This window comes from Sebastes fasciatus, chromosome 16 (assembly GCF_043250625.1).
Source record: "Sebastes fasciatus isolate fSebFas1 chromosome 16, fSebFas1.pri, whole genome shotgun sequence".
In the NCBI taxonomy this organism is placed as follows: Eukaryota; Metazoa; Chordata; class Actinopteri; order Perciformes; family Sebastidae; genus Sebastes; species Sebastes fasciatus.
In genome coordinates, this window is record NC_133810.1 from 10,461,334 (window position 1) to 10,600,001 (window position 138,668).

General features: G+C 39.9%; 3 protein-coding genes across 9 annotated transcripts; 1 reads left to right on the top strand and 2 right to left on the bottom strand.

The window, feature by feature from the left end:
- Positions 1 to 15,443: 15,443 nt before the first annotated feature.
- Positions 15,444 to 41,267, bottom strand: macroh2a1 (macroH2A.1 histone). Of its 3 annotated transcripts, none has more exons than XM_074610976.1 (9): positions 40,914 to 41,267; positions 36,018 to 36,218; positions 35,369 to 35,475; positions 34,949 to 35,140; positions 33,872 to 33,979; positions 29,385 to 29,484; positions 23,559 to 23,648; positions 18,899 to 19,073; positions 15,444 to 17,000 (listed from the first exon to the last, which is right to left on the bottom strand). In XM_074610976.1, exons 2-9 carry the CDS (start codon positions 36,187 to 36,189, stop codon positions 16,835 to 16,837), a joined length of 1,110 nt encoding a protein of 369 aa, XP_074467077.1. In that variant the 5' UTR covers positions 36,190 to 36,218; positions 40,914 to 41,267; the 3' UTR covers positions 15,444 to 16,834. The 3 variants fall into 3 exon arrangements, with proteins under 3 accessions (XP_074467077.1, XP_074467076.1, XP_074467078.1); XM_074610975.1 differs by lacking the exon at positions 40,914 to 41,267 and adding an exon at positions 38,586 to 38,740; XM_074610977.1 differs by lacking the exons at positions 29,385 to 29,484; positions 40,914 to 41,267 and adding exons at positions 26,592 to 26,682; positions 38,586 to 38,737.
- Positions 41,268 to 47,211: 5,944 nt separating this feature from the next.
- On the top strand, positions 47,212 to 59,273 carry faxdc2 (fatty acid hydroxylase domain containing 2). The gene is made up of 9 exons (XM_074610992.1): positions 47,212 to 47,366; positions 49,593 to 49,624; positions 52,393 to 52,490; positions 53,736 to 53,839; positions 54,831 to 54,952; positions 56,245 to 56,450; positions 57,205 to 57,310; positions 57,460 to 57,626; positions 58,305 to 59,273. Exons 1-9 carry the CDS (start codon positions 47,342 to 47,344, stop codon positions 58,459 to 58,461), a joined length of 1,017 nt encoding a protein of 338 aa, XP_074467093.1. The 5' UTR covers positions 47,212 to 47,341; the 3' UTR covers positions 58,462 to 59,273.
- A 1,760-nt stretch (positions 59,274 to 61,033) lies between these two features.
- Positions 61,034 to 114,218, bottom strand: larp1 (La ribonucleoprotein 1, translational regulator). Of its 5 annotated transcripts, none has more exons than XM_074610980.1 (21): positions 113,531 to 114,218; positions 87,477 to 87,541; positions 85,159 to 85,224; positions 81,778 to 81,849; positions 78,091 to 78,262; positions 76,055 to 76,189; positions 75,325 to 75,474; positions 72,352 to 72,514; positions 71,548 to 71,692; positions 70,864 to 71,038; positions 70,496 to 70,662; positions 69,549 to 69,647; positions 68,839 to 69,165; positions 67,551 to 67,674; positions 67,141 to 67,346; positions 66,892 to 66,998; positions 66,123 to 66,280; positions 65,815 to 65,959; positions 65,537 to 65,646; positions 65,266 to 65,393; positions 61,034 to 64,895 (listed from the first exon to the last, which is right to left on the bottom strand). In XM_074610980.1, exons 1-21 carry the CDS (start codon positions 113,943 to 113,945, stop codon positions 64,677 to 64,679), a joined length of 3,348 nt encoding a protein of 1,115 aa, XP_074467081.1. In that variant the 5' UTR covers positions 113,946 to 114,218; the 3' UTR covers positions 61,034 to 64,676. The 5 variants fall into 5 exon arrangements, with proteins under 5 accessions (XP_074467081.1, XP_074467079.1, XP_074467084.1 ...); XM_074610978.1 differs by having other exon boundaries at positions 70,481 to 70,662; positions 113,531 to 114,217; XM_074610983.1 differs by lacking the exon at positions 113,531 to 114,218 and adding an exon at positions 99,504 to 99,614 and having other exon boundaries at positions 70,481 to 70,662.
- Between the last annotated feature and the right edge of the window lie 24,450 nt (positions 114,219 to 138,668).

A 138,668-nucleotide genomic window follows, 5' to 3' on the forward strand; every position in this document is an offset into this window, starting at 1 on the left:
AAATAGTTGAAATTAGCACTTACAAATTATTGCATCACTAATTATAATTTAAAAAAATGGGCCATTCTGCATAATAAATACTTTAATTTTGGTACTTTAATTCTATTTTGATGTTAACTCTTATGCACTTTTACTTGCGGGACTTTTATTTGAGTATTTTTACACTGTGTTATTAATACTTTTACTTAAGTAAAAGATCTGAATACTTCTTCCACCAAAAATTGTGCATATATATATATATATATATAATCAGTATATTTCTAAATTTCTGCGCTGATTTGGGGACTTATTTTAAAGTTGATTAATTCTGTGTTAAATAGATCACCTCAGCATGTTATCTAGCTAATCGTAGCCACAGTCATTTCACTAATGGACCTCTATGATGCTGACGTGGTTGCCAGGGAGACCGGTGATGCAACTGCAAAGCTTCTGCACCGTTTATCTCCATTTATCTCCGTCTCTCCCCATCTGTTGCCATACAAGTCCTGGCCTCTGATGTTTTAGGAAATCAGCTGGAGGAGGATGATGGCGTCGGTGGGGCTGCGTGGCTCAAAGCGGCCTGAGTGGATTTAGAGTCACACCCAGCGTTTGAAACTAACACCAACCAAATGCTGATAGATTTAATCTGCAAATGGTCTCCAGCTTTTTGACAATATTAACTTGGGAGACGTAGACCTTTTGAAATTGTCTGTCTTCTGTAATAAATACGATTTCAAGGTGTGGGAACAGGACTAAATAAATAGGATAAAATCCCTTTCTTATGAGAATGAAATCGAATATGGAAACAAACACTGTTTATGTAATAGATTTGATTCATGTTGTCATGTCAACACATTCAGATCAGGTAATACTTTAGGTCCATGTGAATTAGCTTATTAATTGAAGACTTTACATGTAACATACAAAATATGTTTTGGATAAGAAAAACCCTATTCTGGAAAGTTTTGAGAGTTTTATTCAGATTCATTTGATATATTTTGTAAATGGTGAACATATGTTGTATTTTTACAAGTTTATTCAAATGAAATACCCAATCAAAGGGCATTTTTAACAAACACTAGAAAACATTTATGTAATTTGACAACAGCTTTTGTGAAATAAAAGATTTATTTTAATTTTTGATGTATTATATTAATTTTAGTTTTTGCTTTTGAGCATGATTTACTGTGTTTGATGTACTTGATGCAGCTGTCATAAAAGGCAGATCTAAAAGCCACAGGGACACACATTATAACGTGATTTTGGCGTGACGACTGATCGGACCGAGTTGGACTGAGTCTGTTCCAGTTTGGGTTAGTTTGTGTTGAGTGTCGGCAGATAAAATCATATGATATGTAAAGTGTTTGGACAAATCTTTACATCCAGACGCTGCCAGTTGTTCTCATTTTTTAAAGGTACAGGTTGTAGTATCTGGCGGCATCTCGCGGTGAGGTTGCAGATTTAACTTCTCCCGTGTGCAAAGCGTGTAGAAGAGCTACAGTGGTGGCCGCGAAAACGTGAAACGTGTTTGGTTTGTCCGTTCTGGGCTACTGTAGAAACATGGTGGCCGGCTCTGTGAAGAGGACCCGCTCCGTATGTAGATATAAACGGCTCATTCTAAGGTAACGAAAACACAACAATTCTTATTTTCAGGTGATTATACACTAAAGAAAACATACTTATTAATATTATATTCCATTTCTGCCAATAGATCCCCCTAAATGCTACACACTGTTCATTTAAAGGTGCTAAATTCAATATCCAAAGCCTTTGTTTTCACTGTTAGTGCTGTAAGCACCGTTAGCTACGAGCAACCGGCTCAGCCGTTGCCATGTTGAGAGGCGTGCTAAATAGCAATAGAAATGCTCCCAATCTCACATTTAGCACCTTTAAACAACAATTAATTTGATGACATCACTTGTGTGTCATGGTTACTGCTGACATTAGCTTGTTGGGATACATCTGTGATTGTTTTGTACATACATGTGTACTTAAATGTGTGTGTGTTTGCGACAGAGGGAGGGTCTGGGTGGATGACAGTTATTGAACAAGCAAACTGATAGAGCTTAGCTAAGGTGTGGTGCACAGTATTACCTCACAGTAGAAATTAGGGTGTGTTTTGGCCTTTTTGCGGCAAATGTCACTGCATATAAACCGTGCAATCTTCTGGCTGCCGTCCATGTTCGTTTTTGTCGCACAACAATTGAGGTTCATGCAGGACTTGCAGGGTCGTCTACCGCTATAACTCCAGTTGTTGCTGACCAGTTGTTCAGTGTGTTGTCTAGTGTCTTTACATTGATCCCTCCTGAGACTAAAAATCTGTGCAAGTTGGTGGGAAAAAACTTTGTGTGTGGGTTTGTCCAGTCATTTTAGGTTTCGACTGGTCCTCAGGTGTGTTCCAAACTGCTGTAAACTATTTATAGATGTGTCAACGATGTTTTGTGCATTTTCAAAACCACATTTTGAAGGAATATGATTGACCTCTATGAGAAACAGTTTGTCATTGTTTCATGCAGCGGTCACACCCTGTTACACACCCTGCTGAATACCTGGAATGAGCAGTCGGACACACACTCACCTCCCTGTGTTAAGAGTGTGCAGGCTTCCACATGTATATGCATGAGACACACACACACACACAGTAAGACACAGGCAAACCAACATTCAAACACAGAGACGAACCTGAGTCACGGCGCCAAAGCTCGCCCTGAGGTGCACCCTCATCCTACCTCCACCCTTCTTCTACTTTACCCCCCTTCCTGTCTTCTTGGGTGGGGGACACCTTGGCGTCACCTGTCTCCTTCTAAAGGTGTCAAAGCACCGAGGTGAGAGCCCTCTCAGTCCTCTGAAGAAGGTTGGGATCCCAATTAGCCGGAGGCCGACCTCCTCCCCCCCGCCCCACACAGGTGTCACAATAATGAAGAAACCTTACGACAGGGAACTAAGAGGCTGCGGTGGCGAGTCCTCTTTTAAAACACCATAATGGAAACATTTTTTTGTTGAAAGGCCACCGGTGCCTTTTCTCTCACGGCTCGTTCTCTTTTCTTCAATCTCTTTACTTTCCTTATTGCTTCTCCTTCGGCCTCTTTCTTCTCCTCCCTCGCTCCCTCCATGCCAAACCTCCATGCTTTGATACCCTTCATTTAGCGTGTCAGCAGCGATGACACATGTACCCATTCATCCGCCCCTGTCTACATTGTTAGAAGTGTATTCCAAATCAAGCAGGAACAAGCACGGCCTTTTGCTTTCCCCATTGAAAATTTTCTGCCTAATAAAGCCTCCAGACATTCAACCGGCAGAATATTTGGCCTTTTCAAAAGGATTCCTTCTCGGAGATCCCTCATACAAAGCAGCCAGAGAGCATAATTTGCGTGGTGTGTTTTCAGCGAGATCCCGTCCTGTCAGGGGTGAAGGGTCTTTTATCTCTAGGGGTGTCTTGAGTGGCTCTCATGTCTGGGTTCAGAGCATGCAGAAGCTCAAAGCCGAGCGACAGAGTTAACGTCAGCGTGAGTGGCAGCGGGGTCGACAGCGACGGCTCGGACAAATCCTCCTCTATCTGGCCCAGAATCCTCGGGGGCTAGTCGGTGAGCTGCCGTGAATCACCTTGAGCTTAATGATTTGCAGATATACAGAGAGAAGGGGGCTGCAACCTCCAGGGCCGGAGTTTATCTCCTGGACCTGACCCTTTGATCTGGCCCTCAGATTAACCCTGCACACAAAGAGATAGAGCCAGTGTGTGTGTGTGTGTGTGTGTGTGTGTGTGTGTGTAAGAAGTGACAAAGATACTGTGTGTGCATATATCTTGTGTGTGTGTGAATATGTGTGTGTCTGGAGATGTTTGAGCCTTGAATAACCTCAGTCTAACCCTAAGACCCTGGCAAGACCAATAAAAGCAATTTACAACTGTCCAGTGATGCATTATCTGACCTGTTGTCCCGTTCCCATGAGCAAAAATTCACCACCCATCAGTGTTGTGGTCCAATCTGTAATTCAGCAGTCTCAAAATGACACCTCCATATCTTATTTTGGCTAATTACTGGCAGATCCAGAGCAACATACTGTATCTCAGCAACTGGATTTTCATTAAAGTTAATGACACCCTGGAGCTGGGTAATATGAAATCAATATGATGATGCCAATAAGATTTTTTGTTTCGATAGCGATATATTTCATGACATGGCAACTATATTCTAATTACAATAAAATAAATAAATGTATAGCTAATTTTGTTTTTAACTTAACAGCAGGCTGAAGAGCAGTGTTTTGCTGCCCTCTCTGGTTGAAAAGTGCTTTAATGCACCTGTAAGAACATCCAACAGTGATGTCACAGTGTCCTGGAGTACACCTGTACATGCTGCTGAGGAGTTAAACCACTAACCAGTAATGTACCAGTAGTTAATTTGGACAGCAACATTTTGTAAAATAATAACAATGATTACATCATCATGATATGATACCACCAAGGGTCAATGTGCCTCATGCAGGAACATGTTCATACCACAATTTTGGACAACTTCCTCTAAGAAGTTCTCTTAAATCACTCGTACATGCCACTTGAGAAAAAATTTGTGACTTGTTCTTGTATGACGCCCAATATGCAGTAAAATAGAACAACATATTCTCATACTACGGTTCGTATGATATCTTACGAAAAAGTTATTCCTCAGTTTTTTGTTCGTTTTCCTACGAATGTCCAGCAACAGGTGTCAATTTCTGCTTGTTACATAAATACGGTCAACAACAACTTCCTTAGGTTTAGGCAAGAAAATCGCTTAGTTAGGTTTAGGAAAAGATTGTGGTTTGGGTTAAAATAACTGCAGAAGTGTTGTAACTTACGTGACACATAAATCAAAGTTGACTTCTGGTTTCACACAGGACACGAACGCCGGTCGAAAGTCCAGTATTTTTTGACCCACCCATCTACCCTGACTTCCTCCCTATGCAGCGTTTGACACTCTTTATACTTCCTCGTTCACAATTACGTGGATAACATACAAATTGATTTTGTGGGATTCATATGAACTACAGTGCATTTACTTTTCGTAGGTATAGCTATGAGCAATGTATGAGACCACCCTGAATAGAACCATGACAACATTTCAATGGAAATTGCAGCAATGAAAGTTTTGAAATCTGGATTTTCCATGAAATGTGCTGCTCATATGTTTATGGTGACCCCTGACTGTTCCTGTATCACCGTCATCAGACCACAGGTGCCATATTGCACACAAGATATCTCGTGATCTGATGGGCAGATTGCTATGAAATTTGATCCATGCTTCTAAAGAGGTAAACCTTTATAATTCGAATGACCCCACGCCTTTTCCTGTACCGCCACCCTCAGGATGAACTTAACATCTTAGATCCTAATACTAATAAGGCTCTACAAATAGCACAAATGTCAGTATGTTTGTTCCAGCCATCATGTTAGAATATCAGGGTGTGATTGGACTTTGTTCAGACTGTTGGTCTTGTTAAAATACAGTCGGTCACTCAAGTCTTTGGTTGCAAAATCCTCGAACGTTAAAAAACCTGCCACAATTTCAAAACCAGCTGGGTGTCGAGAAAAAAAGCATTTGTTCATTACCACATGAAAAGTTTCAGATGTGAACACAGTTGTGGATTACATCTAAATGAGACAGACATTAGTGTGACCTGCCCAAACAAACTGAAAGGTTAAACTAGTTTCCCTCGAGAGAAAGCTCAAACCAGACTTGTCTTAACGGTGTATTAACATTTAAGCTGGTGTTAACGTTTATGGTCTTCAGATTGTTATCAAATGGGAATGTGAAGTTTATTTTGGAAGATACAGCATTGACTGTCTCGTGAAACCTCGTGAAAAATGGTCTCACATTATTCTCTCTTTGGGAGTACAGGAAAAACCAAGAGATACTAAAACTGGGTACAGCATTCTTTACTAAAAACCCAAAGGCTCAATATCCTCAGCGAACAAAACGGGTTTTGCTTTATTCCTCTGTAATGAAATTCAGTTGCAGTTTGACTGCTCACCAAACTGTGGATGAAGACGTTGCAGCGACCACCCACCGCTGCTCATGTATCACACAGGAGCAGCACACAGGCCATGTTTGTCTGCTGGTGACAGATGAAAGAAAGAAAGATTTTCCATCCACAGACTGATATTAGATTGACATCAGATGACTCATTTAAACTCATAATTGAACGTGTCTGGCTTGGACTATATCGTAAATTCCCCTCCAGAAAGCCAAATTGTGCAACCGTTTTTGATACACCCGTCTTACCGCAAAGAACGGCCTCCTTTTCTAGCCAAAGATTCACTCTGCTTACCAAAACAACACCCTGGTGTCTAATGTATGTACAGTATTTGCAGATGGAAAATCACACAGGAAGTGGTTTATGGAGATGGTCAAATGTAAGTTTAGCTATAAAACGCCACAGACTGTAATCCTACGAAAAGTAAGGAATTTAATTCCTGTTTAAGTTTTGCCCAATTAGTTGCTGCACTTGTTTTGTAATTACTGTTATTTTTGAAGATATTTACCAAGTTGTTTGTGTACGATTTTATTATTTTAATAATAAGTAACAATTCAGTAAATATATATCTATATATTTATTTATTAGGAAAGCAATATTTAAGTCAAGTCTGATTTTGTCTTACACATAAAATAATGGTCTTTTCCACACTGTGAGGCATACAGCTTATTAATTAAACACTGGTATCGGATCGGTACTGAAAAAGTTGGATCGATGTTTCGTATTGCATTTTAAAAGTCTGGTATCGCCCGTCCCTATAAATGTTGCAGAAGTTGACACGTGTTGCTGGACATTGGTATGAGAACGCATGAAAAATGAGAAATAACTTTTTGTAGGATATCATATGAACCGTTGTATGAATATACAAAGATGTTATTGCATCTATATCAGATTTTTGCTTTCTGTATCCTCAGTTTTTGTAATGCTTTATTGGTAGATTTGTGTCTGTATTTGGGCCTTACACTAGGAGCTACCATTGTGAACTGTTTTTCCCATGTATTTGAATAACAAAGCACACGTGTGCTCTACTTGATGCCATTATAAACTGAAGTTTTTTGACTTTCTTGCATGTTAGCATCGCGTCGTTATCTTCTGAGAAGTAAGATATTACTGAATCCAACGTCCTCATTACTCATTCTGTCTGTTTCAGTCTCGGGGCCACAACAGCAGCATTATGCAGCTTTATAGCATGTACTTAACAACAGGTATGCGCTCTTGTTTCATCATCCCTTAAAACCCCGACACTGCTCTGCCACTCAGATACACAGGCAACACACAGATCAGCAGTCTAAACACATATTGCAGGCTTGTCATCGCCCGTCGGCCGTAAGTCTGGTGGCTCTACTAAAGCCCCTCACACTGCGACAGGGCACTGAGGATCAGGACTGAATATTCTGGATCTCAGACTCTTGAGCCACTGGGTGACACATCTTCATCCCTATCCTCTCTTTTTCCCTATATCCACAGTTATACCCCTCTTCTTCTTCTCCGACGCCTTGCAGTGACTGACAGCCATACCGAGGCTTCATTATGGCCGCGCGAAAGCTGAATTTTCAATCACATTTGCCGTTTTCCTCAGTGGGGCAGGGGTGGTGGTGGCGGGTGGATAAAGGAGGGGGTTGTGGAAGAGGAGAGCAGGAAGGGAGGGAAAAGCTCCCCAGATGAAAATCCTAAATCAGTATGCCCTGCCGCTGCAGCTGAGGCCTAGGCAGGGATTGCGTTTAATTTATTCTCCTAAGCCTGGGAATCAGGCCATCAAAAGGAACCAAACTATCAGGTTTCCTGCACTAAATGGCCCAACAGTGTGATGTGGCCAGCCTGAGATCCGACTTAACCCTTTCGAGGTGGCAGGCGAGCGTCAGAGGCAGTTGCCTTCGTTGTCCGGACCCATTTATCTCGATCGGAGGCTGCAGGCACAGAGACGCTCGGGCTCAGTTAGGACTAAAGGTGACACGGTGGGGACGGGTGGCACTCCCTCCCGGTGTTGGTAGATTTGGATATCCCTTCTTTAGCCTTGTTTAATGGTTGTGGATCATGGGATTAAGGGACACCGGCTACAGGAGTACAGCCTAGCTTCCTTTTTAGTAACCTGTTGAAATGCCAGCCCAGGCTCTCTAGTAAAGTATGTTCACATCATTCTGCAGTTCGTTCTTTACGTCCAGGGCCGACATTCAGTACCAGTGGTAGTAGTAATTGTAGTACTCTTTATGTAGTGGGGCAAGAAGGTAAGGACGTTGAGTTCAGGGTGGTGGATGGGCATTAAAAGCATCCGTTGGAATTACGTCCATATTGAACAATAACACACCCAAAGATTTACATTCTTTCAGTGGCGGTGCAGGAAGTAGTGTGTCCTTTATGTAGCGAGCTGGAAATTAACGGTGTGGAGGGACCAGTTCAATTAACGTTCACCTTTTTTCCATCCAAACCTTCACTTAACCTTACCAAATATTAAAGGAACAGGGGGATCCATTGGCAGAAATGGAATATTAATAAGTATGTTTTCTTTAGTGTGTAATCACCTGTAAATAAGAATTGTTGTGTTTTCCATACGGAGCGGGTCTTTTGGTGAGGAACAACTGGCATGGCCATTTTCAAAGGGGTCCCTTGACCTCTGACCTCAAGATATGTGAATGAAAATGGGTTCTATGGGTACCCACGAGTCTCCCCTTTACACACATGCCCACTTTATGATAATCACATGCAGTTTGGGGCAAGTCATAGTCAAGTCAGCACACTGACACACTGACAGCTGTTGTTATCTGTTGGGCTGCAGTTTGCCATGTTATGATTTGAGCATATTATTTATGCTAAATGCAGTACCTGTGAGGGTTTCTGGACAATATTTGTCATTGTTTTGTGTAGTTAATTGATTTCCAATAATAAATATATACATACATTTGCATAAAGCAGCATATTTACCCATTCCCATGTTGATAAGAGTACTAAATACTTGACAAATCTCCCTTTAAAGTACATTTTGAACAGATAAATAAATGTGCGATTAATTTGCGATCAATGACGATTAAATATTTTAATTGATTGCCTTTTTGATTAAGGCACAGTTGCAGTATATATTCATGTTGTGGAACCGTTCTAATGTTATAAAACTGCTTCAAATCAAGTCCTGATTAGAAGAGAGACAACTTTTCTTTTTTACTATAACCACGGCTACTTCTGGAGATCTATAGTAAAGTGCTGTAGCTTTAGTTTTGATTGAGATTTACCCATGACGCCATGTTGGCTGGCAGCTGTGGATAAGAGGAAAGTGAAATATGAGGGCCGGTAGGGTTTGCAGTTTTTCTCAGTTGAAACATCTGACACAATCTGCACTGTCCTCATTTGGTTAAGTCAGGCTATGAATGACCTGTTCTAGTTGAGTCAGGTCTAATTTGAGCCCAGATTCCACGGTTTCTCAAAATAACCCATATGGGTCACATGAGTTCACATCCAATATTTTTTTGCTCATGTGTAAATCCATCTCTTGAGTTCTTGGAAATTATCGAGTTTCTCGTTGCGACTTTGTCCTCGACCACATGAAACCCGGCTCTGACCAAAAACAACCAGAGGCTACTGTTTAACCGTAGCTGAGAAGCACAAAACGCCAACCGCGCTCACAAATATACTTCACAGAGGCTTTATTTCCTGCTAGACTTGAAAACCAGTTTCGCCGCAGAGGGGTTTAGGAGGTTTTTATTAACTTATTCTAGCACAAGGAGCCGTTTGGTGCACTGGTTTCCCAAAGTGAGGCCCAGGGACCCTCAGGGGTCACCGTGGAGGTTAAAGGAGACATAAGCATAAGCAGGTTTTTAGTATGTAGCGTGTTAACTTTCTGTTGATTTACACTATTATCTCACACACAATGCGGTGCACAAAGGAAAATAAGGGAGCTACTCACAGCTGGAAAACATTAAATAAATGAAACTGTGGATGGTGGTGAAACAGGAAGCAGCAGTAAGACCTCGGAGAACTGAAAAATAAATATTAATAAATATCTGTGAGAAAACATTTTACTTTGCCAAAGTCACAGATTGACTGTCGTGTATGAATTGCATCATTTCATGTTAATACAACACGGTATAATATGTTGATTTCTAGCAACTGCAAAAACACTATAAATCAATACACACTTTATGGAGTACTTTGCTTTCACTTTAACTACAATTTTCATGATTGCTCTTGATGAGGTTGATATTTTTACTTCTAACGTATTTGGATTGTTGCTGGAGAGTTGAGGTCTCTGTGTGAACACTTTAACTGGATAATCTCTATGATCTGTCGTGTAGTGCATTACTGTTTTCTGTATTGTATTTTTGGTTGTAGTGCTGGTTAGGGATGCACCGATCCGACTTTTTCAGTCCCAATACCGATACCAAGTACCGATCCGATACCAGTGTTTAATTAATAAGCTGTATGCCTCACGGTGTGGAAGACTGAGATCATTATTTTATGTGTAAGGCAACATCAGGCCTGACTTAAACATTTTTTTGTTAATTTTGTAAAACTAAATGTAACAAATAAATACATAGATATAAATTTACATAATTATTTATTATTAAAATAATTAAATCTACACCAGCAAAATCTCCAAAATTAACAGGAATTATGAATCAAATGTAAGGCTTTTTAATAAGAGGTTGACCGATAGTTGATTTTTTAAAGGCCGATAACATAATAGTGATAGTTTGGAGCAGGAAAAAGACGATCTTCTTTACTTCTCCAGCAGCCTAGTAGGCTACTTTTACATACGCCATGTTTAATAAATCAGTTTTTTGCCACTCCGAATTTAATAATTAATAAAAGAATATCCTGAAGTGTGATTTGGTGGATTACATCATTGGAAAATTTTCTTTTTATTTGCAATGGGTGATGTGCTGTTCTGTGGTTTACAGTAAAGCAGGCCAGGATTACTTCTGTTATGCGTCCCGTTATATTGTTAAATTCCACTCTTACAAAACATTCATGTTGGTGCATGTTGCCGGGGTAAGGAGGATCCTAAAGTGTGTGATTTAATTTTATGAATGGTCGGTTATGTGGCTGGATTATTTGGAAGAGAGATTGTCGAATTGGTTAGCAAGTTAAAGTAATAGTGAATTACATCTTTTCCTTCTGTCTGAATGTCTTGTATTGTGAACAAAGAGCTGATAGTGTTGTGTTACATATTGGAGAGATCATTTTTTTCTCCCCCCTCTACCTTGACTTTGTGTATGGAGCCTTCATGAAAAACGGTGATGTACGTCCCCGAAAGACCGGTGGCGGCTGTGTAGCCATCGGCCACTATCAGAGCCCAGTTCTACCAATAATGATAGTTTGTGAAACGTCATATCGGCGCCGATTAATCTGCCAAACCGATTATTCGGTCTACCTCTATTTCTAATGCTGCAACGAATTGGTCAAAACTTAAACAGGATTTCAAATCCCAGTGTATAATGTATATAGTATATAAAGATAGAAGTTAACTAAAATAGAGGCATTTGCAATACACAGCTGCGTATTGCCATGAGGACAATGCATGGTCACTTAATGGCCACTTTGACTTTTTGATGCCAGTTTTCTAAAAAAAGTAAAAGTGATAAAGTTTCAAAATAAGATAAGTAAAGCTTGTCGGCTTTTTCTTCAACCCATAATCTACTAAAACTGACCGTGTCTCGTGTTCAACAATGAGCTAATGGCAACAACTACGCTGGAAGAGTAAATGTCCGAAATCGGTAGCCGTTGCAAGCAGACTGTTGTTGTTATCAGGCTCCAGTCAGGACTCAGAGTCATGAAGAACATAATATTACTTTCTTCTTATGAACACATTGGAAAGCTGATGACCAGCTTCTTGCCCCTCATCTCCTCTCCTCCTTGATCTTCCCCCACTGTTTGCTTTACTTTATTTTCTGTTTTTTCTCCCCCCTCCCCCTGTAATTTTTTCGTGCAAAGAATAAAATTTCATCTGCGCGGGCTCTGGGAAAGGCGGCCCTCGGATTGGCCCTTGCCCGTACAGATGCTTTGAATTTACAGGGCTTTTCTGCTTGCGAGGAGAAGCAGGGAGGGATGGAGGGATGGAGGGATGGAGGGATGGAGGGATGGATGGAGGAGAAGAGATGGAAGGGGGTTGAAGGGGGGTGAAACCTGCCTGTATTTCCTGGGGATTAGGCGTCAGATGGGCGCCCTCAGAGGAGGTCTCAGGTCCCGGCCTCCCTGGATGGCTGGGAAACTGACCCCCATCTGACTCCGTGGGCTTCTACGTGCCCTGCCAGCATGTAGCCTCAGGACAGGACCGCGGCCTGAGCTCTGTCCCACAACAAAGCCGGCTCACCGCCCACTGCATGGCGGACTGAAACCGTCACATTTGTACTTTATACATACATTAAACCCTACATTTGATCTTTAAAGGATAACTCCAGTGTAGTACAACTTGGGTCTGATTTTTGCAGTTTTGGTCATCAATATTAATGATGCTATAACCACCAAGATAATTCCTTGGAGAACTGGGAACGTGGCAACATCTCTAAAAGAAGCCCAACAGGGCAAGAAACACGAGCAGTCAGACGATCAGACATGTTCTGGGTTAGCCAAACTTATTTTAAGAGAAAGTGACTTACCATTGGGATGATTACCAAAATTTCAGGTGCGCTCACTTTTGGTTTTACCACCAAATAAAGTAGTTTATAATCAGGATACATTATTGGCTCGCCCATTGATCGTCTAACTTTTGTTGTAGCGATGTCGCCAAATCCCCAGAACTACGCAACAACTTTGATGAGTTCAATGTTATCATAACTGAGAAAAATAATGACCAAAATTATGATATAGATAGATGGAAAGATAGATAGATCCTCCTAAATGTTACACATTGTCCCTTTAACACAAGCTTTTTCTTCTTCTTTTGCACAGGAAACCCTGAATTCTTCGCCATTTCCCTAAAGACAAAAGGGAATCTTACAGCAAGGTACAGTAATAATTTCATGCATGTTGTGTTGTGATCGTGCAACTGACTTCCTATTTCAAACACGAGCTAGCTCAAGCGACATTTCAAAATTGTCATGCTGCTTAGGTTGGCTTACGTCTGCAGACAACTAGTTTGAAGTTTTTGTTCCAGCACAGTTGAATTATTTTGTTTTTGAATCTCCACTTTTCACAAGTTGTCGGACTGGTGTAGAAAGTTCTATCTTTCGTTGTTTCCTTGTTGTCTGAGGCCTATTTTCTGTGCTGAGATACCTGGCGTTTACTTATTTGCTTTGTGTTCAATCTTTGTGCCGTTGAAAATGGGATCAGGTGTGGGGACGTTGTAAAATTAAACAGCAACGGCATACTCATCTCAAACAGCAGTGTAAAACTGCCAATCCATCTCATGGGAAGGTGTATTAATAAATGAATGAATGAAAATAAAACTTCAGCTAAATTAACCAAAATGAAACTGTAACTGCATGCTTTGTCACGCCCCTTTGCGTCACTTTAGGTTTAGGCAACAAAACCTCTAACACCCGCCCACCCAGTGTGCAAAAAAACTGTTGCCGCGGATGGGTATACTTCGCAGTTAATCTCTTGGTGTGTTTCATACAAGCAATGTGTAGAGTTGGTGTACGTAGGAAGTGAGTGATGAAGCAAGAGAGAGAGACAGCGGCAGTGATTATAAGTGATTATACACTAAAGAAAACAGTTATTAATAATATATTCCATTTCTGCAGATAGATCCTCCTAAATGTTACACAATGTTCCTTTAACACACGCTTTTTTTCTTCTTCACAGGAAACCCTGAATTCTTTGTCATTTTCGTAAAGACAAAATGGAATCTTACAGCAAGGTACAGTAATATTTTCATGTTGTGCTGTGATCGTGCAACTGACTTTCTATTTCAAACACGATCTAACTCAAGCGTCATTTAAAAATTGTCATGCTGCTTAGGTTGGTTTACGTCTGGAGACAATTAGTTGAAAGTTGTTTTTTTGTTTGGATCAGGTGTGGGGACATTAACTGATTACAGGCCAGAAAATGGTATCAGAAATGTCATCAATGTGGAAGTTTTAAAGTTGAGCAGCAACGGCATACTCATCCCCAACAACTGTGTAAAACATATGTTAAGCCAACCCGATCTGTAAGGCGGATAAATAGCACGACATGTCTGTCATCATTTTAGTCTTTTCACGTGTCATTTACATACGCGACAGGCTTAACGATGTGAAACGGCTTTTTGCGTACTTTGAGTATTGCCATTTTGTGCTACTTTATACTTCTACTCTAATACATCAGAGACGGATATTGTACTTTTTACACCACTACATTTATTTGACAGCTGTAGTTACTTTGTAGATTTTGATTGTCAATACAAAATATAAATCAACTAATAAATTATGATATATTATTATGGATTAAGCTACCCATCAGTATATAAAATAAATTACAATTAGCTCCACCTTTACCAGCTGCAACATAAAAGTGATGCACACATTAATGCATCAATAATTACAATTCAATGATATAATACACATTCTGAAATAAGCCATTCTGCATAATGAGTACTTTTACTTTTGGTACTTAAGAGTATATTTTGATGCTAATACTTTTGTACTTTTACTTATAGTAAGATTTTGAATGCAGGACTTTTACTTGTATTTTTGTAATATTTACGCTATTTACGTATAGTTTATAGTTTTTAAGTTTACTTCTTCCACCACTGTATTTAACGCCACGTCTTTAGCATGAAAGAGTTATGTTTAGGCAACAAAACCACTTAGTGGTTTAGGAAAATTAATATACGTCCAATGCCAACATTTTTTCCGGCGACTGGTGTGACGAGTTGGGATGAGAACGTGTTGAAATAACTCAATTTGGGACACTAACACCAGTCTCCTGGTTGAAAGGCAGTCTATTCTACATTGCGAGCTCGGAGCGTAGCATATTTACGCAGATACATTTGCATTGCAGTCAGTACAGACTACATGGCGTACACATAACATGCCAAAAGCAACAAAGGCGTTATTGCATGCAAAATGACTTACAAACTGCCGTGCTAGTCATACGCCATTTGGTGAGACCGGGATGGTCAAGCTCCTTTAAGCCTCAATGCTCAACTTTAACCAATCCTAAAGTTATGATCAGAATTTCCTCACGCTGATGATCTTCCTCTTCTCTCACTGTGAGACCATTTGGTCCTCATGAGTACAATACAGAAACACACATGCTTGTAGAGCTGGAAGTTGAGCTGGGGATCTTGAGGCTTTTGAATGTGGCTCTCAGTCAAATCAAATAAATGTAGCATGTCATCCTTCAGCCGTTTGTTCTGCAACACTTGTGAAGATGGATTTATTATTACATTCAAGCACACACACACTTGTTTTCATGGGGGACAATGCAGTTTTCTATTACAATTAAACTTTACACACACTTTTTTTTTTTTTAATGCCCCACAGTTCCTGGCTGAATCCTCAAGGACAGCGGCGAAAACGCAAAACATCACTTCAAGAGGATGTTTTTAAAGGTATTTTATTACCGGAGTGTGTACAGACCTTTTGTATAATCATCAATTATAGCAATTCTTTAGAAAGCATTTTTTTTTTCATAAGAAAGTTAGGCTTTTGAAAAGTCCAAATGCAGCAGAGCAGTCGGGTTCCTCATAAATATATACGTCCGTCAAATCCAACTCAAATCGAACAGCGTCTGCATGAAGAGGCCTGCTGCTGCACAGAAAATGGCTGAGATGAAAAATCCAATTCTTGATTACAGGGAGCCATCTAGTGGCGGCTGAATGAAAGAGCAAACCAAAAGCAACAGCAGAGCGCTACTATTTCCAGCAAAAAAAATAATAATATAGTAATTTGCTTTATGGCTTAACAAGGACAAAATACACAAAAAACTACTTTTTTTTCTCTCTCCCAAACCACCTGTGCCTTTTAGATTCAGTTAAAATAGAAAATAAAAATCTATGTTACAGTCCAATATTTTTCTCTAACATTTCACAAATACTCCATCTATATAAACATTGATAGGAACACACAATATAAACCATCCGTGCCCTGCAAAAACCTCCAATTCTACCATTTTACGTCATAAATTAATTTATTTTTTACTGTAAATAACCAACAGGCGGTCTGTTTACTGTATAAACTGATGTTACCATGATGATTGTTATAATATACAGGCGTCTATTGACTTTTTCATGATTGTTTTTTGGAAACACTTAGAAATTCAAGGTCTCTGCAGCACACAAGGAAACATTTTTGCCTGTGTAAAGAAAGGCAAACACAGGAACACAACACAAAAACTCATTCCATAGTTCTGTAATATAAGTCTCCTGAAGACCAAAGTAGAACCAACTGAACTTTACCTTTTCATTATACAGTACTGTTAACAATAGAGACGATGAACAAAGAATTTATACCAAAAAAAACCACTCAATTAAGTGTTGTGTTTTTGAGTTGAAAAGAAAGAGAATAGCTGTTTTTAGTATCTTAACTGCCATTACATGCATTAACCCGTATTCATCAGACCTCTCTGGAAGCCTGGTACTTGAGGTGTAGCTATCGCTCATAATATTTTTTACCGTATGTACCATGAAAAGTAAATCTTAAAGTGAGTCTTCTCACTTGTTGAATCTGTTTTGTAGGGCACTGTTTGTATTAAAAGACCGCAGAATGAACAGTGCACTTTTACATTTAAACGCCAGAAGTGACAAGTAAATAAGAAATTAAAAACAATATAGGAAAAATACAAACATAATGCAAAAACAAGTTACCGGCCTTTAGAAATATTCTTCTTTTTCTTCTTCTCTTGATAATAAAACAAATCACTAGTAAACACCTTCCTATTTCCTCGAAGGAAAAATAACAGGGCGGGGGTAAAAAGGGACAAGGATACTCCTTTAGCTCGTCTCCAGTTTGGCCATTTCCTGCACGTAGATCCCGATGCTCTCGCTGTCAAACAGCACAAAGTAGACGGTCTTGATGGTGGAAGACATGGTGGCCACAAAGTAGGTGGAGATGGCCTTAAGGATCAGCTGGGCCGCCGTCTGCTTCGGGAAACCATTCCTGACAGGAAAGAACACACACTTTGTGAATGTGGTCAAACGCTGGAGAGTCATTTGATCATAACTGTGGTATTCATTATGTTAGAGGATAGTTATTGTTAGAGTGTGAGAGAGCGGGATTGAGAGATATAGAGCGAGTAAGAGTGTGAGTGAGAGAGTGAGTGAGAGAAAGTGAATAAAAGAGAGTGTGTGTGTGTGTGTGTGTGTGTGTGTGTGTGTGTGTGTGTGTGTGTGTGTGCGTGCGTGCGAGAGAGAGTGAGAAAGAGTGTGTGAAAGAGTGAGATAGCGAGTGAATGAGTGAGACTGCGTATGAGAGAGAGAGTGGGAGTAAGTCTGAGAGTGAAAGAGTGAGTGAGAGAAAGAGTGATAGTGTTAATGAGTGAGTGTGAGCGGGTGTGAGAGTGAAAGAGTGAGAGTGAGAGAGATTGAGTGAGTAAATAAGAGTGTGTGAGAGAGCGGGTGTGAGTGAAAGAGAGCAAATAAGAGAGTACGAGTGGGCGTGAAAGAGTGAGTGACAAAGTGAGTGAGAGAGTGGGAGAAAGAAAGAGTGAGTGACAGTGAGTGTGTAAATGAGTGATGTTGAGAGTGAGAGAGTGAGTGTGAAAGAGAGTGAGAGAGAACGAGTGTGTGAAAGAGTGAGAGTGAAAGATTGAGAGAGAGGGTGAGTGGAAGAGTGAGAGAGTGGGTAAGAGTGTGTGAGAAAGAGTGAGAGTATGAGTTAGTGGAAGTAAGAGTGAAAGAGAGAGTGAGAGTGAGTGGGAATGAGAGAGTGAGAGAGAGAGCGAGTGTGAGAAAGTGATTCAGAGAGCGAGTGTGTGAAAGAGAGAAAGAGTGAGTGTGAGAGAGTGTGTGAGAGTGAGTGAGTAGAAGAGAGAGAGAGTGAGTGAGTGAGTGAGTAAGAGATTGTGTGGGTGAAAGGGAGAGAGAGAGTGAGAAAGTGAAAGAGAGAGCAAGTGTGTAAGGGGTAGAGAGAGAGTGAGTGAGAAAGTGAGTCAGAGTGAGTGAAAGAGTGAGTCAGAGAGAGAGAGTGAGGGAGTGTGTGAGAAAGAGTGTGAAAGAGTGAGTTAGTGTCAGAGAGGCAGGGAGTGAGAGAGAGAGCGAATGTGAGTGAGTGAGTGAGAGAGAGCAAGTGTGTGTAAGAGTTTGAGAGTGAGTAAGAGAGAGAGTGATTTAGAGAGAGTGAGAGATTGAGTGAGTATGAAAGAGTGAGAAAACTTGTTGTCCCCATTAGTCAGATAGACACAAAAACATGGGAAAATGGGGTCCAGGTTAAAAAATACAGAAGTTCCCCTTTAAACCTGACGAGGGTTCACAAGTAGATGTTTCTTTGAGCCAAAAAGGTTGGGAACAACTGCTCTAACCTCCATGTGCTGCTCTCACACTTTCTTACTGTTGTTCCAACACATGGCATGTTTGTGTTAATCTTTCCCCATCAAAGTGGAGGTGTTGACCACCGTTGCCAGGTAACCATGTCAACTCTCGTTTTGACTTACACAAAGAAATTGGAGAAAAATGTACAAGCGGGCAGAGACACATGAGCACTAAGATTTCACTGCTGACGAAGCAAGTATGCCACTCACGATGTTATGAAGACATGTGAGAAGGCTTTTCTTCCAGGTGGAGTAATGATCACCTTGTTGGGGTGAACTCAGGTACCGTGTTAAAGTGTTATGTAACCACACTTTATGGCAAAACCACCTCTAATTTTAGACTAAACTAAAGCCAGAGTGAAAAAGCCCTCAAGTGGATGTTGTTAATGAAACAACACCTCATACTGTCAGTCAGCTTAAAGGTCTTATTGATAACATCATGTAGATGAATATTAAAAAAAATACATTTAGAAAGCCTTTAGAACGGTGCCAAATAAAAGTATGGCTTATGTCAGGTGTGTTTTCTTACCTCCCGCTACCAATGGAGGGGAAAGCCACAGACTTGAGTTTCTTCTCGTCCGCCAGAGCCAGGCAGTTCTTCACCGTCTTGTCCAGCATCTCCTCACACTTGTCGGAGCCCCAGCCTGGACTATTACAGTGGATGACGTATTTAGCAGGCAGACCGAAGCCGGCGGTCAACACAGCTGCAGGATGGAGAGAACAGAGGATGAAGAGTGGTTAGTAAGGTGCGGAGAGGAAATATAGATGGGGACAGAGCATTTTTTTAGCGTGATTGATTGATTTGCACTTTCAAATTTAAATAAACAGAGAACTGCTTTCACTTCCATGTTGTGCTACATTCCTGCTAATGTACAAATCTTTGCATAACAAAAGTGAATCTCCTAGAAGCAAAATATAAATAAAATTGTACCAAAGCTTTTTACTAAAATATTACTCTTCTACTCTGGACTGCAGCCGCAACATTCAGGAAAGCTTTTCACAGGCTGCAGCTGTAGGGTGTGTGCACTGCAGCATGACAGCTCCCCAAAAGTGACGCTAAAACATCTTGATCGCCCCCTGGTGGCTGGCTGGTAGTTTAGGAAGCACTTGATTTGATATGCAGCAGAGTTTTCTATGAGCGGAGCACGCATTTTAAAAGGTAAATATTGCGGCCGATCATGTTCATTTAATTGTGGGAAGCCCAAATCGTGATTGAGATCAATATTCGATTAATTGTGCGGCTCTAATTTCTTGAATTTTATTTTTTTTAATTACCAATTATTAGTCTATAAAATGTCAGAAAATTGTGAAATATTTAATAATTTCCCATAGTTCAACATGATATCTTCAAATTGCTTGTTTTGTTTGGCCAACAGCCCAAAATATAAAAAAAATATTTACTTTACAATGACATAAAGCAGAGTAAAGCACCAAATCATCAGGGTTCAAAAAGCCAGAGTTAGTTAATGCTTTGGCTTAAAACAAACTGAATTTGTATGTAGATCAACTAATTGCTTCCGCCCTAAATTAAAAGGTGCTAAATGCGAGATTGGGAGCAATTCTATTGCCTTCGCAAGGCTCTCAACATGGCAATGGCTGAGCAGCTAACGGTGCTAACAGCAAAAACAACGGCAACACTGCTGACAGAACTAACAGTGTTAACCTGGGGGGGGATCCAGAGGGTGGGTGCTACGCTTCCACACCGGCGCCGTTGGTCTGAAAAGCGTTTTCAGCTCTTACTGCCGTATGAGAGCAGAGCGTTCACACTAAAAGTACACATGGCCGGCTGTTACGTAAACAAAGCACAGAGAAACTCTGATAACAACACACACACACACAGAGAGCGACTTCATTCTCTGCTCAGGTAGACATTACTCCTCTATATCTTTACATAGCAAATAGTTGTTTGCTGCTATATTAATGCTACGGTTATTGTATGGAGCACCTTTAAATATTCTACAATATCACTATAAAAAAGACAAGAAATTGGATGACCATCATATCTGTGAGGCCAACAACTTAAAAGATAAATGTTTACACAACATTGAAAACATAATGAAACTAAATAAAAGAACAATGTCTGCAGCCACGCACAGCTGCCACCTGCATTATTTAGTGAAATCAGCACCGTAAGTATACTTTTTCTAAGACACCACCTCATATTTAGCTAAATTTGTGCAAGTCTTGTTTAGTCAGACAGTGAGTGAACTTATTCACCTCCGACATGCTGCTGGATTTTCTCACGTCACGTCCATTGTCTACAGTCAAAATCAGCTTCATTAACTAGTTTTGTCAGAAGTCGAAGCCCTGGAGGCTCGAGATGCTAAAAGAACACTTTGCTTTGTGGAAAATGTATGCAGCAAATCTCCAAGGGCTTAAAATGGTTTGGCCAGAGTATTACAGCGAGGTGGGCCGGAGAAATCACTTCTCCAGACAGCTGAAGAGGAGCAAAGAAAAGGTGAAGAGAAAAGAAGACACGAGAGAAGAAGAAGTCAAGCCAGCAGCCGTAGACGGTGTAACTCAGCCAAAGCCCCCGACTCTCTGAAGTGAGAAAGCCTCCAGTCAGATTTTATTAGCCCACAGCGAACGTGTGACTGGACTGGAGTCAAAGCTGAGGACGAGCTCATTTCCAGATGGCACACAGAGAGGATGGAGAGACTTCACACGGCGGAGCGAGAGCCAGTCACACACTGCATGTGTGATCTGGTCGTGAGGTAAAGTGTGTGGATGATGATGATGATTACAGTCTTCATGACTGCATGCAAAGTTCAACTTCTTTTATGGTTTGGGACAGAGGAACAGTTTGTGGTGGTGTTTGTGAACTGCACACACACATCGCCCGTCAATCAAACTATGCGGTCAGTAATGCAACATTTCTGCTGATGTAGTTTGAGCTTCTATGCCGTCCTTTTTTTGTCAATTTAGCCGACAGACTTACTTTATTCAATCCGGAAAAAAAAAGATTATGTTGCTGCCAGAAATAGGAATCGTATTACTTCCTGTGTGCGACAGTTGTTTCTACAAAAGACCCTCCAGGTGTTATTCTATATTTTTCTAATTGTCAGTAAATTAATAAGACAAAAGTCCAAAGTCTCTCAATACTTTCTGACTCTTTACGTGTCTTCAGAAAGGGAGTTGCTATCAAGTGGCTAAATGGGACTACTAAACGTCATCACGCCAAACACTAGTCCGCCTTTATCTTAGTGGTGGTGACGTGAAGTTATGCGACAGTGGTGTAGTTCGTTTAACGTTAGCTTTTTACTTCTGGCAATTGCATTCATGCTTCAAAAAATCATAGAAGCAGTGTTCAGTTGTGGAGATAAACTTGCTGAACAAAACGTGTAATTATAACATTTGTTTGCCACAGAGCTTATTTTTTGCAATAATCCAAAACCCAATGGAAAAATCCCATTGGCTTTTTGTTGAAGGAACCAAATACGTCATCCCTGCAGCATTCTATAGTCCAAAATCCAAAGATACTGAATTTACTCTAACAGAACAGGAGAGAATCCTCATCCTCTGGGGAATGTTTGTCACTTTCGCTTTAAAAATGACAATGATTAATTGAATATCAAAATAGTTTATTTTTCAGGTGATCATCTCAATTAATCGTTGCAGCTCTAGATTTCACAAGGAATACATTTTTCTGCGGCACTTCCTGGTGTAACCAGGCACTTAAACAAATGAATCACTTCCAAGTAATACAGTAAACAAGCTTTCGTTCACCTTTCTTAAAATTAACTTTATTTAAATTGCCATGCTTGAATCACTGGGGGAAGCTTTTCATTTTGTCTGCCAGGCAAATACCACTGATTACATGTGATAAAAATCATATTATTATAATTTTTATTCAACTATCTGTGCAGCAGCTCACTCATATGAATGAACCATGCATTACAAAATAAGTTAAGTTCCTCCTGTTTTGGGAATATTAAACAAAATGTATTTAACTTGAATAACTTGGTGAATAACTGGTATCTGCCTCGCCTTGAAATTGGGAAGTTTGCTCGCAAAATCCAGATGAGCAAACACTTTTTACAAGTATTTTAAACATCCTGAAGAACTTGTCTGACAGCTGTTCTCAACCAGGTCTGGTCAGGATGACCGTTTGGCCGATCCAGATCCCCAGAATCCCTGACAGGCTCTGCTGGCTCGGTGTTCAGTCACCTGGTAATCTATTCATGAGCTCCACACAGAGACCGGGATTATGATGCTGAGCTAACTTGGCTGAACGTAAGAGAGAGAGCAGCGGTGAAGGTGGGAAGTGTTTGAAAAAGTGAGTGTGAGTGATGAATAATGAGAGAGACAGATGGAGAAAGAATAAGAGAGGGACAGAAAAAGAAAGTGGAGACAAATGGACTGAATGATAAAATAATATGACGGCTCAAACAATATGGCTCTCTGAAGACTGGTGCCTGTAGTTTTAGACTAACGTCGCCAAGGACACATATAACGGGCCAAGAAGTCTTTGATCATTTTCATGACAAAAATAACCACCAGTTCTCTAAAAAGTTCAATGAAATTCTGGCAAAAATGTAGCCTTTAGGAGAAGAATGAACTAGTCAAAGTGTGTGAAATCTGTGTTCTTGTCCAAAGGGGTAATCCCTGCTGCAGTGTCCTGACATCATTTACTGAATGTGAAGGCAGAGGCCAAAAGGACCCAGCCCTATTTAGTTTGGTGTGTGTGTGTGTTGAGAGATTTACATTTACGGGACACACTGACATCACTGTCATAGGAGCTGGGTGGTGCTTGAGAAGATTAATATGCACTTTCCAACCCCTTCAATGGTGACATTGGAAGAAAGTCATGAAACGTCAGTGTTGCACATCGCAGAATGAAAACATAAGAAGAGACAATTGCATTGTAGCATTGCTCTTTGTGGTGTAAACTGGAGTTTACATTCACACTTGTTTTCTCTCAAGTTGATATGGACGTTTACTAGTTTTAGCTGTACACATGCCGCGTTTAAAAACGCGTGGAAAACGTGCTGCTTTCATTTAAGTTGCTTGGGAGGTTGCACTCCTGTCACACCTGCCGTTACTACGCAACCAAAACCTGCATGCTCGTCATGGACGATTATGCAATTAATCACGATTAAATATTTGAATTGATTGATAGCCCTAATAAAAAGATTAAAATCTCTTTACCATCCACACAATAAGCAGCAGGTACTGATCTGTGCACTTACCGCCAGCCACCTCCAGAGGGCCGTTTTTCTTCTTCAGCTCCGACACCGCTTCTAAGAACTCCTTCCCTCCCTTCTTTTCCAGAGCAGAGCCTGTAAGTGGAGGAGAGGATTGGAGTGATTACATCCTCACATACTGCTGGTGGACCGATAGACAGACACTAGGACAGAGGAGAGGTGATGACATGCAGAACTAGGCATGACAGGCAAGCAGACAGACAGACATGGAGACAGATAGACAACGATGCTGTCAATCATTTCACCTGGTTTCTCTCTGAATCTCTGAGGTCATGCTGCGCACCGATTCTCCGTTACTTCATTTGTGAGACTCCGGAAAAGTCTCACAAATGAAGTGCAAATATTCAGGGCTGCTATTTTCTAAATGACTCACTCCGAGTCAGTTAAACTAATGTATTAAAGCCGCGGCCCCTAATTACTTCCCTCTGTCCTCACATACTGGCTTATTTGCAGTGGACTGAGGGCATTTCCTTTCACTCCTAAATTAGAGTGTGAAGGGTTTGTTTAAAAGAGAAAAAGGCTAGCAGCGTGTTATAAATGAAAATGTAAAAGCTCTGTTAACTTGTCTGAATACATGTTTAATAGTAAAACAGCCCAAGAAGCAATCTAAGTTCAACTCTGAGGAGGATGAAGATGAATTTAGAAGTTTTGAGACAACAGCCATTTCCACATCGATCACACTATTTCAGATTTACTCAGAGCTAAAGAGAGAAGCCACAAAGGAAACCAGAGAGGTGATTAAAGTCTACCAGAGCCAGAAAAAAATATGTTCTGGCTGCAATATTATTAAAAAAAAACAGGCAGGAGAGAAAAGTACAATAAGGTTAATGTCATCCCTTTAAAGAAAAGTTAGTGATAAAAGCTCTTCAAATTATTAAACAGCCAATACGAGCAAGCAGATACAAATAAGAATCTTTGTAGTCTAGTCATTAATGGTTCAATAGTTAAACATTCATTAATTCAGATGACCAGTGATCATCGCTCAGTTTTATTTTGAATCATCAGGAAATTAACTTCTCAATCAAAAACTTGGTGGATTCTCTTTCTAACCAGCTGAACTGACAGCACAGTCGAGGGGAACAGGAAATGAAGCGAGTCCCAGATCGCCCACATTTCAGTAAAGTGGCACAAAGCAGCAACAACAAGCAGCAGCAGCAGCAGCATGGTTTCAGGATTACACGGACAGAAATATACAGTTGTGAGTATGCATTACATGATAAACTCAACTGTTCTGCACTTAGATATATGATGATTATTAAGGGTAACTGTGGCCCTGTTCTGACCTGGCATTAACATGCATCCTGGGTGATCCGATCAAAAGTGGACAGCTCTTAGTAGGTGTGAACGCACTCAAGACACATTGAGATCTGATCTCTCAGACCACATTCGGAGGTGGTCTGGGCCACGTATGGCCACATTCTTTTAGCAGTGTGTACGCGAATGTGTCCTGGGCCACATTGAACATGTGAACAGACAGGCAGACGTGAGCGCTTGTCTGCCTCGCAGTATGGAAACAGTTTCTGTGCTCTACTGTATCCTGTTGGTACAACTGTATTTCATTAAAATATATCTTATCTATAGGCTACATATCTACAGACTATCAGACTAGGCACGCAAAGTGCATTATTATCATACTGGCAGTAATGTGTTAGTGTTTATGTTCCGGTGATCTGCACAGGGCTGACGCCCGCTCGCTCTCATTCCTGGCTCTCTGAAGGTCTGTACCTCGCTGTTGCCTGGGAAAGGTGGCAGTGACGGAGGTCCCCGCGGGCCGCTGGTACAATAACCTTTTATTTTGATGTTAATAAAATGTACCCGGATTCACAAATATGTAGGATATCACTACCGACATTCCAGTAATATTAGCCTCGTGTTTAACATTACTACGCGTTTATTTGCATATAGAGTGGGGAAGTGAAATCCGATCAGAAGTGGTCACTCAAGACGCATGTGGAGACACATTCTAATGCCAGGTGTGAACAGACGTACTTAGAGCTGTCCGCTTGTAATCGGATCACCCAAAACGCATGTTAATGCCAGGTCTGAACAGGGCCATATTGAAGTACTGTATGTGTTTTCTTCCGTGGGATTAGCTGTAAAGGTGAATCATCAGTCATGGCAGCGACACATGAGCCACCCATGCTAAATTAAATTTACACATTCTGCAGGCTGGCTGTAGCTCGTGCCTGTATGATGTGACAATAAACTTGCAGACTGTAAAGTTGCTTGAGACTGTGAATTTTCACTGTAGTCGCTTAATGTTTTTGGGAAGGTCAGATAAGGATCGGGTAGTAGACAATGCAGGGGCTTTTCTCACATAGCAGAATTACTAAGCGATCGGGCGTTCAGACTGAAAACAGCCCCGTGTTAAAACAATGCAAGGGGCTGCATTGGCGTAAAAATCCAGCCAACTCATTAGTCCTGCTTTCAGAGACTCTCGTTGCAAGCAGGAACTGTTTTGAAAACTTTTTGGTGCATAAAAATGCAGGAATTTCTGACAACTGGGAAAACAGAGTCGTCTGCCAACCAACAGCTTTTTTTTTTATTGCAGTAAGCTGCCAAATTCAAATTATCCTTTTCAACAATGTCCACATTGAGTTTGTCTTCTGGGCTAGGTTTATTGAAAACATAGCGTGTGACTGCGACGCTGTCTGGCAGCTGATTTTCAAATCTGGGAAACTGGAGTTTCCCATAAGCACTTCCTTGCATACATAAAATAGTCCCTGCTTGCACATTTCAAGCCTCTGCAAGTAAATGTTCATTCATGATAGAGTAATGGTTCTTTCAGTCAATGTTTCACCAAATTACTCAAATATTTCAGTGAAGCATTTACAGTAAGAACAGCAGGGAGTGGTTAAAAAGGTTTTCTTACTAAATAACTACAATGCAGAATAAAAAAACAGTGCTGCTGCTGTGATGTTTGTCCACAGATTGCAGTGCAGACTATCTGGAATATGCAGAGAGAGAGAGAGAGCAGACAGGCACTCGCGGTCTCTGTGGTGTCAATGGTTCCTTTACCTACTTCACCACCTGAATAGAGGGAGGAGTTGGTCGGGTGAACGACAGCGTCGCTCTCCACGATGGAAATGTCGGCTTGGACAACTTGCAACTACAGACGACAACAACGACAAACAACAGGCAAACAACATGGTGGTAAAAACAGTGTGTGTGTGTGTGTGTGTGTGTGTGTGTGTGTGTGTGTGTGAGATCAGGAGCAACAAGATGGGACAAAAAAAATAGAACAAAAAAGGATGAAAGAGAAGAACAGGAAGAAAAGAGACGTCAGCGCGCTCCTTATTGACTGAGGACATCACAGGAAACAAGGAGGCAACTGAGGACATGGTGGGTCACATTATGTAATTAGGAAGCAGGACTGCACAGTCAGCCAGATTAACTTACAAAGAAATACAGTAAATTACCTTCAATTTTTATTTTGTATAATTTTTTTAGTTTTTTAAATTGGGTACATTAAAACAACAATTCTTTGATTCTATTTTCTGACTAACTGTGTCGTCCTGTTTTCTTGGCTCATATAAATGAGCAAAGAATTTTGTAATCACACTCCAGGCCACCGACCTTACAGTCAGGCTGCAGAGAGCAACTAACAGAGGCTCATGTCATGTTTTTCTTCTATGAACTGGTGCTCTATTTCATTACAATAATTGTCCGGAAATTAGTGATTATTAAGCATTATTAAAAAGGTCTGACAGCCATCTGAAAGGAGGACGACCTGGAATGAACCACAACACATCTACATGATGGGAAGAGAAAGCGGGATCACTGCTCTGAGGAGCTTTGATAAAAATCCTTGAATGTCTCCACAGAAATCCATGTCTTGCTACTGGGAATTGTATGTTATTATTTTCTATTGATCAGCAAGAGAAAATCAGTCTCTCCCTTCATTGTCAGTCAAAGAGCAGGGGTGAGTTACTTGAAGTCAAAGAAGATCAAAGTTAACACTGCGAGCAACACCATTAATAAGTTATTTTATTTCCCGAAAGTCATCAACTAGCACTTCTGCTGAGGAAAGTTGGCTGTAGCAGACGTCAAAAGCTGATCATATAGCACGCATCCTTTTGCAACCAGTGTTTTTTCATTCATTTCGAATGGCTGCATCTTTCATCAGGGTTTACTCAACCGCCCCATGAACGATATGTACCACCCCCTATAGCTATATAGTTAAGAGAATATTAGACGAAACTGACAGAAGTGCGGGAAGTCACAATCCGTCAGCTACTTGAGCACCATGGACAGCGCCATGGATTTATAAATACACAACACACTTACGTTATGCATAATTTATACTTCTGCTGAACAAGCTTGAACAGAACTCCCGCAGAGCTGCAGAGATGGTTTGTGGAGCTCACGGAGAGCTGCAGAGACGCACCGCGCACCTCCTGAAAACTGACTACACGCCAGGCACCGCAGAAGTTTGATTGGACCTGAGCCAGGAAGTGGCATGTCCGGACAAGTACCTCCTATCCGTTACAACAACAACCTTATTTATTCTTAGCACAAGAGCTCCTCTTCATCATCCAACTCTTCCATAATTTCTTTTTCCAGCCATGGAGTTGTGTTGGGCCATACCTATATGGAACTACTGAATCAAATAAATCAAAGAGCGCCTAACAAAGGATTTGAAAACCGCGGGTCAAAATCAAAAAGAAATTACATACTATGTGCATCTGCTGCAGTACTATGTATGCCTGGCGCGCGACAGGTGCACGCACAGAACACATAGACGCACGAGTATAAATCAAGCACTAGGCTGCTGATATTTCAGAGTCATGGTCGGGGCCATAGATTCTAACTTGAACAAACCTCAGATGAAGGGTCAGTGAGTCGGGCAGAATAGACTATCATAATCAACGAAACAACCCCTCTGCCCCTGCACTCTCTCTGCTACCAGGGGTTAGAGAGGGGAGAGCTCAGTTTTAAAGCTAGAAGACTTAAGGAATCCATTGGTACCAACTATGTCATACTAGTTTGTTGGGAAGGAGGCTAAATAATGCTCCAAACTTACACTAAATTTTGGTGAGGAAAAAACTGGCATTGCCACTTTCAAACGGGTCTCTTGACCTCTGACCTCAAGATATGCGAATGAATTGGTTCTATGGGTAGCCACGAGTCTCCCCTTTACAGACATGCCTACTTTAGGATAATAACATGCAGTTTGGAGCAAGTCATAGTCAAGTCAGCACACTGACACACTGACAGCTGTTGTTGCCTGTTGGGCTTGAGTTTGTCATGTTGTGATTTGAGCATATATTTTATACTAAATGTAGTACCTGTGAAGGTTTCTGGACAATATTTGTCATTGTTTTGTGTTAATTAATTTCCAATAATAAATATATATGCACATTTGCATAAAACAAGCATATTTGCCCACTCCCATGTTGATAAGAGTATTAAATACTTGTCTTCCTTTGAGGAACATTTTGAACAGATACAAAATGTGTGGTTAATTTGCGATTAACTATGGACAATCATGCAATTAATCGCGATTAAATAATTTAATCGATTGACAGCCCTAGTTTTAAATAATCAAAATAAACAGTGATACATTTGTGATTCCCTTCAAGAGAAACTCAAAATAATGTGTTGTAGTTCAGCCATATATATATTGTAGATTTATTCAATATCTCTTCCACTTTCATCAACTAAGTTGCCCACAGTGTAAATGAACAGACCTGGTACTTAATTCACTGACAATTTAATTTAGGAGAAGTTGTCAAGCTGTTGAACATTCAAGGATTTCTAATCTCAAACCCCACTGGGACCAGAGAGTATGGGGGGGGTAAGGGAGCTCACCTAGATCATCTTTAAGTTCAAGTTCAGCATTGGTGGGGTTGATGACCCCCTCCACGTCAAAGCCAGCCAAGTTACTGACCTCGCTGTGGATAAGGTTGAGCTGCGGAGGGGGGAAGCAGGGAGGGGAGGCGAGGCATGCAGAGGAGGAGGGAGAGCAAGAAGGAAGAGGGGAGGAAGCAAAGCAATTAAAACCAGATTCACACCACTGCTTAAAAAGGGATACCTTGACTTTTTGACGATTTATAGAACTGAACATTCAACATATCTGCACTACAGCTGAAAGCCTAAAGTGGGCAAATGCTAAATGTATTTTCTGTGCAGTGACATGTATGAATTAATGTCTAAATGTGTCCGATAACCTACATGCTTTGTACACAAGAAACTAAATAATGTGTCATCTCACAGACAAAAACACCGCAACAAAAGGTTTTACTGCTAACTGCTATATCAGCATTAGTCAGCATGAAATCAGACCTCTTGATAAGCTCTTTAATACACAAGTTTTTATAGCAAATTGCGACCACTAAAAGAGGGCAAAATAGGACAGCAGGCACATTGATTAGGAAATGCTAAATTATTTAAAATGTCAATGGAAAGAGCCTAGATAATTAAGACCACACAGACAAATGACCTCAACCAAGAGGGACATTGGTCACAAGCTGAAACTAACGAACAGGGACATGATGGATACAATGTTAAATAGGTCTTTTTCACAGCAGACATTTTGACTCGTCATAGTAAGAAAAGCACAAGCGTTACAAATAACATTAACAATGGCTCTGTTTAAGTGTCCCAGTAAACCATGACAGTCAGCCAGCATGCACAATACCAGGACCCTGAAACTGAAGCAGCTAAATGCAATTCAGCCATCAATAGTTTGATTATTTACACCGGTGCTTTTACTACTGTGATATGTCAAAAAAGCTCTATGGCATACAATCTAATTGTACCCACCTTTGTAGCTGTGTTTCTAGTTATTTCAGAGTGTTTAGGTCATTTTGTCTACATTTATATGTCTAGCAATGTCCCTATAGTCCTGTTGTTCCTAATGTCAGTTTATATTCTTACCATTTACTAGAGCAGCAACGATTAATCAATTAGTTGTCAACTATTAAATTAATCAGCAACTATTTTGATAATCGATTTATCGTTTGAGTAATTTCTTAAAGAAAAAAAGTCAAACTGATTCCAGCTTCTTAAATGTGAATATTCTGGTTTCTTTACTCCTCTATGATAGTAAACTGAATATCTTTGAGTTGTCGACAAAACAAGATATTTGAGGACGTCATTTGGGAAACATTGATCGACATTTTCCACCATTTTATAGACCAAACAACTAAACATTTAATCAAGAAAATAATTGACAGATTAATTGACAATGAAAATAATACTTAGCTGCAGCTCTACTATCTACTGTAGATTAATTTGCAAAGATAATTCCAGTACATTAATATTTTATATTTTGTTTGTTAAAGTTTTAAAGCCAGCAATTTCACCAAGACTGAAGGAATATTCTAAAACAACAAAGTCAAAATGTCAAGGTATCCTTCTAAATATTAAGAATTATCAGTGCATATGCCACATCCTGTTAGTTTCTTAGATTCATTCGTCATCTGTTAAACAAACACCACATTTCACCTCCAATGATTCAAAACGTGGTAATAAAAGGCCTTCCCAAACAAAGCAGTGAGAGTGAAAGCAGTGAAAACACAACAGTTAATTTGGAGTGTGCGACTGAGGCTGAACACTTGGGCAGGAAAAGTGCCGTTACGATAATTAAGTCCATAAAACAGAAAACAGACTAGCTTTTCTCCTCACGGGTTCATTATCTTAATCAGTGGGAGGTTAACTGCATTCATTTGATTATCATCCACTGGTTTCAAAAAGCTGCTGGAATCTGTGGTCAGATACACAATTGAGCAGAGACATAATGAAGAAAGAATGACAGCAGACAAATACTTCCTGCTACTGAGTGTACTAAGTATGATTGCAAAATGAATGCAAAACATCTAAATCACCATGAGCCAAGACAGCATGAGTTTAAACCCTAATATTTCAGCCTTTAGAAATAGGCAAAAAAGATGTAATTTTTAATATATTTCACATTTTCTTACGCTACAGACTGATGTTTTCCAAGGTTCCTAAAGATGATTAATTCATGGTGAAGAAGCAAAATTGCCTAAGATTTCTGACAAAACCACAAGCAAGAAGTCTGTCATGTGCTTTAAAAACTAGATCTGCTATTACATCAGGTCAGTGTTGAATAATATATTATTAGCATATGCACAGCAGACCAAAGCATGCAGCGCCATTAGCAGCAATTAAAGTCACAACTGAGCTGAAACGTTGAGCTCTGGAAGTAAATTTACCACATTTGTACTTCTATGAAGAGCATTTAATGGTTTGCATTATAATTTTAACAGTGTAATAGAGAGTTTTCATGACTCACCAGATTGTAAAACAACTACAAACTGCATTCCTGTAGACACCAGCAGTCAATCCTATCCTATCTGTTTGTGTTTAATCTGTTGTACTACGCTACAAGACTGTGCACAGCCAAAATCATAATAAATCAGAAATGACTAACATTTATTATTACCGTTGTCACTGAAATTAGGGAACAAGTGACACTTGCACTTCTTGCATCATTCTTGAGTCACTCATTCTCTTACACACACTGTTGTTCCCCCTCTGCCTTTTGTGTTTTTCAATCTCAAATCTATTTTTATAAGCTTCTGATCTTGTGATCTTGAACATTAAAAAAAGACTTGAAAGGTCTGACTTTCAGGCAAATTTACTTCCATGTTTCAGTTCAAATAAAAAAAAGGTTAAAAAGAAGTTATTATGCTCAGCAGGACCAAAGCGAGGGGAGCTTACAGATCTGGCAGATCTGAGATACAGTAGACAACACAGCATTCATGGTTGCTACTATTACAGCACAGCACTGCTCTCTGTTGTGTAGCACTATGAGCCCTTATATGAAGTCTGGTGAATTATAGCAGACCTGTTAGGAAGTACAGCGTGATGGAAACTTACATTGATAGAACAAAATATCACAAACAGCTTTCTTTCTATGAGACAGAACAGATAACTAATTATAACATTACCACATCGTCTATGACTGATTTCACCTCTTAAATCTGGTTCAGTTGTGACAGACACGTATAGATAAAAGACTGAATAAAACCAGATGAATATTTTAAGGAGGCATATCTAACAGTTTGTAGTCTAAAGTCAGTAGAAGTCATTTAAATTTAAAACCCTGTGGCTGAGAAATATATAAAACATATCTTTGGTTTTATCAGATAAGATCCTCCATGACTGAACAAGGCATAAGATTGTGTCTTATTCCTTTGACTTATGAAATATTAAACTCTTTTAATATGTGTGGCACTGTATTTTAGAACAAGTCCTTTGACGACCAATTTTAGTCCTAATATCTAACGGGTGTATATAGTATGCATCTATGCACGTCTTACTTCATGTATTTGTAAGTTATCAAAGATTAGTCTAGAACTATTTCTTTATAAGCCTCATTTTAGCCTGGCATGAATTAGGTATCTGTTCATCCCAAACTTAAATCTTTCAATAGTACAACGGCGTTTTAGGGACATTGTAACTAAAAAAATAATATATATATATATATAATATAATATTCCGAGAAAAAACTTGGATATTCTCTGAAGTCACAAATTTGCAAGAAAAAACTAAGAATTTTTTTTGTTTTTTTGTCAAGGAATCACATCACTTCACTTTGCATGTTGGATCAACCTCATCAAACTACAGACGCCACCCTTAAACACTACTGTAATGTGATCCGCAGAGTGCAACATAAATCAATTTATAGTAGTTTTTATTTATGTTCATAAAAGAACACTGACAGAATATGAAAGAAAACATATACAGTATGTATCTTTCAGGACCTTCGCCTCGCTCAGAGGCCGTCCATCAGTGAAGACATCCGCAACAGCGATTTTTAGAATTTATCCAATAACCCATTGGCAAAATAAAACATACAATAGGTCAACATGAGGAAAAAGTACAATGTATACCGATGTCAGCATTATGCTCATAAAATCACACAGAAAAAAACGTCCTTACCATAAAATCACTACTTTATGCGAAACAAAAATCGGACACTCTAAATTTGCGACTTTAATCTAAAAAAAAATTCAGTTTATTCTTCCAAATTTATGACTTTATAATCCGAGAGAATGTTCACGTTTTTTTCTTGTGAATTTATGACTTTAATCTAGGAAAATCGTTTTTTTTTCTTGTAAATTAGCCACTTTAACCTCAGAGAATAGCCACGTTTCTTTCTTGTAAATGTACAACTTTTTTCTTGGAATTTTACCTCCCTCCCACATCTCAAATTTTGTTTTACCTACAATAGCCCTAATACGCCGTCATCCAATAGAGACTCACCTGTAGTTCATTATGCATTTAGCTTAGACTTGTCCGTCTAGTTCTACAGACAGAAAACTGACCTTTTGACCCAGGAAGAGGCTCTTGGTGGAGAGCACGGTGAAGCTGTCAACTGGAGATCCCTCTGTGGTGCTGTCTGCCGACGCCGCCTTGCTCACCTCACTCTGCTTCTGTTGAGGACACAGTACATGTTGACACTATGAAACACTATAGGAATATTGTTTTCTCCAGGCTATCTAAGTCAGTCTTACATTAGTCACTAATAGACAAGCTTTATAAAACAGGTCAATTTAAGTGTCTACAGCAAATCTGACTTATATTTAAGTCAAAGATTAGGTCTATTTTTATGCAACTGGCCCCAGGACTGAATGCTCAAAAGTTAAAACAGGCTGCTCCAGACGTAACAGGTGTAGGTTGTAGAATGACATGTCTATGGAACTGCGCTTTGTTGGCATTTTCCTACTTCCAACTACTGTATACACCGATCAGCCATAAAATTAAGACCACTGTCAGGTGAAGTGAATAACATGGATTATCTCGTTACAATGGCACCTGGCAGTGGGTGGGATATATTAGACAGCAAGTGAACATTTTGAACTTTGAATTTGTGTTGGAAGCAGAAGGAAGGAGGACGATCTGACGGAGACGACACGTACGGCAATAAAAGCACAACACTCACCAGCAAAATTCAGTGTACGCCCGGCCGATCTGCACCCACCAATGGGCTTTTCGGTCTTTGTTATGATCGTGTCTGTCTGACATATAAAGCTCAGGATAGACAGACGCGGCCAAAACAAGCTTCACCTCGAATTTCTACAGTGACGTCACCGGTGTTTTTCTGAAAGGTTCAGAGGTTTTCAACTAGAAGCACTCGGAGTGGCTGCACAAAAAAGGCGGAGGGCTCAGAAAAAAGACACTGGGTGCAGCGCCTTTACTCGACGCAACCGCAGGTAGCTGCAAACATTTTCTCCTTTTTTGATGCAATGGAAAAAGACGCTGGTGCTCAGAAAAAAACCGTATGTGGACACAGGCCCTACATGGTTAAATAGGTTCAATAAAATATTTCTGGTGCTCTCAAGCAGACAAACACTTATCACACATTCGACCACAATCACCAGCCTATTCACATGAAGGAATACCTTAGCCTTTGCGCCGCCCTTTTTACCACGCATTTTCTTGCCCGTCGTTTTCTTGACCGGCTTGGGTTTCTTCTCGGGGGCGGGTGAGACGGGTGTCTCCAGTTTTCCCCTTATTCCTCTCTTCTTAGCTAACAGCTCTGGATGGATGTTGGGCAAGACTCCACCTGCTGCGATGGTCACACCTTTTAGCAACTGAGATAGGAGGGCAAAGTTAAAAAAAAAAAAGTTCACATAGTCCCACACTGCCCGGAAGGTAAGAAGTCAATCTAAAAACTTGCATTGAAAAAAGTTTTTTTACAGAATGAAAACATCAGTGGTGTTGTCCTCCAAGTGGCAGATTAGGAACTTTTAAATAAACATACTATCATGTTTACAGAAATGTGTCTAAAATGTTTTTTTCAGATGCGTGCAGCAGCTGACCTGGTTCAACTCCTCATCGTTGGCGATGGCCAGCAGGATGTGTCGTGGTGTGACGCGACCCTTCTTGTTGTCTCTGGCTGCATTACCTGCCAACTCCAAGATCTCAGCTACATGGGTGAAAAAAAATATCATCAATAAACATTGTAGAGCACAAGTGGCCTCTGGATATATGTACAGCTTTTAAGTACTTCTTCATCACAAACCATCATATCTCTAAGTTGAAGCTGATATAATTTTTGTGGGAAAAGCTCCTAATTTATAGCAGTTGTGTCTTTGTTGCATTACTTTCTGATTTCTGAGTAGATGTCACTGAATATAAAGATTTTGAAAATATTATATTTGTGTCAAAACTTAAACTGCCCTTACATGTTAAAAAATATATATATTTTTACAGTTTTTATTATTTTGAATTTGGATTTCTTTTAACGCCTACAGATATAAAGTAACTAATGATTTAGATCCATTAACATCCACTGTCATAGAGCCTTGCTAAGGAAAAAGTTGCTAAGCAGCCAACAGTACAAGACTGCACATCAGTTGTTGGAGTTTACTGCCTAAAAAGCATCTGTAATAAGTACATAAGTTGTTGTCTGTATTGAAATATGCATTTTTTTTATATCTTATTCCTTCACCAAAGAATAAATCTCACCAGTAAGATACTCGAGGACAGCAGCCAGGTAGACGGGCGCTCCCACCCCGATGCGGTATTTGGGCAGGCCCCTCTTGATGTAGCGCAGCATGCGACCTACGGGGAAGATCACCCCGGCCTTGGTGGACCGGGACGTCTTGGTCGACTTCTTCTTTGCTCCTCGGCTGGACATGGTGCTGAGACCGCTACCGGTGTTGGGCTCTGCAGGGACACAACAACCAAGATCCATTAACAAATCTACATACGACTGATTCAACTTTATGGTGAGTAAATAAATAAGCAATAATACAGTACTGAGTAGTGTGACTTCTATCTTAAATATGTCACTGCCAGATGTGGAAAAAATACACTCATCTTACTGGTTAAAAATCACAAACTCACGCTGCAACACAGGAAATACTCCCCTTACTGGAAAGCTGAAGACTTGCACAAGACTTGTCAGTATGACTTTTTTGTTTTGTTTGTTTATTTATTTACACAGGAGTTTTTGCTTAAAAACCCTCCAGATGCTTGAAAAGTGTCATTCTCCAGGCAGCATATTACATGATATAATTACAGTAATGTAATATACATGATTAGCACATATCTATCAATCAATAATTTTAGACATAGTAAAAAAAATTAGACATATTTTAGCAAATTTGACAATGCATCCCATAAACACCCATCGGTTATGCAAATATCAAGAAGACTCATTCATAATTCAATGTCAAAGACTAACTTAAACTAAGAGCATATGCTCATGTGATATGGCATGGGAGTTTTCGGACATTAATGGATTGTTTTCTTAATACTTTTACAACAAACTAAATGCAATTCCCGAATAAGTTACCAATACGCTGTTTTCTTTAACCTTTTGTTTATGAATGTTTGACACCACCATTGATAAATAAACAAATCAATACAATCCTGAATAGGTTTTACATCCCAAAACCAAGACTTCAACTACAATAATAAACATTATGCTTTCAGGGCTAAACCCTTCATCACAAGTCTATTAATCACCCTCTAGGCATGTCAGTTTCAAAATGTACTTCATCAGTCTTTAGTATTTTATATTGATTACCCAAGAAAGGATTTTTGTGTGTTTTGTTTAGATCCCCCCTCAGGCTAAAAAAAGCAGCTTAAATGTCACACCAGCTGTAGACATGGATTATCTCATAAGAGCTATGCTGCTGCCAGAGGATATTGTATTAATAACATGCCATTAGCACCCTGACATCTTGGGAATGGCAAGTTAATAAATGCTAATATGATTTGAACTTGAATAAAAACTATTTAAAGTAAATCCTGTGGATAATTTCATGTAAAAAAAAAAAAAAACAGATTGTGGTGGAAATATTTCTTATTGTACCAGATGCAGACACCAATTAGCGGTCTGATACTGATAATTAATTAGCTCTATATATCATACGATACAACTTTATTGTCAGTTTGCATTGAAATTCATTTTGCATCCATAGACAGCTCAGTTTGAGTTTACATCTCCTTGGCAGCACATTAATTATTATTTAACAACAAAATGGATTGTATTAATATTGCATTAAGACATTGAAATATGTCTTATTGTATCAGATGCAGACACCAATTAGCTGATACAGATGATTAATTAGCTCCACTAAAAAGGCCAGGCTAAATGCAATTCCTGAATAAGTTACCAATACGCTGTTTTCTTTAACCTTTAGTTTATGAAGGTTTGACACCACCTTTGATAAATAAACAAATCAATACAATCCTGAATAGGTTTTACATCCCAAAACATCAGCTACTACTACAATAATAAACATTATGCTTAAGACCTATGCTGCTGCCAGTGGATATTGTATTAATAACATGTCATTAGCACCCTGACATCTTGGGGAATGGCCAGTTAATACATGCAAATATGCATATTTTAAGTCCAATAAAAACTATTTCAAGTAAATCCGGTGGATAATTTTATGTAAAAAAAAAAAAAAATTGTTGATTGTGGTGGAAATATTTCTTATTGTACCAGATGCAGACACCAATTAGCTGATACTGATAATTAATTAGCTCCACTAAAAAAAAAGGCCAGGCTAAACCTGCTTGTAATGCAAGGTTTTCAACACATCACACATCATATTATTAAACACAACTCTAATAATTAACCATCCAATAACGTTATTGAACAAGCAGCGATAGCAGATCATAAACATCTGCAGCTCTAGTCCGGACAGGTGGAGGTGGAGGTGGAGGTGGTTTAACCGTGTCACAACTGACTGTTTGCTGGCAACTGACAGACGATTTCCGCATGTCAACAAGCCCGATGGATGTCTTATTTTATGCACAGAGTGAGCCACTACATTAAACATTAAAATCTGAGCTGTTAGAGGACGTTTTCCTGTTCAGGTCAGCGAGCTTTGGAGTGGAAATAACCACCGAGGAGAGCGGCTGCAGCTGCCCGGCTCCTCCTCTCCCCTCCCTGCCTGCCTGCCTGTCAGCTCCAGCTCTCTCTCGGCCTCCATGCCAGTAAAAAAAACACATAATAAGCAACGTTAACGTTAACAGAGACCGACAACAAGCGTACACGACGGTGGATTTACTTACAAAACACACAGCGGAGCGGGGAGGAGAAGAAGAAAAAAAAAATGTCTCTCCGGGTAACAAGCCTGGGCAGTGTCCTCCTCCTCGACTCCCACAATCCACAGCGCTGCCTAGCTGCCACTACTGGAGAGAGAGCTGGAGAGCTGAAACCTGCTGAATCTGCTGCCGAGATGATCTTTAACCCTTTACACCTTTACTGATACAGGAAAACACGTGGTTTAAACTGAAAATGATGACCGTTTCCCGAGCAGATCGATGCTAACACTCACATTTAAGCTTACAGACAGTCGTATTATATAAAAAGCGTATTTTTACTGCCGGGCAACGTCAAATTCTTTAGACCAGGTGTGGCGCTAAATCTGGGCACCTTGAACAAATACACCCCCCCTCAACAGCCACCACCATGCACACCTCATGTTTGATTAACCTTTATTAACCCTCAACTACATTTACAAGAATGTTTTTTTCTTATAATGTAAATAAAAGAAGTCAATAAAACAATATCAGGGCAACAATGTGCCATAAGAATAACTAGTTGTTGGTACAGTTGCAACTGTAGCAACTTGCTAGTTAGCAACTAGCTGTAAGCCAACTAGCAACTTGCTAGTTAGCAACTGTAGCTCTAAGCCAACTAGCAACTTGCTAGTTAGCAACTGTAGCTGTAAGCCAACTAGCAACTTGCTAGTTAGCAACTGTAGCTCTAAGCCAACTAGCAACTTGCTAGTTAGCAACTTGCTAGTTAGCAACTGTAGCTCTAAGCCAACTAGCAACTTGCTAGTTAGCAACTGTAGCTGTAAGCCAACTAGCAACTTGCTAGTTAGCAACTGTAGCTCTAAGCCAACTAGCAACTTGCTAGTTAGCAACTGTAGCTGTAAGCCAACTAGCAACTTGCTAGTTAGCAACTGTAGCTCTAAGCCAACTAGCAACTTGCTAGTTAGCAACTTGCTAGTTAGCAACTTGCTAGTTAGCAACTGTAGCTCTAAGCCAACTAGCAACTTGCTAGTTAGAAACTTGCTAGTTAGCAACTGTAGCTCTAAGCCAACTAGCAACTTGCTAGTTAGCAACTGTAGCTGTAAGCCAACTAGCTAGTTAGCAACTGTAGCTCTAAGCCAACTAGCAACTTGCTAGTTAGCAACTTGCTAGTTAGCAACTGTAGCTCTAAGCCAACTAGCAACTTGCTAGTTAGCAACTGTAGCTGTAAGCCAACTAGCAACTTGCTAGTTAGCAACTGTAGCTCTAAGCCAACTAGCAACTTGCTAGTTAGCAACTTGCTAGTTAGCAACTGTAGCTCTAAGCCAACTAGCAACTTGCTAGTTAGCAACTGTAGCTGTAAGCCAACTAGCAACTTGCTAGTTAGCAACTGTAGCTGTAAGCCAACTAGCAACTTGCTAGTTAGCAACTGTAGCTGTAAGCTAACTAGCAACTTGCTAGATAGCAACTTGCTAGTTAGCAACTGTAGCTGTAAGCCAACTAGCAACTTGCTAGTTAGCAACTTGCTAGTTAGCAACTGTAGCTCTAAGCCAACTAGCAACTTGCTAGTTAGCAACTTGCTAGTTAGCAACTGTAGCTCTAAGCCAACTAGCAACTTGCTAGTTAGCAACTTGCTAGTTAGCAACTTGCTAGTTAGCAACTTGCTAGTTAGCAACTGTAGCTCTAAGCCAACTAGCAACTTGCTAGATAGCAACTTGCTAGTTAGCAACTGTAGCTCTAAGCCAATTAGCAACTTGCTAGTTAGCAACTTGCTAGTTAGCAACTGTAGCTCTTAGCCAACTAGCAACTTGCTAGTTAGCAACTTGCTAGTTAGCAACTTGCTAGTTAGCAACTGTAGCTCTAAGCCAACTAGCAACTTGCTAGTTAGCAACTGTAGCTGTAAGCCAACTAGCAACTTGCTGGTTAGCAACTTGCTAGTTAGCAACTGTAGCTCTAAGCCAACTAGCAACTTGCTAGTTAGCAACTTGCTAGTTAGCAACTTGCTAGTTAGCAACTGTAGCTGTAAGCTAACTAGCAAGTTGCCAGTTGACTTACAGCTAACTTCATTGCAGCATATTTACTAACAGTGGTTGTTTGGGGGTGAACAAACACAAAGGGTCAGATTAGGATAAGAGTCTTCAGACATGCAGCACAGTGGTGCTTAGTAGAGCTAAATGCTAACATCAGCATGCTAACTTGTGTTCACAATGCTAATGCTATAGGCCTGATGTTACCCACGTGCATCATCTTAGCTCAGCATGTTAACATTTGCTAATCAGCACTAAGCACACTGATGGGAATGTCATTAGTTTTGCAGGCATTTTGGCAAAAATCTAATTATTGCACAAATTTAAATTTTACCTGATGATGGTGCCAAAGTCAATTTACCCAGATGGGTACATGAATGTCTGTAGGCCACCAAATTTGATGAAAACACATCCAATAGTTGCTGGTGCTGGTGGGTCTTTGTGGTAATCACATACAGGTGCTCTTTGGATCCTTCAGGAGCTTATTCATTCTTGTGAAAGGCTCATTGGATAGGTGAAATATGATCTCAAAAATGTACAAAATGCAAATCTAATTCAAACTTAATCCAAGGCACACTTTAGGGTTTGTACAAACTTAAATTTCCTTTATTTTACATGGCAATAATTGTTTAAAATCACCGTGTTGCAAAGGTGTTCATCAGTGTCAGCCAGCATTCAGCAGTAGCTTACACACCTGTGTTGTGTTACACTAATCAGTAGAGTGGGAAGGTGGTTCTCCATCAATGTGCAAGTCGATTGGTCCAAAACAAGGAAATTACATCATCAGTAGACAGGTGAAAAAAGGGGAAGAGAAGGGGAGGGAAGAAAGAGGAGATGTGGTGTAAACCTAAATGATTAAAATAAATATGATATAATGTGACTACTGAGTCATGGTGGACATAATACTTTCTTATGTAGGTCTACACATGATGAATTCCTCAATCTATAACACATTTTTCTGTTCATGCATACAAACACATCTTGACTACAAAATTACCTACCCCTTCAATAGTTCAATATATTAAAATTAGCTTGATTCAAATATGTAATTGTTTTTAAGCGCATGATTGTCCAAAGTTAATCACAAATTAACCGCATATTTTTTTTTACCTCTTGAAAATGTACCTTAAAGGGAGATTTGTCAAGTATTTAATACTCGTATCAACATGGAAGTGGGCAAATATGCCTGCTTTATTCAAATGTATGTATATATTTATTATTGGAAATCAATTAACAACACAAAACAATGACAAATATTGTCCAGTCTGTAAAGGGGAGACTTGTGGTTACCCATAGAACCCATTTTCATTCACATATCTTGAGGTCAGAGGTCAAGGGACCCCTTTTGAAAATGGCCATGCCAGTTTTTCAAGCTAGTATGAAATGGTTGGTTCCAATGGATTCCTTAGCTTTCATATGATACCAGTATCTTCACTCTAGCTTTAAAACTGAGATCGCTACAACCTAAAAATCGCAAGTTGCATTAATGCGTTACAGAAATTAGTGGCGTTAAAACAAATTTGACGTTTGTTTTCTCCTCAGTTTGATACAAGAATGATGCATTCATAAAACCATTGTGGACTTTAGCCTTAATATAACAAATAAATTATATGAACAGGAGATAAATGAGACATGTGCAGCAGTGGTCAAAGGTCTGAGGCTTAAGTAGAGGGCCGTCCTTCGATACCTGCTACAATTTGCCCGTCACAACACACAACACAGCTGTAGTCTATAATAGAAACGTAATGGGCTATGTGGGAGAGAAAATAAAAAGCCAAGAAAAACAATGAGATAAATAAAAAAGTGTGTTACAAAACATGACGGCTCCAGGAAAATCTGTGCAGCTCCTATCATGAAACAGGTAACCTTTGAATCCTACTTGATTGATTGTTATAGAAGCCAAAACAAGTCTGATCAGCACTGAGAGTGTAACCTAGTCGACTTACATGTGCTGTATATGGTCTTGCCTGTTAAGTAAATAAACTCTTGTCACTTGCGTCACCAAATGGTGCTCAGGTGACCAACACATGATACATGTGAGGCATAGAGCAGGGTTTAGCACAGTGTTGCAGGATAGTTTAGTCACTGTGGAGAAAATCAGAGTATGATAAGTTTAGTAATTAAAAAAGTAGATTCTCAGTTTATCTCATGTAATGAAATACATTAACCCAAGATTAAATACATTCTCAAACTCATTTCTTTAAATCAGTACATTCTGAGTTGCCCCTTTTAGTATTTTTGGCGCTGACGTATTACAGGCTCTGCTGACTCCTCTGTTTGCCAGGAGTCACAAGAGGGATGCTTGGAAAAGCACAGGTGTTACTTATAATATTAGCAATGTCTCTGTTCTATTCAAGGGTCCCAGTAAAGCCGTGACAGTGAGCCAACATGCACAATACAAGAACCAGCAGCTAGTGCAGCTAGTCAGCCGTCGTTTTATTATTTACACCTGTGACATGTTAAAATGTCGTCAGTGAAAAAGTTATCAACAACAAACAAATAAGTTACCTATAGCTTCTTTTATTTTGAATGTGAAGTAGATCTCTGATATTAAATTACTACATTCATAAAAAAAAAAGAAAAACACAACTGAACACAAATGTGAATGCACTTCAGTCCTGAAACTCCACAAACAAGCATCCATATTACAAAATGGGTCATGATATATCTAAATCCAAACACAGTCCAGGCTTTACAGCACTCAGTGTGTCTGTGAAGGGCGAGTGACACAGATGTGTGCCAAAACCCTGCAGCACACTGATGCAGTAACAACAGCTGCACACCAGAGGTCAGACCTGAGCAGTGCATTAACACCTTTGTATTAAATTGTAAACTGCACAGATGTTTACATTCCAACTGCTCCTTCGTTTATTCCTTTTTACATATTTATTCCCATATTTATTTATTACTTGTAGAGTCAACAACTCTGCAAATGTACAATATCCAGACAGGCAATATCTTACTGTTTTATAGGTCACAACAAATACATATTATAGTATATATTTGTACTCTTGTTTTATTTTTAGTACTGTTTGATATACGTGTATACATCATCAGGATTGCTTCTTAATTCCATACTTTGTGCAATGACAATAAAGGACATATATTTCTATCATGCAGCAGTAACCTGGCTGCGGATGGTGCAAGTGAGTTATTGATGACACCAATGATTGGCTGCAATTTATGAATTTTGTATCATTTAGTGCAGAATAAAAGAGAATTCAAACTAAAGTAGTTTTTCTATAAAGCTTTAGAGAAAATAAATGTTAAACTAATTATACACCTGCTATTTCATCAGCTTTACTGAATATGTAAAAGCAAAGTGACACTATTTGACCTCCATTTCAGATATTTACTGGAATTTTTGGTATTTAAAGTAAATTAAAGTCAAAGGCTTTGTTTTTACAGTATATACCAACACAGAAAAAAGAGTTGCATTATACAACATAAATCCCTAGTTTGCTGTCATCTCTCATACTCATAAAAAACATATTTACAAAGAACAAACATAATTTAATAAATAAAACTAGTACAAAAAAAAGGATATATGGATATAAAACTGTGCAGTAAACTTTTAAATAAATAAAATTCAGTTCATGTCATTACAGCACATGATAAACAACAATCATGCAGAATGGTCAGCAGGCAAGTCTTATGACTTGCATTCAGTTTGGTCATATTTGGTGTGTGTGGTTTACCTTGCACAGCAGAGTGTGGTAGCCCTAGACTGTGGTATAGCCTATATTTCATAACTCTTGCTCACACAGAGTGAGTTATCAGAGTTAGAAATTCTGGCATGCCCTCCTGGATGATACTGGAATAGATTTAAAAGTGAATGACCCTGATAACATGCAGTAAAAAAACAGCACAGAGTTATGTCTCAATAAAGATAAACTAAAAGGAACATGAATGTGATATTTAGCTGGTATGACATAACACATCCTGTCTTTCACAATATTAAACAACTACCCAAAGGTACCTTGATACACATTTGCTCAAGCAGACTCCATTTCATTTGTGCAGCATGAATCATAAGTATTCACAAACAAATGTCATGTTATGTAACTTGCATAACACACTGCACAAATAAATGCAGAGTGATTGTATCTGTAAATCTATGCCTCTAATTTACAACTCACATATCATCATTTTTACATCAACTTAGATTTTTCCAAAGAAATATATTTTAAAATAAATGATGATATGAGTTGTAAATTAGAGGCACAGACACAGATACAGGTTTACAGATGCAAAAATAGATTTACGGAAACAAATGACTGCATTTATTTGTGCATTGTGTTTCACAAGTTACATAACTTCACATTTGTTTGTGAATACTCATGAGACTGTTTTGACACCATGAGTTCCAGTCAATAAAGAAGGACTTTAGCATATAAATTCTCCATCAAGTCTTTATGTGAATAAGAAAAGGTCCTGAGAGAAGAAAGAAATACTTCAATTCTCTCTCCGCATTTATTAAAGGTTTCTGAATTAGTAAGGGTAAATTTGTTGAGATTTGGTATTCAAGAGTTAAACAAAACAGCAGTGATACAAATGACATAAAAACAAATACATTAAAAGAAGTATCATATAGAATAAAAAATATTAAATAACACAATAATAATTTCCAGGTCCGATCCACACACCAGTGTTCAAAGTCGTACTCATTTTACACAATGTTTATGATGGACTGGCCCCCTGTACGGTAATAATGGGCGATAGTGGAGCCACATGTTGCAGCATCAGACAGGCCTGGAGGTTATTTGGGTCAGGGAGGGTTAAGTGATAGCTGCAGGAGATATTATTGATTAGGGGAAGGCCGAGGACAGTGTGTGTGCATGTGTGCAGTCTATAGTCATCAATATTCTCATTGTGTAAAGCTGCAGAGGTCGTACAGTAGAGCGTACTGTAAACATTACCAAACAGCACGTTGGAGATATGCTCAAACATGTCTTGCAGGAAGAGCAGCTCTGGGGAGACAGAGATCTCATTGGTTGAGTTGACTTCATTTACAAAGAGCATGAGGAAGCTCAGCACATGAATCATTGCTTCCAGATAACATGTGCTCTTTTGTCACTTGCCTAGTGGTTATTTAGTCCCATTAATTTCTCCTGAAGTAGCTTTAAAAGATAAGCGGCTGAAGATATTCTCTTTATTGTCAACGATTCCCATGAAAACACCGAAAGCCAACGGTGAATTGATTCTGCTAACAACTACTAAATGATATATCTAATGCTTCTGTACCATAGAGCTCCATTGTTGTCCAAAAACTATTAAAAACACCTCAACGAGCCACATGTTACACTGGTAGACATGTTCCTTCATCACCGTGAACATCGGCACTCTACATTATTTTGAGTCAATCCCACATAAATGTATATCATTCTGCTACTGTAAATACTCATTAGAGAGCCAAATGTGTATTAATCCTGGTTTGTACAGATAAGTATACAGAAAAGAAGTATACTTGGCTTATACTGACAAGTATACAGAAAAGTCTAAGTATACTTGGCTTATACTGACAAGTATACAGAAAAGAAGTATACTTGGCTTATACTGACAAGTATACAGCAAAGTCTAAGTATACTTGGCTTATACTGACAAGTATACAGAAAAGTCTATGTATACTGACAAGTGTACAGAAAAGTCTAAGTATACTTGGCTTATACTGACAAGTATACAGAAAAGTCTATGTATACTGACAAGTGTACAGAAAAGTCTAAGTATACTTGGCTTATACTGACAAGTATACAGAAAAGTCTATGTATACTGACAAGTGTACAGAAAAGTCTAAGTATACTTGGCTTATGCTGACAAGTATACAGCAAAGTCTAAGTATACTTGGCTTATACTGACAAGTATACAGAAAAGTCTATGTATACTGACAAGTGTACAGAAAAGTCTAAGTATACTTGGCTTATACTGACAAGTATACAGAAAAGTCTAAGTATACTTGGCTTATACTGACAAGTGTACAGAAAAGTCTAAGTATACTTGGCTTATACTGACAAGTATACAGCAAAGTCTAAGTATACTTGGCTTATACTGACAAGTATACAGAAAAGTCTATGTATACTGACAAGTATACAGAAAAGTCTAAGTGTACCTGGCTTATACTGACAAGTATACAGAAAAGTCTAAGTATACTTGGCTTATACTGACAAGTATACAGAAAAGAAGTATACTTGGCTTATACTGACAAGTATAAAGAAAAGTCTAAGAATACTCGACTTGTAGGCTTACTTGTACTTAAACTTTTGATCGAGATATACTTCAGAAAAGTATACTTAAGCCTTATAGGCCTACAGAAAGGTATACTTGGCTTGTAGTTGTGCTTACTTTTTGATAGAGTAGCCTATTCAAGTGTGTGAGGCTAATTCTTTAAAGATTTCTTTTCTAAGAATAAACGCTTGATATCATGTTATTAATCTAATAATAACTGCAACGGAGTGTGTTCTTCTGTCTTCTACTCTCACTTATGTCTCAAATGTGTTTTTTCCCCCCTGAGCATACTAGGCTATATAACAGCCTCCCTGCTGAGTTTCAACCTTCACCTGGTTACATGTGGACTAATGGCTTCACATCCCTCACATTAGGAAGCAAACAACTACAGCAGCTACTTCCTGGTAGAGCTCCAGTCAGCTGACCAAGAACCAGCCAATCAGAAGTAGTGCACTGTTGTAAATACACGGTTGTTTTGACAGCGTGTAAAAAGCCTGCAGCACCGACAGAGAGGGAGAAAGAGAAAGAGAGAGAAGAGACATGACGGTGGAGACAAGAGTCAGCGGTGAGTCGGTGCTTTCTTTATTTATTTGACCAGTAACAAGTCTGTGCAGTCGGTTTTTGTCACGTTTAAAGCTGTAGTTGCTTTATTTATGTATTTATTTAGCACAATTTAAGACTATACAACATAACCAAAAAATAAATGAATGATATAAAGTCCAGGAAGTTGCAAAAAAAACACTGGGCTTATCTGAAGCCTCCACCTATAGAGACAAGATTAATATAAAGAAATAATATGACTACATAATAGTGATAATAAACAATTAGGACAAGATATATATAATAACAACAATAACAATACAGTAAATATATAAAAAAAAGACGTGTGTGTGTGTGTGTGTGTGTGTGTGTGTGTGTGTGTGTGTGAGAGTGTGTGTGTTGCGTGGAAGTGTATGGTTAGTGTTTGTGAGGAGGATATTGATTAAAATATCGATAAAGCTATATTTACAGCTGTCTGTATGGTCAAAACAAAGCAGTGTTAAGACAACACGGTTCATAATATGCATGTAAAGTGCTGCTTTCAATAAAGTATAAGTTCTCTATTAGTTTTACTATAATACTCTGATGTGTGGCATAAATTTGGCTTCATGCAATCATTGTTCTGATGGATTATTTTGCCAAGACTATGTCTGTTTTTTTATTTTTATTTTTTAATATAAATTTAGTTAATAAAAAATACTTAATGTTCTTTTTTCTATTCTTTCTTTTTATTATTATTATTATTATTATTTATTTTCTTAATTTTATTTCAATTTTGAATGTTGAAGTTGTTTTCTCGAGTGTACTTTAGTGAGTTTGTCTCTAAGCTCAACTACTTAAATTAAATTGGTTTATAAACTATTGCAATTAAGAATTGTAAATTGCATATATGAAAACAACCTCGAAAAAAAAGGGAAAAAATAAAGTATAAAAAAACAACAAATAAACTTGATGTTCAGTTCAAGCCCAAACTGCGATCTTAGTTTTCTCTTATTTAGTCTAATTAGCAGCCAATAATAAATATAGTAAAAAGCAGTGTATTTATTTCCACAGTAAACAATCAGCATATTCTTTGCATTTCTGAAGCTGCAGCTTGGTAATTAAAAAAATATATATATTATTATAATCAAAATCAATATAATTTCTGTTAATTAACTAGCCAATAATGTTTAAGCACCAACTGTAATGTTCCTATAGATGTTTCACTTAAAGATCCCCTATATTTTTAGACATGCAAATACTCTGCTTTGAATATTTGTATGAATGTATGAATATGCAAATGTTTCCTGCTTCAAAAAAAAACTATTCTATTATATGGCTTCAAAACTAGTTGTCATGTCACAAAATCATCTTCTTCGTCTTCTACCGTCAAACTCTGCACATACATCATTCTACACAGTGAAGCTCAGTGACATAACATAACATACAAAACATGTTTTTCAGTGGAGGGGTGCTTTTCTTCTGAAACATCCTGAGGATGTTTTTTCTTTTCGTTCCCTAAACTTTCTATTTCTTGCTCAACTACCATCAGAGAGACAGAGTGGATGTAGGACAGGTCTTGTTATCCCCAAGAATTTGACTGGAAAAAGTGCTCACTTTGAGAGGGACGGATTATAATAGGATTATTTATAATCCTCTAGCTGTAAATTTTGCACCAGGCTTCACAGCACTCTGATGATTATTGTACCGTGGAAAGATAAAAAAACAGTCCGAGATGTTTAAACTGTTTAATTAATTCACATTTTTGTGTTAGAATAGCCTTAATCAGTGGAGGTTCAGTATATGAAGCCATGTGTGAGATTTATGTAATTTATTAAATATGAATTCCTTCTTAATGAAAAACACACACTGTGAGTTTTGTCACACTGTAGAAGGTAAGAAAGAAAAAGTTATTTTCTTAAACTAAAAAACAAAAAAGGAAAATTAAAAGACCCAGTTTCATTTAAACACACTATTATTTTTGTAGACCCGCCGGGATTAGGCCACCTTCCTTTTCAAATAAACAGCAGAACATTTAATCTGTAATCTTTGGACATCAGTCATTTTGGGACCGCACACAAATCCCATTTGCCTCCAAAATCATCAATTTTTTAGTGTAATTTTAGAGGATTTAAATATGTTTTGCTGAAAGTCAATTCTATTTTTTATTAGTAACAATAGATGATGTGGTTACTCCCTTTAATATATGCTCTAATCTGTTATAATACCTGGAAAATAAAGATAAACAGTATATTTATTATTGTGTTTACAGACATGAGGGGAGCTGCCACAACATGCAGACAGGTAAGAACACAACACCTTTACAACCTCTGATCTGCTATTACCATAATTGACTGGTACAGATCAGATCAGTGGTTCTCAATCAAGGGTCCAGTTACCTCCAGGGGTCCTTTAGGTAGTTCCAGGGGGTCCATAGAAATATGGGGAATAGTTTATTTTCACTATTTAATTCACTATAAGTGAGCCCAATGTGAGTCATAAGATAGACTGTTGTGATCATAGGTTTCACTTCCTCCACAGTTATCTCCTCAACTGTAGTTGACCACTACAGAATTATGGTCTTCATCATGTCTAACAACCAAAATCTTTTCAGATGGAGCTCTCTGAAACTAAATCTTATCGGATGAGGGTCCGTGACTTAATGTGTACTAATTTAGAGGTCCTTGACACGGAAAAGGTTGAGAACCACTGAGATAGATGATCAAAAGCAGGTAGATCAGCAGCAACAAAATGCGATGAGTCACAGTCAACACGGGCACACCTCTCTTAGAGGGTGACAGGGTGTTATAGAGTGAAGATACTGTCATCATATGAAACCCAATGAATCCATTGTTACCAACTATGTCATACTAGCTTCTTGGGAAGGAGGTTAGATAACGCTCCAAATTTACGCTAAATTTTAGAAAGGAAAAACTGGCATGGCCATTTTCAAAGGGGTCCCCTGACCTCTGACCTCAAGATATGTGAATGAAAATGGGTTTTATGGGTACTTACGAGTCTCCCCTTTACAGACATGCCCACTTTATGATAATCACATGCCGTTTGGGGCAAGTCATAGTCAAGTCAGCACACTGACACACTGACAGCTGTTGTTGCCTGTTGGGCTTGTCATTTGTCATCTGTCATTGTTTTGTGTATTGATTTCCAATAATAGATATATACATATATTTGCATAAAGCAATCATATTTGCCCACTCCCATGTTGATAAGTTGATGAATATTAAATACTTGAGAAATGCAAAATTAATTTGCGATTAATCGCAATTAAATATTTTAATCGATTTAATCTAATTCTCTCATAGGACTCATAAAAGTGGACCTATTACCTGCACTGGTATTTCAGTCCTTCACTCTTGTTAGATAGAGGTATAAATCTGAAGTAATGTTTGTTTGCAAATTCTTAAAAATCTCTTATCTGTCCTACAATCTGAATCCCAATTAGAGATTGTGCCTTTAAATAAAACCTTTTTCTCTTTTGATAAAGTCTGATTTCTCTGTATATTTACCTGTATCATTTCTTCCTCTCTGTTTTTAGCTGTGTTGCCTTTCTGTAACGCACTTTGCAACACGTGCTTTGCATCTAAAACGCATTCCACGTTTCCACCCGCCTGCTTTTGTCTCAACCGTGACTCCGTGACTCCGTGACGTTTGCCTTGTTATTCTTTGGGACAGGTTTGACCTGACAAGCTGCTTTTTTCCCTTCCCCTGCTAATTTATGGAGAGAACAAAGAGAGGATGGCTAATAATGGACCATGTGAAATGTTAAGGAGTGCTTTGACCAGTGACTGTAGAATGAGAGAGTGCAGTATACTGGGAAATATTTACGATATGTTTGTGTGTCCTTTTGGGAGTTTTTGCAGACTTCATTTCGTAGAGATTTGGAGGTAATACATGTAGCACATTAAATGTCCTCATAAGGATAGATACACAAGGATTCATCAGTGTTGTGTAACATTGTTCCCTCTGTTGCCATGGCTGGGCAAAGGGCAGCAGGGGTAAAAGCTGGCATTTCGGAAGGTCTGGTAAATGTGACATCAATCCCCAGACTTAATTCCCGCTGAGTGACCTGGTCCAGTTTTCTCTCAGTGTGGCTGGCTCAGATTGAGCTTTTACTAAATGCACTGTGCATTTGTTGGACACATTTGACATTTAGTAGTCAAGATAAAATAAATACTTGTATCTGGAGCATCTGCAGCAGAAGATTAAACTTAAATTCAACAATTGTCAGAATTGCGGGAAAAAAACCAAATCAGTTTAAATTAGGGCGGTCAATTGATTAAAATAATTAATCGCGATTAATCGAAAATGAATCGAACATTATTTGTTCAAAACGTAAATTGAAGGGAGATTTGTCAAGTATTTAATACTCTCATCAACATGGGAGTGGACAAATATGCTTGCTTTGTGCAAATATTGTCCAGAAACCCTCACAGGTACTGCATTTAGCATACAAAATATGCTCAAATCATAACATGGCAAACTGCAGCCCAACAGGCAACAACAGCTGTCAGTGTGTCAGTGTGCTGACTTGACTATGACTTGCCCCAAACTGCATGTGATTATCATAAAGTGGGCATGTCTGTAAAGGGGAGACTCGTGGGTACCCAGAGAACCCATTTTCATTCACATATCTTGAGGTCAGAGGTCAAGGAACCCCTTTGAAAATGACCATGCCTGTTTTTCCTCGTAGCATGACATGCAGCAATGGATTCCTTAGGTTTTCTAGTTTCTTATGATATCTGTAGCTTTACTCTAGTCCCAAAACTGACCCTCCTAGAGCCTCTGAAAGACAGTAAAGTCAGTCGGGATCGCGGGTCTCAGAGGTTCATTAAGTCTTGTTTGTCTGTGAAGATCAGCTTTTCACCTACATCCGAATAGACCTAAAAAGCCACAGTGCTGCTGATCCTCACTGTTGTTTTAGAGACATTTCTGCACCATAAGACGTTTCTGTGGGAAACGCTGATTTGGGTCAACATCATGAGATTGCACAGTATCATCAGAGTAACAGAGATGTTCATACATACACTGTTGTTGCTTTTTTCTCTGCCCAGGACAGCCCTGGAGGACTGTGGGACTCTGTGAAGAAAGCTGCGGTTGTCATCGGATCTGGAATCTTATTCTTGGCTGCGTTCGGCAACTCACTGACATGGTAGGATTTCTTTACAGGTTGCAACAACCCAAAAGCTTGTCCTGGAATGAACCTGAGGAGAGGCAAGGTCACACACGGGTCATTACATCAATGCACAATCAAATAAGGGAACAGAAACAGAAGAGAAGAGAACTGGATGGGCGGCATCTGGACAGTGCAGAGCAGGACTGGACAGGGTTCAAATTATACTCAGTCTAATCAGGTCAGGTATGGTGTTGATCATATAAATATTTTAGGAAATGAGTAGCCTATTTAACAGATTCATGCTATTAAATGACAATTATATTTTTGAATTCAATTCACAGATATTACATTGTTTGGAAAAGCGTTATCTCCTGCCTCACCCAGTTGAAAATAATTAGTTACCGGGAGCATTAACACACAGGCGCATTTGAAAGTATATTGTGGCGGTTCAATTAAATTAAATGAATTTTTATATAGCGTCAAATCACAACAGAAGTTATCTCAAGACGGTTTTCATATAGAGCAGGTCTAGACTGTACTCTATAATTTAGTTGCTACAGCATTTCTGGGCAGTTAGTAGGGCATTATTAGGTGGTTGCTTAATCTCTATAAACAGATTCTGTAGGCAACGGGACAAGATTTTGGCATCAGAAGCGTTCTGATTTCCATTTGTAGACCGAGCAGTATTGACCAATCATGTTCGAGCAGGCTTTGATTGAATGCAGGGAAACAGTCTATGTGAAGAGCAAAAGAGGTGGAATGCATTGGCCGAAATGCAATCTGGGAACCCATTGGCTATCGTCTGGCGATGATTTTGCTTGTTAGTGGCTTAAAATTAGCTTCTAAACTGTCTACTTGTGAAACAGTTTCTCAACTCCAACTCCAGTCTTGCATCTCAAGTGGCTAATGGGACTGTAAACAATGAGCGGCGCACGGAAGAGGAAGTCTTGGCCCGGATATTCGCTGGCTACACCGGAACCCCAGAAATATACTGTAGTCCCTTTCCCCCAGAGGCTTATCCATCATTAGACCGATAGCCAATGGGCTCTGAGATTGTGGGTTGCTAGGTGGTTCTGAGCCATCACAAACTAATTGGAAATCAGGTCTCAAAGCCTGAGAGTCCTGCAATTTGGAGGCTGGTGCACCAGTGTATATGTAAATGTTGGTGGCAAAAAGTGTGAGATGTGTTCTCCAGGGAAAAAAAGTGAACGGAAGAATAAAAAACAGTTTTAACCGTGTTAGAAAATGATCTTTTGTTGTTGTTGTTGTTTCCTCCTCCAGGCATCTTCAGAGATTCTGGGGAGCTTCAGGAGATTTCTGGCAGAACTTGTGGACCTATCTGCACGTGTCATTTGAGGGTCATCATACTACTTTGTTCTACTTAGGTAAGAAATAACAACGGGTTAGTTTTGTTTGTGTTCCGTGGAGGTACATGTTGCAACCAGCAGACAGACAGGTCTTTGTGAGGCCAAATCAAACACTATCTGTTTCCTACATGATAACAGAATGAATGACCTGCTTTGTATCAGTACATACTTTGTACTGGACATTACTACACAACACTTGGACAAATAGATGGATCTATAAAACTCTCTAACCACTCCTTTCATTTTAGATTTTTCACAGTACAGTACTTTGAAATATGTACTAATGTAGCTTTAAATTGGATTTCACACTTGACTTCATCTCCCCTGAGACACAAACAGGGCTTTGTTCTCAGAATTATGAGGCTGCACAAAAGAGAACCTTATTTGGTGTCAGCCACAGAGGAAATACCACGTTTGCGTAGCATTGAGGGCAGTTGTTCAGTTAAGCATATCAAGTCATGACCTCTGGGCTCGACTTAGTCACACTTATGGTGCAGCCATCATGTTGTGTCATTAACTGTCCAGCTGTTTTGCACATCAGGATGTCAGATATTATCTGGTAGAACGTCATGTACTCTCAGCCCAAAACAATTTGCATTACAAGATAGGGCAGATAGTGTTTCCAGTGTAACAGGTAGGGTGTTGTTCTGAAGGGATTATGTAATATGTATTAATATAAATCAATAAAGTGCATTCATACAGTGCAATAAAAGTCACATCACAAGGTGCAGTCCAGCTTCATATCTGTGATAACGTTAATTACCTTAGATTGCTGAAAAACAAAATCCCTGATCTTAAAGTGTTGTCAAAAATATGGAAGTATCAATACATATTGATACAGAATATTTGAAACGGTTTCCATAAAATGCTGAATGCTGAAAAAATATCAACATTTATCATCAAATTGTTAACTCTTTTTTTTTTTTTTTCATTTCGCTGAATTATTCAGGCCCAGGTCAGTGGTTGCCATGTCGTCCCTCTCTGACAGCAGCTTTGTTCTTCTCAACAGGTACGATGTTGGTTCCCACTCTGGCATTCGGGGTGACGAATGGTCTGCTGCTGTTGGTGGACACCACTGGTAAACCCTCCTTCATCACTCGCTACCGCATCCAGGTGGACAAGAATAACCCGGTATGTTCCTTATTGAATCTGTTACAGTATCTCCTCCAGTTTCACTATCAATACTACCACTAGTACCTTTACTATTGTCATTACTACTAGGAATTTTATATTTGATATCACTGAGATACCAACATTGAGAGAAGCTTTATCAGTCGTTAAACATTTTTTGTGGATAAATCTTTTTGTTTAATGGTAATTTAATAGAGAACAAGCGTGTAGACATTACTGCAAAATACAGCAATAGTCACTTCGCTGACATCACAATAATTATCCCGATATATAAAAGTGACATGGAATAAATTTAAAATAAATGAATAAATCTAAATTTTGCCCCAATTGGAAAAAAAATACATGAATGAATGTGCAATAAATAAATAAAGAATATTATATTTTTCTGTATTTATTGATTTATTTATATGTGTATTTCCTTATTTATTTTCAGTTGTATTGATATTGTTATATTTTATTCCTACATTTATTTCCACATTGATTTATTAATTTATACATTTCTTCATTTATGTTTATTGATTCATATATTTATTAATTTATTTCCTGTGTTACTTCTGGGCGCAAATATGTAATATACAGTGTATATACAGTATATGTATATATATATATTTATGTGTGACAGATTATCATGTGATAGATTTTGAAATGAAAACTATTTTATTGAATGAAAATGCTGATATTGTCTTACATGTATGTAAATGCACTGCCCTCAGTGTTGCTGATGTGACGTGTCCACCTGTCTGTCTGACCGAAGTCCTCTCACTGTGTTTGATTAACAGATGTGGATTGACACTGGGGAGATAAAGACTAACATTACTGATAACCAGGGCTGGAAGGTTACTCTCAAAGTTTAATCAGATTATTTATTACCTTTCAAAGATTATAACGAGGGACACAGTGCACAGGAAGCTACGGTTGATTTTACCCCCATAATTCATGAATACAGGGTTTACCACCTTAATGGGGGGACATAAACTTTCATAAGATTTTGTCATAATCAATAGTAATAAACTGATGATGCCATAAAACCTTACATCACCTACGATGAGCTAATCTGTGACAATCCGCTGAGTTGTCATGTGTGTCCGGTCCTGATAATAACCGTCTGAACTCGAGCCCAGTTAGTCATAAACAAAGCCAGGATGTGCTGCTTTTATCAAGCAATCTATCTATGTATCTTACATTCAGTCATTTGAATTGCACGTCAGATGGCCATTTTAGCTGACAATTCACAATGACAGCTGCAGCACTATATCCAGTTTCCGCTCTCTGACTCCCTCCTCGTCCTCCAGGTGGATCCAGATAAGCTTCGCCACGTGCTGAAGACTGTCGTGTTCAACCATTTGTTCATCTCGGGGCCCATGGTGGTGGCGGCTTACTACCTGATGACCTCGAGAGGGGACCCCTGTGGCCCTGAGCTGCCCACCTTCCAGTGGGCCCTGATGGAGCTGGCTGCCTTCTCCATCATGGAGGAACTTATTTTTTACTATTCACACAGGTTTGGATCATTAATTGTATTATTTTACACCTCTGCTTTTTATACTGTCACATGTCAAAATGTCTAAAAAAAGGCCTATACAAAGTCAGTTGTCATTGGAACACTAAAGTTTACACATTACTGCCACCTAGTGGTAAGAGTGAAGGATGAGAATATAAAGAAAACAAAAGCCCATATTTTACTGTATTGCTAAAACTTTTTTTTTTTTTTTTTTTACCAGGGCCAGAAAATAATAAATAATGAAAGTAATGACCTTTCACCTAGTTGCATAGTTTCTATTTGCCCAATAATTTGGCTTATTAACAAACATCTGCAAAACCAGTAGTTACCCTTAGTACACTTCTGCTCCACTACATTTCAGAGGGAAATATTGTACCTTTTACTCCACATTTATTTTGTACCTTTAGTTACTTTGCAGATTCTGATTAATAACATAAAATATAATCAACAAATAAATTATGATGTATTATTTATTATACATTAAGATACGACTTTATTCATTCCCAAGCATGTACACATGAATACCTCAATAATTATAATCTAATATAAGACATTATTCTGAAATAGGACATTCTGCATAATGAGCACTTTTAGTTTTGGTACTTTTGGTAAGTATTTCTACACTGTGGGATTGCTACTTTTATTTTAATAAAATATCTGAGTACTTCTCCCACCACTGCTATACTTTTAGTCTTGTTGTTAAAAATGTATCAGGAGATAACTGGATTTTTATCCCCATCTTCTTTTCTCTCAGGCTGTTCCACCAGCCCAGCCTCTACAAGCGTTTCCACAAACAGCACCATGAGTGGACCGCTCCCATTGGCGTCGTCTGCATCTACGCTCATCCTCTGGAGCATATGGTGAATGATCCCCTCCCTGCGTTTCGTTTTATTTTCTATGTCTTTCTCAGTCACGCTCTTCACATTTTTAAGATTTGAGTACAATAGATCTTTTGCTGCTGATTTTCCTCGGCCATTAAAGCCAGTTTGTTCCTCCTCATTGCCGTTAGATCTCCAACATGCTGCCGGTAGCACTCGGGCCGGTGATCCTGGGCTCCCACCTGGCCACCACCTGCATGTGGTACTGCCTGGCTCTGGTCAGCACCACCATCTCCCACTGTGGATACCACCTCCCCTTCCTGCCCTCACCCGAGTTCCACGACTTCCACCACCTCAGGTGATTCCACTGGTCCACTCTTCCCAGTACAGTACTTTTTAATAGGATTTAATGATTTTTTTCGGGTTGTCCGTACGTCCAGTTCATTCTCGTGAACGTGATATCTCAGGAACGCCTGGAAGGAAGTTCTTCCTATTCAGCACAAACTTAGATTTGGATACCAGGATGAACTAATTCGATTTTTTATGACATTTTTGAATGATATACTAAAAGTAGGACTTTAAGACATTTTTTATGACCTTTTTTTAAATAATATTTCTTATGACATACTATACTATCTTTTTTGTCCTACTATACTATGATTTGTTTTTATATTTTTATGACATTTTATTTTTTTTTACACACTATACTATGACTTTTTTTATGATATTATTTGACACATTATACTATGACTTTTTATGATATTTTTTATGACATTTTATTTTTTTTTACACACTATACTATGACTTTTTTTAGGATATTTTTTGATGACATACAAAACGATGAAATTTTTTGTGACATTTTTATGACATACTATGCTATGACTTTTTGTAATATTTTTTATGACATACTATACCATGACCTTTTTCTGATATATATATTTTTTAAATGTTATAATTTTATCCTTTTCCTTGTGAGTTAGATTCTTGCTCTTATATAATCGTATCAGTTGTCCTCACACGTCTTATGTGGTTCCAGGTTCACCCAGTGTTTCGGGGTCTTCGGCGTGCTGGATCGGCTCCACGGCACCGACACCAAATTTAGGCAGACCAAGCAGTATGAACGCCACACTCTGCTCACCGGTATCACCCCTCTGAATGAGAGCATCCCCGACACACCCAAGAAGGGTCATTGATGGCCTGTGACCCATCTGACCTTTAACCTCAGGCCTTGCTACAAGTTTGGGATCGTGATATGGGGACATAAGGCTCCCAATCATAAATGACTATTAGATTTGAATTATTTTAATCCTGAAAATCTGTTGATCAGTTTCAGACTGTGAAAGTCTGCCGACACACTCTGCGGCCACAAACCTCATATTTAATTTTTCCAAGCAGAAATGTTGCACTTTACTAGATATGCAGATTCTTTTCACTTTGCTGCACTCTGCCATAACCTCCCTTCTCAGGTGAAGGTGCCATGTTCAGCCCTCAGCCAGGTTACCTTCAGTTAATGTTGATTTTCTCAGCTTTTCAAATATGAGCGACCAGCTGTCGCTACCCATAAAACCTTGTGTTTTCGAGTTGTTTGCTGACAGCGATTCAATTTCGCTCTTATCATCCTTACCTGGTTAAACTAATGACATATTCTTACTTTTCTTCTTGAATCTTCGCTTTAACGTCAGTAGAGTCTATTATAAACACATGCACATTACTCTTAAGTCATGTATTAATTCTTATAAACACATTTTGTATTAATGTTTAGCAACAGCACTTCCAGCTCAGCAGTCCCGACTCTTGTTGCGTTCACTTGATGCTCAGACAGAAGATACATTTGCACTTTTCAATTCCGCGGTGTCCAAACCTTGAATGTAAAATGTCTTTATGCTTTACATGAGGCCTCAGTAATTGTTGTATAATAAGACGTGAATGTTGAAAACGATCTCCTACCGTGATTGATACAATGTTAATATTACTGGACTGTTTAATATTAAAACATTTTAAAGAAGAGACGTGTGTAACTTCTTTTTTTTCTTCTTGTTCTTTTCCTCATGGCAAGTCTAGGATATAGTAATGTAATGAACTATTTTAATGGTTCATATAGTTATTTCTTATTAATTTGGCTTTATGGAATGTTTCTTTTTTTTTCAGTCTCCAGACATCATAACCAGCCATATTATTCTTAGCGGCATCACAAAATGGATTTCAAGTAATTTCTTGCTCCCTAAATTCAGATAAAACTGAGATGCTCGTCATTGGCCCTGCTCGACATAGACATCAGTTTGAGGAAGTAACAGTATCTTTAGATAACTGTGATATCCCGAAGTTTCGACAGTTAAAATCTTGGTGTTACATTCGATTCAACTCTTTCTTTTGATCAGCACATTCAAGATCGCCTTCTTTTACCTACTTAACATCGCTAAATCAGGTGTTCTTTATCCATGGCTGGCATTAGAATGCGTCCCCGTATGATTTGTTTTGACATACTATATTATGACTTAAAGTAAAAAAATAAGTCATTATAGTATGTCAAAAAAGTCATAGTATAGTATGTCGAAAAAACAATATACACAATATACTATACTTTTTTTCCATAGTATAGTATGTCGAAAAAAAGTAAAAAAAAGTCATAGTATAGTATGTCGAAAAAAAGTTAAAAAAAGTCATAGTATAGTATGTCGAAAAAAATGTAAAAAAGTCATATTATAGTATGTCGAAAAAAAGTAAAAAAATAAGTCAGTATAGTATGTCAAAAGAAAGTTTAAAAAAGTCATAGTATAGTACGTCGAAAAAACAATATACACAATATACTATGACTTTTTGTTTTACATACTATACTATACTTTTTTTCCATAGTATAGTATATCGAAGAAAAGTCATAGTATAGTATGTCGAAAACAAGTCATAGTATATTGTGTTGAAAACAAGTCATATGTTGAAAGAAAGTAAAAAAAAAAGTCGTATAGTATGTTGAAAAAGTTACAAAAAAAAGTCCTAGTATAGTATGTCGAAAAAATGCTATCATTCTATTGTGTCTCACAAGGAAATCAATAAAATGATAACATTAAAAAGACAGAAGAAATAGATTATTGTTCTTAGATAGTTCTATCAGTTTTACTCACACGTCATTCCTGGGTCAAGGTTCAACCAGTGTTTCGGGGTCTTCGGCGTGCTGGATAAGCTCCACGGCACCAACACCACATTCAGGCACACCAAGCAGTATGAACGCCACAAGCTCCTCACCAGTCTCACCCCTGTGAACGACAAGATACCCGACACACCCAAGAAGGAGAAAGTAGTAATAGTAGAACAAATTTCATAGTATAGTAAGTCGAGAAAAAAAACAAAAAACATAAAAAGTCATAGTATAGTGTCCCGTAAAAATGTCATTAAAAATATAAAAATGTTACTTTTATGGCATTTTTTGGATATATAATAGTATTACTTTTTATGACATTTTTTGAGACATTTATATACTTATGGCATACTATTCTATGACTAAAATGTTAATATTACTGAACTGTTTGATATTAAAACATTTTAAAGAAGAGACATACATCATTTTTTTTCTATGGTGACAGGACACAAAACAAAAACAAAAATCAACCCCTTCAAAACAAAAACTCAATCTATTGAAACTGCTACATACATGTTGACATGGAGCTAAAGAAACTAGAGATCTGGCTCTTTGGTAGTTTCAAACCTCTTTGTAAAGTTCATTCACTCACTCTCTCACACACGACAGAAATAATCTCTCGGAAGCCAGTGTTTGAGGTTTTTTTGTCCGTTTTGTGTTTTTTTTCTTTATTAAGGAAAAGCATAATTACTACAAATTACAAATAACACTAATAGCGAATCACATCAGCCTACAAAGCAGATATTATGAATATTAAATGTTATAATACAAGATCTCATTCAAGTATTTTACATTTTTCCATTTTATATATTTTTTTGTTCCTTTTTTCCTTTTCATCTTTTTTTCCTCATGACAAGCCTAGGATATAGTAATGTAATGAACTATTGTAATGGTTCATATACAGTTATTTCTTATTCATATGGCTTTATGGAATTTTGTCCTTTTTTTTTTTTTCAGTCTCCAGACATCATAACCAGCCATATTCCTCTGAGCGACATCACAAACCCCAGTTGGGCTCTTTCTCTCTTTCCTTTCTCCTCCCTTCCCACGTCCAACACTCATCTCTCCAGTGTCCGGCCCGCTGGCCCATGTCCGTGTAAAACTGACGAGCAGAGGGTGCAGCGCTCCCTAGAGTTAGTCTGGACAGCTAGCAGCAGTTCTATGCTGATAGAGAAGGCTGAAAACTCCCAAAACACCTGAAACCCCCAAATGTCCGGTAACAGGTGCTGATCACATTAGAGGGAGGGATCATGTAACTTTCCCAGGAAGAAGGTCCCCCCTCTAGTGGCTGACTGTCGTGTCTGCAGCCACACACCAGCTCACCCATTCAAAGGCTTCGCTGGTTTTGGGAAACGAGTTTCTTCTTTTCTGAATATTTTGTAGCTCTTATTTTTTCTGTCTTTTTAAACCTCCAGTAAACACTTTGATGCATCAACTGTAAGCCTCTGAAATGGATCCAAATCTCCCTGATAAGATAACGCAACGAAACATTAAAAGAAAAAAAAAAAAAAAAAAAAGCAAGTACAGCTTTGCATTTTCATGTTTCCAACAATTGTGGATTTAGAGGAAGAAACTGAAACACTGACAGGAACCTCCACTCTGCCGAAACATCAACCGACAAGGCTGAATGATTATTACGCAAAAAGACTTTTAAAAAAGAAAAAAGAAAAAAAAGAGACAGATGTCCAATACAGTTTGATCTAAAACATTGTCAGGCTTTTTCCAAACTCTTAATTCCTCAAATGCATTTGAACTTTTTTTACTCATGTGACAGGGCTGTTTGACAGTAAATCGCTCGGGAGCAAAAGCTTTGCAACAAATATTGCAGTTTCAACAGAAAGTGGGTAATTTCACTACACATCTGGATATCCATATGTGTATTAAGACTTTTTTTTCCAGAATTCTGTGAACGCCTTCAATTTGAACCCCCAAATCAAATCATTTCTATGCGTTTGTAGACTTTGCAGACATAATGTTTGTAGAAAACCAGGGGGCTGAAGATTTAATAATTCGTCTGAGTCATATTGACAGTTTGTTGTTGGAAATTCTGCTCTGTCATCTTGGCAAAAACATCTTTACTAGAAGAAAAAAAGGAGCAAATTAACTGATTTCAACGTGAAACACTATAAGCTTACAGATTTCATTGTTGCACTGAATACCGACCGATTGACGCCCTGATGTCAACTTTCCCTTTTGTGTTGTTAACTATGTTCCCGTTTCTGAAATCCACAGATGTTTTTAAACAGCCTGACACGAAGCCCACCTCCATCATAACAACAACAACAACAACAACGCTAGAAACACTGCAAATTGAAATTAAAAAGCATTAAATGATAATCATGAGACCATTTAAAAAAAAAAAAAAAAAAGAAAAAAAAAAAAAGTTAAAGAGTACGTACACATGTAAGGCAAATATATAATCTGTTCTATAAACAATAAAACAAGTAGCAGGGAGCTGTAATCATTTCTCTTCATCTGTCGAATTCACATTTACATTAGTGGAGGAAGAAAAGAATCACTCTCCTATTTGATATCATCAGTACTCGAGTCGGATAAAGATTTAATTATCCCCGCGGTTGACTGTAGGAAGCGTGACGACAGAACAGAGTCCAGTCTTGAATTTTTGTCCACAGCAAGGCAAGACATCAAGCTGTGTGTGTGTGTGTGTGTGTCTGTGTGTGTGTGTGTGTGTGTGTGTGTGTGTGTGTTTTGTATTCAACTTGCTCACACTGCTACATCTGTACCTGTGTGCGACTACACCTGTCAGTGTTCATGCCTGTAACTGATGTGTGTGTGTGTGTGTGTGTGTGTGTGTAAATCCGAGTGTGGAACAGGAAGAGGTGGCGAGCGCCCGAGGCCCAATCGGGCTGAGCGAGCTTCAGCTTTAACTGTGAAGTCGGAGGCCAAATTGTCTTGAGCCTCATGAGCGTCTCCACCCAGAGCACCTGCGACAGAGCACGACGGCCCTCCTCATAACCATCGCTTCTTCAAGTAATCCAGATTGATGATTCCAGTCCTGTATCGTCACTGATGGTCGACTGATGGATGGATGTCAAACGGATGGATGAACGGATGGATGCAGCTCGTCTGACGGGGAGGTGCAGGGGGGCGAGAGAAAGTCAGGAAGCACCCCGAAAGGGAGATCATCCCAACGCTCCACGCCACTGAAGTGTTTTTGTTTTTTTTATGGGGGAGGGGAAAGGCGACAAACTTCCACCAGGTTTGTTTTAGCACAAAAAGCCACAACTCGCAAACACAGGGAAGAATTACAGGACTTGTAACAGACCGAATGACACTTGGAAGACAGCTCAGAAAGGGTGGCGGAGTGAGGGTGGGGGGGCGGGTTGGTGAAACAGTTTGGCAGACACAGCAGTGGCTTCTGCTGGACACGGTGATCGGGTATATGGGTGATTCCAATGCTGTACAATCGACAATAAGGTGGCGGGCACAAGTTAGAAGCAGTAAAACCATTAAAATAAGGCAACTTTCAATGATTGTGTCCATACTGAGGGATTGATACAAGTCTTTTTTTTCCTCTCTTTTCATCATTTGGTTCGTTAATATTTTCCCCCCTCAATGTTCAGCCATAAAGTAAATCAAATATTTTGAATTTTTTCAGCCACTGTTGGGCTCTGCGGATGGAAAATGTCAGTCGCTCGGTTCAAACCGCTTTGGTCCGGTTGGATGTCAGGAGCAGCACGACCTCCGGCGTGGCCGCTAGCGGGGCTTTCAGATGCTCAGCCTTGTTCAAAACTATTTCCAAGTCTCCAATCTCGCCACATGCCGAAGAAATAATAATCATAAATCTGAGATCTGGGGGGAGGAATCAAATATCTCTCAGCCAAGCAGGACAGTGACGATCAAAGAGGGGTCCCAGCGACGGAGAGGGGGGTCAACATGAAAATGTAAAAAAAATTAAATAAAAATAAAAGGAAAATTTCCAGGGTTGTAAATCACCACTGAACCATCCACCGTGTGGATTGGCAATGATTTGTAAAAAGAAAAAAAAAGTGTTTGACACATTATCCATTCCTTGCCTCATCAAGACAAAAAAAGTATTTTTTTTCCTCAAAAACTTAATTAATAAACCGTAGCCGTATTAATTATTTGTCTTCCGTATTTCTCAATCAAAAGTCGTTGTAGGGGGGGAAAAAATATTCTCATGCTTGAATGAAGAACTGGACGCCCCCTCCCCCCCCCTCCTGTGGCGCAGAGAGAACCAGCGACTTGCAGACGTGGTCGAGTTGATCCATGTGGGCCGGCGAGTTTGTGGAGTTACTTCAGTGTCTTGGCATCTGGTGCGGGGTCGGCGACGGGGGCTTTCAGGCTGCTGGGTTTGGCATCATCCTTGGCTGCGGGGCCCTGGGCGGTGGGGGCGGGGCTGGGGCCGGAGCTGGCCTGGCTGTGGGGCCGGCTGGAGGGCAGAGAGGGGTGCCGGCGGCGACCGTCTCCGCTGGATGAGTGTCTTCTGCGGCCCCCTTCCTCCATAGGCGGCTGGAACCGGAAATAACCAGGGTGGAGATTAGATGGATAACAACTTTTAGAAAACAAAAACACAATCGGTGTGATTGCATGCACTAAAAAAAGTCAATGCCATCTGTGTTTTTTACCAGGTTTTCAAACAGAAATGCAGAGTCAGCCGTTAGCAAAAAGCAGCGTGGTAGGTTACCAAAGTTAACTAATCAATAAGGTTATGACAATGTGAACACTAGCACTAAATGAGTCAAGGTTAGCTGTGCTAAGTTTGGAAATAACTGCAAGGGTTAGTTCGTATTTTGTGAAGTTGGAAGGTGAAGTCATCTTTTCAGGGTTGCAGATTCTTGCCAACCAGTCTTTACAAACCACAAAGAAAAACTCTACTCACGTCAATTCTGAAATCTTCCAGACGTTTAAACTTGCTCAGATACTCCTGCAGCTTGGGGTCGATCTCCAAAATCTTGGCTTTGGAGTATTTAAGGAAGGCCCAGAACTTCTCCAGTCCATAAAGCTGGCCTGAGGACAAGGAGAGACAAAGTCTGAAAGTGAACCTTTTTCTATAAAAAGAGGAAAACTTGCATAGGTATATGTGTTTTTAATAATTTAGTCTCCTCTGATCTGTGCACACTGGGTGCTTTTCTTTGTCAACGATTTCTCACCAGCTTCGTAGTCTTTCATAGTCTCCTCCTGGAAGTCCTTAAAGATGTCTGGCCTGAACTTCCTCTCTAGACCGTAGCTGTAGTACCTGAACAGGCACTCCAAACCGTACCTGCAACATACACACAAGTTGAATTTAGTCCGTCTGGTCCATCTAAAGCTATCTGTAAATAACTGGTTTTAAGACAGAAGGTCATATCTTGTTTTGTTAACTCCTCCACAACCACACAACTAAATACAAAATCCTCCTTCTCCATCCGTCAATGGTCGAGGCTCTTACCTGTATCCTTCTTTCCCGTCCTCGACCACCAGCTGTCTGAACTCCTCGTACATCTTCCTGTTGAAATGATCCCGCAGGAAAAACGACCAGAAGCGGAAGAGTGTGTTCATCTCCTGTGATTGGCCGATTCCCAGCCGCTTTCGCTCTGTGATTGGTCGAGAGGAGAGGGAGATAAAAGTGGACAGGTTTAGGGAAGAAAAAAAAAATCAAGACATCCAGTATGACTTCGCCGTCAACAGGATATATATTACTGATATTTGAAGGAAGAATAAATGATTAAGTAGAAGAAGAAAAACGTGTGTGTGTACCATTTAGGCAGCGCCGGCGGTACTTGTGGTAAACGTGTTGCGTGAAGCCGTTCTCCTTGAGCAGCTCGTGTGATGGGTGCTGGAACTTGGGGAGGGACTGAGGCGTGCAGCCGATGTTACCCAGGGCGGGGGTGCCCTCCGATGGGCTGGCGTTAGAGCTGAGAGGGAGGAAGGTGGAGGAGGAGGAGGAGATGGTGAACAGAGAGTGAGCACAACCCAAATCAAATATTAAAAACCACTTCAGTGAAGTTAATCCTGAATCTGAGGTCATACCCTGCTGTTTTACTTCACATTTATAAAAGAAAAGAAGTTCTTGTATGATGAAGGTAACTTTAAATAGGGCTGTTATCACCCAAAGACATTCTTAGTCGACTAAGACTCATGATTTTGTTGACTAATCGATGATTTAATTGACAGATCAGTAAAACTGAGTTTCTCCGCAAAGAATCACACAAAAGCACCACTTTAAAGGATCACATTTCATCAGTTAAAGACCAAAGTTAAGCCCTAAATGTTGCATTTGCTCCTCAATCTGCTCCTACACATTAACGATTAAAGGGTTTATTCAATTAACTTAAATTAATTATCATATTTATGACTTTTCAAGATCCATTTAATGGCAGTTAGAATGAATAAAAAGCCTTTCATCACTGATTAAAATGAGAGCAATTGTCGGAGGAGTTGTCAAAAGAAAAACAGTATACTAAGAAACTAATTTCCGTCTTGGCCCGAATATAAGACAGGAAGATTACAGAGCAGCGAGCCTCACCTGACGGAGGCGGTACGAGAGCGATGCTCTCTGGAGTCCATCACCCAGCCGACGTGACACTCCATGGGGGGGTTGGAGCTGTGTCGGGTCTTCCTCTTCCTGGGCGTCTGAAAGGACGGAGATAATTAACATGTTTAGACTACAAATGTTTCACCTGTGTGTTTTTTTTTATCCCCTAAAACCTTAAAACCCGGCATTGGTACCACCAAAATAAAATAAAAACCCTCATACGGCGGCCGGCCATCTTACCTTGGCATCTACAGGTCGACTTTCCTTCACCACGGGGTAGAAGCGCGGCGTCATGGTCTGGTCCTTCCGGTGAGGTGTGCGAGGCGTGCGGGGCGTCCGGGCACTGCGGTAGTTAGGCGAGTCAGGCACGGTAGTCGGGAGCGAGCGAGCTATTGAGGAAGGCTCGGGGGCACCGAAGAGTTTGTTCGCCAAAGCGTCTGTGGGGACTGAAGGCGCAGAGGGAAAAAAGGTTTGTTGAGGAGCGGCACAAACAACAGAGCTCTTCACACTTTACATGAGAGTAACTCAGTGTGCTTCACTTTTAAATCACAGACATCCTGGAATAAAACTCTTGAAAGTCATTAAACGATTATGATTTCTCTCAGAAAACTTGTCATTTCAATAATTTTTAGAGTTTTATGTGTCCTTACTCTGCTGGGGTTTGGGGGGGCCTGGAGGGACTGCCTGGTTGGGGTCGACGGGAGGTTCAGGGGTCAGGCAGTCAAACTCTTCGCGGCTGATCAGGTGGACCTTCTTGAAGTTCTCCACTTCTTGCTGTAAATCGGAAAGAAAAAACAGGCGTTAATATGACGACAACCTCTTCTTCCTACAAGATGTGTGGATTGTCAGTTTATTTTGGCTAAATGATGAAAAATACTTTTGCAAGGAGGGATGAGAAGGGTTTAGCTACCGATACACAATTAAATGTGCCAAAAAACGAAAGCCCAGTACACACAACGTGAAGACTCATTTTACAGAAATTCATTGACTAAGCAAATCTCTCAATAAAACTCACACACCGTACAGAAACTCAAGAGCTTTACCAAAATATATACATTAAAAGTACATTTAAAAATAGCCTGAAACACTGAGGAAAATGTTAAGACGTGGATCATCAACAGACCTCATCTGCAGTAATCTGGAGAATAAGATGCAGCAGCAAAACATTGCTGCCAAAAACAATCTTTTCACCTTCATGTCGACGTCTCTTACTGTTCTGACACGAGTAAAACCAACCAGCTGAGTTACACCAACACACAAGACCCTGAATTTTCCACGAGCTCCTAACAACAAACCGTGACTGCTCCTCCTACGACAGCAGCTCAGTTTAAAAGTCTCATGTACCAGTTCCCGAACGTTCGCTTATTCTCACACTCGCCTCTTCATTCCACCAAGTATCCTCCGATCTTTGATCGTCCATCTTTGTCTCGCCCCCTGCAGCCCGTCAGTTCAACCCCTCAGGCCGAGGCCTCGTGTATGGGGTTTATTTATAAACAAACGTCCTCTGTTCCACACGCAGCTGGACGCGTGCTGGCGAGCACGTGAAGGTCCCACAATGACTTTAACAATGCTACAATGGGCAGCGATGACAACAAAAACAAAACAAAAAAACTTTCTGTTCTGTGTCGGGTTTCTAAATCCAGAAACAGCTCTAGATCTACTCATCGTCTGGTCTTGGGCAGAAACACCTCCAATCTGACAATAAGGTAATGTGGAAGCTGTCAGAAAGAGCCTGACTTGAGTTATGTATCACTACAGGCTGTGTTGTTTCACTGTGCTGATATGTTTCCAGGTGGATCATGTGATCCCCAAAACTCTCCACGGACACTCGCAGATATTCTGGTTGAGTCTGCACACTCAGCAGTAACGGTAGAATCGAACACCCTCACCTTGACTGTAAAGAATAATTCATGGGTCAACCACGAAAAACGACCTCACCTTGATGGTGGCGTATTCGGGCTCGTACGTGTCGTCCCACAGGTCCGCCTCGTAGTAGAAGAGCCCGTCGTTGATCACCTTGACCAGCTCGCTGGTCAGCTTGGAGCGCGACGTGTGGTGTCCCGTGCGGTCGCCTCCCGGGTGCTTCCTCAGGTAGGGCGGCGTCTGCGTCACGATCAAGATCTTGTTGACGTCGTGGTCGTCGATCTCGCCGTCCGTCTCCTCATCCGACCAGTCGGTGAAGGTGTTGCGCCGTCCGTCTATCTGCTCCATCTCCTCGTCGAACATGAAGTCGAGCTCCTCCGGTTCGTCCTGCTCCGCTCCCTCCTGATCAGAGATAGAAACGGACGTTATTAGAAGGTGCTGGCTGATTATGTGTGTTCACTTTTTGCAGCTCTAAAAAGAAAGTTATTCTTAGTTATTACATGGCTTAGGTGAATACTCGATTGTGATTGGTCAATTGTTGCTATCTAAGGTCTGTTATTTCTTTAGACCGTTGCTATGGGCGCAGTTATGATGTCGGACCGTTTGTGTGAAATGATTGATTTCTTAAGTAAGTAGCCATGTAATAAGCGGGATAATGTACAGCTAGCGGGTGATTGTTGCATCGCCCTGTTGGGGTTTATTTCACAACAATGACTGTCTCGCTGTACATTATCCCTTACATGAATAATAATTAAGACGTATTTTAAACACATTTTCTTCCTCACCTTAGTTCCTGTGGTAGCAGGAGAGGGCGAGGAGCCAGGCTGAGGCACCGGGGAGCGAACCGGGTCGTCCTTTTCCTTCTGCTGCTGCAACGAGGGGGCCTGCATCAGTCAACCAACACCGACCACACAGGAGGAGGAGGAGGAGGAGGAGGAGGAGGAGGAGGAGGATAGCGGGTATGAAAAGAAGAGAATGGATGGAGGAATGATACAGACATGACAAGTTAAGTATAAGATGACAGTAGTTTTCTTTAAAAAAAAAAAAATAATCATGAACTAGCTAAAAAAAAAGATGTGTTGCATGACATTTGAAAAACAGACCGGTGCATGTGGCTGCGAGATTAAATTATTTGTCTCTACATTAACAATGACTGATGGCTACTTGCCAGAAAAAATGTGTGTTGTTGGAAGATACTTTCATTATCAATTAATACATGTTTTTTTTCAATTTATTGTCTAGTCATGTCAGAAAATGGTGAAAAATGTCCATCACATTTTTTCCGGAGCCAAAAGTGAAGTATTCCAATTGCTTATTTTGTCCAAAATCATGTGAGTCTATTAAAGTTTACACCAATATAAAACAACATCACAACAAAATGATTATTCATTTTATTAAAATTAAAATTAACGTTTTATTAATAACTGTTTCAGCACTAATTGTCAACAACTTCTTGACATGTTTTATCGTGAAAAAAGTTGTGGAAGGGGAATTTAAAAAAAATAACTATTTTGTTTCCGCAGTAAATTATTTTTAAAATTCAATGTTTTTATAAAAATTAATTAAGATTTTATTTAAGGGGTTCATAGGCACTTTTATCTGACTTTACAGTAACACTTGTTTCTTCTGGCAAGTGGCCACATGGTCCATGTAAAACCACTAAATGGAAAACGTAATCCAACGATCATATGGGTGAGTGAGTGGCTCTGAATTTCACCTTCTCTGCGCTGACCTTGGGTCGGGCCGGAGAGGGTCGGGGCCTCTTCTTGACCTCGATCCAGCACTCGGAGTCCAGGTCGGGGAGGCTGGCCGAGAGGCCCTTGGGCATCGTCTTGAGGTTGGAGATGTCTAGTTCAGTCTTGCTGCGTTGCTTCACCGGCGTGGAGGCCTTGGGAGAGCCTGCAGCAGACACAGAACGTTTTATATGATCACTTGAAGCAGAGACTTATTTTGCAAATGTCAGGCTGCAAAAAAATATAATTTTGACTTGATTTTAACAGTAATCTTAAACAAAAAAAGGCAGATCGCTACAGTAGAATCAAGAAAAAGTACACTTGATTCATTTTCATAGTTTCATTAACAGCAGATGAGACTGTTCACCTCGGGGCTCCTCTGGCATCTGCCTCGGGACAAACTCGGGGCAGTTGATGAGCTGGGAGAAATCGGTGTGTGGTTGGTTGAGCATGGCCAGACCCGGCAGAGGCCACTGCTCCGGATCCACCTTCCGACGGATCTTCATGTCGATAATTTCCACTTCCTTACTGTCCTTCAAAGCCTGACAGGAGAGACGATGGGTCAGTTAGTCTGTGCCATAACAGAAATAAAGTACCATCTCTGCATGAAGGACATGAAGGGATATATTTATGTAGTACAAGTTACTAGTACAACTTCTAAACCGACCCCGCTGTGGCTATTTAAGGAAGTGGAATTTCGGTTTCTAACTGCGATGCGATTGGTTTGCTTCAATGCTGAGATCAGAGTTGTGAAATTTCTCTTCATTGATGTTTAGTCAGAGAAGAGACATGAAGTTCTCATCACTTCTACAGCACGTCTGCAGGTTAAGACTGACTGATAAATTCTCTAAACAACGAAAGAGAATTTTTAGTGTTTTACTTTTTTTTTTATTTTTAGTGTCTCATCATTTTCCACCAAATCTTGAATTCAATAAACTTTGCGTAGAAAACAGTTGTTTATGACGCTGTTTAAACCCAGTTTTGACTCTGCTGCCCGCATTAAAAGTGACCAGTGAAGTTGGAGAAAGATAACTTGAGATGATAAACTTACTTCCAGGATGAGGTTGACGTCGGTGGTGAGGGCCTGCACCCTGTGGAAACTGGCGATGAGTCCGATGGGCAGGAAGCCCTCCTGGTCCATCTTCCTCCGCAGGAAGAAGTCTCGCTCCAGGTTGTCCAGGCTGAAGTAGTACTCACTAAAGAGGGCGGAGAAACAGGGAAACAAATCAGCTGTTTGTTGCCGTTTCCTCACATCTTTTACTTTTGTCTTTTCCTGCGTCTAACATGGGAGGGACTAAGACGCAAAGAGAAGTAAGACGAGTAAGGGAAACGAGTGTAAAAAACACTGGATGCAGGCATTGTATTTGTGCCACATGGAACCAAATACCTTCCAAGGAACCACTAATCCAAACCAGAATATCAGACAGGATTTCAAAATCTCTGAGTAACTTAATGCAGATTTAAACTGAAGGGGGCACTGAGTGCACACAAGGAAACTGTTATACTCCTTCAGTTAGGGGCCAAGAAAACTACCGTCTCAACACACAGTGAAGTGTCTTCATCTGCCAGACTTTGACTGTTCGGGTTAGGCATCGGAGTGTGTGACAGAGGAATTGCTCTGCTTTTTTTGTTTCAATGCTGAGATCAGAGTTGTGAAAGTCGTCTTCATTGATGTTTAGTCAGAGAAGAGACATGAAGATCTCATCACCTCTACAGCACGTCTGCAGGTTAAGTCTGACTACAAACCTGCACTGAAGCCAAAGACTTGGAAAAACAGCAACTTGTATTTGTGAGCGTGTTCTGGGTTTTAGCGCCGTCTATGTCTCGTTCCTGTGAGAGAAGAAGCTAAACTTACATCTGCCTCTTGATGTAGTCCTTCAGCAGGTCCTGGTCGACGGAGTAAAGGTCGTTGCTGCTCATGTTGTCGTAGTAGTAGGTCACCGTGTTGCCAAACTTCTGGGCGCCGGGTCCGTCTTTCGCATCGTAGGACTTGTAGCCGTAGTGGTAGTCATAGTGACCTTGACAGGAAGGAAACGGTCAGAGATTTAGATCAAGTCCTCGAATTCAAACCTGCAATATTCATCTTTCATAATACTGAAAATAAATCGCTGACCCCGATATTGCCCGTTGTGTTTAAATGCTTGTTTGTTTACATAAGAATGTCATCGACACTTTGGCCAACATGATGCCAGAATAAAGTCTTTTTTTTTTTAAACGGAGCCGAGAATTTATTTATTGTATTGGTTGCGTGGTTTTATTTTATGTTTTATTTATTTAAGATATTTAAAAAAAAATAAAAAAAATTCCAATGTCGGAATATTCTTACAAATGAAAATGTTCATTGCTCTTTGAAAAGGGTGTACTTGCACTATTATGCTATTTTATTATCATTATATCAGTGACATAAAATGGACTTAAAATGACTATAGTATATAGTATATAAAACAGTATAAAATGACAGTAGACATATTGTTTATCGCAATTATTTCCAGTACAATATATCATCTAACAAAATTTGCTATCATGACAGGTCTAAGCGTCAGACTTCAGGAGCGAGAGACCGAATCAAACCAAAACTGCAATCAAATTGCTCTTTCAGTATGGAGCAGAATATATATATAATGTATCATAAAATATAGATTCAAGTTGTATTTGAAAAAGCACAAAAGACAGCACATGAAATTGGGCTCCTGTATGAAGTTTGAAAACATAAAAAATATCTGAAAAATTTCATGAAAAATAGTTGAATGTGAATGTAGTCACTGACAAATGTGTGAGTGTACTCGAGTTCGTGGGATCACACACATGCGAGAGTCGAGTAAATACACAAAGTCAAAGTTCATCTTCTCAGCATTAACTCTGACCGTTTCTTTAGTGCTGCTGAAAGTCAACAACGTGTCCTCAAGGAGACAGCAGGGACGTAAATCTGGACTTCCCCTGAGGTTCTAATCTTTGTTTTCTCTCATTTTCCTTCCCTCTTATAAAATTGAATAAGGTAGCAGCGCTTTCTCTACTTCAGTCTGGGGACGGGAGTGAGGAAGGAGGAGGCAAACAAAGAGAGGGAGAGGAGGAGGGACAGTAAAGACAATGTGTATGAAAAGAGTGAACAACGGAGGAGAGACGAGGAGAATCCTGCCAAAAACAACAGGCCTTCGGAGAAAACCTGCTTCTCCTGCTGGATCTAACAGGCCTTTTCCTCATTCCAACACTCACTGCTTGTTATTGCACTTTTCACTGTAGCCTCAGTGGGGCCGGTTTAGGGTCACCACACCCACCCAGTTAGAGAGCAGAGTCAGCCCAAACACAGCCAAAACTCTGTTAAGATGGGCAGGACACTATTTTGTCTAAACATGCTCGATTTTGTTGGGCTTTTCGGTCTTGCAGCGAGAAGAGGACGGAGAATATGTAAAAGGAGTAGTTTCAAATTTCGGGAGATGAGAAAATTGACACCACTCATGTCGGTACGCTAAATATAAAGCCAAAGTCAACATTTGATGAGCTTAGGTGATCATTAAGACTGAAAGCAGGGAGGAAACAGCAAGCCTAACTCTTCCAAATATGAAAGGGATAATGTGCAGCAAGCCGGTCATTGTTGTGAAATAAACCCCGACAGCGCGATGCGAAGCCGAAGGGGTCTTATATCGCCGTGAAGGGTTTATTTCACAACAATGACCCGCTAGCTGTACATTATCCTGTTTATTACACGGCTACTTACTTTAGCTAATAGCTAAATAACTAGAGCATTCACTCTTTTTGCAATAGAAAGCTAAGGCTTCGGTCTTTCGCGTTATTATGCTGAACACTTGTGATGACATCAATACATTACGTTAAGTTATGTGCAGTACAAAATGTGGTGAAAGGCATGGTGGCGCCCAAGTATTGACCCCGTAATGGCCGCAGGAGATCCATGTTTGCATGATCCTGTTTAAATCTATTTAAAATATGCTAAGCATTCATTCTTTTTGCAGCAGAAAGCTAAGGATTAACATAATGAAACTGTCAACACCTTTGCAGTCTGCTCATAAAAATGAAAATATGTCAAAAACTAAAAAATTTACAAAGTTCAAATAATGTTAGTTGTGTTGAGAAATATTTTGTTTATGTTTCTACATTCAGAGTTGTTTAGGAAAAATAATATGTGTGTTTATTTATTAAAAATTTGATGAAAACATATTTGTTTTTTCTTCTTTTCTGACACAATTTCAATACTTTTATCAATTATTATGATTTGTTGACTTAGATGGCATCTTAGTTTAGGTTGTACAGATTTGAGGGATATGAAGCATATGAAGATACTCCCAAGAAATGACATCACAATAAGCAAAAATACCACTGTAGGATCTGGCGGACCATTTTCTATTGCAGAGTTCAGAGGGTTAATCTGGGGCTGTACAGTAGTTACACAACATAACTCCCCTAAAACCACAAGCTGTTGCTTCTACACCTCTTCTATCATTAAAAAGGAAACAGCATGTCTGTAAACACAGGAAACTGTTACTGCCCAACTATCCGACTTTGAAACCAAAACAATAACGTGTGGTGTGTTCAACTACTAAACCGACCCCACTGTGGCTATTTAAGGAAGTGGAATGTCTGTGTTTAACTGCGATGTGATTGGTTTGCTTCGATGCCGAGATCAGAGTTGTGAAATTTCTCTTCATTGATGTTTAGTCAGAGAAGAGACATGAAGTGCTCATCACTTCTACAGCATGTCTGCAGGTTAAGACTGACTGGTAAATCTTCTAAATAACGAAAAATTATTTTTAGTGTTTTACATTAATTTCTATTAGTGTGCATCTATGGGTGGAAGAAAAACAAAAACACATACCTCTGCCACCTCGGCCTCGTCCCCGGCCTCTTCCTCTCCCACGTCCGCGACCTCTGAACCCTCCGCGGAACGGCGCTCCTTCGCTCTTCACGCTGGACACCTCGTCGTGGTCGTCACGCCACTCCCGCTCATACTTTTGACTGTGCCAGTCTGCGGGGAAACCAACAACCTTCCCGTCAGCGCACATACATACTGGACTAGTAGAACAAAACTAATATCAAATGGAGTTTGCAGAATTGGCTGCAGGATTATTACCGTTTTTAATCAGATGAAGGATACGTTTAACTTGAAATCTTATGCATACCAACAGATCAAAAGTCCTCTTAGCTGCCACTAACACATTTCATTTCCTCGGTGAATATAAGAAACCAAGTTATTTATACTGTACATTTAAATAACTGAGCTATCAAAGCAGAAGTAGCAGGAGCACGCACAGATCTCTCCACATCCTGCTGCCGAGTCATGCACACCGTCTCAACCAGCTAAAAGCAGTAATGTCGGCTGATAGATCCGCACCAACAGATACGGGCAAATCCAGTACAAAGTAAAATCTGCTGTCACATGTCAAACTGAAACTGATAACTCCTGGCATTTAAAGCTTCATGTTAAACCAGCTGGGTAGGATTTCTTCGTGTCACTTCAAATTCATTTTCAGATACTTTTCTGTAACTCTCGTTTGCACCAACATTCACTGCCTGTCACCTGCAGCGAGTAACCTGAGCAGACTAACCTCGGAGGTCGTTCCTGGCGTTGGGAGGCAGACGCGGGTTTTCGTTCTGTCTGCTGTTGTTCCTGGAGGCCGAGCGCTCCCTGGGACCCTCGGACTTCACCTCGATCATCAGGGGAACCCATTTCTGCTTGTTTCCTGTTTGTAACGACAGGAAGAGGCGACGCAGTTAGAAAACATTTTGGCCTTAATTCCTCTTTTAATTCCGAGAGGTGTCTGCAAGAATCACCATAATATTCTCATTAAATGTTTTTTATAGGGCTGTCAAAAGATTAAAATATGTAATAGTAATTAATTGCATGATTGTCCGTAGTTAATCACAATAATTTCAAATGAATCGCATTTTTTTATCTGTTCAAAATGTATCTTAAAGAGAGATTTGTCAAGTATTTAATACTCTTATCAACATGGGTAGAAAGTAGAAATCAAATGCCAACTGTTGGATTAAATAGTGAAAATAAATAGGTCAAACCTGTATAATCATCACTACTTTTGAAAATGAAAAGAAACCCAGTTTGCCTTCAGGATACAGCAACTAGTAGATTCCAGTTCCACCAGTTTAACAGGATGTTTGGGATACTACAGTACCTCTGTATACTTTATACGTCATTAGCTGCTTCTCATAACTTTCATGATGACAAACTGATCATTACTGCGGATTCCTTTACTGGTGAAACAGCAGAAAGGCTGCTGCAGTACCTCCGCTGGCCAGCAGGGCGCATCAGTGGTCTGCTGTTTAAAGCAACATCTGGCTCTAGGGGGGTTTGTGTGGATGTGTGGGTGAGTGTGTGACAGATAAAGCAACGGGAGAGAGGAAATGACGGCCAGTTTTAAGTGACGTGGCCCTGTGTCTATCAGCTGACTGAGGAGGTAAGGGAAGGAGAAGGAGGTAGGGTAGGAGGGAGAGAATAAAGGAGAAAAGAAGAAGAGTATGGACCTGCAGATTACACTGTGGCCACATCATGTGAAATACAGTTAGAATATTATCAGAACGAGCTCACTACACTTTATACAGCAACAGATCTCTTGACAGCAGCAATGTGGGAAACCAGTTTGTGAAACAGAAAGATGACCGACCAAAATATTGGACCAACAGCCACATTTATTGATTGTTTGTGCGTTTAATCGAGCTCTGGCTCTCTCAAAGTGAACATTAAAAGGACAGCCCAACACCCCCAATACTAAAATTTGTCTGCGGCAACCAATTCAGAGTTTAAATGTGGCTTAATCTGCCTTGTTTAAGTGATTTTTGTTGTGTTTATTTGCTTCGATGCTGAGATCAGAGTTGTGAAAATTCTCTTCATTGATGTTTAGTCAGAGAAGAGACATGAATTTCTCATCACCTCTACAGCACGTCTGCACTTAAAGTCTGACTGATGCGTCTCCATGCGACGCAAGATTTGATTTCATTGTTTTTAAATAGAACTTAAACTTGATATTAAAATATATAGAAGGTATGTGCTTATAGACCCTTTCAGAAAACACATAATCACCTTTTGTATGTTAGTATTGTTTCAGAAAATAAGAAAGGCTGATGGCAACCAGAGAGAGACAGGAAGTCCCCCCACAACAAACCACTTTCTGGGTACATTGAGGGTAATCATGTTGTGCGAGAGTCAGAAAACACTCGCTGTCTGGCTGCCTGGTGGAGTTTAAACCTTTTATTGTTGCCTAAACTGCAACCAGTCATCACAAACTTCCACTCAGACATCTGCTGTAGGCTCACATTTAAAAAAAGGAAGCTGTATTCAACTTCAAGTGCAAACTCCTTGCATTTTAAAACGGACCTATTTGGATTATTACAATAAGGAAACGTTTAACTGTCATTAAAAAATCTTAACTCGGCATATTTTGCACTCCCATTACAGTCCCATGTTGCTGTATTTTAAGTTGAATGTGAGTTAACATGGTAGCTATCGATCAATGTTAACATGTTAAGGTTTAATGTGAGACATGCCAGCCTGTTTGGATGCTAACATTAGCACGTGCTACTGTTTAGTATTCATCGATTTGCTTCGTAAGCGTGCTAACATATTCACCTTTTTTCTTAGGTCCGTTCTTCTGGGAATCGTCGTCGCCGTTCTTCTCCTCTCCGGAGTCGTCCGACTTGGCCTTCAGGTTCTCCTTGCTCTCCTCGTTGCTCTCCCTCTTCTCCTTCGACTCCTTCGACTCCTTCGACTCCTTCTTGACGACCGTCGTCTTCTTGGGAGCCTGGAGAGGAAAACAGGTTCAGACATTTAGAAAAGAGCTGCAGAAACGGTTCGGTCCATCAAAAGGAGACTGAAGACCTATTCAAACAAGGTAAGAGTTATAGAGGATTTTGTGGCATCACATTTTTACAGGACATGAAATTGGCTGAAATTGGAGCCACAAATACAATGTCACATGCCCACATATTCACATTGTTATTTTCTGATTTAGCAAAATGGAATCTGAGCTAAAAAACAAATATTTTGTTGGTTAAACATGCACAAGATTACAGTCAAGACAATAGACTGCTCGCTTAGCCCCTCCCCCGAGCAGTGACTGCCCAATCCTAGTTTAGCAACGTAACTAGCAGGCACTATATAGCCCCTTTTCAACCGCAGGAACTCTCCCCTACCCTTCACACATTTTGAGGAACGTGTTGCGTTTCGACCAAGCCCCCAGGAAGACAGACGGTCGTTGATCCCAACTTTCGTAGTGGCCAAACGGCGGTACTGCAGCTTCCGTGTCCGTCACATGATGCCATTGGGCCCAAAAATACTTTTTCCCATAGACTTACATTTGGAAAGAGACGTCTGTAACTCAGCAGATCTAATAGCCCTTATTTAAATCATTAGGTTTTAAAGTTGTAAAACGCACTAATAGCCGAATCTAGAGTTATTTCCCTTCCGCCGTTCATGCCGTGACGACGGCGTGATGTTGAGACCCCGTGACCGAATCATGTGACCGAGCGGACGCTACTGCGCATGCTCCATACGCCCAAGATCCGGGGAACTTTTCCAGTCGGAAGTCGAGCCATTTAGGCTTCAAGCGCCACTGAGCAACTATCAACTAGAGATGAGAAGCTGTCGTGTCTACGTCTGTGAAAATCAAAGGCAGATTGTTTAAAAAATTACCAGTAATTTTGAGTGGTAAATCTGCATAGCAACAGTAACTAGGGGAGGAGAGGGTGGCTAAGTGAGCAGTCGACTGCTGAAAATGCCCGGATGTTTCTTTGGAAATATCATAATTAGAGCATATATAACACTGGAAAATATAACCACATTCATTTATATATTCTACTAATACACAAGAGACACTCATAACACCAAATGTAACATGAATACATAAATCCAAAGGTTAGATTTGAAAAAAAAGAGCAATTTAGTACACCATACCCAACAATCTAGCTTGTGGAATAAAGTGGCATTAGTACATAAATACATTTTGCATTCAGAATGGAAAGTTTTATATTCAAATCAAACAGTTTGACAAAAGCATTTTATCCATTCGGGACACGATAAAAGTGACCGGGACAAAGCAGACTTTGCATTGTGGTTTAGAGGTTTCTGTATCTCGTCTTTAGTTCGGTCTCATCGTAATGGTCGACTGCAGCAGAGCAACACGAGTTCAACCACTGTCCACCAGTAACACAGTAACGGACACAGGGTAGTTCACCACACATGAATTGCCTTTTGCTGGTTATCTTTTTCTCACAGAGCCAGTATCGGAGTTTATTCAAATCAAACAGCTACGGCAGCTCAGCTATCAGCAGCACACACACACACACATATCTGCAAAGTTTGACACTCCTGAGGGGTTTGCATAGGAGCCATGCAAAGCGTTTGTCTCAAGTCGAGTAAGTAACTAACGAGAGGTTCGACACATTTAAAGCCCCAAACCATTCAGTCCACATACACAACGTGACATGCTTAGCCTTCAAGGTATCATATCGCAAACTAATCTAATCACACTGAACTCAAAGACCCACTGCAAGCATGCAGAGTAGTTCTTAACATTGTTAACAGTGAGTTTCACCAAACAGCAAACAGCAAAAGGAGGCACAAGCAAGTCTGTTGTGCAAATTATCACCTTTATGAAATGAACCAGTGTTAAAATGATTGCGATTCGACTTTAGAAAGTCGAAAGGAACGCAAAGGAATTGTACTTAACACAGGCTTCTGATCCTTGCCCTCTTTACTTTGGGTTGCTTCCAGGGTTAATAGTGTGTGTAATGACATGTTAGGGTTTTTACTTTAATGCTCTTTAATACTTTCCACTTAAGATGCGAAAGAGGATCCACCCAAGCTACTTTTAAAACTGTCTGCGGAACCAACAATCACATTTTATGTTGTTTAATTCAGGCACTTTATTTGTATTATTCCCAAAACTGTCTCTGCAAAATGTGTGTATTGTGTAAGGACCTTTTCAGACTTTTCTTTTTTTCTGTTAAAGTGATGCCTTTCTGTCATTAAAACATATATATATATATGTAAATGTTTGTTATGGCGTTATTCAAGCATGATATGACAGATACAGAAAGAGCCTCAGCGCTTGCGTGATACATACTTCGACACACCCGTTTCATCATTTGCTAGATAGTGAATCTTGCAGCCTATTTATAATGTCTGACTAATGACTAATCTAATTCCTAATTGATCCCATGCTGTATTTTAAGTGCTGGACGTTCAAAACAAAAATAAATGGAGGAAGTGCTGGTTTGATTGTTGTTGTTGTTGTACAAGGATGTCTTGGTTTGTTTTTACCTTTTCTGTCCCACGCTGTGAGAGCAAAGGATCATTTTTACACACTGATTTGACATGAGAAGAATTTCTTCTACAATTTAAAAATTGGTGCATTCGGAGCATTTCCTCCTTTATCAAACTGGTGTAATATTGCCATCACATTTACGTGATACGGTGCGAGTCTAAGAGGGGCTTTAGAGTAGCAGGAGAATGCTATTGTTCTTTAAAAAGGCACAAAGCCCAAAAAATGTTAAATGTAGATGAAGGTTTAGACTGAGGTTTAGACATAGTTGGAGCTTTAAGCATTGTATCAAATGGTGAAATGATCCCAAATCTAGATTAACTGGTTCCTAAACCATCAGCCAAGAGGGGATTATGGAAATGCTGACAGACACCGAACCAGCATATCAAAACCTGCAGTAACTTAAAAGTCAAACTGAAATTAATATTTTAGTTTTTAAATTTTTTTTGACCTATGTGCACTTATTTGGCCAAAAATGTAATAACTAAAAATAAGAAATTTAAATTGTACTTATTTTTCTGCAGTGACATCACCCCCTATATATTGATATTCTCTGGTGGTGAAGTCTTGGTACCAGCTGACAATATCAGTACTATATCAGTTATTTGATTGGTGTAATATCTGTGTGAGTGGGAACTAAAATATCTCTTTATATTACTTCAATTCCAACAAGCCAACAGACAGTTAACCAGCTAGGGGGTCAACAGTGTTACCTGTTGCTTCGTCCCATCTTCATCATCATCTAAACCCATGGTAGGCTAACTAGCTTTCACTTTCTGAGTGGAATACAAACTTAGTGATGCGTCCTCCCACATGTTGACTGTTGTAAAGTGACAGTTTGATGAAATCCAAATTTCAGTTTGACTTTAAGCAGGCTTTATGACATTGTTTGATTGTTTCTTTCTTTGTGTGGTGTTGAATTTTTTAGGTTTGTTTGTTTTGTTCATAAGTAGGTAGGCAGGCTGCAGGTTTCACAGGCTGCAGGTTGAACTTACAGTGCATCTCCACGAGTCTCTGACCTGCCTGACAGTCGGGGGGCAGGACACGGTCCGTGTCACTGCCTCGATCTGAACAGAGGGAGGGAAGAGGAGTTTAGAGAAGACAATGAGGTGGACCATGATGTACAGACACACACACAAACACTCACACTCATACTGTATGTGAAAACACTAAGCTTGCTTGTAGGACAAAGCGCCACTGCTAATTGGAGAGTCTTAAACCTTCAATGTTTGGGGACTTTTTCAGGCCCTAAAGTGAACTAACAGTCCTTCCAAGCCCCTGACGTTATGGGGGGAATAAAAAAAGCAACGTAATAATTGCCTCTTTAAAAGCTCTTCTGTGTTGTGGCGCTCTGCTCCAACAACATGAGGGCAATACGCTTCTTCCTGTTGCCATCAAACACAATGAAAATGCCAAATGGATGCTGCACAAGCTGTGGATAATGAGAAGCATCTGCTGCGTCTACAGTCCACTAAGCTCCCTCTGGGTTTTATAAAGTACATCCCATATCATCATCTCAGTGGCTAAATGGCTAATGTTGTGTCATTACATGAAGACAGACTTTTTTTTTTTTTTGCTTTGGGTTCTGCACAGATGGGAATAAGAGCCGGTTATTTTTAGTGAGGACAGAGAGGTGTGAAATGACGGCAACGAGCCATTAGATTAGACGACAGTCTTTAAAGCTCAGGTGTGAGTGTGTTTTCTGATTCAGTAGAGACATGTGGTGTAACGGCTGAGGAGATGTCGACAGTAATGCTGAGATCAGAGGGATGCAGATTAATTCTTCTTCTTTCACCACACGACACTTTCACCACCAGAAATAAAAAAGACTCCTGAACAGTACTGCAGTATAAACCACCAACCAAACACTAGAAACCAACATTACACTGACACTCTGGACACAAAACAGACAAAATGAGGTGATGACGACACGACAAACACACAAAAGCTGAAGCCACAGACTGTGGGCTGAACACACGCCATGTGTTCATATGTGACGTTTTTCCATGGGGATTGCGGGGAAGAGGGGCTCTTACTTATGGGTGGTAGGGATTTCACAGTTCACAGTTACAAAATCAATGTAGAAGTTTTACCACAGCACCTCTAAACTCTAAAGCACAACCCTGCAATCAAGAACCACTCCTTTATCTAATTTCAGTGTCTATTTCCCAGCTTCGACAATCAGAGGCATTCAGCGACTGATTTACAGCTTTAAATGTTGCGTGGTGGACAGTGAACTGCAGCCCCCTAAGAATAGCAGCACTCATCCAGGGGTGGTTTATTGAAGGGGGATCCCTAAAAGGACATCCCTTCCCAGGCCTTCACCGTCTAAAAGCTCCACCCCCCCCTCCCCACCTACGATTCCTGCCACCGGAGACGCCGGTTATTCCTGGCTCTGATGATGTGACCCACATTTTACTGCTCGGGGACGTGCAGCTCGCCCTCATGTTCACTCAGACCTGGCTGCCTAAAATAGGGGAGGTTAGCGGGGTCGATCTCCCGCTGACACACTATCGCCCAGAGATCCGAAATAGAAAAGGGCTCGGCGGGGTGAGCGACTGCTGCTGCTACTGTAAGGCGACACAAATTAGACGCATCCCCTGTCGGACCAACAGCTGTAGGTGACGAGAGAATAAGTATAAAGGTGAAGGAGGTTGGTATGCTGGATGTGTGGTGAAGGGGGCTATGGACACTTCAGCTGAGCAGGTCTAGGTCTCTGTATGTAGCGACAGTCGTCGGCTGAGACCATTTCTTTTGATTTCTCACTTTTTTCTGGTCAAGTTTTTCCTGGGTCTGGAAGTTGGAAAGGCCATGTACAATGAGGAACCAACGGTCTGCAATTAATTGTTTTCTTTATGGATTAATCTGTCATTAATCGACTACTCGTTTGGTCTAGAAAAATATCCAAAATAAGAGTGAAAAATGCCACATCACAAGCCCAAGATGACATCTTCAAATGTCTTGATTGTTCAACCAACAAAAAAAACCTAAAGGTGTTCAATTAATTATCAAAGGAGAGACAGAAAAGCCACAAATCCTCACAAATGAGAAGCTGAGAAAAGGAATGTTTGGCAAAACAAATGTATACCTAATTCCCAGTGCCAGTGTGTGCGCGTGCGTTTGCTCAAGGCGTTTCATTCAACATTTTCTGGTCTTCTGATTGGATGAAATACCCAGCATCTATGTATATATGGAATATACCTGATGGTATACTTCAATATACCTGAAATGTCGTAAATAATAAATATACCTAACGCAAGCAAGACAGCAGACGAGAGTTTTTTCTTTTTTATCCATTTAACAGATATTTTTTTGTTATAATCCCTTCTGGTCCAGGGCTGCAGGATTTTGAAAAAACATCTAATTGCGATTATTTTGACTGATATTGCGATTGCAATTTTAACAAATACTGCGTTTTGAAAATTGCAGTAGGCCATAATGTGACATCAATAAAATGTTGATTAATTGTGCAACCCTACTGGATTTTTCTAAATTTCTGAATTCTTCCTCAATTTCTGATCATCTTTTTTACAATTTCCATAAAAAGATTTCAGAGTTGGATCATTTTGCCTGATCCCTACTTTGAGGTCAGCCGTCTTTGTTTTGCCTCCCAAGTGTCCAAGAGGTCCTGCCATGGTGGTGAGCTTAGACTAACTTAAAAAAAAATAAGCATGCAGTCCTGAGGACACAGAGTCGGGCCAGCCGAGGCAGACTGCTCTGTCTGGACGTGCTGTTTAGCTGCTGTGTAATTACAGCCACAACCACTAAAATACCTATTGTAGAAAACTACACACATCCACTACAGCAAAGTGTGACAGGACAAGCTGAGCTGCTCCTTCTGATTGGTTGGTGAATATTATAATTTGGGACTTGAAACTACTGAGATTCTCTTTTTATAAACACATTGTCACTCATGTTGAATTAGTCTTTTAAAGCTTTCTGTTCACCTGTATCTCTTAACAACCAGGTAACGGAGACAAATTCCTTTCTGCCCTTCCCGTTTGCTGTCATTATAAAAAAAGCAGATCCCTCTGTGTTCTTTTCTGGGGGTTTTTTCAAATGCCAACGCCCAACGCTTATTATCACATGCACACAAAATAAAATACCAACAAACTTCTTCGATCTCAGGCTCCTTTAACACTGCTCAAACAAATATGTATACAGGAAAAATGCACAAGTAAAAATGGGAATCTAAAAGGAGCTCGAGACACGGCAGCCGTCTTCTCCGCCATCTAACAAAAGATACAGCAAATATTAAATGGTTCAGTGGTCCGAGTCCCTAACAGACACCACCCCTCATCTCATCAGTGTGTCCTCTACACTGTACATCTACCCACCTGTGATTCAACACTCCTCAAACAAACAACAACACCCACCTGCATGTCTTTAGTCGCGATCTCTCCAGGAGTCGGCCAGCTGTTGGCGTCGCCAAAATCTCCAACCTGAGCAACACATTAAAAAAAAAAAAAAAAAAGCTGAGTTAGTGTCACAGGTATCTGGTGAACTGAGATGTTAGAGCAGGCTATCCGTGACTCAAAGATCACACCTTCAGTGTGGATATTACAGGGTCAAATGAGGATTTTACAGCTTTACTGCACTCGACTACAACAACAGACAGAAGTAAAAACAGTTACATGAGTGCAAACAAAAGATTATCTTCTGAGGAAAGTCTGTTACACGGCTGCACGTTCACATTGTCATTGGTTTTGCACATTTCTCCTCTGTTTGCACCACATACTAAACACCAAAACAAACATCCCATTAGACCTACCTCTGTGGGCATTTTTAAAGAAACCTTTAGACATATCTTTTTACTTAAGGTGCCTCGTCATTTATTGCCTTATTTTTTAAGTCTTAATCATTGGTTTTCATATTATTTATATCTCTTCTGCCTATTTATTGAACTGACCTTTATGTATTTTACTAATTTTATTGTTTATTGTAGTTTTGCAAAATTCTATTTATTGATTATTTTCTGTTTGTTTTAATCTTGCACTGTGAAGCACTTTGGGCTGCATGTTTGTATGATTGTTGTGCTATATAAATAAAGTTGAGTTGAGTATATCAACAAACTCAAATATCTGCATGACACCTGGTGAAAACCTCTCCATGACATAGAAGGAAAAAACACGACTCAATTTTCTTTACATACGTACACAAACAACGGAGCAGGTTTACTCATGTCTCAGGTGTAAAATCATGTGCACAAACCTTTCTTTCTTTAATCTTTAGCCATATGTTGCCTTTAATTTGTCAATTTCTGTCTTTTGTTGCTGCAACACTGCACTTATGCTGGGTGTCATAAAGGTTTGTGATGCGGGTGTGGTTAACAACCCTGGAGTACAACAGCAGAGTGACTGCAATCAACAGGTAGGAAGTTGTGAATGAAATGCTTTGGGGAGAGTTCGTCTGCTCGTCATTGGCTCACCAGGAACTTACATTTGCATTCCAGGAAGTGTGAAGGGAGGTTTACACACAGCTAGAGGCATGACAGACAAATACCAGCACTGTGACTGACTGCACATACCTCCACTGAGCGCTGAAGAAGCTCTGAACTAAAGACGCTCTGTTTGAATTGGCCCAGAACTGAATTACATAAATAAATACATTTAAAGGGTATGGTCTTATATTGTCATTACACCGTGTTTTAAACCAACTCTGTAATCATGCAACCGCCTTGATGACATGAGTCAGACATGTGAGTCTTTCCCCTCTTGAACATCCATCCCATCTGACTTGAATGCGGCATTACGCTGCCTTGGAGGGAACCCTGCAGGCACCAACCAGAGCAAAGGAAGCTACTCTAACCTCCTCTGCATGATTTTCAGAAGAAAAAAAAAACATTTATTCTGCATTTTCATTTCTAATTAATATTCTCCAAAAATACTAGAAGTTAATATTAGGGCTGTCAATTGATTGAAATACTTAAATTGCATGATTGTCCATAATTAATCACGACTAATGATCAAAATGTACCTTAAATGGAGATTTGTCAAGAATTAAATACTCTAATCAACATGGGAGTGGACAAATGTGTTTGCTTTTTGCAAATGTATGTATATATTTATTACTGGAAATCAATTAACAACACAAAACAATGCAAATATTGTCCAGAAACCCTCACAGGTACTGCTTTAGCATAAAAAATATGCTCAAATCATAACACGGCAACCTCAAGCTCAACAACAGCTGTCAGTGTGTCAGTGTGCTGACTTGACTATGACTTGCCCCAAACTGCATGTGATTATCATAAAGTGGGCATGTCTGTAAAGGGGAGACTCGTGGGTACCCATAGAACCAATTTTCATTCACATATCTTGAGGTCAGAGGTCAAGGGACCCCTTTGAAAATGGCCATGACAGTTTGTCCTCGGCAAAATTTAGTGCAAGTTTGGAGTGTTATTTAACCTCCTTCCTGACAAGCTAGTATGACATGGTTGGCACCAATGGATTCCTTAGGTTTTGTAGTTTCATATGATGCCAGTATCATAGCATCAGTCACTCTAGCATTAAAGTCAGCCCGCTACAACCTAAAAATCGCAAGTTAGGTTAATGCGTTATTATCATGTTAACTTTGACAGACCTACTTCAATGGAGCATTATTGAATATAGATACAGTATAATGTCATTATTGTTGATATCCACCAATATTTTCTCACACAGGCATACAGACACACACACACACAGAACATTACCTTTCCTCCACGTCTGGGTTTGGGCGGGTTCCCTGCTCTCACCACCTTGGCGGGGCCGGTAGACTCTGTGGAAACACATCAAGATGGTCGACATTACAACCGGCTCTGCATACATGAACACAGATCATCTAAAAAGTAGCTGGCAACAGCAACGAACGGAGAGGAAAGCAGGAACACTTAGTTGGAATTTTGTCTAAAAAATGAAGATCAAACACAAAGAGTATTGTTTTCCGGTCTATCCCATATGTACCGACTTGCTTGTCTCAGTTTAATTCGTCTTTTATTAACTTTTCCACTACTTCTCTTATCTACCTGTGGTGGATTCACTCTCAATAAATCATCTGCCTTTCTTTGGCTGTTTCCCCTGATCTCCTTTGCTCAACATGCAGCTGTGGCATCATTTTCAGATCAACTGAACTAAAACAGCAGCAACCAGCAGACACTAGTACCATCTTTGTTATAACCAGGTAGAACAACAACAACAGAAACTCATTTCAACTAAACAAAACACAGAATGTGCAAAACCACAGTGATACTACATAAGAGCATGTCAACCAGCAGCATCACAGACTGGGAAAACTGGGAAACTCATGAAGGAAATGTGCAGAAACACATCAGTGGCGCCAAACAGAAGAAACCGACAGTCATCAAGAAGAAGAAATCAGTCTGGTGGATGAAAGAAATGCATTCATGGAAGTACTTTATAATGCAATTCCATTAAAGAATGATTTAGAGCGATTTATCGACTAATTATTTAGTCTATAAATGTCACAAAATAGTGTAAAAAGCCCAATGCAAGCCAATGTTCCCAGATCCCAATGTGACACCTATAAATTAATTGGTATGTCTGACCAACAATCCAAACCACAAAGATATTCAATTTACAATGATATGAAACTACGAGAGAAAAACATTTCAGAAGCTGGAAACAGCAAATGTTATCCTTTAAACATGACAAACGATTAAAGAACTTGTTCATTAATCGACTGATCAGTTCAGCACTAAAATGATCCAATAAGCTGAAATTGTTTTTCCAGTTTGCATTGTTATGTTCGTGTACAATTTGGCCTGGTACTTAACTTTTGTATCTGGTTTGTCGTTTATCTTATTGTTTATTTAATTGGATCCCTGTTAGCTTTCAACGTAGCATTTTTTCTAATCTTCCCTGGCCAAATTAAATTTGAGAACAAAAAGCAGCTGATCCCAATAAAACAAAATACAAATCAATGACAACACGTAACTATCAATAATATCATTGTAGAATTAACTAAATCAGGGCACCAAACACACACAAACAACAATACAGCGACGTTTAAGTACAAGACAACCCTCCATGAAACTCATGAAAACTTAAGACCGCATCAAATAGGAGGACATTTACTGCTTTAGGTACATCTGCATTTGTTTCACAAGCATACACACTTGTTGAATACTGTTTGGTAACTCAATCAGTTCCACATAACATTACATTTTTAAAAGGTTAATCTTGGTATGTGGGTAAGCGACAATTAGTTATCCCTAAACCCGAGTGGGATCAAATAAAGCTGAAAAGATTCCAAAAAATATAGCTTTCATCATGAAAAGAGTCAATAATTGACCCGCCCTGGTCGTACCTGGTCATGAATCTTCATAAAAACATACCAACAGACCAGCTAAGCTCACTTCATTGTGCTGATCCCCGTCTTCTCAAGTCTGAGATCTTGCCTCTTGCTGTGTTTGGCTGCAGTTTCCCCACACTCCGACTACGGGGGAGTGAAAGCGCCTCACAGGCCGAGCCGTTTACGCCACAGAGAAAATCTCAGTAAGCTCCTTAAGGACGATCATGTGGAGGGACAAGGCCAGAAAGCAAGTGAGAGAGAGACGGGAATAAAATCCTTTGGCGAGCTACTAACTATCACCACCAACACCAGGAGCAGCAGCGTACCAGGGTTCATTACAGACATGAGTTTATGTATTCATGAGAGCCACATAAGATTAGAGATTTGAAGTTTATGCAGCAAAACAGGAACATCTAAGGCTAGAAAATAAACCAAATCTATCAAACGATAAATAACAATCTCTTACAAACTTAAATCTACTCATTACATTTTTAACACAAAAACCTCCTGCCTCACGAAGAATTAAAATGAGAAAAGCTACAACCACTAACTAAAAATTAAACCAACTGGAGAAACGATTATTCTATTGTCTGAAATATGACTAACGATTAATGTCATTAATAAATCTGCTGGTTATTTTTTCCATTAATTGATCAATCGCTTTGTCAATAAAATGTCAGAAAATGGTGAAAAATGCCCATTATAATATCTCAGTGTTTAAGGGGACGTCTTCAGATGCAGAGTCCATATTATAACTGCGTCTCTATTGTGTGCTTTTGTGTTTGCACAACACACAGAGAACTTTATTTATATCTGGAGCGGACCTTGGCTGCAGTGTGTTCACATGTCAGAGTTTCCTCATCAGCTTCTGTTGGGGTTCAACAATTCCTTCACATTCCTGAGACTAAACACAGAGAGATGAAGATCATGAATAACAAAAGGTCGGGCTAAAAGACGCCGCTGTGATCGCTGGACAGTAGAAACTGACTGGCTTTGACAATTACTCTGAATCTCTGAAGGAAGCCAAACCAGCATAATATTAGCTCAACACATGAGAAGTGAAGTCAGAAATGTTTTTAAAAGAGTTTGGGGGCCAGTGAGGGAGATTAGTGCAAGCACAGCACCTATACTGTATGTTGGCCTCACTTAAAGTCATACAATCCTTCCAGTAGGTCACGTTTGCAGAGAGCATGACTGCACAACCACACTGAGAGAGGTCTGTTAGGCCGAGAGAAACGCTGTACAGAAGCACAGGAAAACAAGGCTGTAAAAGGTAGCGGGTACAGTTACTACATAGAAATGTTCTCCATGCACAGAGTAATCAATCTAAACTTAACAAGACACAAAGCTGTGTCCTGAACTGCAACAAAGGAGAGAGAGAGAGAGCTGCACCCAACAACAGGGTTTGGATTGTATTAAATCTGCTCATCAACTCTGGTTCTTCTTGAATCTTAGTTTGGATTGTTGTCATATTATTTGAGTATGAAAAGCAACAAAAATGATATGTTAAATATCTTATATTCTCCCGTCTGAATGTTGGCTGTTGTACATTTGTTTTCACTCAAGCTGGACAGATTGACGTAAACCGATTCTGGGGCATTTTGAGTACAACAGGAATACTGAATTATTACATAATATAACCTCCCTGCATGAAAGTATTTACATCTCCGGTGTCTTGTAAGGTTTAGCCACACATTTCAGCACCGACTCTGATCCACCATATTTTAAAAAGACTATACACACAAGTAACCAGCAACACAGACAAAGAAGATGAAGGCTTTGATCAGACAGAGAGCGGTTTAGTAGCCTGGGACGTCTTTTTGTAATTGTTTTCAATGAGAGCGAAGCGTTTTGCGCGCTGCTTTTGCGTTGCCGAGCACCTCGCATTTACCCACTCTATTTGGTGGTTGCCTCGCAACACATAAAATAAAAAGACAAAGCAAACAGCAAAATGCGCTCTGTCTGATCAGAGGCCTAAGCGTTCCACACCTTCTTCTTCCTTGACAAACATTGGCGCCTACATTACCCACAATGCAGCTCTGCCACTGACAGTTCAGGTCTGAGATTCAGATGTGTTATGCTGGTAGCATCTAATGTAGCCTCGAGCCGCTAATCTGCAGCAGAGATGAGGAGAGGTCTGATAAACTCACTTCTTTCTAACGCCACACCCCCTGATTATTTTCAGTATCAGACTTTGCAGTCCTCAGCCACAACCAACGCTGACTTAAGTGACATCATGTGAGGCAGTTTATCCCATTCACACAGCTTCCTCTGGATGCACAAAAAGCTTCCCCTTTAAATTTAGATTAGCTCAGAGACAGTTCTTGATACCAAACCTTTCACTGAATGTTGTGTTTCTAATTGTCCTTTGGCATCTGAGAAATGTGAGTGTGTCTTTTATTGACATCCCCTTACACAACTTCTGAACTTTAAACTAGAACTGTTTATTTAGTTTTGAGTCAGAGTTGTTTTAACTAGAAGCTTCCCGACACTACATTTCTGACCTTTGCTTCCTTTTGTTTAACTGTGCCGCAGTCATGTGTCCTACGCGGATTTTCAACAGCGGCTTTGACGGCAGAAAGATTTTTCTGAAACATGATTTCTAGGAAGCTAGAAATCGTCACACATCACACAGTATAAAGTGCCAGGAAGAATCAAAGAGAGGAGACAAAATCCAACACCAAGCCCTGGCAGCACATCACCCCCACCCTCATCCACCTCCACTGGCTCCCGGTCAAGTCCCGCATCACCTACAAAATCCTCCTCCTCACCTACAAATCCCTCAACGCCCTGGCTCCTCAGTACCTATCTGACCTCCTCCACCCTTACACACAGCCCCGGAACATTAGATCCTCAGGCACGGGTCAGCTCTCCGTCCCTCACACAAGAATGAGAACTTTTGGGGACAGAGCCTTCAGTGTGACAGCCCCCACACTTTGGAACTCTCTCCCCATAGACCTCCGCAACGCACCATCTCTGGACACCTTCAAAAGAGTCCTCAAAACCCACCTCTTCACCAAGGCCTATGGCCTCTAGCTACTGTTACATTTGTTGTATTTAGTTATGTCTTTGTTAAGCGTCCTTGGGTTTCATGAAAGGCGCTATATAAATCCAAGATATTATTATTATTATTATTAATCATGCAACGTGAGCCCACAATAGGGCGAGGTGTCCCTTATTATTACAAAAATATTTTTGACCTATTTAAATAATACAGTGTGATGATCATTTAACACGACTGCAAGTGCTTTCCACGGCTTGTTTTGCTATCTGTGACTATAATTAGGTAGCAAAGAACAACTACTAAACACACGGTAAAATTTAACTTGATGTAAAGTCTATTTTTTTCCCCAGATGCTGCTCAAACAGATTCTGAGTATGAGAAAGGAAACAAGACTATTGTGTGAAAAACTAAATCACAGCTAAGATTCAAAGGCGGATAGCAACAGATAAATATTTACAACGTAGCCTGTATTTAAATTAGTACATACATGATCATTAACAAGCACGGGGTGCAGATTTAGGCTTCACAATGTCCACAAAGTCAGCCTTCAAATTTATGACGCAGCTCTTTGTCCGGTGACGAAAGATCAGAAGTTCAAGTCTGTGGATTCCTGGAAAGGGTTTTTAATTTCAACAGTGAACCATTTGAGCCCCAAAACAGTGTTTGACATGTTTTCTTTAAAAATAAATAATATAAAATCGCGATCATTATACTACTTATTGTATCAAGAAACTGTAAAAACAGAAATTATCATCGGATTTTCAAATTCCCGGCGCCCCTTGAACGAATTATGTGTGATGAACAACCAAATCTAATCTTAAAATATGAAGTGAATATTTCATCAAGCAAGTCGCATTTAAAATTTCACAAAAAATAAACCGTTTGCATTAACCAGAAACTGTAAAGAACATTAAATTCTGCGCTTCTCGACGCAACTGTGAAGCCATGAATGACTCTGCTGAGACCCACAGTCATGTGATACAAAACTTCTACTAAACTGCACGCTGTTTACACAGAGCAAAGAGGAGAGGTTTTAAAGATGTAAATAGTTTAATATATATAGCATGTGGAGCCCCCATTTCTTTCCCAATATTGGTAACATGTGTGGGCACTTCGAAAAATTTATATTTAGATTCATTTTTTTTCAATTTCTGCAAAATAAATTATCAAAGAAATTCAACTTGCTTTATTTATTTTATTTTTTTATGATTTATGGCATTATAACTGTGTTATACTACACAAAAGACAGCCATGATTGTGCTGGTTCCATAGAATTGCAGGACTTATATATTGCAGTGGAAAACGAGGCCACAGTGAGCAAAGTGTGACAGGAGCAAAAATAAAAATGCTTAAGGGTTTTAGTGTAATGACGCAGTTTTGCACGTCTTGTCCCATTATCTTTTGCAGAAGCAACTGTCTTGGTTCCTGGTACTGTGCCCTTTTTAATTTGATCTGTAAAATGTATTTATAAAAGAGGCTGTGTGAACTAGTTCAACACTGAAATGTTTGCTTTGTGAAGCTGGCAGCTTAGCTTCTTAACCTGCCGACATTTTCTGGTTAAATAAAAGCTTCTTATGAGCTGGAGCTGTGGTTAACTCAGCAGCAGAATGTTGCTTCAATAGTCTGCTGCTTATTCTAATCAAGGCTGATGACGTCACGTAAACCTACCATTCAGCCTAAAATCACTAAATGCAAGACTTTCTCAGGCTACGTCAACCCAGAATCAGGATCCTATTTAAAGTTTTCTAATGGTGGATCAAGTCTCGAGCATTAATGTCTTCCTGGAGTTTTACAAGCAGTAACCCTCATGCATTAGCTGACCTTCCAACCTCAATCAAATTTAGACGTTTCTCTGCCTTATCACCTGCTCATGTGATTATTTCATCAGTCAGAAACCCACCTGGGTAGATGACAGCTACATTTATCAGTTACCAATTCAATTTATCAGCTAAATGTGTTATTTTAATTTTCATTCCTGCATGTGCATCAAAATCAGTGGGCAACCTCCGGGGTCTGAAAAGTGAAGCCAATGCAGAAGTGCCTTAAACTTCTTTCTAAGAGCCAGCAGGGGGCGACTCCTCTGGTTGCAGAAAGAAGTCGGATAAAGAAGTCTATGAGAAAATGATCCTACTTCTCACTTGATTTATTACCTCAGTAAACATTGTAAACATGAGTTTATGGTTTCAATCGCTAGTTTCAAGTCTTCTTCAATACAACATGATGTTCATTTAGTAAATTATGGCCCCATTTAGAGTCAAATAGACCATAAAGCAGGGGATGCTTTAGGGCGTGGCTACCTTGGGATTGACCAAAAGGTAGGCCAAAAACCAGGATGTGACGGTCGAAATTCCGAACTCGAGGCTTCAAAACGGCAGTCCACAAACCAATGGGTGACGTCATGGCGACTACGTCCAATTCTTATATACAGTCTATGATCAAAATACACACAATAATGGAGAATCGTGGGATACACATGCCAGCTTTCTTTATCCAAATTAATATCGTAGCTCACCAGAAAATCACATTCATGTTTAATAATCACCTGTCTAAGAAAGTTAAGAAATACCTTATTTGTTCCTTAGCCGACCTAAAACACCCTGTCACACCGAATTAAAAAATTTGTGGCAAAAACAAAAAACATAACCTCCTTGGCCGAGGTAAATGTCCAATAACGTCTCAAATATTCTTCAACTTCCACTGACCGAGCATTACAGGCAAAAGCTGATCAGGCATCAGTTCAGCGTCTTATTACCCTCTTTACAGGGAGTTTACAACATCAGTGTAAGTATTCAGCCATATCTGGGTCATGTAGACACACATTTCATAAAACAACACAAACTGCTAGTCCTCTCGGCAGCCTAACGTAGAAACTTTGGCCTGTGCGACAACACTGTTGCTAAATTAAGTCGAGGAATCAGCACAAATTCCTCAAGTATTTATCTGCTTAGTTTGAGCAGAAAGTGTGAACAACAGTAGTCTGAAAGTTTCAGATGTCACACTGCTGCAGCTTACAGAGCATGACAGTGCATGTTTAACACAAACACATATTGGGTGGCAAATTTACGGTGTGGGCCAATCAGATCTTTGCAGCAAAGCGTCTCACTGTACTGATTTCCTCTGATCTGGAGCCTGTTTTTTTTGGAAAGTCTATCACAGGAAGTGGGACAACTGATGAAACACTCAGGTTTTATCCAGTCTTTCTGCCTCGTCATCCTGACAGAGGACTTTGGCAGGATCTCAAACAGCTACAGAGCAACGGTCAGGAAGCAAATACTGTTTCTAAATAATTTCTATATACTAACTTCAAAAGAGTTCCCTTCACTTTTTGTATTTCTACTATTGTTATTCTCAGTAGTCTTTGGTAGCTTCATTGAATCAAATTGGCTGCAGATCCTTTGAAAGCACTTCTGGGAAGCTAACACAGAACACCACCAGCCACTAGCCATGCATCGTTAGTGACTCAGGGGGATTCTTAATTGAATTTGGTAGCCCGTCAACCGCTGCAACAAGTGGACAAACGGTGGTTGTTCAATAATAAAGAGCAGGTTTTGTCGAGCGTCGTCACATTCTGCTGATCAGCTGAGCCGTGCACTACAATTCCCCCACCGAGGGCGCGCACGCATCACTCACAGGGCTGCTCAGTGTTCAGGGCATATCAGATGAGATCAGATGATAGTGCAAGGTCAGAGGAGAGCCTCCCTCAGGCAATGATTTACTTCACTTTGCCTTTTTTGGTTAGAGATTTTCTACACTTCACACATTTTCAGTAGTTCACAGGATGTCCTGCTTCAGAGTGCTGGTATAACAGTCTATTATAGATGTTAATAAATACAATTGTATAAGCAAAAGGAACTTGCCTTCATTTTAAACACAGGAATCTAAGAAAATCAGATAATCAACATAAAATGATTACTGTGCCATATTCCGTTTTGCAAAGATGCTCTCGTTTTGTCTTGTGTTATAAATCCAGCGCACCCCTTTCCTTTACAGCGGTGCACTTTTGCCCCACTGGGCGGGGTGCATTTTCTCCGCGGTGGTGCACCGTGGCCGGCTGTAGGTCAGCTTGGAAAGGCCCATGGTGCAGGTGGCGCTTTACAGCACCCCCACGCCCGGACCTCGTCACTTAGTGCTTGCTGTGAGGCGGTCTGTCCTCAGTGCGGTGATGTCAGCAACCCACTTGGACATCTTGAAACACAGACCCCGTCTCATTTACTATGCTTTGTGGGTGTGCCTTTTCTTTCTGTGTCATTAATAATAAATCCAACACACCCCTTTCCTTTCCAGCAGTGCACTTTTGCCCCGCTTGGTGGGTTAGGGACAGCTGCTCGGTTTGGGAGGATCCCCTTGTGGGAACTCTCCTCGGGGCTGGCTGGCCCTCGCAGGACGTATTAGTGGTGTGCCACTACCGGCTCTAGGTCCGCTTGGAAAGGCCCGGGGTGAAGGTGACACTTCACGGCACCCCTCGCCAGGACCTTGCAGATTAGTGCTCGCTGTGCCCTCGCTCCCTGTGGGGAGGAACAAAGCCTCCTGCTCCCGGCACGACTGTCAACCGGGACGGACTGTCCTCAGCGCGCCAATGACTTTTTTTTGCCGTGTCATTGCATTCATATCTATACAACAATGTGTTTATGATTAAAGTGTTTCATAGATCTAGCCTCTTAATTTTGCTCTCAAAGTGCACCAGATTGATGCATTTAACTTAAAAATGTACAACATTTTATTTATCTCTGATGTTTCCAAAGATAATGAGTAATTGTGTTAAATAATCGTGATCTCAATATTGCCAAAAATAATCGTGATTATGATTTTTGCCATTATCGAGCAGCCGTAGTTCCCCCCCCCTCCCGGTTCAACAATCTAGGAGATCCTGAGGTGGTGACTGATCAAACCCAAACGTCAAAACTGCTACAACCTGTGTAAAGCATTCAGTCACACCGCAAACAAGCCCTGATCACTTTTCACAATCAATGTTAGGACAGCCAATCCTCGCTATTTTGTATTGCAGACAATATCACAACCCCACATCAGTAAATAAAATAAAGTCAATTACGTCTCAAACCAAACCCTCTTTTTAATCAGTTATCAGTTTGATCTTCAGAATACTTCAGCTCTCACACCACAATAAATGCACCAAATGAAACTTTTAGTCCCCACATTTTTGCTGCTGATCTTTAGTTTGTGGAATTATTTTCCCCAAACCGCACTACAGGCGTGAACCCACCTTGAGAACAGTCTGACTGTTCAGTCTGAGGAGTGAGGACTGGGTGTTATCGAAGCGTTGTATGCTCAACTGTACAAGAGCGCTGATAAGTGTTATATTCTCTCAAACTCAAGGACAGGTCAAGTGTGTGTGCTACAGAGACATATGGCTAAATAGCATCCGAAGGATTAAAAAAAAGTTGCGAGGGCATATGGAGAGGAGGAGGGAACAACGGGAGTGCTGATGATTTTGCTGTATTTGCATTAGCAGGGAGACCAAATGCTAAGCAGAACAAAATGAGTCAGAATGGAGGAGGAAATGCATTAATCCTTCCGACAAAACACTGTGCTTATATGGAAACAAATAAAGTATTTCCATATTTGCAACTCTGCACGGTAACGCCATGACTGCATTAAACCACGAAATGTCAAAACTATATGGTGAAGCTGTTAAGGCTAAGCAAACGTACCAGAAAGTCCCTGCTATGTCATCCATAACAAAAGCATTGAGAAACCCTCAGTAGGACAAGTAGAGAACAAAGACAAAATATTTGTTATTATAAACCATATCCCTAAATCATAATAATCAGAGTCAGAGACAAAGCATGATTCTCTTTTATCCAGTATAATACAGCGCTAAACTAAACTCTCCCCCCTCACACACTAATAACTGCGACTACCTTGTTTGACCTGTAACTGTATCACTCCTTTGAAATTCTAAAATAATGGCAGGACTAAGGTGGATCAGCTGTACCTGAAATATGACCTGACACAAACACACCCACAACACAGCCACATCAGTGCAGCTAAAACAAAACTAGGGATGTCAAGAGTACCGATACTTCGGTACGAAGTCGATGCCAAAATTCTGAAAACGTGACGGTACCGTTTTTTTCCACAGCACTGTAGACGGCGTGACATCGTCTCGGGATGATAGACAATGTATTTGGGATGTAGTAAACTCACTTTCAACATGTCCGGAGCGTGATTCTGTTTATGATCGGTACAATATGTTGAAGTAATTTATATGTAACGGTAAGTTTTGTTGTATTTGCTTCACCAAACAAGCAATGATGAGATCAGATGGGAGTTAAAAATGTAAAACCACCATCACATTGATGTAGTGACAAGAATGCTGACAGAGTAAACAATGCAGTCATCCTCTACCTGCTTTTCCCTAATCGTCAGTTTACCCAACACACAGTAGGTAGCGACTCCTCTTATTCTCAACTCCATAGTCACCCCTCTCTCCTGTCAGATCATCCTTCTTTCTTACAACTCAGGCGACATCCACACTAATATGTATTTGTTTTAAAACGCAGAACTTTTGTTACGTTTATTCCTAGCGTCTACACTACTCCGGCGTTTTCAAGCTCCTAAAAGGTAGACGTTTGAAAAGGCTGCGGACCCCGTTTTAAAACTCCGGGGTTGTGTTTTAGTCTGGACGGACAGAAACGGAGACCTTTGAAAATGATGACGCAGACACCTGCGTTCGCTTCTTTATTGGTTCTTATAACTCATGACGTGTCCTTCCCCGATTGGTCACATCCCATCACCTGAACCTTTTCCAGAAGAAAACAAAGGACATCAGCCTCGACAACAAGATGGATAACGGGTTACAAGCGTTGCTGACCGTGTTGCTTCTGCTAGCAGCTGGTGTGCAGTTTAATTCTGCATTTTATAATGCTACGACTGCCTACATGCGCAGGAGGAAAGCCATTATTAAAACGCTTTGCATCAATTCCGGTGTCCAGCGCTGCTTCCTGTTAACACAAGCACACGCATGCCCAATGTACATGAATGGTTTTAGTTTTAAAACGAAAACTTATTAGTGTGGATGTAGCCTCAGTCTTCTCTCTCTCTCTCTCCTCTGTGTTTAATCCCTACGTCTTTCTTCGCAGAACTCAGAGAGCCAGTATTGCAGCATGACTGCCAGAGGCGAACATTAACATTAGCCGCCACCGACCCCCGCCAGTTCACATTAACCATTACCTCTCCCTCTGTCTCCAAAATACTGATTTTGTAGGCTCTATATATGAGATCATTCTGCTCATTAAAAACCTTCCTTTTAATTTAGATTAAAAAAAGTCACTGCAGGGGTCATACAAAAACATACTCTCCGTCAAATATCCTTTCCATTTACCGTTATCTCCAATTTCACCTCTCCAAAACAGACACAGTACCGCTCTGTTTTTCTCAGAAAACAGCACTACGGCGCACACACACCTCAGGTGGAGTCCAAAGACAAATTCCCATGGGTCGCTGCAGCACACGACAGTGACGATACCTGCTCCAAAGCCCACAGGGTATCGCTGGTGAAGCCTATAAATAAACCTTGTGCCACGTCGGCTCTGCAGTCTTAGATAAACACAGTGGTAGTGTGGGGAAATAGTCCCCAGCCAGATGCTGGGACTTTTTATTTGCTATGGCGAGTGGGTTTGTTCAACTCCCACATGTATTGTATCGTCATTCTGAGGTCATATTGTATTTTTAAGATTTACTTATTTGAGGTGAGTTTTTGGGATTCCCCAGTGGTTGGGGCGAGTTAAAGGGGGAAAAGCAGCACTCTGAGATCTTCCCCACAGGACGATACTCAACAAAACATTCACAGAAGCCACAGTCTAACATAGAAAACACTTATTTTAGAACACACACATTTCTCTCTGAATGAAAGAAATGAGAAACAAAGGCAGGGCTTGTGCAAACGCTCGATTCAAGATGCACACAGACGTCTTATTTTGTAAGTGCTGATTACAGGGAAACAGGAACTGGATGTGTGATAATCCCCTTACAATGGTCATTTCTCACACTCAACATCTAAAGTTTAATCAGAGTGAAACTTAATCAGCATCATCTACTATCTACTAGTCTTGTGGTCTCACAGCAGAGCAGAGTGACGACAGGAGGGAAGCCTCTCTGCAAGAACCAAATATGGAGGAAACGACAGTCAGAGCGGGCGCCGGTAGACCGCCTGCGTGTCTCACACACACGTCAAAGACTCTCTGCAGCGTCACATGATAAGTGTGGTGACATCATCGCTTGCAGAGTAGAAAGCTCAGACAGCAGAGTGCCGGGAGTCGCAGTAACATCCCACTCAACCCAGGTCATGAAACAAGAGAGCGACGACATCAAACCTTATCACGGCACAGACCTTGATGCTGAACTCAGACTGTTAAGCTTTGCATCCAAATTCCTGGATGAATCCTAAAAATCTATTCTGGGATGTTTCAAACACATTTTAGCTGCAGTATGTTGCTGTGAATTTTGACTTCTTGTCTTTATGGGAGCTAAAACATTATGACAACTTGAGATCTTAACTACTGACCAAAACTGACATACCAGCTTGAAAAAAAGGGCTGTTTTCCTCAATATGTAAATTTGTAAAACATGTCTTAATAGTTGAGATTACAATTTACAAGGACAGCACAGCGGAGGTAACAAAAACGTTGTTAGCCTCGATGACAAGGTTGGAGGGAAGGGCTGCTCGATTATGGCAAAAATCATAATCACGATTATTTTGGTAAATACTGAGATCGCGATTAAGTAACACAATTACGCATTGACTTTGGAAACATCACGTATTTAGAAAGAACATTTTGTGCTTCAATCTGGTGCACCTTGAGAGCAAAATTAAGGAGGCTATGAAGAACTCTACTTGTGCCCTAGTAAACAATCAAACCCAATGGTTGTATAGATATGAATGATGATGACACAGCAAAAAAAAAAAAAAGTCACACCCAGAAAGCATGATAAACGAGACGGGGTCCGTGTTTCAAGACGGGTCAGGTGGGTTGGCGACATCGCTGCATTGAGGACAGACCGCCTCGGTTGACAGTCACGCCTTTCCAAGCTGACATAGAGCTGGTCGTGGTGCAGCACTAATGGTACAAGTCCATAATGATCTGTCCTTTCCACGCTTCCCATTCATTGTCTCTGTAAGCAGCCATGTAATGCATTCTGGTAGCATGGCGGCGCGATTCAAGAAATGGACCATCACGTGCGCGACTCGTCGCCTCTGGGAACACCGTAGAAACTTTTAAACCAAACGTTAACAATCGAAAAATAAGGACAGATTTAGCAACGGCATGGCTTATTTGTTTGCGTATTCAGAAACACATTTTGGTGATCTATTTGTGACGCAACAGATGAAAGTTTCCAAACGAGCAGCCATGTTGGTTCCAGTTTGAAAGCCGAGAGCAGCAGCCCACGAGGGAAAGCGTTCGTCCAATTAGGTGCCTTGTGTCTAGTGGCAGCCCATCAAGCATCCCTCGCAATAAGAAACACCTCTGAGGACATGTGCCATAAGGATCAAATACGCCGACGAGGGCCAGCCAGCGCCAGGAGAGACCCCACAAGGGGATCGCCCCACACTGAGCGGCCGTTCCTGAAAGCACACTGCTGTAGAGGAAAGAGTTGCGCTGGATTTATAACACATGACAAAAAAAAAAGAGCGTCATTGCGAAACAGAATGCGGCACACTAATAATTTGATGTCAATTATCTTGTTTTCATAATTGCTGGAAGCCAAAATCGCTCTCACAAACCATACTATCAATCCGTCAACTTCAGCTTCTCATCCAACACTGACAGAATAGCGCTGAATGTCTATATCTTGTTGTGCAGACCAACTGTTATTGAAGAGGAGCACCGCTAACAAAGTTCTGCTAACTGTCAAAAATACACACATGGGAGAAGTTTGCCTTCAGGGCTTTCTGTCAGAAGTCTCCTGAGGTTTAGGCAACAAAGCTACTAGGTTAGATTTAGGAAAAGATCATGGGTTTGGGTTGAAATAAAACCTTTCTGGCAGAAAGCCCTGAAGGCAAACGTCTCCCATGTGCCAAAAATACACTACATTCCTAGTAGCTTCTTCACAATAAAAGACTTCTGCCGGTAGAAAGTAAAATAAATCTGATATCTGAGAGTACAGGAGTGAAACTGAAGTCCAAACAAGAGAGATTCAGTTAAAAACAACAGTTTTCTCTGTAGTCGCAGCCCTGCAGCTTTGCACAAGATGCCGCTTGACTTGGGACAGAGACGTCGACTGCAGTGATGCTCCAGTGGAGAGACTACATGTGCTCACGCTTCAAGCAGCACAGCGCAATGACAGCCAGTTTTACCCCGTCCTTAAGAACAAAGGTCAAAAGGTGACACTGCAGCTTTTTGTCTGTTCACACTGATTAACAAACATCATGGCAGAAACAACTGGTTTGGAGTGAACGCATAAACTCCCACCACAGACCGTGATGTATTTTATGTTTAAAAAAAAATTAATGCTTTAGCTATTATTGTTTTTATTTTAGATCGATTTAAACAGGATCAAGCAAACAACAATTTCCCGTGGGCTGTCTTTAAAGGGTTAAACCAACCGACCCCGAGTCACAGTGGGCAAACACCCCAAATAGTTTAGTTTGGAGTTCTAGACACCAGTAGAAACATGTCTCTCTTCATGGCCCACCTGCTCAGTAATATACATTTTTCATGAATGTTTTAAACTTCAATCCCACCGGACTCATGACTTGAGGCGTTTGGCAGCAGGAGCTTTCAGTCACGCCACTAACTGGACACATCCTTGATGCAAACAGTCCCCACCCCGAGTCCGAGCCCAGAGGGATGTGCCGCTATCATCGCGTCCAGACACAACCCTGAGACAGATAAAGCAGCACGACTTGGACAAATTAAGACAAGAGCTCATCTGAAGCAGCCGACAGCTGAGTGGGTGTGTGAGGTGAAGAGGGAGAGGTGGAGTAGAGCGAGTGGAGCAGACACCAGGCTGATACCTCTCTTAGCATTTCCACTCTGAGGCTCTGACAGTCTACAGCTTCATATCTCCTTCATGATTTAAGTACATTTTCAAAGTAAATCTGCAATGTGTGGATTTTCAGGCTGTTAAAGTTAATGCGATAATAACGCGAATTCATTTTAACATCACTAATTTCTTTAACACATTAACGCAACTTGTGAGTTTTAGGTTGTGGCTGGCTCGGTTTTAAAGCTAGAGTGAAAATACTGGCATCATATGCCTTTCAAAGGGGGCCCTTGACCTCTGACCTCAAGATATATGAATGAAAATGGGTTCTATGGGTACCCACGAGTCTCCCCTTTACAGTCATGCCCACTTTATGATAATCACATGCAGTTTTGGAGCAAGTAATGAAGACACAACATCCTGTCCAATCAGATGAGCTCACATCAACACAGTGAACACACATTCAGAAGTAGTCTCTCCTGCAACAGTAGTCCCACTTTACACTTTACACGCGTCAGCACTCCTCCGAGGTTCATGACCTTTGCCGGGTCGTAAAATGTGGCTACAAACAGCCCAGAGGTGTCCGATGACCGAAGGTGGGGGTCACCTTCTTTACGGCCACAACAAAGAGGACAGGATTCACAGAGCAGGGGACAGACGTGTAAGACAAGTGAGGCGTCCATGCTAATTTTAAAACAGCAACCCCCCCCAGAGTAGAAGCGACTGGTGCAGGAATGAAAAGCAGCTTCGAAACGTGACACACACTTCAGAGTCCTTCAAATTCACAACTTAATTTAGAGCTCGCGGGAAAGCCATACGCACAGAGTGGAGGAAATCATGGTAACACTTTACTTCAACCGCCCCCCATTTAACATTTATAAGCAGCATATAAACATTTAATATGATTTATAACACACTATAATGTAGTTTCAACAACTGTAACTCGTTCTGTGGACACCCATAAGGGGAGGATAGACAGATAATGTATGACAATATAGTAAAAGCTAAAGTTAATAATATCAATGTCTTCACAGAAGTTGTAATTGTTGACATTAATAACACTTTAAAATAACCCTACTGTATATCTGAGCAGTGCTACATTACAGTGTGTTATAAACCAATTATTAAATGTTAATATGCTTATATATGCTGAATAAATGAGGTTCAAGCAAAGTGTTGCTTAAATCATATTATATATATAAAAAAAATTAAAAATCACAACTCCCTGCCTGATGCTGTTCTTTTTTAGTTTAGACAAAAGCTGTTTTTATTTGTAAACTAGACAAAAGTCATGTTATACAACGTGTGGAGGGTTTCATTCAACAGTCTCTTTCAACCCACAGTTTCCAACAGAGAGGGCTGCACATTTGCATGTGTTAATAACGGTTCCTGCATTATGCTAAAGGTATGCTAATGCACCGGGCCTCACCTACAGTTACATTTATTCATTTACCAGACCTGCCAGTCAGTCCTGTCTCACTGATCAGCGGAGGATCGCACCACAGCTACGGGACAGCGTTACCTGTCGGCCGGCAATCTTCACAACAGTGAAAAGAAGATAGACTTTAAATAAGGTCTTAATACAAGTCGTGAGTTGCGTTGATGTGCGACCGCGGGGCCGAGTATGTTTGCAGCGCTCTGCTTTAGAGGACGACATTAGGATTGTGATCCTGCGGGAGCAAGTGGTCAAAAAATAAACTGTAGTGATAACCAGAAGGACGGAGTCAACAAGTGAGGTTGAAAAGAAGATTTAAGCAGGTCGTGAACCGCTCGTCGGCTGTAGAGTCTCGCTCTGAGCTGGTGTCTGCATCAGCAGAACTCCTTTAAAAAACAAGGAAAACAACAGCGCGGCTCTAATTACCGATCAAATGTACCAATAAATTTAGATTCACCATCTTTTCTGAATCTCTCCGAGCATCTCCTGTAATTCGGCAAACACATAATCCACCAAAGAGCATGTGTTAAAGTATTATTTTACCGTGTTTCCCTGTTAAATGGACGGAAAGGAAAAGCTGTCCGGCGGCATCCCAATTTAAAAATGTTTAAGTCATGAGTTTATTTTAAAAAAGACAATAAATTGTACCAATATCTCCCACAAGCATCCATAACAGGCCGGGCTGTCATTTGAATGTAAATGCAAGAACCTTTTAAGGATGGTTATATATATATATATATATTACACACTGCGGCGGATGTAGAGCCCCTCGAGTGCTGCATAAAGGAAACACCTCATGCACTCATTCACCAAACAGTAAAGACATACAAACATCAACAAGCTGGAAGCCTGTGTGCTGAAGGAAGGATACATCTGCAAAATAAATATTTCATTCAGCAATCCCTTTACAGTAATAATACGGTGCCCGAGTACTCACACTGTCACCAGTGGGGCTTGGAGCAGGTGATGGCATCCAAGAGCAATAACTCAAATGTAGAAAACATGCATTTACTTTGGCAGAACATTTGCACATGGGCTCCCATATGGTCTTTTTTTAAAAACTGTAATTTAACAAGACATTTCTCTCTGTTTCTGTTTCTGTTACTCTCTGTCTGAATCCATGCGTGTCGACATATAGTTAGTAGAGGTAAGAGGGAAAGCCAATGCTCAGTAATGAATGAAATAAAGCAGAAATACAGTGTAGCTCTGGATCTTGGGTTGGGTGTTCTAGATGTGGGTTATGCCAGTTTTAGATTAACAGATTTCAGTCCCCACAACGATAGCACATTTTGCAATCATTGCCCGATAACATTATGATGATCTATTTATCATGCAGCCCTTTTTCAAATGACACATTTATAAAAGCAGTACAGAATTCACTGAACGTCTCACAAATAGAACATTAAAAACACTCATTTGATGCAGCGGGACGCCATGTCTGATGACTCTAAAGGAAAACAAAATGCACGGTCACCTGGCAAAACAAGTTGATCCTGCCTCTAAAAAATCCTCGAGCTCATACTACATTGCAGGCGTTGAGACGGATGGACAAGTATAACTCTCCAGTTCCTGGAGTGTAAAACTGTACAATGTCTTGGCATCTGTGAAGCCTTCAAACTTGACTTCCTGATTCATGTTTCATCTTCTCACCAGCACCTGTAGCAACACAACTCGCTTTTTGGGGGGGTTGTGGGGCTATTTTCTGCCTGAATGCAGCTCAACGGTCAGTTAGCAGCAAAGAGATACCACAATGATGGGAAGCTAACTGGCTTAAAGGAGTACTTCACCACCAAAATGACCATTTGTATATCAATTACTCACCCTGTGTTACCTGGAATTCTTGAAGAAAACTTGTTTTTTCTCACATACCTCCACGGCGAACGAATAAGCAAAAAACGGACAAAAGTCTTGATGAATTGAAGTCAATGGGGAGGGGGCCACGTTTAACAGCAGTGAATCTATGTCAAAATATCGGTTTAGAAACTTTCACAACTCGTGCAGTATAATCCAAGTCTCATTTATCCAGTCCTGAGTTCAGTACTTCCCAAACACATGCATCTTCGCTAAAACCTTACTATTTAAAACACTTCAGACAAGTAACGCGCCTGAACAATTGTGAGGCTGTTTATGGGGAAGTATTTTAAATAGTAAGGTTTTAGTAAATGGATTTACTACTGGATACGTTTGATATAGTTTTATGGTTGTTAAACAAGGCCGCCATTGACTTCAATTCATCAAGACTTTTCTCCGTTTTTTGATTCTCCGTTCACCGTGGAGGCATTCAAGACGTTTTCTTCAAGAATGCAAGGTAACACAGGGTGACTAATTGATATACAAATGATCATTTTGTGGGTAAAGTATTCCTTTAACCAAAGTGGTTGCAGTTCATTTTGTGCACTGGGCGGTTTGATTGATTGGACCATGTTTTGCCCACCATGTCCTCATTTGCAAATTGGATTATGTTACCACCAAAACTGCTGCGAAAATCATCTGAAACCAATGTTTGCATCGTTTTTCTCTGCAGCCTGGACATTTCACCATGTCGACTAACTGAATGAATGAAACATAATGTTTAATAGGGCCTGCTTATAAAAAGACACTGGTACTCTTGTTCCGTGGTGACCGATCAGAACAAGGCGGGTGACAGCAGCACTGCTAGCATTTATCACTAATCACCAGTAACTCCCTCTGGGTGCCAAAGTACACTGATGAATTTAACTGTTCGGAGAAACTGGGCCTACTTTTCTTGAAGATTAATTCAAATGAACCAAACATCTTTAAAATACACTGAAAAGTTGTGCTGAACCCCGTTTAGTTTCACTTAAACGCACAAAAGAGACAGTCAGAAGAATAACGGCCCCTGACTGCATCAGGTCAGCGTGATGAATTCATTAACGTTTGCCCGACTGCCTTCCTGTGTCGGTTTTTGTTCGAACTGCTCTACATCTCTGTAACTAATTCCAACTGTTAGGAAAACACACAAAGCAACATACTGTAGATTATCTTCACTGCCGCACAAACAGCGTCACATGACAAATCACAAAGTGAGAAGTCATTCAGCTAAATGCCAGAAATGTAAATGTCAGACCGGCTTCAACGCTACAGTCCGAGCTGCTCCAGTAACGCTGCAGTCAGACCTGCGAAAATTTAGTCATGTGATCTCGCGAAAGGCAGGCAGGACAGGAAGTAGTGTGGACAGGGTTGTGAGGGTAAACTGTGGCAGCTAGAGATGTAAGCAGGGCTAACAACAGCAATCCAACCAAGCTTTAAATTCTACAGCTTTTCAATCACACAACCATTAACCTAAGTCACTGCAGCCAACCAGCATCCCTCCTCTTGCATTATATAAAAAAAAGGATATAAACAATTAATATTTCCAGAATGAGAGGACCGGCTTACCCACTTTCTCAAACTGGCTGGACTAAACTCACAACCGGAAGCTAAAACCTCACCTCATTCCTCATAGAAGAAACGACTTAATGCACATTTCTGCTGCCCGTTTCACTCTATTCCTCTGTTCAACAGTTGATAGTGGTAATGCACAACAAAACTAAGTAATGCACCAACATAGGCAGAGAGGAAGAAGACCGCTACCAAGCAGACTTGAATGTAAACAACCCATCCATCCATCTATCCATTATCTGTAATAGCTTATCCTATTCAGGGTCGCAGCAGGCTGGAGCCGATCCCAGCTGACATTGGGCGAGGCGGGGTACACCCTGGACTGGACAGCCTGACTATAGCAGGGCTGACACATAGAGACAGACAACCATTTACGCTCACATTCACACCTACGGGCAATTCAGAGTCATCAATTAACCTAACCTGCATGTCTTTGGGCTGTGGGAGGAAGCCGGAGAACCCGGAGAAAAGATCAACACAGGGAGAACATGCAAACTCCACACAGAAAGGGCCCCAAGCCGGGTTTAAACCTGCGATCCTCTTGCTGTGAAGCAACAATGCTAATCACTGCACCACTGTGCCGCCCCTCGATGTAAACAACGCATTCCCTTCTTAAATCCACTTTGCAAATGTTCTATGTAGAGCTGCACAGTTAATCGATTCGTTGTCAACTATTAAATTAATCGTCAACTATTTTTAAAATCGATTAATCGGTTGGAGTCATTTTTTAAGAAAAAAAAAGTTGAATTTCTCTGATATCGTTAGTAGCAGCCCCAGTTTTATGAAGGAGGGAAATGCATTCAAATAGGCCTCAAGGAGACACTCCTGGCATTTCGGTGAGTGACCCTGAACGCAACCAAAACTCATCAGGGAACCTTTAAGTCTGTGGTCAGTACTTTTTCAGACCGGCCTGGGGAAATTTGTTGTGGTTTCTGATGCCAGTATGAATGCAGCCACACACCCTGGAGACGAGACAGTCACAGTGATGTTTACTACTAATATCTCAAGCACCCAAACATTGGTGAGTCTGCCCTCCGAAGCTAAAACAAAACCACTTTGACCTCTTACAAGATCAGGCTGCATCACATAGTTTTAGTGGCCTATAGGATCATTCATCTGAGGCTGAAATAATTTCTCATAATGTCCTCTCTGACCTCTGTATGGAGAGTTTGTGTATCAAAGGCCAGCTCTAACAGGGTGAAAAATTATATTTATCCCTCATGCCATCAAAGAGTGATCAGTTTTCCATGTAACAAGTTGTGGTTGGTGATGCTAATGATGTTTTAACCATGATAACTGGGTCAGAAGGTGATGGCTTGATGTACTACATTTTTTATGATATTTCTGTCGCTTTATTTACTCTTGTGTGAATTTATGTGGGTTCTAGACCATGTCTTACGTATAATAATACTGTATGTTTTATGTATTTTATTTATTGTTTGTCCAGGTTTCAAAAGACCAATTTCTCTCTGGGGAAAGTTGAAAAAGGAGAAAGTTCAGTTATCCAAATCCAGAATATAAAGCCAACTCTGAAGTGACAATAAAAAGCAAGCTGGTGACACGCTTGCCACTGTAACCTTTTGGCTACAATGATCATTTCACTAACAATTAACAGTAAACCCAGTCAGTAGTAGCATGTCTGATGCGATTGTGAAACTGTGCTGCTTATTCGGAGTCCAAATCCATTTAGGATCACTCCCACTGTGATCCGAAAACGAGCTGCCTGGGCCGTGGAAATACGTTTCCAGCCTTTCAGCTGGTGTTCTTATCCAGGACGGGAGTTCAGGGTCTTGTTCAAGGACACACTGAGTACACATGGCTGATTAGAGGGCCGTCTACCTGTTGAAAAGACTCAACTTCTTACTTTTTTGGTTAGTGAACCATTATTTCAACCAACAATGATTGGTTCTAGGACAAACTTGACACCATTTCTAGAAAATAACTTAACTTTTGTTATATTTCAGGCTACACCAACACCAAAAGATCAAGCTCACGATACAGACACGTTTTTCCCCATGTGATATAATGTAGTTTTACCTCATGTCAGAGGGGAAATTCACTCTTTGATTCAACCGCTAACAAATCATAAACACACAACCTGTGACAACTCCTAAATAGACATGACTTTGTATAACGGGGTCAAACTGCTGCTCTAAAAATCAACAATCCAACTTTCAATTACCATCTAACCAACCGTTGGTCCATACTTGTCAACCCTCATTGCCCTCATCAGAATGCAGGACACAAAATCTCTGAAACGCACTTCCATTTCAAAATCCTCCCTATTTTTGAGGTCTCAAGGTTGTGCAAGCATGCTTGGGTTTTTCAATGCAACATAAAGAGGGGGGGGAACTAACTGCATGGCTATATCATCCTCTGGCCCCCAGCCAGTTATATACTTGCTGATGAGACAGCTTTTGGAGCACATCCATCCATCCATCCATCCACCCAACCCACCCCTGGACTGGTCCAGATTCAGGGTACAGCCTGTACCCTTAAAGTCTACATTAGCTGCACACAACAGGCATACAAAAACAAACCAGCTGGCACACAAAACAAAAAAAAAAAAAGACAACACAAATTGCTGACAGGCTACAGCATCATGACTGTGCACACCTGCAAATGCGGACACTGTCCAGGAAAAAGAGCACACACACACACATGGCTGAGAGAGGCAAGAAAACCACGTTGCTTTGCTACAGAGCAGAGGGAGGAAGTATGAATCAGCGAAAAACACTTAGTGTGGATTTCATTTTGTCAATCAGCCTTTAATGTGAGTAAATGCACATTTGATATGTCAAAAAACATATATATATATATATATTTTTTTAGCTCGGACTAGTGAGGTCACTAGTCAGGGACAAAGGAGGACGGTCTGCAGGACGGATAATAATGCACTATACTCATTTTTAACAGTCTCTTCTGCACCATATTCACTTTTTTAATAGTCGTGTATCACAGCCGTTACCCTGCAGTATATTCAGTTTTAACAGTTTTCTTCATCTCCTTGTATTTTATATCTGGTATATTTTTTTTGTACTTTGCACTACTAACTTCTTTAATAACATGTTTTGCACTATGGAACTGTGATGCTGGAAACTTGAATTTCCCTCGGGATCGATAGTTACTATCTATCTATCTATCTATCTATCACACACACACAAATTATTCAACCAGCTTTTATCCCTTTGTGTTGTTTTTGTTTTGTACATTGGTATTTGTCTTTCTTTGGATAATATATTATATATGTATTTCTCTGTATAATATATCTGCACTATACTCATTTTTTAACAGTCTCTTCTGCACTTTTTAATAGTCTTGTATCACATACACTGTATCTACCTATCTATCTATACATACAGTATCTATCCATCTATCCAGTATCTATCTATACAGTATCTATCAATCCAGTATCCATCTATCCAGTATCTATCTATCAATCCAGTATCCATCTATCCAGTATCTATCTATCAATCCAGTATCCATCTATACAGTATCTATCTATACAGTATCTATCCAGTTTCCCATACAGTATCTATCTACCTATCTCTGCAGAAGCCATGTTCACACACCAAGCCTGCAAGATAGCTCCCATGCTAACAGCTAATAGCTAGCATGGGAGGACAAGACAAGCAGGCAGGAGCCATGTTTTGCACTGACAACTAAAACACGACATGACAACGGGGTTAAACACCACAAAACAGCCAGACTGCCTCACACACGACGTGTTGTCTCCACGTTTAGCACGGCTACAGCGCCTTACAAGTAGCACAGCTAGCTAGCTAGCAGCCATGCCTTTCTCCTGGTGAACACGTGGAGTGAACACGTGACGTCTCACAACAAGCCTGCTCCTTCTTTTAAGCGTTTAAACGAGCAGATGTTTCGTGTCGCTAACGAAAATCGTGCTTTAGAAGAGCTCAAATAGCTGGCATGTTTTACACAAGATGTCTGGGAAATGCACAGTAGCTAAGGATAAGGAAACACCCAGAGAGAGGAAGGGCTTTGACTGTCGCACTAGGCCGAAGTGTGTTGCTATTGTTAGCTTGCTAAGCTAAAGGCTTTTCTTTCTAATTGATGCAATGCGAGACATGGAAGGGCGGATGCCTTATTATTAATGTGTGTCGACATCCTGCCTCTAAACAAACGCGTAGACAAGTAGTGAAGTTTAAATATTTGGCAGACACAGAGGAGGGAGTGTGTCAGCTAAAGGGTTGCAGCAGATGAGACACACACAGAGGTGAAGCTGGTGGCTAGACATGAGCACATCTGAGCTGGAAGTAGTTGAAAGTCAAGCTGAAATTTAACATGATCTCCCTCCCAAAAACACAAAATGCACCAATACTTGCATACAGTTTTGTCTGGTGTGATGACACAACATGCAGAATTACACCTTAAACTTCTCAAAATATGATTAAAAGAGAAGCATAGACACAATAATGTCATTTTAATTAAAAGTTTGCATGTGATTAAAGGGGTGCCACATTATCCTGGCATGTGTTAAGTGAGTTTGCATATTATAAATGGTGCATTTTAACTTTTTTTTCCTTTAAAAAGGGTGTGATCCCTTAAAAGCCACCCATGGGTCAAGGAATAGCCTTCACTAGGAGGAGGGGAAGACAACATAATGTCATTTTAAATAAAAGTTTGCATGTGATTAAAGGGGTGCAACATTATCCTGGCATGTGGCAAGTAAATATTATAAATGAAAACTTTTTTTTTTTTTTTAAAAGGGTTTGATCCCTTAAAAAGCCACCCATGGGTCCAGGAATAACATTGATATGATTAAAAAGGAAGCTTAAACAACATTTAATTTAAAATAAAAGTGGCTTTTTAATGTAATTGAATTGTGATTACTAATTGGCCTTTTATAAATGCTCATTATAACAGTCTTTTACTCATGGACTTTACCTTGGTCTCTGTCTGTGGATGTGTGAGATTTTGTTGTCTGCTCTGTTGACCTGTTTTTATTCTGCCTATGTCTGTAAAGCACGTCAGCTCATGTTGTTTTAAATGTGCTATAGAAATAAATTTGACTTGATTAAAGGGGTGCAACATTATCCTGGCATTTAGCAAGTTAGTTAGCATATTATAAATGGTGCATTTTAACTTTTTTTTTATTTTAGAGGATGTGATCCCTTAAAAGGTCCAGGAATAGCCTTCCACTAAGCGGAAGGGAAGACAACAATTTAATTTTAAATAAAAGTTTGCATGTGATTAAAGGGGTGCAACATTATCCTGGCACGTTGCAAGTAAATATTATAAATGAAAACTTAAAGGGTGTGATCCCTTAAAAGCCAGGAATAGCCTTAATATGATTAAAGACAAGCTTAAACATCACAATTTAATTTAAAATAAAAGTTTGCAAGTGAGTTTGCATGTTATAAATGGTGCATTTTAAGTTGTTTTTTTAAGGGTGTGATCCCTTAAAAGCCACCAATAGGTCCAGGAATAGCCTTTCCACAAGGGAGGAGGAGGAGGGGGCTTTAAACTCCAAATATATCCAAAGCTTTTGCAGGGGAAGCAACCACAGACTTGTTTATGCAACTCTCTTTTGCTCTTTTTTTTTAGTAGTTTCAATAAAACACTATCTGTCACAACTTCTTGTGTGGACACACAGACACTGACAGCCAGTATAATAATCAACATGTATATAGGGAGAGGTTTTACGCACCGTGGTGTGATGCTTGTCCATTCACGCTGACCACGGTCACCACCGCATTATTCATCTTCCTAGTCCACGGGTTCACCTTGGGCGGTGGAGCTTCAGTAAACTCCTTTCTGCCTTTAACACCGTCCTCGCTGTCATGACAACCTCCTTCTTTGCTCTCCTCCTCGGCTGCTGCTGCTTCTGTAGCCGCTTTGGAGGTCTGCTCCTCGGTCACTCCTCCTCCACCCTGCCCGGTGGTGGTGGGGCTGCTGCCTGAGCTGCTGCTCCCTTCCTCGGCTACACCCATCTCCGTGTGCCGCTGCTTAGCCCCGCCGTCGCCCTCCTCCTCCACCGGCTCACCGCGGATCACTTTACCGTGCTGCTCCTCCGCCTTCTGCAGCGGGTTGCCAGGCAGCAGAGCCTCCACCTGAGTGGCCATTTCTCCACACCGCCGTCTTTCTTCCCCCCTCAGGATTACCCTCCTGGCCCTGGTTTCGCCTTCAATATATCAAAGGAAATGTGAAGTTATTCCGCTCCTCTGCCGCTCCTCTGTCTGCTAAAGATCTTCAGCGAGTCCGAGACGGATTAAAACATGTGTAAAAATATAAAGAAAACGTGTCGTTAAAGGATTACAACCCTTATCTCCACCACCACTAGCAGCAATATGGATGATCCACACCACGCGACGCAGGGGTACGAGCACGTATAGGGAGGAGGAGGAGTAGCCACGTAAAAGACGCCGGCGGGAGCGCGCTTTACGGTCAACGTCGAAATGCTGCTTTCATGTGCTGTGCTTTCTCGTCGTAGAAACCTCCCCAAGTCCACAAAACAAAGTGTCATTTTTGTCTTTTCCTCCCACATATACATATATATATATATATATATATATATATATATATATATAGACAAATTCGATACCACCCATCTTGTCAAATATATTATGAGGGGGAAAAGACAAAAAGTGCCACTTTGTGACTTGGGAAATCAGGTTTTTATGACGAGGAAGCATATATATATATATATATATATGTATATATATATACATATATATATATAATGTATAATGTAATAAAAACCTCACTCCCAAGTCAAGATTCAAGCCCTTTATTGTCATTGTGTAGTACAACGAAATTAGATTGTGACAATCCCATAGGTGCTAATGAAAAGATAATACAATATAAATATACAATATGTATATTACAGTTTTTCTCAATTGTTTACACAGAAATACTGGTACTTGACACACAATGACCACAACATGTAACTCATGCACCAACCCCCTGAACCAATTCTGCTAAACTACAAGCACAATTCCTGCTTTACACTCAAATTGCAGTTCTAAAACACACTTTTTTCAAAACACTACACACAATTCTCTGCATTTGGCACAATTTTCATGAAGAAAATCTCGTTTTCACAAGGAACACACTGTCATTCAAAATTCTAAAGTCAATTGCCCTACTATGCACACTGACTCATCACATGGGCAAACACCTGTCACACAGTGTAACAATTAGCAAGCAGTTGATGGTTTTCATGGCTGGATTCGACATGCTAAGCGATATTTCCCCCGCTGCTTGGCCAGGGAAAACATTGCTTGTGATGTGGATGAGGTGCTGTGGCCAGACCGAAACAGAAGAGAGGATGCAGCATAGTTTTTTTTACTGTAACTGTATATAGTAAATTCCTCTGTTGTTTTGTATGTAGACCACTGTATGTGCAACTTTGTGTTGGTTGGGATGTACACTGTGTACATTGTTTTTGTGGGGAAAATAAAATATATTTGTTACCATGTATTTGTGTGTTCTGAGTATAAAAACAATATTCTAAAATATTTTACAACACACTTATGTATGTACTGTCTGTAGTAAGTGTAACACTGAACAAAAAAAAGGCCTAAGTCATTATGATGAATGGAGAAGAAGTGTTTTCCATTCATCATAGTGTTTTACATTGAGCACATCAGTGTTCAACTGGTTCTTATAAATGTCTATTCATATGATGGTTTGTGTGTGTCATTTGAAAACAAAATACCATTTTGAGAAGAAATAACATTGTTTTGAATGTAAAGTTTCATTTTGCAGGAGAATTGAGGGGTTTTGCCCATTGTGTGTGTGTTTTTTGATTTGTGTGTAGAGTTCTGAGAGTATGAGGCATGCTTTCAGAAAATGTGTGTAAACAATCGAGAAAAACTGTAATGAGATGATAGTTTTGCCAGATTATTGCACAAAGTGTCCATCAGATAATTATATAATTATTGCACAGCCTCATATAATTATTGCACAGAGTGAGCATCATATGTTATTGCACATATCTGTCACAAAGTGGCACTTTTATCTTTTCCCTCATAATATATTTGACAAGATGGGTATCGAATTTGTCTTAAAATGTGATTACAATATCGCCAAATTGCATTATTATTATATATATACTACATTTATTTAACAGCTTTAGTTACAACATAACTTAGATTAAGATAGTTTTTTAAATAAGAAAATATATGATGTATTTTTCTGAAATTACACAACTGTTAAATAAATAAAACAAGCTTCAACATTAAAATGCTGCTTGTCAATGCATCATCAATAATAACCCAATGGATAAGTTATATAACAATAAACTATTCTCAGTGTCAATTCTGAGTAACTTAACATTTGATACTTAAAGTATATTTTTAATTCAGGACTTTTACTTTTAATTAGGTACTTCTACAATGTGGTTTTACAACCTTTATTTAAGTAAAGGATCTGAATTCTTAAACCACTGGGACTGGTGTTACTTTAAATGTAACAAACAGGTTTTAGAAAACCAACAATGAATGTGTAACTAGCTTTTAAGGTTTGTTATCTATGACTGATTGTGAAGAGTCTTCTGGTCATGGGTTACAGTGATAGAAAAGAATCACCATTGAAACAAAGACAAAAGAAAAGCTGTAATCCACTCAAATCACACATTAAAGACGTGACAGAGTTGATCTAAAACTAGTTGCCAGGATGTATTTCTGCCATGAATTACATTTTTCCGACTAACTTGAACGCAGCGCGGAGCCCCTTGATGACGCCCTCTGAACGTGTCCACAAATCACCTCAGTTACCTCATTAAATATCTGTCCCAAACACACGGTTTTCTACTGCTCCTGCATGTTTATACACGTCGTGGTGATGAGGTGACATTTTGGTTGTCCCTCACTCGTGTATTTAATGTTGCTCTGTTTCTTAAACCTTAAATAAAAGAGTTAAAAAGCACCTAAACCTCATCTTCTCTGTTCCTATACACGGTACACACGTGTCCACACTGGAGCTGCACGTGTGCGCTCACGCTCCTCAGTCCAGTTTTCCTTTCAGACTTTCAGCTTTTTTTTTTTTTTTTTATGAAGCTTTATAATTTTATCATAACAGACTATGGAGTTTTTAAGTCTGTGTCTGTTGAGTCAATTTCTGTTGTGTGTGTGTGTGTGTTGTGTTCAGTGACATCCAACATGTGGCTCAACATTAAAGGGCCTTATTTAGTCTGTGTGGTTGATTATGTAATAAGACTTATTCTGTTTGACAGTTTGTGTGTTTTTTTACTGTGGTCACAAAGTAGGCTACATTTACTCAAATTTGAGGTAGGCCTACTTGTCAGTGGCGGCTGGTGTAAATTTTTCTAGGTAGGGCTGTGCCACATCCAATCGATTTCAACAAACATCCAGGTATGATTTAATGCAATAAAAGTAAAGGTATCAAAAACATATTACTTCTTTTCAGTTAAATAATCAACAATTATTTTATTCCAACAGGAGCAGTAAAGAATGCTTAGAAAAACACAACAGTATAACATGTACTTAGTGGTGGAAAGTAACTAAGTACATTTACTCAAGTATAATTTTGAGGTACTTGTACTCCACTTGAGTATTTCCATGTTCTGATACTTTCTACTTCTACTCAACTACATCTCAGAGGGAAATATTGTACTTTTTACTCCACTACATTGATTTTACAACTTTAGTTACTTTACAGATTCAGATTATTAATACAAAATATAATCAACGAATAAATTATGTATTATTATAGATTAAACTACCCAGCACTTGTACTTTACTCGAGTATTTCCATTGTATGCAACTTTATATTTCCAATCTCAGAGGTAAATATTGTACTTTTTACTGCACTACATTGGTTAGTTACTTCTCGGAAAACATTTTTTATCCCCTTCTTGTCCAGTGTGCATCTCCGAATACAATGATTTCAAAATAAGATAAGATAATCCTTTATTAGTCCACAGGCAGGGACATTTGCATTGTTACAACAGCAAAAGTGACAGTGAAAACAACAAGAGGCATCAGTAAAATACAAAACAACTTATAATAAATATGTAAGTAAAACAATAAAGAAATAATAAATAATTAAACAGTAAGAATATAAAATATAATAGCAGACAGAGTGAATGTTTTTTAAATTTCTATTTCTCTGATAAACTGAAGGATGACGTGTTCCCATACTTCTTAGGCTAAATAAGATATTTAAAAAGTGTCTTGGGTCAGCTAGTAAATGCATCATCACAAAGCTGAAAACAGCTGGCTGTTTTTTTTGACACCATAAAAAGTTGTTTTTTTAGAGATACGTGGTTCTGACAGGATAGAATATGATGCATTGCTGTCGATTAAACTACCAAACAGTATATATATGAGTTAAAATTAGCACAGTCGTAAACATTGACAGCATTAAAAGGCAACATACACTTTAAAGGGTGTTTGGACGTGGGGTTGTATGAGGTACTTATCCATAGTCAGTGTATTACCTACAGTATAGATGACAGTTTGGAGAAGCAGACAGGAGTACCGACACCGGAGCAAAGCAATACAGTGCTGTGGACAGCAGGAAAACATATTTTAGCCGCCTAAAAGAAAGGCATACCTGAAGAAATCAATATGCCTTAAAGTTTACGCTATATTTAGTATATTTTCATGCACTTTATCTTGGCGTCAAACAACTCTTTCCTTCTCCCTTCTGACTGGTATCTGAACTGAAAGTGAAACCTGTGCTCTCTCCAAAGCCAGCAGGCTCAGATGACAAAAACAATATATACTGGAAAAACAAAGTTCGGAAACTTGTGTTTGGTGGATTATTTCTCTGTTGTTACAATGCTAATGGTCATTGTATTTTACATCGTTGGAAAGCCTGTTTATTTACCTTCGCAATGATGTCCCACTTGTAAGGATCATGCATTTGTGGGATGAGCAGCACAGCTGATTATGTGGGTAGCGCCCAAGAAAAATTTGCCAAAATGCTCCGTCAATGGTAAACAGTGTATTCTCCTGTTGGTGTTGACTCTTGTTTTGAGTTGTTTGGTGGATTGGATGATTGAACTCTCTATCAGTAACAAGGAACAAACATGACATATTGGCTATTTTACACTTTATTCATTTAATACACCGTCAGGAGCCTCAGTAGCGGTGGAAGATCCATACCTAGCCACAACAGCCTGGCACCTCCTCCTCATGCTGGTCACCAACCTGGTCACACGTTGCTGTGGGATGGCATTCCATTCCTCAACCAGGATTGGTTGCAGGTCAGCCAACAAGGTTGTGTTGGTCACTCTAACACGTACAGCATGCCCAACCTGATCCCACATGTTGAATTGGGTTGAGGTGTGGATTCTTGGCAGGCCGTTCCATTTTCTCTACTCCCACATTGTGGAGGTAGTCTGTGATAACCCTGGCTCTGTGGGGGCGAGCGTTGTCATCTTGGAGGATGACGTTAGGTGCCAGATTGTGGAGATATGGGATCGCCACTGGCTGCAGAATCTCATCCCGATATCTCACTGCAGTGAGATGGCCTTCAATGAGGACAAGCCTTGTTTTGCCAGTGAGGGAGATGCCGCCCCACACCATGACACAGCCTCCACCAAAAGCTGTTACTCCATCGGTGCAAAATTCAGCACAGCGTTCTCCGCGTCGTCTCCATACTTTGACCTGCCGTCCAACTTTTGCAGACAGAACCTGGACTCATCACTGAACATGACATTCCCCCACATGTTCAGGTTCCATTGTCTGTGTTGTCGACACCAGCGCAAACGGGCCTGACGGTGAAGGGCAGTCATTGCAGGCTTCCTGGTAGCCTTATGAGAATACACTGTTTAGAGCATTTTGGCAAATTTTTCTTGGGCGCTACCTACATAATCAGCTGTGCTGCTCATCCCACAAATGCATGATCCTTACAAGTTGGACATCATTGCGAAGGTAAATAAACAGGCTTTCCAACGATGTAAAATACAACGACAATTAGCATTGTAACAACAGAGAAATAATCCACCAAACACAAGTTTCCGAACTTTGTTTTTCCAGTTTAGATACGTTTCACTATCAGTTCAGTTCCCTGTCGGAAAATATTCTAAATATAGCGTACACTTAAATGGATATACATTTTTTTTAGGTGGATGAAATATGTTTTGCTGCTGGCCCCGTCCACAGCTGTACGTTGCTTTGCTCCTGTGCGGTAACTCTTGTCTGCTTCTCCAAAATGAGGGCGTACCGACCGTCATTTACTGTAGGTAATACACTGATTATGGACAAGTACCTCATACATTCTCACTTTAATACAGCAGTAATATTAATCCCAAAACATCATATAAAATAGTAAAACACTGACAGGGAACATTTTACTGCACAATCAGTACTTTTACTTTGATACTTTAAGTAAAGTTTAATGATAATACTTACATACTTTTACTTGAGTAAGGTTTTGAATGCAGGGAATTTAATAGAGTATTTTCAAAGTATGGTATTTGTACTTTGAATACTTCTTCCAGCACTGGGCTCTATAGCCACTATTGCTTTATGTCAGCGGTGGAAGAAGTACTCAGATATTTTGCTTAAGTAAAAGTACTGCAGTGTTAAAACACTTTGTTAAAAGTCCTGCATTCAAAACCTTAGCTATAAGTAAAAGTACATAAGCATAAATTAAAGTACCAGTACAACAAAATACAGTTTTGCCTCTAACCAAAAAGCGCATAATAAATTATGAAGATGAATGAATGTACAAAATAAACAATTAAACACATAAATTATAGTAAATGCAACCATATGCACTGTATATAAACTATAATAAATTATACTTGATGTAACACTTTCACTTTAAAAGTCCACAGAGACAACTGGACTGGATCAGCCAGTTTTGAACCCTCCAGTCATCCATCATGCTTCCATGTCATGTACAGTTGCAGGGATTGTGCTTACGGCTCTCTACATGTATGAACAGAGACCATCAGTTACTGTCACATGAAACGAGCCTGCCATTGTTGAATTTTCCAGGAGGAGAACTACGTTAATTTATTATTTTTGAAAACTGTGCATTTAGGCTTTTAAAACTGTTACGCAGACTGAGTTGTTGTGTCATTTCAAAACCATTTAAAGCTTCTTTAATTCAAGTAAAAACATGGAAGTCATGTTTGTACATGCACAGTGAACTCTTACTTTCTTCTTAATTATCCTTGAATGGCCTCAGGGCTGCTGCTCACAACTACCTGGAGAAGTTAAAGGAAAAATTCACCGCCTTTTATGCGGATGTACAATCAGTGCTGTAGTTGATTGAAACAATACATTTCTCAGTGCGTGCTGTATTGGCCAAGAAAGCTGAGTTCACAGCTGCAAAATCGGTTGTTCTTTCTGCATCCAGTAATTTGACATCATAGTGACGTAGTTGGAGGCAAGGAAGAACTACAGGCTCTTACTTCAGGTTGGATTTCTAGTCTCCGCCTGTGGGTAGCCAGGGGGTGCCTGTTCTCATTCCCAAGGCGTTAAATACCGAGGCTTTGACATTGGGCGTCGGCGTTCGATACCGCCGCACAAAGCACCTTTCAGCGGCAGAAGGACATGCTCCAGTCTTTCCATAACCCTAACTACAATGTAACCCATCCGCAGCAACAGTAGACGCAGAGGGAAAGTGCACCGGGAGTGTGGTGACATAGTTTAAAGAGCAAAAGACACACACGATGGGCAGAAGGGGAGGTGGGTGGGTCCAATAAACACAAGGCTTTCATCCAGGACATCATGTCCTCTGCGTCTCTTCACAATCAGCTGTTCATTCGTGTCCTGTGTTCTCAACGTTCAGTGTCATTTTCACTGTGCAAATGTAGTAGTTTTAAGCCCACCCATGCATGTAGTTTTTTCTTAAACGTCACTATAGTGGTTTTGGTGCCGAAAATACAGTGACGCCAAGGGGCGTGACAAAGCAGCGGTATGTGACGAGTTGGGATGATAAAGTGTGGGAAGCTCACGCCCAATGCATCCAGGTACATGTCACGGGCACGGTTCCGCGAACAGAGGAACTCATCTTTTTCAGTCAATATAGCAGCCCTGAGGAATTTATTGGTTCAATTTACTATCAATACTGATTGAACATCCACATAAAAGGTGGCAAATGTTCCCTTTAAGGGCTCAAACAAACTAGTTTGTAAAAAGTGTCGTCCGACCACGTCTTATAAGTTGCCTGGTCTGAATGGCCACACTTGGAGCCTGCCGTGATAGAGAAAGGTGAGACACATTTTTTAGTCTCTCCTCAGAGTTATTTATGGTGTTGCCCTCATGTGTTGTGCTCATGAAAAGTGACGGAAATAGTTGTGTAAAGAATTTTAGAAAATAGTTTATTTCTACATTCACACCTCCACACAGCTGACCAGCACAAGCACTGTGCTTCAAGCATACTGAGGCCTTTAAATGAACCCCAAAGTGAGTGGACTGCCAGAGACCTAGGATGGGTTTCATTTGTATACACTATTAAAAAAAAATCCTACAAAACAAAACCTCATGTCCTCTGCTCATTCAATTTACTCTAAATAAAGCTTTTTACGCTGGCAACTGGAAAAACCTGTTTTCTGTTGGTATCAACATGTGCTGTCTCTGTTCCTGACCGAGGTTTATCCAACAATGTCCAGCTAAGGTAAGAAAGGATAACACAGGTTACATATTACTGTACAGGTAACAGAAAAGAAAAAAAGAAAAAACAGTTTCCATAACCAGTGTATCACCAAACATCAAGGCACTAAATAAAACATTGGAGGAACTTGAGATTTAAAGCAAAATGCACGTGATTTTCAAATGAATAATACAATTAGCAATAGTGTAACATTAAACACATTCAGTGTGATCAAACTCCAGTTTGTTCAGACTGTTTTTTCAAGCTGAATCGCTGAATAAAATTGACATTAAAGATATTTAAAAACATGTAGCATCAACCTGTGACCAGTATTCTGATGTGAAAAGGTTAAAACTTGTCACTATCCGGTGTCATATATATGAAAATATATGAAATTAAGTGCTGACCAACAGCGCAGGAGCTTCTCTGCAGTTTATACTATACTTCAGCTGCTGCACACGACCTGCAGGATTCCTCGAGTGTTTATGACTAAAGCCTGAAATGCTGTATGTTGTCAGTCAGTGCCGATGGTGACATGTGTGTAGTTTCTCAGTGCATGCTGTAAATGATTGAAGTATTATGAAGGGTGCAGCATCTGCTGCTGCTCCTCTGTGTTTGAATGACGGGCGTGTTAATGGGAGTACAGGAGACAAGTTAAACTGTAGACAAAGAAGGCAGGGGTTTAACATTCAACATGTGCTCTTGTACAGTTTGACATCCATCACATCCTCACACACACACATGTAACAACTCTTCCTCATACCTCTCTGATGGGTGTTTCTGACTCATGAGTCCATTAAGAAACAAGGCGGGTCCTCATTACTGCTGGCACTCTGCCTGTACAACAAATTTTTATGAATTGAAACTAGCCATAAAAAACGCAGCAGCACCAACACCCCCTAAAAGATAGGAGATAGGAACCAAAATCCTCCAACTGATTGGGGTGTGGTGCGGACAAGACTGGACCAGCCGCCCTCCTCTGACTGTTAACCACATTTTAGTCACATGTCTGCCAGAAATTCAGTCCTCCAGGTGAGAAAAGGAAACAGTCAAATGTCAGATTCCTGCCTGAATACAATGTTTGGGTGTGGAAATCAGCGCCAGATAAAAGCTGGTAGATTTCAGTCTTTAAAATAAAAAAAATGTAAAAAAACAAAAAACAAATCCATGACTGTATGTTAGCAACAGTATATTAAAATTCAAATATGTGATTAGATGTATAACACCCCTCTTTAAAGGTGCATCTACAAAATATTCTGCTTTCTATAATCACCCCATTTCATACAAACGCTCAGGTCACAGGCCAAGTATTCCAGAGAATTTTTTTTTAGATAAACTGGTTGAAAGTGTTTCACCTCTGACCACTCCCAGCGAGGTGTGGTTGGGTGGTCAGAAATATGCTTTGTGGCTCCTGAGTGTTGCCAAAGTGTCCTGGAGTACACGTTTACATCAGCAAGGTGAGAAGTTAACCCCCCGCTGGGGGTCGGCAAAAACAAGATTTTCAGGTGGTGTTAAGTTGCCCTTTAAACAAAACAAACAATGGATGCTGGTGGAAACAATGACCACCAACATGTTTCACAGTGAAGAGGAACGACTGTTGGGATAAGTGTGAAGTTCTAGTCCAATTAAAGATTGTTACATTCTTTGCAATCATCTTATCATTATTTTATTAGTATTATTACCAATCTTAGAAGTTAGGGTTCAACAGTGAAATGGTGGAAATGTGTTTTGTCATGGACGTGTGTGTGTGTGATTTTGGTCCTCACATAAAAAACAAGCCATGACACATCAGTGTTAGACTAGTGGCGACAATACCTTCTAATCCTTTTGTTCTGCATCCTTCTTTTTATGTCGCTCTCTCTCTCTTTTGTCCCTACCAGGCTACTGTTAGTCCGTGGTCATAACAACATCAACACACAACATGCAGCTTACGGGACACACACACACTCAAATGTCTGTGTTACCATGAGGCGATCCAACTCATCCCAACTCGTCACATACTGCCCCTTGGAGTCACTTTAGGATTAGACAATAAAACCACTATAGTTAGGTTTAGGAAAGAACTACATGATTGGGCTTAAAATGACTATGTTTGTACAGTGAAAATGACACTGAACGTTGTGAACACAGGACACAGCTGATTGTGAAGTGACGCACAGGACATGAACAACGGTCTCCTGGAAGAAAGCCTTGTGTGTGTTGAACCCATCCACCTCCCCTCCCGCCCACCCCAGCGTGTGTCTTCTGCTCTTTAAACTACGTCACCACACTCCTGGCGCTTTTTCCCTTTGCGTTTACTGCTGCATAGGTTTACATTATAGTTAATGGAAAGCCCGGTGCGTCTCCTACCGCTGCTGAGGGGTGCCTTGTGCGGCGGTATCGAGTCATGTGTCATACCTCATACCATTCATTAAATTTGTTAACACTACATAGAAATACCTTAGTAACATTGTTCCGGAGATGATCAGTAACTTTGTCTTTTATTTTGTTTTGTTTGGGGAACAATATGTGGAGCTCATCGCTCCTCAAAAAGTTGTGTTGCAGGCACGTGGTAATACAGCTGGAAGCAGGGGCCATTTCGAAAGCGCTCTATTGTTGGTGCCTTTAAGAGCTAGCGGGGAAGCTCCGACATCTGAGGTTCGAGAGCCGGCTGCTGAACAAGCATTGCATTTATAAGCTACATGTCGTGAAAAGCATGATGTGGTTGCATGCATATGGTTGTTAGATCTCTTATTCTATCACAGACACATTTGACCTCTGTTATTATCTGAATTCAAACAGACATGAATGCACTGTGTGTGTGTGTCTGTGGCAGAAGCACTTCACAATAGTGGTGTTGGCGTGATGACAGACCTCATGGTGTCTGTTGTGCATCTGTTACTTCATACCAGAGTTTGTTTTTGATTAACTGAATGAAGCTCTCTCTCTATCTCTCTCTCTCTCTCTCTCTTTTTCTCAGGGACACTCAAACACGTCTGAATGCATCACCGCCAACAAACATCCTCCTCTGTCTAGGTGGTAGCACCCGTCACACACCCTCAGACCGCATAATCTCTAAACACACACACACACCAAAGCCTTTGCATTCACAGTCACAGACTCCTGTAGGTATTGACATGTAGACACACACCCTCACACACACACACACACACACACACACACACACACACACACACACACACACACACACACACACACACACACACACACACACACACACACACACACACACTCATCCTCCCCCCCTGCCAGCCCATCGAGGCCCCTCACTGTAAACAGGCTGATATTTCGTTCAGCGGCGGCGTCCTATTCTTTGCGGCCGATGACACTGGTGACATGTAAAGCTCTCGGGCATTGTCCAGCTCTCTGGAGCTCTTTAGCAGTGTAATCACCAGTGAAATGGCAATGGGCCACTGGGATGAAAACACAAGTCAGCAGCTGGTCAGCAAATCACAGTTGAAAGCCGTTAAATGGTGGATTTGCCCCGTAAGCAAGACGAGCTCGGGGGGCCTTTTGTGGACCCGGTTTGTGAGTCCACAGAGTTGGAAGGAGAGACTTTTTTCATAACCATTTATATATCGGTTAGATTCAAGGCCTCTGATTTATATATGATGCCCTTTTACACAGTATATCTCATCACTAGAGTGGGGGAGCTGGATCTCACTTGACAAAACCTTCAAATTTGTGAGTGATCGCAGACATGTTGTCGACCCCACACCATTTCAGAGTTGGTTAAAGGTTATCTAATCGCAGAGAAATTACTTTTTTAACGTATATTTCAATTAAAGTGATTGGACATGAGCTGACTTTTGAGTTACAGCACAGATTTCCGATGTTTATGCTGGAATTGGTTAGAAGTTGCTGACCAGAAACAATTTTCAGTGTCAAAACATTTCTTTCATTGGGCTTAGCTTTGCCATAACAGTGCTATAATAATAATAATAATAATAACAACAATATTTTATATTTTATCTGTCTATCTGATAATAATAATAATAACAATGAATAAATAAATAAATAAATAATAATAATAATAATAATAATAATAATAATAATAATAATAATAATAATAATAATAATTTATCTTACATGCTTTAAGAATGTTTACAAAGAATGGAGGAAATATCAGTGACAAAAGTATAAGAAAATATTTTTAAAACAAAGCAAAATTTAGGTAAAATGATGAATGGTACATGCAACATATTACTGGTCCAAAAACATCATGATGACTCATCACTAGGTAAAACATGGAGGCAACAGCATCACAAAAATAAAACAGTAGTCAAAGCATGTCCTTCCAAAAGGAAAAAAAAAAACAGCACTAATCTTCAAAAGTTATTTTAAAAAAGTACAAAATTAAACAAACTAGGGCTTCTGTTAAAAAGGTAGAAGATATGAAAAGGAACTCTCTGTTTCTACGTCCATGTGTTTAAACTTTCTGTATCTGAGAGACTATGATGTAATGGATTCACTGAAACAGGCAATATGTCACCATGTGGCGACTATACACTCCACCTAGTGGCACATTAGGACTCAGAGGTCTGTGCACACAAACACAGCAGAATAAAACTAATGGTGGAGTCATTTATTCTCAGTGCAACAGTACAATACCAACAATTATCTACAGGAAGTTGGTAACTTTTAAATATTGTGATAACTGGAAGCTTTTTGATTTTTTTATGGCAATTTTGTTCCTATTATTACTGTCAGTTTCTGATATCTACCATGCCAGTTATTTAATTTATTTTCTGACTTTTATTTCAGGCTTGTTTTACCTTTTCTTGTTTTATCGCCAATGTGTGATTTTAATTTGTTTTTATTGTTGTTGTTTTTGTGTGGAAGACCAACGACCACCTTGTGGAGGGTAATGAGGAAACAAATAAAGAATAAAGGATGCAAAATGTCCCAGTTATAGATCCTTCTGGTGAGCCACTGTTCAGACAAATCACCTCATATTCATGACGCATGGAGGCTCATAATTAAGTTTGTGTGTTTTTTGGCCGCAGCCACAACTTACCACAAAAATGCATTGATCTGTTTATTTTGGGCGTTCCTGTTAGATGCAAAAAAACAATTGTGGTTTTTGTTACATCAAACAAAAGTCATATTAATTTATATATCTGCATTACACCTTGCTGAGCTCTGAACTAAAATAGGGTCTGCTATTCTGTCGCAACAGTTTTTGACACATTTCTTGTGGTTGTCTCACTCAGTATTTCCTTCAGTGAGCTCTACTGTTGCAGCAGCATGCACAGTCTTGCCAAATATGCTTATCAAAACCCTTTAAGCAACAGGCGTCCTGAACACACACTCATCATGGGTGGAAAAGCTAATACACAGGCTGCTACTGTACCTGGGGATGGGGGGATGGCGGGGGGCAATGCACCTGTTAACCTTTTATGACTAGTATTGACTCATGCACTATATATACTCTGAATATAATTTACTATATGTGTATAGACAGAAAGTGCTGCAGGGAGGAATAAAATGACTCCCTGACATAAATTACTTTGAGATTGAACACTTAACATGCCAAATATCTGTCTGGTATAGAGGCACATTATAGTGGTACATTTTGTACAAATATAACCTTTTGATCCACCATAAAGGTACACCAAAGTTAGTGGTAGTTCACAACCTTTCTGGCTCCTTAGAATTAAGAAATGCCTTCTTGTGACCCCCCTCATAGCTTAAACATGAAGCACTTACACCAAATAGTGATCTTCCCTTTTATTTCAAGAGAAAGTATTTTTGAGTAGAGCATGTTTAAGGAACGGTCGGTTTAAGGAACACATTTGTACCAATGCGGCCTGAAAAGTATAGTAAGTTAAAGTGGCAGTAGGCAGTATATTTTTGTCATCATTGGGCAAAAATTCCATAATAACCTTTCAGCATATTGTAATGCAAGTGTTCTGAGAGATAACTAGACTTCTGCACCTCCTCATGACTCTGTTTTCAGGCTTTAAAAATCTTTGAGAGAGCGTTCCTATTGGCTGTGCTGTGGGAGTGATTGCATTTAGCATAAAAAATATGCTCAACATGGCAAACTCAAACCCAGCACGCAACAACAGCTGTCAGTGTGTCAGTGTGCTGACTTGACTATGACTTGCCCCAAACTGCATGTGATTATCATAAAGTGGGCATGTCTGTAAAGGGGAGACTCGTGGGTACCCAGAGAACCCATTTTCATTCACATATCTTGAGGTCAGAGGTCAAGGGACCCCTTTGAAAATGGCCATGCCAGTTTTTCCTCGCCAAAATTTTGCGTAAGTTTGGAGCATTATTTAGCTTCCTTCCAGACAAGCTTGCAACATCTAGTGGCTGAATGTTATCAATGTTATCAACAGCACCTTTAAGGCCAGTTAGCAGCAACTGGGGGAATTGGCCATTGCAAATTTGTGAGAAAATTAGAAACTTTGTGACATCAGTATTGCCTCATTTGACAGCGGTGTGGGGCCCAATGCCTCGGGGGAATCTTTCCTCACACAACGACATTTTTCTATATAGTGCAATTTTTTTTGTTGATGTGTAAAACTAGAAGTTTCAAAGTCTGAGCCTGTGGGCCTCCCCTCAGACAATGCTTGGAGAAAGGCACCACTAACCCCCCTCTCAATGTTATTTGATCCCATAGACACTAGACAACTGAGCCAAGACAGCCTAATATTGCTGTCTGACATAACTTAAGACTACACAAAATATATAAAAAAAAGGTCTGTCCTAAGGCATTTATTAGTTTCTGACTCTGGGAAAGTTGGAAAAACAGTAAAATTCCCCAAAACTACTGTATCTCTGAACCAAGGTCATCATATTTAAAGTGTTAACTTACCCTCAACAACAAACTAAACATAACTCCTCTTTAGTATTTGACTTAACTCACTTAAGGTCACTAAAACTCAACTCCCAACATTATCTGAGTAAAACCAGTGGGCCTATAGTGTCAGCTATCAGGACAGGGTGTGCCAAACCTGAAACCAGCTGATAGTGCTGCTGGTTAAACTCACTCCCAAGAAAAAAAGTCAACTTTGTAATGACCAGATGAATGCATAGTGTAGGCTATATACAGCATGGATGTAGGCTACACTCACACAATTAGTTGTGGGTCAGTAAATATGCAAACTAAAAGGTAAAATCAGGTGGAACGGAAATTCTCAATATCTTATCGATTGTCCTATTAATGGGTGTTTCCGCAACTACGGTCACTTCTGACTCTCTTAAATAAAAAAAAGCAACCTCTGTGAATTTTAACCATCAGAGTATGTAATAAATATAAACAAAATTACATATAGTCGTTAAGACTTTAATCTGTTGTATACTAAATGTCCGTACCACATTACAATAATGTGCATTTTTTACATTTTGATTTTTTAATTTCTGTAATATTTTCAATGTTCATCAAGCTTTGTGCATCATTTTAAATACTAACATAAAAACAGGGCACACTGCATACTACATATATATCTCGATGGATATGAGTCATCAAGTCACACAGCACTGTAGCTCCATCTAGTGGCCACATATACAAATGTGTACCTCTGAACAGGAAATGATTTTCTCCAAAGTCATCCCAGGCTCCATTTAAAAATGTTGCAGTTTTATGCTACTTTATATATAAAAGGAGATACAAAATACTCAAATTATAATTAAGTTGTTTTTCAGAGATTCAAGGAGACACTCTTAAATTCGGCATACATATAATACACCAAAAACCTCTTACTGATTGAACATTCAAGCTTTTGTAACTGGTTAGTGCTGCTCCCTAGAGCCCACATGGGCTTGCATAATATTACACTTTTATAGTATGTCCATTCTGTCCTCTTGGCTTTTATTTTGACATGTTTACTTTTACTTCCGGGTCACCCGTTGCCATTCTTTCTTTATTTTACTTTTAAAAATCTTTTTATTTTAGAAAATACAAGTACAATAGCAATATCAACATACAAAACTGGTCATTCCAGAGATACATAAAATAATAAAATAAAATACAATAAACAATTATAAAAAAGTAATACAAAATCAGAACAGATTCTCATTGATCCATAAGAAATTTATCAAACACATAGTTTTGATTGCCTGCTTATTCTTAATGTTTCTTACCGTGGTGCAATATTGTCTCAGTTCTTGACAAAAATTGTCAAAATTAGGTTTGGATTAGTTTGTTCTTTATAAAGGTATTAGCAAAAAAAAAAAAAATTGGACGGGTTATTTGAATTTGGTTTTCTTGATTTCTTATTTAGTTTTTTTATTCAGAAACCAAAAATGGAAAAACAGCAGTCGTGAACAACAAACTAATTGTTCTGAAATTTGCGCTTATTGTTTTGAAAAAAAAAAAAAAATCTTATTTGAGAATTGAACCAAAGCCAATTAGAAAAACTGTAAACTGCTGCTGAGGAACAATATAGCTGCACCGTTCACCGCTGTCCACTAAGTGTCAGCAGTTTCAATGGATACAAAATAAACACTTTCAAATTCTCAGGCACCAACACTGATTAACGGACTAACAAACTAACATCATCACGCATGAATACATTGGGCTCATTGGATCCACAATAGTCTCAACTTTACAGTGATACCCAATTTATGTAATTCAAGAGTGTTTAGGGACCCCAGTATGCAGAAATATTAAAATACACCATTTTAGAATAGGCGAAAATAGCACATATATATACTGTATGCAGAAAACTGCATGGGTTCCAAGATGATAAGCAGAATGTGGAGAGCAGAAAAAACATATTTTTGTGACATAAACCAAATGTTAAATCTTATCTTTTTTTCTTGTAAATTAACGGATCATTTTATTTACTTATGGGCCAAAATGTTTGGGAAACTCCTGGCTTACTATACAAGATATAAGAGAGTGACCCAGAAACAGTTTTCATGCTGTTTATGCTTTGGCCACCAGGTGTCACTCTCTTCACATTGCACATTTCACACTGTGATGATTTATACAGTTGTACATTGAATGTCTCACATTATCTGTTACATTTAATACATTACATCCAATAAAATACAGATGAACCAGCTTTATCTGTTTGTGTGTGGCATATCTGCAGTTAGTAGCAAGCCACCTTTCCCACAAATACCACAATGAAGCAGAATAATGAATCCTATCATAAATCTGGCCTTGTTGACACAACTGGGCGTCTCTGTTTAGCTAAACACTAAGGTATTTTGTTTGCCACGCTGTCAAGGTTGAGGACTAACACGCCAACCATCAGGTCGTTTTCACACCTGAGCAGAAAACAAAGGCTGTGAAACTGTGATTTAGTAATTACACATAGAGAACTGAATGTCTTGGCATGTCACACAGAAACCAGTCAGAGGGAAGAAAACAAATCGTAAACCAAGCTTTAGGAATGTGTTATCCACCTTTAATGTATAGTGGCGGAGACATTGTCTTGTCAATGTGACGTCAGTGCACAAAATATGCTTTCTGGCTCCGTCTGGAATCAGCGGCATCAGGTTTTGGAGTGTCACACGATGACAAAATGACTTTCAGAAAACCGAGCATCTACTTCCACCCATTCATTTAGTTGAGGTTAAGGTTTTCCAGATGTTTCAAGAGCGTCCTTACGTTAAGCTTCATCCTGTGCTCGGCTCAGGCTGGCAAATCAGAGAGGTCACAAGGTCAAAGATGGTCCCTTGTTTTGCAGAGATGATTTAGAGAGGGCACAAACAGTGTAGTACATGTGTATGTGAGCCGGTGTACTGTCTGACCTTTTGCTTGTGCGTGAAGCCCGAGTGATTGAAAGCGAACACACACGGAGCAGGTTTGGGGTTTCATACGCTTTAATCAAACCTCATCAGCTGAGCTCAAGGGCTCGGCAGTCAACGTCAGCGCCATTTACTCCACCCTGGCGGGGGTTTAAACAACACAGTAAGACACGGAGAAAGTCATTCAGTGTGTGTGTGTTTGTGTGTGTATGTGTGTGGGTGTGTATGTCTGGTCCAGTGACTCCAACCAGGTAATGAGGCAGAAAAAAGCACACTAAAAGCACAAAGGAGGGATCATGCAGTCTGCTGTTTGAGAGGGAGCATTCCCATGAGTGTGTGTTTCAGCTCTATCAGGTAAAGACACAGCTTTTTTTTAATCATGCTTTTTATAAATACTACCAACCTAAACCATAACAAATAAAATAATGTGTACATATAATAACAGATAGAACTGTAAATTGAAAAACAAAGCATTCAAAAACATGGGAGGAGAAAAAAATGGTGATAATAATATTAATGATAATACAATTAAAAAAAATAACTACATAAACAAATAAATAAAGCAATAAATAAATAAATAAAATGATAATACATTCAAATTTGTAATGTTTAAACAAAAATACAAAATAATAATAAAAAAAATAAAATGTTAAATGTTTAAACAACAATTATAATATAATAATAATAATAATAATAAGTAAAAATGAGAATAAATCTAAATTGTAAATATTTAAACAAAAATGCATAAAAATAATAAAAAATATATATAAATAAATAAAAATTATAATAAAATTAAATTTGTTTGAACTACAATAATAATAATAATAATAATGATAATAATAATAATAATAATAATAATAATAATAATAAAATATATAAATAAATAAGTAAAAATGATAATAAATCTAAATTGTAAATATTTAAACAAAAATGCATAATAATAATAATACAAAAAATATATAAATAAAAAAATGAAAATAAAATAAAATGTGTTTAAACAACAATAATGATAATAATAATAATAATAATAATAATAATAATAATAATAATAATAATAATAAAGAACAAGAAAGAAAGAAAAATAAATTAATTAAAAGAATAAATTCACACAGCAGATTCCCAACACCTATTTATATCCATGTAGTCCCACCACCATGTTAATTCACCCACACAGGATAGATACAGTGTACAAGTGTGTGTGTTTAGGGCAAGATACTGTTTTTATTCCGACCTGCATGTCCTTAAACCGTTAGTGGAGTCAAATAAAGAATTAACGTATTTGTGTAGCACACATGGCATGTTTTCTTGTGGTCTGTGTGTGTAGCAGTAATGACTCAGGGCCGGCTGCAGTACCTGAGGATTGGGTTACATGAGCCGTCTGTCAGCACAGACAAAATGAGCCCCCTCGGGACAGAAGAGACAAAGTGTTGTTCACACCGCACTGATGTCAAATACTATTTAGAAGTAATCCTTCACATTTGTTTTAGGGAGGTTCGGACTCCCAAATGGGTGACACCAGATACTTTTAGAAATCACAGGAATGTGTTGTGAAGTTAGCTCAATTGGTGTGTTATTGACAACTTTACTGACAGCAGAGTCGCAGGAGTTCAGGGTCGCGGGAGGCTCATCTGGGCGAGAGAGTTACACCCTGGACAAATCACAGTCGGTCAAAGGGCTGACACATACACACAGATACACTCACATTCACAGCTACGGGCAATTTAGAGGCGCCAATTTCATCTAACTTCCACCTTTCTGCGTGCATGTCTGTGGACTGTGCTGACCTCTGAGTCACCATGCCATCCAGTTTGAGAATGACAGATGTTTAGCTTCAAACTTTTGCCGATGCTTGAAAAAGAAATGCTAATAAACGCTGAGAAATTTAAGCCTCATGAATCATTAAGCCTGGAGAAAGGTCTGGCAAACATGGAAAATCAGAGAATAGTCTGGAAAATATCCCTAAAAGTTTGGATTGACAATGAAAAACTGGTAATTAAAGGAACAGTGTGTAACATTTCAGGGGATCTATTAGCAGAAATGGCATATAATATTCATAACTATGTTTTCATTAGTGTATAATCACCTGAAACTAAGAATCGTTGTGTTTTTGTTACCTTAGAATGAGCCCTTCATATCTACATAGGGAGCGGGTCCTCTTCACGGAGTCCGCCATGTTTCTACAGTAGCCCAGAACGGACAAACCAATCACTGGCTCTAGAGAGAGCCTTTCACATTTTCACATTACCTGAAGGCCACCGTAGTTCTCTGACACGCTTGTGAAACTGCGGTAACGCGAGTAACACAAGTGTAAAACCGTGGTATCACCAGCCGCTGACTTACGTTGCTCCTAGTGTTATTATAGTAAGGATGGCCTCTGAGCGAGGCGAACGGCGTTACCATGGTTTTGCACTCGATGGCTCACGTTACCGCAGTCTTGGACAGGGAGGAATGAGTGGAGCGGTACTCAGTTGGTTGCAATCTGCAGCTATTATGAATATAGCATAATATTGAATTTCTGTACATTTCTTCATCTGTGTTTGTTTTCAGTTCAACCTTTCCCCTCCTTTGTTCTGTGTACAAGCACGTATACTTACATGTGTTTGTGAGTGATTGTGCGGAAGTGTATCTGTTTGCACATGCCTCATTTGACTAAAGGCTCCCGTCACCGAGGCATTATCTAACCATTCAGCATATCAGTGACTTACGGCTTCACCAATATTGACTCAGCTCTTTCTAGTGAAAGAGTGGGCAGCTTCGAGCAGATGCACAAACAGGTCGCAGCCTATTATGGTTGTGAAATACAGAAGGAAGGACGCACGGGTGAGGCACCTCGTCCCTGACCTGCCGGGCCCAAGCTGGTCATTTGTTACATATTCTCCCTTGATGATGATGCATGTGATGCTATACAGAGGTTTTGTGCTACAGAGACCATTGTCTTTAAAGCTCTTTTACCTTCTCTATTTGTAGACTAGTACCAGCCGGAAAGATTGGATAGAAATTTCAACAGGTTTACAAAGTGATTTTGTGTTATCAAATTTATGTACATTTGAACCTTTAGCGAGCCACTCAGAAACCGGTAGTGCTACTGAGCTACTTGTTGAAGACCCCTGCCTTATAAGGCTTTTATAAATTGGGATTGTTATTGTTATTGTCTGACATCCTAGAGACTGGATAAAAAAGAAACAAATCATTAGATTAATCAAATATGAAAATATTTGCTTGCTGCATCCCCAAATATTTGTAATACATAAAATAGAAGTCAGACTTCGCTCTCCAGGATCATTGACATGGTCACCTCCACCTATATCTATATATAATATCATCTATTATGATGTGAAAGTCCCTGAAACCAACACACCCTCTTCTCCAAGAACTGGCCCCAAGTTGGTTTATAACACAAACAAGACACTCGAGGGGAAGACCGAGCGAGCACAAGAAACTTTACAAGCCCGACCCTGGAGGTTGTGTCTCGAGAGAGAGCTGCTCTTGGTCCAGAGAGGGACTTCATACCGCACAAGGACTGGAAACCTCCCTCCTGTCTGCTGTTTCAGTGGTTCCCACAGCAATAAATGATGCCAGTGAGAAAGGCAGAGGCTGACTTCTCCTGCTAGTGAGGGATGAATGGTGCTCCATGACCCAGCTGGCTTACTTGCCTTGCTGTTTCGCTCATACATTATTAATGTGTTTATTTTTGTTGCAAACGGTGGCAGAAATATCCCACAATGCAATGCGGTAGTGAAGACAGCGTTCATCATGGACGTTGACGGACAGCTCTGTAATGTCATTAATGCTTCAATTTAAGTGTAAGTATAAGATTTCACTTTGCGAGGCGTAATATATATACTTTAAATTAATTCAGACTTTGATTCTCACAAACCTGTCGTTTTGGTCACCTGAGCCATGTTGAACGATATTGAGTATGTAGTGCATAGATTTCGGACAAAGCCTAAGTCACTCGCGAGCGCGCATGACGTCACATCTGTTGGATTTTTTGGGTTCTTCACATTAAAAGCAGTCTACAGGCTGATAGAGGAAACCCAGAAAGTCTCGGAAGGTCTCATTTTTTAGGTTGGGTTACAACCTGTTCATACACTGACAATAAAAAAACGGCTAAAACACGTTTATAAGTGTAATAAGTTACATACAGTCCTTTTAACTGTTTCATAATGTGAGCACTATAAAGTCCTGTGAGACCACCACTAGGATTTAGAGCTACACATCTAAACCTGACTCACAGCTTGGCAGTCAGGAAGGAGGTCAAATCATCCTCGCTGTGTAAATTATGAGCCCACCAAATCCACAAAAACATAGTTTTGCATGACCTCGGGTTTGTAGTACGCCTGCTGGCTGTCAAATTACATTGACATCCAGAGCACTTTGTTCACATTTGGAGCGGGTGGTTGACTGGTAACAGCACAGGGAGGCATAGAAAAATACACTCCCTCAGACATGTGCTGAAGCAATCAAGGAGCCGAGGGAGGATGGTAACCTTTCAAATAGGAGCTCAGACACAGAGAGAGAGAGAGCGCAGGCCTCCTTGTCTTCTTCCTATTTCATACTGAATCACGCTTGATCACTTCAGGCCAAAAACCACATCTCAAAACCACAGCCTGTTGAAGGAAGTGAGGCCGATTCCTGGTAGAGTGAAAGAGATCCGTGCCAATCAGATATGATGGTGTACACATTCAGTTAGTTGTATTCCTGGTACTTTCTATTTATCTATCTGCACCGCTTCAAAACAAAACTGAAAACATAACGTCTATCTGTGTTTTTTTTAATGTTTTCCAGGCAATGATTTAAAACATATCCGGACCAGACATGATGTCACCATCTAGAGTAGCTAAAAAAAATAACCCCCCAAATGGCAAACATTAGTGCACCTGTAATCGAATTAGGTCTTCAAGGCAGAGGGAGCGGAGATTCAATTACATGATTAGGTCTCAGCAGCCTGGTTAGTGACAGTAATGAGCCCACAGTGGCCCGATTGTTGGAGTTCAGCTACTGAGAGGTTTTCCTGAATACTTTCAGTCTGTGTGGGCTTTTTTTGTTTAATATGTCTATTTCTGTGAAGCACTTTTGAGATGAACCTATTTTGTAAAAAAAAAAAAAAAAAGAAAAAAGAAAAAAGTCCTTTGGAAATAATTTGGACATGACTGGAGTTGACCTAAATTTGAGAAATTTGGTCTCTACTGGGAGCCATTGTAATGAAAACATGATGCTACTCTTGGCAGGTGGGGATTCACCATAAAAGCCAAACTCAGCTGACCCAATTTAGCTCCCGACGAAACGCTGACCTTTTCAGTCGAAAGGAAGCAAATCCTGCGCACTATATTTGTTGTTGAAATTTAAAGCTAGGGTAGGTAATGTATTCTAGAAACCTTATTTTATGTATATTTGTCGAAATTCTCTTTACATCCTGACAGCAATCAATAACTCAAATGCTGTGACAAAAACAATCCGGTATCTGTGGCTGTCGCAGGACTGTAATAAACCCGCACAATCCTTTCATTCGGCCCAAATGTAATGATTGGACTGGCTACCGGCCTGTCTACCTGCACACACTCTGCCCGTGCAATCATTGTGCGTCACCGGAGTCTTCCACAAGCTTCTAGCTTGACAGCTGTGAGTACTAACGATAGCCATGTTCGTTGTTCATAATGATAATTTTGGGAGAGTGGCTTTGGAGGGAGGCCTGAAGGGACGGACTGTCTTTGTTGCCGACTTAGCGATTACTCGCTAGATTTAGTGACTTTTGCAAGACCAAGTCATGGCCAAGACCAGAGTGTATCGAGACCGAGATAAGACCAAGACTTTGAGGGGGCGAGACCTAGTCAAGACCAGACCAGTGCGAGTCCCACACTGCATGACACACTTACCTAACTAACCCTAATTAAGTGGTTGTATTGCCTAAACGCAACTTCCGGTAAAACAAGCGTACATTGACACGCTATCCCTGGCCTGACCCCGTGTGTCGGACTCCGATGCTGAGGGTCACTGACCAAACGGCGGCATTTGACGAATTGGGAGTGAGAATGTGTCGTATTTCCAATTAGGTATTCACGTGCTCATAAGTCCTTAAACCTTTTTTTTTTTTGCTTCCATAACTCTGAGCTCCATCACATTCTCATCGATATCTTTGTTTGTTGATCCATGGTAGAGGCAAATATCACCAATAAAAGTTGTACGAATGTCTCATTTTAGCCCAGAAATGTTTTTTGTCTCAGATATAAATCAGTCAAACCCTTAATCCGTGCCATAAAAAGTTAGTTTCACAGAGGGATAAACTCGATGATGGACCCTGACAGGGGTATGCAGCATAAAAGAGAAGCAACACGCGATAGTCTGGAAGTCATCATGCAAAAAAAAAGGTTAAACTCTCCCTTTTTTAGTCCCCCTAAAGCCACTAAAGTCCCTGAAGCCCCCGGAAGGCTGTAACCAGGTTTTAAAAGCATTCTTCAGGGATGTCTCAGAATTGTTCAGCTCCCCTCGTCCTAAACAACACACACACTAACACACATCATGAAGAGACATGTGAGCTCACAGCTGGTAATAGTGAA

Excerpts from the sequence above, each read along its gene's own strand:
- macroh2a1 (XM_074610976.1), bottom strand. The coding sequence starts at position 36,189 with ATGTCCAGCCGAGGAGCAAAGAAGAAGTCGACCAAGACGTCCCGGTCC. Across the intron at positions 29,485-33,871 it reads GCCTCTTCCTGGGTCAAAAG|CTCAACCTTATCCACAGCGA; the intron begins GTCAGTTTTCTG and ends CCCCCTCCGCAG. Across the intron at positions 17,001-18,898 it reads CCCTCCATTGGTAGCGGGAG|GAATGGTTTCCCGAAGCAGA; the intron begins GTAAGAAAACAC and ends CTTTCCTGTCAG.
- faxdc2 (XM_074610992.1), top strand. The coding sequence starts at position 47,342 with ATGACGGTGGAGACAAGAGTCAGCG. Across the intron at positions 54,953-56,244 it reads AGGTGGACAAGAATAACCCG|GTGGATCCAGATAAGCTTCG; the intron begins GTATGTTCCTTA and ends CTCGTCCTCCAG. Across the intron at positions 57,627-58,304 it reads CACGACTTCCACCACCTCAG|GTTCACCCAGTGTTTCGGGG; the intron begins GTGATTCCACTG and ends ATGTGGTTCCAG.
- larp1 (XM_074610978.1), bottom strand. The coding sequence starts at position 113,945 with ATGGCCACTCAGGTGGAGGCTCTGCTGCCTGGCAACCCGCTGCAGAAG. Across the intron at positions 75,475-76,054 it reads CGCCAGGAACGACCTCCGAG|ACTGGCACAGTCAAAAGTAT; the intron begins GTTAGTCTGCTC and ends GTTTCCCCGCAG. Across the intron at positions 72,515-75,324 it reads ACGAGGCCGAGGTGGCAGAG|GTCACTATGACTACCACTAC; the intron begins GTATGTGTTTTT and ends CTTCCTGTCAAG.